The following is a 135,554-nucleotide window of genomic DNA, read 5'->3' on the forward strand; positions in this document are numbered from 1 at the left end:
GTTATTTATTTTGAAATGTAGAGGATATATCAAACGTGACATCAATCAGTGACAGTCATTGGTTAATGAAGTATCACAATAAAACAATATTGGTCAATGTTGGTGAAGGGGTTAATAGTTTAACAAAGCAACACTGAGGCGTTGGCCTGAAGCCCCTTACTGTTAAACTTTGATTTGATCATGTCAAAATGGAGAAAATACAAAAACATAATTAGAAAGGAATGGGAGGCAGATCCGGACAAAGCTAAAATCGTGGATTCCCACTGGATTCAAGTTGTGGTGTTGTGTTTGGGCTGGAAACTGCCTGTCAGATCCACCGAGCTATATAATACACTGGAGTGCTGATTTTGCCGAAAAACTGAAGTCACTGGCCGCCATCTTACTACTCCCTACTCTCACAGAACCCCATAGGATTTGGCTGCAACAACAAGCAGTTTTCTTGCTGTGTGAAAACGTTTCTCAGGTAATTCTACAGTCAGTGGATGTACTAATAACTACTAACACTATCAACTACTAGGAAATTAGGTGCTGAAATATTTTGCATGTTATTCATATTAAATATACATATATGTAAATATATGTTTTTGTATATTGTTATTTATATATTTATAAATGTATGTTATAAATTTTTATATATATATATATATATATATATATATATATATATATATATATATATATAAATGTTTCATATATATAGATAGATATATATATATAGATATAGATCTATATAGAAATGTTTTATATATATATATATATATATCTAGATATCTGTGTTTTTCTCTCTCTCTCTATATCTCTCTCTATCTCTCTCTCTCTATCTCTCTAAATGTTTATCTATCTATATCATATATATATCTCTATCTTATATATATATATCTCTATATATATATATATATATATATATTTCAGCACATGACTTTCTCAGTACTTGCTAGTTTTAGAACATAACATAAAAGTATATGGCATTTGACATTTTAAAAGTTTAAAGCCTTGTACATGAGAAAATCCTCGTACATATTCCCTAGTTACTGGGGGGAAATAGGGAGTACCAATATGGCGGCTGGTGGCTTCAATATAGCTCATTGGTCAGATCTGGCAACCCTGACAACTGAACGTAAACTGGGCCTATTTTAGACTTGTAAAGGACATTGGTGTCAGTTGGTGTAAATACAAGTTTAACATATGGCATCTAAAGACCTTTTAAAATGGTTTTAACTTAAAAACGTTGTTAAATGTAGCCTAAATGCGCGTTTAATGCAGGGACCTTTACCTCCTCACTTTGCTTGTGGGAGGCGGCCATTTTGTAACCTGACAACAGCCAGCTGCATGTATCGCTCCGCCTAGCTCCACTCACATACATCTGGGACACCGCCATAGGCATTGCCTTTACTGAAGGCTGGGCCTTATCAAAACTCCTTGCATATGATTGGATAAGCCACTTGTCTGTCATCTTTATCGACGTGCTATTTCAACCACTCACACCGAAGCTAACCCGTGACGCTGATGAGACCGACGCCGGAAATGTGTTTGCGGCTCTAGTGCAGGGTTTCCCGCAGCGCTATCTTGGCGAGGCGGCCGCGGAAAACGTGTCGTCCACCCCCCCCGCTCCGCGAGCCGGTCCGCCTCGCATAAGCAAATTCCTGCGGGAAACACTGTAGTGGCACACCTTTTATTGACAGTGAGCTGACAGGAAGAGGGGGAAGACGGGCGGCAAAGCGCCGCGGGTCGGAGTCGATCCCGCGCCGACCGCGTTGAGGACTAAAAGCCTCCCAATATGGTTAGCGCTAACCGCTAACCGCTCCGGGGCGCGTCCGCGTACGCGCCCCGGAAAACAAAACTTGCCAAATCCGGTCGGGGGAAGGGCGAAAACATGGTTTCCACCAACAAAAGCCTTCAGAGCCGTTCTCTGATGTTCTTTTAATGAAACAATATCAGATAGATTGGACAACACGGAAGAAATAGCAGCATCAATGCTAACGCTTGCTTCCTCGATGCGAGCCGCCATTGTTGTTGGAATCTCACGGTGGCTTCTCCACTACGTCACATCCAGGAAACACCCGCCCTGCGTCCTGATTGGCCAGACCAAAAATTTGGTTGGGGAAATCATTTTCAATGAGCCGTGTCCCAGATGTATGTGAGTGGAGCTAGGCGGAGCGATACATGCAGCTGGCTGTTGTCAGGTTAGCCATTTTGACCTTCAGCACCAGCACTGCCAGCCACCTCGCAGAGAGAAGCTGCCCGACTCCTGTTTGCCTCTTCTTCTTCTTGTGGAGTTTTATGGCGGTTGGCAACAAACTTTAAGTAGCATTACCGCCACTTACTGGTATGGAGTGTGGTTCTTAATGGTCTATTTTATCTATATATACCTATATATACATATACATATATATATATATCAATCTATATCTATCTATCTATCTATCTATCTATCTATCTATCTATCTATCTATCTATCTATCTATCTATCTATCTATATGTACCTTAATATTCTACTCATTTATATAATTTACTCCTTCTATAATCAAATTCTATGATATAATTTAGTTTTCTTTAAATATTGAATAACTATTTGTATATGTTTACTCCCCAAATGCTTCCTCAAAATATCTAACAAATTAATCTTTTCCTTAATACATTTCAACTCTTTCTTCATATAAGTTCTCTCTCTTTCATATTTATTACATTCTAATATAACATGTTCTACTGTTTCATATTTTCCACAATAATCACATTTACCGGTATTATGCTTTTGAATTTTATAAAGTGTATAATTAAGTCCCGTATGCCCAAATCTTAATCTTGTTATCACCCTCTCCTCTTTTCTATTTCGTCTTCCATTTCTTTTTCCTCTTACTGTTTTTTGAATTTTATAAAACCATCTACCTGTTTTTTCTTCATCCCATCTTTCTTGCTATTTTTCCATAAGTTTTTCTTTAATCATACTCTTTCCCTCAGATTTACTTGTTTTAATGATAAAATTTATAGGATTTTGTATTGCCCTCTTTGCTAATTTATCTGCCCTCTCATTTCCTTCAACCCCAATATGTGCTGGAACCCACACAAATATAACTATTAAACCCATGTTTTGTATTCTGAATAATGTATGAAATATTTCTAATAACATGTCCATCCTACTATCTGATTTATTATATTTTAAACTTAATAATGCAGAACTTGAATCTGAACAAATGACTGTTTTTAATGGTTTTATGTCTTCTACCCATTGTAAAGCTAATAATATTGCCAACATTTCTCCTCTGTATACTGATAATCCGTCTGTAATTCGTTTTCCCATTCTTATATTGAATTCTGGTACTACAAATGCTATTCCTATTTTTTCATTTATTTTTGATGCATCTGTATAAATTTGAATATAATGATAATAATTGTTTAAATGTAACTGTACTGAATAACTATCTACAATGTTAGATTTATCTTGTTTCTTTTCCATTATTGTCATATCTACTGTCGCTTCTGGTAAAATCCATGGTGGTATAATTGATATTGGTGTTGTTTGAGTAATTTCTAAATTATTCATTTTAAATTCTTTTATTTTATTTTCAATTGTCCATCCAAAACTCCTCATTTCTTTCTTTTCTTTTTCCCAACATGGATTTAAAATTTCACAAGTTGGATGTTCTAAGTTATTACCTTTTAAATTCAGCCAATAATTTATTTCTAGTTTTGTTCTTCTTAAATCTAATGGCATTTCTCCCATTTCTACTTCTATTGCTGCTGTTGGTGTGGTTTTAAATGCTCCAGTACATAATCTTAATGCCTGATGTTGAATAATGTCTAATTTAGCCAGATGTGTTTTAGCTGCTGAACCGTAAACTATACATCCAAAGTCTATGTTAGATCTAATCATACCTGTATAAATCTGTTTTAGTGATTGCCTATCTGCTCCCCAGTCACTGCCAGCCAAGCATCTCATAATATTTAAGATTTTCTTACATTTATCAATAATCTTTTGAATATGTATATTCCATTTTAGTTTTTCATCAAACCATAATCCTAAAAATTTTACACACTTTACTTGCTCTAATTCTTGTTTATATAATTTTAATTTTATTTCCCTGTTTATTTTTTTCTGATTAAATATTATTACTTTTGTTTTTTCAACTGAAAACTTAAATCCCCATTGCAACGCCCATTTCTCTATTTCAATAATAACCTCTTGTAATTTCTTTACAATGAAATCTAAATTTTTCCCTCTTTTCCAAACAGCTCCATCATCTGCAAAAAGTGAACACCCCATTCCTTTTCCAATATCTTTAAATACATCATTTATCATAATTGAGAACAATAACGGACTTATAATACTCCCCTGCGGGGTTCCATTTTCTACTATATATTTTTCTGATATAACTTCACCAATTCTGACTTGTATTTTCCTATTTGTTAAAAAGTCTTTAATCCATTTAAATATTTTCCCTTTAATACCCAACAAGTATAATTTAATTAATAATCCCTCAACCCACATCATATCGTATGCTTTTTCTATATCAAAAAACACTGCCACTACACTTTCTTTATTTACTTGTGCTCTTCTAATTTCATGTTCTAGACATAACGTTGGATCATTAGTGCTCCTCCCTTTTCGAAAACCACTTTGATATTTTGACATAAATCCTTTATTATTTAAATAATATACTAGTCTATTATTAATCATTTTTTCCATTATTTTACATAGATTTGATGTTAACGCTATTGGTCTGTAATTTTGTGGGTTTGAATTATCTTTTCCTGGTTTAGCTATTGGTACTATAATTGATTCCTTCCAGTTAATCGGTAATTTTCCCTCCTCCCAAATTTTATTATATAATTGCAATATTATATCTTTTGATTTTTCACTAAGTTGACTTATCATTCTATACCAAATTTCATCTTTACCTGGTGCTGTATTTTTTGTCTTTCTAAGTGCATCATTCAATTCAACTTTTGTAAACTCGACATTCAATAAATTATTCGTTTCTTCAATACTTTCTAATAAATCTTTATATTTAAGTTTTGTATTTTCTCTTCCTTTTCTTCCCTCTTCACTAATATTATTTGAACTGTGAATTTTACTAAATGTTCTTGCCAATATTTCAACTTTATCTACATCTTTTATTATATTTATATTATCTATTTTTAATATAGGATATTCAAACTCTCTTTTTATGCCATTCATTCTTTTAATTATTTTCCATATTTTTTCTATTTTTGTGTCTCTCCCTATTGTACTACAAAAACTTCTCCAATACTCTCTTTTTGCATTCTTAATAGTTCTCCTTACTATTGCTTGTTTTCTTTTATAATCAGTTAAATTCTTATAAATTGGATTACTTTTAAGTACCTTAAATGCTTTATTTCTTAACTTTATTGCTTCTTTACATTCATTTGTCCACCACGGTACCATTTTCTTATAATTTTTACACCCTGTTTTCTTTATAGAATGACCTGCTGCTTCCATGATTATCTTACAAATGTTTAGATTTATATCATTTATATCCATTCTCATATCTACTTTTTCCAAGTTATTTTGACTCAAGTACCTAAATTTAATCCAGTCTGCCTTATTGAAATTGAGTTTTTTATTGACCTTTATATTCTTATTATTTAAATTTAATCCTACTCTAATTGTTATGGGATAATGATCACTACCTATTGTTGAATTCTTATCAATGAACCACTCACAATTTCCAGCTAAAACATTTGATACTATTGTTAAATCTAAAACTGATTCCATCCCTGTTCTTACATTGATTCTTGTTCCCCTCCCATCATTAATACATACAAGATTTTTCATTTCCATTAATTCTTCTATAACTTGTCCATTTTTATCATTACATTTACCCCATAATGTACTATTTGCATTAAAATCCCCACACCAAATTACTTTCCCTTCCAAATATTCAGTTAACTCCTCCATTATTTCAATTGATAATGTTTTACATGGATTATAAAAATTTATTATTTTAAATTTACCTTCTTGTTCCCATATCTCAATTACTATAAATTCAAGTTCTTTGCCTTTCCCTAATATCTGATATTGTATCCCTTGCTTTATAAATATTCCACATCCTCCTCCCCCTCCCTCCTGTCGATCTCTTCTTATACTATTATATCCTTTAATCACAAAATCTAATGTTGTTTTTAACCATGTTTCCTGAACACAAATAACTTCTGGTTGATCTTCAAGACAGTCAATATAACCTTTAAGTTCCTGTCCGTTAGCAATTAAACTTCTTGCGTTCCACTGTAATATTAACATAAACTACTTTCACCTGATGGTCCTGGTCTCCCATCTCCCTCCAACTTTTTGTTTATATTTTCCCATGATCCTTCTTTAAACCCCAAAAACTTTTCAGCTCCTCTCACTATTATTTTAATCTTCTCAGTTTTATGCTTGGCTTGGTCAGTGCAATTGATTACATAAGCTACAAATAATATTAGTTTTTCTACTGATATTGTGATATTTTCCTCTGAATGTATTTTGGCTTGCAATGGAATTTGACTCGGTGTTTGTTCACTTTTCCTTGTTTTCTGTTCCTTCACATTTTTAACTGCTTCTGCATAGCTTATGTTTTTTGTCATTTTCATCTGTATGATTTCTTTCGCCTTCTTTCTTTCTTCACACCCTCCATATGTAACTCTATGTTGCCCTCCACAATTACAACATTTTTCTTGTACTTCTTTACATTCTTCAAACTTGTGATCTTCCCCACATTTTGGACATCTCTGCTTTCCTTTACAAACTGCTGCTATGTGTCCGTACCTTTGACATTTGAAACAACGAATTGGTGGAGGGATATATGGTCTGACCTGAAAACTGAGATAACCTATTTTAATGTTTTGTGGCAATTCTTTTTCTTCGAATTCAATGAGAATCGATAAACTTCCTACTCTTTCTCCATTTATTGTTCTGGACAATCTTTTCAAGTTGTTCACTTTTGCACCCCCAATACTTCTCTTAAGTTTCTCAAGATCTTCATCTAGAGGGATCCCATAAATCACTCCTCTAATCTTTTTATTTTCTCCCAACACTTTTTTCTCCAACACAGTTTTTTTACAAATATTATCCACATTTAAAGCCTTATTCATTTGTTCTTCGTTTTTACAGACAACCAATAGGTTTCCATCTCGCAAAATCTTTACCATTTCGACATCTCCAATTTTCTTTTTTATTTCTCTTGACACCACAATGGGGCTGATGTTATCCTGTTCCTGTTCATTTTTAAGTTTTAATATTATTTTAAATTCCTCCCTCACAAGTTTCCTCCTAACTATCCTTTCTTCATCCGAACTACTTCCTTCCAGTTCTCGTTTACTGCCTTGAATTCCCTTTCCTTCATCTGTTTTATTTCTTCCACGTCCTCTCCCTCTTCCTCTTCCCACTGGCGTCCACCCTTCTAAATCCATACCTTCCTCTATTTCTACCTCCATTTCCACCAGAACCATTCACATACCAGTTTATGCCAAATCCACCTTTTCCAAATCCGATATATTTTTATGTTTTGTTTTTCCCGCGCAGCTCCAAATCCAACTCTTCCAACCGTACACTTCCGCCTCCTCTTGACCTCGTAGCTCCATCTCCTGTTTGCCTCTGTGCCCGGGAACTATTTTGTTAAGGTAAGATTTGAGCTGCGTGTCTAGAAGCTAGAATGTTTGCAGGGGAAATAAACGCAGAGTCATTTAGAGTTTGTACCACCGTGTAAATATGGTTCTTAGTAGAAATAAACAGGGTGTCTGTGGTGGGAAAACGGTTAGCTTGTTATGCTAGCTGCATCCGGGAGCAGCTTCAGCCCTTATTACTGGTGGAAAAAACAAATAATTAAAACATTAAGGACACTAGTAATATTTGCTTAACACGTTTGAAGCGGCTAAATATGAACATTTGACATGTTTATCTGGCCGTTTACCTTTGCATTAAACCTAGCTTGTTTCGGCTAGCAAGCTGAAGTTGGTGTAAGCTAGCGAGGAGCAGCTTTACCGCCGTAATGATCAAAAATAGCAACGATGCCCTCAAAATAATAAAATATGTGGAGTTTAAATCGCTACAATTAGTGCTTTTAAATGCGCGTTTGTGCTTTTCAATCTTCTTTTTAATAAGAGGTTGTTTGGTTAATTGAACAGCTCATAAGTTGGGTAGTTTTTGAAATTAATCTAATTAGCAGTTCTTTAAAATAGTTCTTTATAATGCTAATAAAAACATGTACACAGGGTCCTATACAGTGAGCACGTCTGGAAAAGTGTTGTATTTGATTTTAGTCGTTTTCAGGTCTGATGGAAAAATAAATTGTCTATTATTATTATTATTATTATTATTATTATTATTATTATACCTAGCAATTTTAGACATGATGTAGTGAAACCATTGTTGGAGGAAAAAAAACATCTGTTTTCTTCGTCAAACTTTAGACCAGTCTCCAAGTTATCTTTTTATTATAAAAATGTTTGAAAAAGTTGTTTATATCCAGTTAAAGGGCTTATCAGATGAATTAAATAAATTGTAGAGGTCCAGTCTGGATTCCAAATCTACCACAGCACAGAATCTGCTCTTTTAAGGGATTTTAATGATATATTTTTAGCACTGGATTCTGGAAACTGTGTTTTACTTGTGCTTTTGGACTTAACAGCTGCTTTTCACACAGTCTACCAGGACATTCTCATCTCCAGATTAAAGCAGTGGGTGGGCATCACTGGTCCAGCTCTTCAGTCGTTTAGGTCCTACCTTTCTGAAAGAAGTTCTTTTGATGATGGATGATTTTACCTCTACCTCTGCTGCCCTCCCCTGAGGAGTACCCCAGGGGTCCATTCCTGGTCCTCTCTTGTTCTCACTGTATCTTCGGCCATTAGGTTCTATTTTTTTAGAAAGCGTGGTGTGCAGTTTCATGTATATGCGGATGACTGTCAGGTCTACTTTCCTGTGAAACATAGTGGTTTCACTTCGTCTCTATTGGACTGTCTCAGTGACGTCAGAGGATGGATGGCACTTAATTCCCTCTATTTTAATGTAAAAAAAAAAAAAAAAACTGAGGTCATGATTTTTAAATCTGGTGGTTCTGGTAATATCCCCACCTTGTGATTTTTACTCTTTGGCCCCACTCGAAAAGTCTACTACCAGAAACTTAGGGGTTTCCTTTCTTTACGTTTCTTTTGACCATTTAACATTCTTCCTATTTAACTTGTCTGTGCTGCCTGTTGTGCTTCCTTGTGTGTTTTATTATTTTGCTTTTTTGTTATTTGTGTCCTTTTTTTTCCCCCTTCTAAATGTAGACGCTTCCTCCTAACTTTGTGCCTTTGCTCTTCTGCCTTCCTTTATCTTCTCTTCCCTCTCCTGCGTTTTTCATTCCATCCTTGTTTTTATTCTCCTCCCACTTGTCTAACCATGTGTTTTTTTCCTTTAGTTTTTCCCTTCTGTCTCACTTGATTTTTTTTTTTGATTTTTTTCAAGTACTGTGTTCAAAAACCTGACAACACATTTTTTTTTATTTTTTTTTTTTGTATTTCCATTTGAAATTGGTTTAAAAGGACTTCAATCTCTGGAAATTTTAATCTGGAATGTGTAGGAACCTCATCTTTTTTCCCCTCACAATGTATATCAGAATCAGAAACAAGTTTATCGCCAAGTAGGTTTGCACTTACAAGGAACTTGACTTGGTGCTGATGGTGCAGACAAAATAGATATAAATACAGAATCTAGAGCTATATACACAGTAGACTGTGCGTATGTTTGTCTATGTGTGTCACCAAAGCAAATACATGGCAACAAAGCTCAGTTTATGTGTCACACATAGACAAACATACAGTAAATGTAGAGATATAACAGGGAATAAACAGAACAAATGTAAGTCTTATAAGAATAATAGATAACAATAAGTAATTCAAACTAATGGAATAAACTAACAGAATAACTCTATTTGTAGAGGAAGCCCAAAGTGGCAGATATTTACAAGTGCATTATTCTGGGTTTGTGTTGTGCAGACGTATTGCAACGGGAGAGGGTCAACATAAATTAAAGTATAAAGTATATATTAAAGTATATCTGATTCTGATAAATATGTATATATAAACAAACACACATGTGTCTTTTAAAACGCAAATGAGTCGAAGTAATCATGTGAGATGTTTACGCATGAACTCACCGGCTTGCAACATGTTCAAAAGGCTTTAATTACAAAACTGATTGTTTCAGTTGAGAAAGCTGACCTGAAAACAACTTTGAAATGACGCTAAAATTCAGAATCTGCAGCTTGAAAAGGTTGAAATTGAGCTGCGCTACCCCCAGGAGTCTTTTTTAAGTGGATAACTGTAAAACCATGTGCTGATCAACTCTAAAACAGGAGCTAAGTGAGCATTGGGCTGTTTTTAAAACATCCTTTTCACCGACAGGAATATAAAGCATGTTTTTGTTGGACCAAATTATTCTCTGCCTGCTGCTGTCTTGTAAATTGGAAATGACAAATTAGAGGCTGAATGGAAATGGGGGATGTTTTTTCCTCCATGTTATCAACAGGGATTCTTGAAAATCTGACTATATCTAATAAAATGTTATTTGGAGGGAGAGCCTTGTCCTTTTGTAAATTCACAAATCCATCGTTTTGGAACTAGGATGACATCCATATAATGACTAATGGTAAAAAGCCTAATTATGAGCATGCTTTGCTGGTAATCCAAACATAAAGCTTACAAAAAATAATTCAAATGTTGTATAACTGTGTGCTTTGCAGTGAAAAACACTCGATAAAGATTGATGTTGCAATTTTGATACATAAGGAATGCAGCCTTAGCACTAATGGTGGATAATGGGTCTTTTATATTTTCTGGCTGTTAAAATGTGTGATCCTAACACCAATGTTATTCAGTTTTCTGCAGGTTCCTCGACAAACATGACGGATCATTCCAAATTCAAGTCAAGAGGGGTTGCAGCGACATTTAGGTCTCTGAAACCGGCCGTTGAGCCAGATTCTCTCCACCATCGTCCCAAAGTCGGTACGGCGGGCGACGCGGCAGCAGTGGTCACTGGCAGCTCCACGGAGCCGAGGTACTAAAAGGAAGAGTACGTTTGTTTGGTGCCCAGTAGAAGTGCAACTACTGGTGGATCTCAGTTACATTCTGACACTATTTTAGTCGAATTCTCTTTTTTTTTACTCTGACACACTGCAGTAAATGTTTTTGCTATAGGTTGTTAAAGTAAAAGTGTGCAAATGGCTTGATTCTGAGGTTACTCTTAGGTTAGGACCATGGATGGATGCATGGACAGAGCATAACAGCCAACTTAGTGATTTTTCCATTCCAAATGTACGTAGAGCGCAGGCTAGGCTACACTTAATTGATCAAAATAAAAGCCACCAACGCTGTTGTTATGTTTGGGGACTTTTATGACCCCCTCAAGCAACTTTTATTTAAAAAAAAACAAAACAACTAGAAACAAATCTAGTGACTTTTCTCCTGGTTGTTGGCGATTTAGCAACTTCACATGAAAGCAGCAATCTGTTTGTCAGCCTTTATCTCCGTTACGTGACGTAAACACGTGGATGACGCCGGTCAAATCCAAGCCTACAGCATTCCCAAAATGAACTGCAAACTTAATGCTCTCTTCTCACCGGACATTGTCGTTGAATTTCGAGAGGTGCGTGACGTCACGCAAAGGATTGTGGGATTCCTTATAGCTCCTCGGTGTAGGTAAGGGACATCGTGAGGTTCTATGCTAAAGTAGCTGTGAGAGGAAGCATAAAGGCTCCTTTCCCTACCTCCTTCCTTACTATTCAGACAGCGCTTATCATGGCGACCGCTGACGTGCTTCCGCTTTGGCAGAAGAGTCCTTACCCAATAGAAGTATTGGAAAGGGGCCGCCTTCATGTTTAGGATGCAGCTTTACTCCAGCACACCTGATTCAGATGAATGCATTACCTCCTCAGAATGTAATTTATTTAATTTAGTTGTGTAGCGGCAGGGAAACGCTGAAAACATGCAGGACAGTAGGTGTTCAGAAACGCTGCTGTAGCTTGACGAACCTGATTTAATTACTGCTAAACAACTTGATGAGCAGCTGTTGGGGCAATGAAGGCTTTTGAAATGCCAGTGGTTCAGCAGAATCAGATTTAAAGCAAACAAAGAATAAGCTGCTGTCCTGCAACCTTTAGTTCAAGTTCCATCCAGACTGGGAATGTACGGGTTTGTCTTCGTTTTTCCTCGTCTCGATGGTTAGAGAGAGGAATACAGAATCAATTCTGGAAATACCCATTTTTCCACACATTGATTTTCCATTAATCTGCATTTGGTCATCATCCATTCATCTGGTCAATGAGATCTCTGCTATTTTGACTTTGTGTTTTGTAAAGTTGTTGAAAGTCCACCTTTTTTTTTTTAAATCAAACCATAAGTGGACTGAAATCTCCTTAAAAGTGTTTTTTTTTTTTGTTTGTTTTTACTTGAGGAATATATTTTACCAAGATAATGTTTTTAATTTCTACTGAAACTCGTCTAAGTTTTATTGAAGATGTGACTCTGTAGAATATTCATATTTTCATTTAAAAATAAGGTTAACTATGTGAGGTTGCTTCTTGTTGCTCCATAGTAATGACGCGCTCGCTGCTGGAGTTGTTGACCACAAACTTTTGGAAAGTGGCGACGGATCAAACAGGACGTCTTCCATCCTCATCACAAAAGACCCTTTTGATTTTGATGACGTGATTTTGGAAAACGAGGTAAAAAAAACGAATAAGATGGATTTCCAGAACAGCTGGTGTCTGAAGCATGGACTATTTGTTTAATGTACTTGAAGTCACATTTATTATTTCACACAAAATTGGTCTATATCATTGAATTGCTTGACATATTCCAACGGCACACAAATTGACAGTCTAAAAAGGTACAAAAGAGAAGCTTTAAAAAAAAAAAATAGATGCAAAAAAGCTTTTTAAATGTGGCTTTAATGGGAATTAGTTGCTCCTCAAGTGAGCCATAGGCTGTCTGGAAAGCTAATAAATGTTTAAAAATAGAAGGATGGTTTAAAAAGTAGAGTAATATTTAGCTTTTCTGAAGATAATGCACTTTCTTTAAACCTAACTTGATGTAATTAATGCACAGGAGAAGTACATCTCTAGTTTTTTTTATTATCCAGTACAATCCAATACAATCCACTCTAGAGAAAGAAGTATGATAAAGGCTGATACAAGATCTTTTTGCTTGTGTGTTTTGTTCCAGGAGGAAGACTTTGAAGAAGCATCTATTCCCTCAATCTGTGGGATGTCATCCCCTGAAAGCGCACTCTCTGAAGTGTTTCTAATGGACCAGATCAAGGACTTCAAACCCACAGATGAAAGCTCGAACGCCGAAGGTGCACGGCTGTCCACGTAGAAGTGAAATAACAAATCTGAGGTGTCAGGCTGACCTGTTGTCTAGTGTTATCCACCAGAGATCTACAGCGTTAGAGTACTGCAGCCTCTCTGCTGCGCTTAGTGAACCTCGGCTTCGATTCATTTTCTGCTCAGTGTATTCATATCGCACCAATTCACCACACAGGTCGAATAAAGGCACTTTACAACAAAAATAGCTGCTCGATCTAATCATGCAGACAGATTCTATATCAAATAGATTAATTATCAAACAATGTGGTCAAGTTCTGTTTGTTATTCAAATGGGTTGAAACGTTTTCTAAGGAAACCCAGCAGATTGCGTCGAGTCATTGACCTGCAGCATTCACTCCTGGATGAGCATATATAGCCACAGTGGACAGTTGTTAGCAGCAATCCCTCATACCGAGGGTAGGGTTAGGGTTGGAGTGACAGTGGGGAGGAAAACTCCCCTTTAACAGGAAGGAAAGCCTCCAGCAGAACCGGGCTCGGTGTAAACGGCCATCGGCGTCGACTGACTGCGGGTTAGAGAAGGTGGAGCAAACACAAAAAATCAGGAATACTTTCTCTGTGAGGGTAGTAGCATCACTAGCTCCTTTAGTGGCTTCATCGGGGAGAGACATACAGCTAAGCAGGTAACCTCTGAGATAGTTTCCAAGTCCAGAGGACGAGAGGGAGCACATGCGCAGGGTTTTAAATGCGTCGATGTTTGAGAGCGATATAAAGCGGTGAGTAAAGTTCCCGTCTGGGAGAAAACCTCCCGGTCTAAACGGCCAAGGCGCTAGCTGTTATTAGCTCGATGCGCAGTACGTCCATGTTGCGTCCCTCCTTCGTCTCTTTAAATGCAGAATGCTTGGTCTCACATGCGGCAAAACGTTTTTCAAGGCTTCATTTGGTGTGCAGGTTGCTGCTTATGCAGAGCAGACTGTGTGTGGGAATGACTTCTTGCAATAAGTCTTACTAAAGTTTGAGCAGGACTCCTGGTATTGTCTTTTGATTGTTTTTTTTTTACTTGGAGGTTCTAGGCTCTTCTTTTATCTCCTCGTAGGGCCTTTTCCTCTTCATTGTTTGACGTGCGTCAATAGTCAGATGGTCGTCACCGAGAAAATTAGGCCTTATTTAAAAAAAAAAAGCATTATTCAGACTGATAATTAATAAAAAAAAGAGATCACGTAAGTCATTCTGTCTCTGCGGGCCGATACGAAATCACCGGTGCCGCCCTAGTGGTTGGGGACCACTACTTTAATGTATGCCGCTCTGAAAACCCCCTAAAAAGCCAGCCTCCTATGAACAAGAACATCAATTTGTGGAAAAGAAGAAATGCCCTCTGCTATGGTTCCCCTTCATTAAGACTATAAAACCCTAAACTCGACTATATCTGGTTACCTTGTTACAAATCAGGGTTGTCCTGCTGAGCGTTTCTTTAAAAAAAAAAAAAAACATTTTTCAGTATATTTTCTTTTTTTAAATGTACTACTAACTGCTGCAAACAAAGTTGTACATAACTTTTACCCGTGCAGTCTAGCTGACGGGTAACAGTAACGATGTCTCACAGCTTTTATCTTTGCCATCTCTCATAGTTTGGCAAACCCAGTGGCATAAGAATCAAATCGCGGCTCTGAGCAGCGATAAATTCGACGTCCTCCTGAGAACGTGTCCCGAGTTTTCTGGCTGTAAAAGCCACATGGCGGCATTTATCTTGATTAAAGGTGAGCTTCCGAAAACGCGTTAGCATTCAGCCCTAAAGAAAATATCTCATTTACAGAATAGGCCTTCTATCCCCACAGATGTCGTGGATACGGCAGGTCGTCCATGTAGGCAGTATAAGGTTGTGGCGGTGGGAGCCGGCCGTTCATGCTGCAGCGGCTGGCTTTGCTACAGCGGGATGATGGTCCACGACTGCCACGCCATCATCATCGCCAGAAGGGCTCTCCTCAGGTGCTAAATGCCCCATTTAGTAAATGAAAAAAACATCTTCTGCTTATCTTTGGAGTGCTCATTAAGTGTTGAATTCCTGATGCTCAAGAGGCCAATCGCCTTCTCCTGATGTACTAAATCTTAACAGACTTCCTGCATAGTCTGGATAAAATATAACATTTGTTTTAAGTCTTTATTTCCTGTCCTGAAATGTAAAAGATTTACTCATCTTTTCATAATTTATTTTAGTCCTATCTATGCGTTTCTACGCTTTCTATCCATCCACTCATTTAGTTTCCGCCATCCATCCATCTTGGTCGTCCACCCAGAAAGCTGTCCGTGGTCCTGAAATGTGTAAAATGCATTTCTTTGATATATTCAGAGCGAAGCTCAGACCAGCAGACGAGATCAAAGAGCTCACTCTGCTAAGTGCACGTGATTCATCGAAGACGCTGTTGTTGTCTGGAGAAATATTCTTTTTTTTTTCTGGCTTCTGTTCAGGTTTCTGTACAAACAGCTTCTGCTGTTCTTTGAAGACGATCCAAAGGCCAAGGAGAGTTGTGTTTTTGAGAGTAGCGCCGACAGTCACCTGCTGCAGCTCAAACCCACAATCAGCCTCCATCTCTACACCAATCAGTGCCCAGAGGGAGCGCCTAAGAACTTCTACTTCAAGTAAAGCTGCCTGTTTCTCATTCATCCTTTTATTTTATTTTTTGTCAGACTTGTACAAATGCGAGGTGTTTTTTTTTTTGTGTGTGAAAGTGAGCACTTCCATCATTCAGAAAATCATTTGCTATTGTTTTGAACAGCCTCTAAATGACAAAAAAAGATGTAATTCCATGTTTTAGGAGCTCAGCAAACAACGGTTGGAGCAATTTGGAGCTACAGTATCACGCCAAGGGTGAGCTCATACCTGGGCCTTACCTTGACCTGGGTCTGTGGGGCGCAAAGGTCTGCTGCGTCTCTGGCAGCGACAAGTTGCACAGCTGGACCATCACTGGAGTCCAGGGTGCATTACTGAGCCACTTCGTTCAGCCGCTCTACATCACCACCATGGTAGTAGGTAAATTTAACCATCGCCGTGTGCTTTAGGTCGTATGCATTTTAATTTGTGCGTTTTGTAGGTAAAATTATGTGAACGTGTTTTGCTGCTTGCTGAATTTAAAGACTTCATGCACTGGCACTTTATTTTGCCACAAATTAGTTTACATTACGAGCTCAAGCATCAGTTCTTTTATTGGATTTTACGCCGCAGATGAACAGAGTTGTAGCCTATCAGAGTTAAGCACATGCTATACTTTAAAAGGAAACAGTTTATCGCTTTTGACCAGATATCAATCTAAGTATTGACATTGTTACACTGTAACACTCATAGATAACATAGATATAAAATTATTAAAGTCAATGTGAAGTTCTAAATGTTTTGTATAAACATTCTTGTTGTAATTTTGGTGTTTTAAGGAATAAATGCAGTCATGAAATCCACTAAAAACATAACTTGTCCACCGATGCATAAAATATACCAGCATAAGTATCACTGTCCGTACACACAATACGCCCTGATTTTTCTGCACAACCTTTAATTACATTTAATTTAGGGTTTTATGTAAGACAATTTTTTTAATAATAATCCTAGTTTTTGCATTTTACTTATAGTAATAATTCTGGGGGGAAATTACTTCCTATTTCTTCTTTGACTTCTTTGGAAGGTGTGCTCAGCCGTCTTGGACCTCAGCCTGAATTTGGCAGCTGTAGTACTCAGATTATCCACTAGAGGGAATAAAGCAAGTGTAGGATTAGGTGCTGAAGAAAGTGCTTTGTTTTGTTTTTTTGTCCAAGAAGTTAAGGTCTCGCAAAAATGTAGATCAAACATAGACTTGGCGTCATGTGAGATGCATTCCTTCAGCAGGCGCAGTGAAGCTGGTTGTTGATGGGGAGCTAATAAATAAATCATTTAGCTAAAATAAGGATAAAAGAGGAAAAAAATCATTTAGAGGCTACAGAAGACGACTTTTCCAACAGCACAATGACCCTTAACATAAATCCAGATGGACACTGGAACGACTTAGATTTGGAAACCGTCCATCCTTCCACTTCACAACCATGCTCTTTGTGTTTGCCGTAAAGAATCCCGATAAAATAGATCGAGTCTGTCAATTTTTATGTTATACAGTGAGGAAAAGTTCAACACTGAATCAGTTTTGTAAGGTGAAATACAAACAGTAAATCTAATTGGCAATTAAGCCGCTTGGTACAACTCAAATGGGTGTACGCATTGATTAGACTGGCACTCTGTCCCTTTACTCCTAAACAGATTTCTGTTCTTGTTTAGGAGGTCAGATCTTTCAGGAAGTGTCCGACATCACCAGCAGCAGGCTGGGTGATGGATGGGAAGGGGTCCTACCTCCGTTCTACAAGAAACAAGACATCATCTTTCTGTCTGGCGACTACGTGGGCCCCGCTGCGACTTCTCAGACTTACGACAACCTCAGCATCAACTGGTGCCTCGGAGACGAAGACATCGAAGTTCTGGACAGCAGCAAAGGCGTCATCGTTGAAGGGTGATGTGTGTTTTTTCTAGCCGTCACCATACGATGAAAGAAATGCGAAGCAAACACTTCCTGGTCTGTATGCCACGTCCATGCTTGACGTCATAGACATATACGTAGACGCGTCGTTGGGCGGGTTCTGCCTGTGCTGCGATGCGTCAGAGCGTCCGCCATCTTAAATGTGGCAAATCTGCAGCTACTCAGTCACTTAAACAGTATCACAGAGAATTTAATCTCAGAATATACTTTGTATTCGTTATTTTTTTAATTTTGTAATATTACAAGTTTATTTTCGTATCCCTTTAGCTTAATTCTCCTAAATTTATTCTCGTAAAGAATAAAAATAATTAAAATAATCTAACCTGGCCCTATTTTTCCAGGAGTGAAATAATTCTGCAAACTGTGACTATTCTGGAAAAGTTCCCTCTTAATTCTCATAATATGACGTTTTTCTCATAACATTATCACTTTTGTGTTTTGTTTTTTTTACTTTATTGACCTAGGACTTTTTTTCTCATATTATTAATTTTACCTCTTTAATACTCTCCCAAAAAGTCTGTTCCTAAAGTTTCATATGTGACACGGTTTTATGGAATAATGAAGACCACAATGTTTACACACAGCTATTTATTTGGCTTTTTTATAATACTTGAAAATCTACATATGTATTTATATATGCACATCTATGTCTAAATACAATAGTCTGTACTGTATGCAAGCTAAAAACCTTGAAAAAGAATGATCTTGAACAGCTTTTTCCTAGTGTTGCCACTCTGCAGCTTTAGTGTGTTTTGCAACATGGTGCAGCCTTAGTTTATAGAAGGCAGATACAAGTAGTGAAATCAGCCAGAATACATTTCCATGCAGCACAGGAATGAGGCATCTTCTCTGATCCACGTTCACTACAACAGAACTCAACTTCTTTCTGCCACACACAATATGGCGGTGACGTTGACGTGCGAACCTGCGCCCGATGACGGATCTACATATATGATGTCCATGCTTGACGTGACTACCACCCTTCATATTGGAGCTGAAGCCTGTGCCTGTTTGACTTGTCCTGTGCGTCCTGCGGCTCCTGCCATCTTTCAAGCTCGATGTCCGCTTACCTGACGGGAGTCGGCCACGGCCCGCACATTATTCTGCTGCCTGTCCAGCTTCTCTCCATTAAGGCTGTACCGTTACCCTTTAGATGACACCATTAGGAAGTGCAAGGAAACCCAGGAAACGCCATCATGTTATAACAGCAGGAACATACTGTAAAAAAATTTTTAATGCATCAATCAATTGAGCAGTAATTAGGGCTGGGCGATATGGATTAAAAAATAAATCTCAGATTTGATCATACCAAATCCGATTAATCAATTTTTTTTCCTCCTTTTTGTTTCATAAAAAGAAATTATTTTAAAACCTTGCTTTTATGTCAAGCATTTCGTCAGAAAGTTGACCTGAATTCAAAGTGCAACTAAAAACAAGCTGTGAAACATGCTTGTAAAACAAGATGGCAGCCGTGCCATTATAAACAATGAAAATATAACAAAACATTTGCTACTAGTGGTATTACACATTGAGCTAAGAACAGGCTTCACTGCACTTGTGAACTTCAAACTAAGTAAAAAAAAAGTCAATAAGTAAATGAAGTACCTCGTATTATGGTAAAACAAAGTTTCTACTTAACAATATTTTGACAATACATTTGCCTAAACATATATTCAGCATCACATGCTGTTCTCTTCATGGAAACCCAATGAGTGTATTGGCAAAATAAAATCCAGATTTTCCAAAAATTAAATCTTAAAGGATTGTAAATTCGAATTAATCGATTAAATCGATTTATCGCCCAGCCCTAGCAGTAATGGAAATTAGCCAGTTTGCTCTTGATTGGTATTCAGCAGGTTGAATTCTCAAAAAATAGATTCTTTTTTCCCCCCCACTGTTCAAAGTATCGCAGTTAATCAGGGCTGATAGCTCCTAGCAAACTTCATGGCATTTTTATTGTCCGTGTTGTGATATATTTCTGTTAAGAGTTTTTTTTTTTTTTTTCCTCCATAAACTAAGATGAAGGTTAAGCATTGGTGCACCTGTAGGGATACCTTCGCAACGAGAGTCCTGCTGTATTTAATTTAGCCACTATCTCTAAGAATGGGCCCCACAGTTTATCCTTAGTAAGTTGTTTCTACTTAATTATCCACTTGCTACAAGTTTATGCTATGGGCCTTTTGGACCAAAACCAGCACCAGCTGCGAAAATCATTTTTATTTATTGAACTCGTGGCAGCATTATTTTGTTGCTCTTAGGCAGCTGGAGTGCAGAACCAGCCTCTGTGGAGGTAGGCACAGCATAGTGGAGCTTGCAGTACGCGCCAGTAAGTTAAAAGTCGGACACTCTGGCAGCCGGAGGATATCTCTAGCTGCTCCAGAGCGAACAGGAAGCAGCCGGTCAGTGTGGAAACGGCAACTTCACAAACCCCTCGCTGCCCTCTGGAGCAAAGCATAGTTCTCTCCCGCGTCCTTATTTCTGCTTATCTTTCTGTCACTATAGCTGGTCTCTTTATTTGGGTTTAGCGCAAGAAAAATGTATCATCATAGCTGATGGCATTGCAGCCATTTTCTGCTTATTTGGAAAACTGCCTTTTTTTCCGCCGTATTCTGCTGCCCGTTAATAAGGCACTGCGCAGTCGGTCCTGTTTTCAGTCTAACTCGGTGGGGCTCGCTGCATGATGGAGCGTTCAGTCTGAAGTCCACATCATCCATAGGAAACCAGAACCGGCAGCTCAGGCGACAGAAGAAATCTTTAAATCGCCGTTGACCAGTAACGGCCTGATGGGTCTCTAGCTTCTGTTGGGGAAGCAGTGATTGTTTCTTTAAAACTTTAGCTTGAATCTTTTATTAGGACTTTATATTTTTGAAAAATACAAAAGAATATATATCTTTTTTCTCATTTTTGACACATTTTCTACATTTTATTATTTTTTTAGTATTTTGTCTCATCTTTTTCTATTCCTTTTTTTTTTTTTTTTTTGTCTTCTAACTTCCCCTTTGTGTCCATTGAATGTGAAATAGTCCCAGAATAAATTTTAATTAAGCTAATGTGATAAAATGGATAATGGTAACACATGCTACATGTATTAATACAAGATACAGGCCCATGGATCTGTGGGTAGAGTTGTCAAACTGGAAGGTTGAAGGTTCAATTCCAGCTTCCTCCTTCTGGTAATATACTCAGGCAAACCAAATGATCTGTGTATAAATTTGAACACATTTGTGTGTGACTGGGTGAATGTGGCTCTAGTGTAAAGTGCTTTGAATGGTCAAAGTAGAAAGCAGCACTATATAAACTCAGTCCTTTCAATAATTATTACAGTAAATAATTTAAAATAATGCATAACGGAGTATATATAAATAACTAACATGCAAAAAAAACAAATGTTTATTGTAAAATAATTTATTATAGATAAATTAATTGTAGATGGTGCCTTGAAATCTTGAAATATCACCTTGATTGTTACTTCTAACAAATAGGTGACGTTTTTTTCTCATCTACTATATTAAAATAATAACACTCTTGTCGTAGGGTTCGACTCTTTCCGCCAACAATGAGGGGCCACAGTAAGTGCCGTCTGCAGGAGTTCTCCTTTCTTCTTAGTGCTGCTGGGTTTCCCTACTGAGCAACGCTGAGACTTTTAACACCATGACGCTCTGAAGCAGGGGCATTTTTCTCTCAAATGGGGGTAAAAGCATTTAGCAGTTGTGCCCTAAATGTGGCCCTGCATTAAATGCCGTTGTTATTGCAGACGTCAGGCTACCATTTTCTCACTGGGTTGTCTGCTACAGCATTCACCACACGCTTTTTAGACTTATACACTTTTATACACTACCAGACTGGAAATATTCATATTTTTTAAGGTGAAATTTTTTATTTATTTTTTCTTAACAGCTCTCCTTCTGTGAGTGGGCCCAGCTTCTCCAGCCGACTTTGCAAGAGAGCCCTCTACAGTTATTTCCGTAAAGTCGCACGGCTGGGTGGGCGCAAGTACCTGACGGAGCTTCCCACCTACCACAGTGTCAAGGTGTGTGGGCCGTGCTGTCATTACGATGTTATTCACAAATTAGGGTTTGCCTCAGCCCTTTTATCATAGCCTGTTGTTTTGGCTCAAATTATTGTAATATTGGCTGATTACCCAGAACGGATGCTCTCGCGTGTTTTAGTTTCATAAACAAAAAAATACATTGAAACTTTGACTGAAAAGTGTTGCTTTCAGACTACATATTGTAACCATCGTCACTTTTAACCCTCTTGTCAGGATTTGGCATAAGTTCCATATGAGCACATCAGCTGACAAAGTCTTCAACCATGTAAATTAAGAACAAATCTGCTTTTTCAGGTAATAACAGCAGGTTGGTTGGCCAAAGGAGCTCGAAGCTGCAGCTTCTCTGCACGTCTCCTTCCCATAAAAACTCTTTGTAACCATTAGGTTTAATGGTTGGAGCTAGAAACTTCGGTTCATGTATTTAGGTATTAATTGAAGTTAAAGGCGACAAAGTCGAGATTAAAGTGAGGGGAGGCCTAAATGACCAATTTCCATCAGGTCATCACAAAGCTCTCTGCTGCCTGCAAGGGCACGCGGTCGCTTAGCAGAGACAGGAAACTCTGCAGCTGTTCCATCTTTTCTCCTCCTCCTCCAAACAGATCCTTTGTTCACTGCAAAAAGGGAGCTCAAAGTAAGTCAAATGAGTATTTTTACCCCTAAAATAAGATAATTGGATATCCTGCACCTGAAATAAGATGATGGAGATGGTTTGTTCTTATTTTAAGGGCAAAAATCTTATTCCATTGGCAAATAGTCTTATTTAGCTGCATAAATCAAGGACAAATACACACATTTAAAGAAAATTTTACTTACTTTGAATTCCCTTTTTGCGGTGTTAAATGACGTCAAAATGTTGTGAACTCCACTCATGCAAACTGGTACTAATCCATAAATCCTCCATCTGGTTGAGTGTTTTCCTCTTATTTATTTCACAGGTTGAAGCTGCCGTCCACCAGAGCGTCAAAGAACTGGTCAAACAGCGCTTCCTGAGCAACCACGCAGGACCCTGGAAGTCAAAAGTCCTAGTGGATTGCTTCAGTGCTTAAATATGTTCCCGCAGAAGTGTTTATCTGAAGGTTTATTTAGGCTCCCCTGGAGACTACGGTTATTGTTCTTAGTGCTTTTATTTGCATGTTAATTTTGAAAAGTAATTCTGTTTTGTTTATTGTTCAGGCTCTGGAGCTTTCAGTTTGTGTAGGTGTTTGAGGAAAAATAAATCAGAGCCGACTGTTGCAGAAGAAATCGCTTTGGATGATTTGTGGGTGGAAATGCTCGACTTAAAGGCTTGTAGAATTAAAACGGGGAACATTTTCGCTGTCATGTCGAGGGGAATGAAACATCATTCCTCTGAAGATCTGCAGGGAAATCTTACGTTAACAGCACATCGTTTCAGGAGGACAAAGGTGTTCAATCATGGAAACACAAGGAAGAAGCTATAAACCGTTAATTATTTAGTTTTTATGAAATATCCAATATATTAAAGCATAACAAAGTATTTTGAAGTTTTTGTGCATTCAGTTCAGTCTTAAATATAGAAATACAGTGGCAGCTGAATAAATTGGAGTTAATTTTATAAGTGAAACTACACAGATTTAGATTCATTACCCAGGGTAAGATATTTTAATAAATTGCATTTGACCAGTGAAATTATTATTATTTTTTTTTTTTTTACAGAAATTCTGGCTTATTGAAAACAGTCCATTAAATGCACTCCGGGTCTTTGCATGAATTACTACATTAATGCAGCATGGCTCTGCTGAGGTGTTAAAGCTCCCATTGCCTGCTGCTCTGGTGTCTGAATTTCTTCTAGATAACTGGAGGTCCTGTGAGGTTTAGGTCAGGTGAGTTGGCTGCCAATTAAGCACAGCAGTATCATGGCCATTAAAGCAGGTGTTGCTACTTTTTACAGCATAATCTGGAGCCAAGTTCTCCTGGAAAATGAAATCAGCCTCTCCATAGATTTGTCAGCAGCACAAATCATGCATTGCTCAAAAGAAGACTTTGGACCCACTAGCAATGATCAAGACCTTTTCTGCTTAGCAAGGAAAGATTTCTGAGGTCTTGATTCTAGACAAGCTTAAAGATACATATTCACATTTATTTTAATTTTTTTTTTAATATGCCAGTAAATCAATCTGGCAGCATATATCATTCTGAAAGATTATCGTCCTGCTGGCGTAGTATTCGTTATTTTTTTCTTTTAAAGGCAAATCGCCACATATTATGCTTTATAAAAAAAGACCAAAACCGTTTGGTCATGATAAAATAAGGTTATATGCACCAAGCCTCCATCTTAATAGTCCTTTTTCAGCCGAAAAATAATTTGTTCTCAGGCGTGAAAATATAAACAGACATGGTGCCATCTAGCGTCAGTATCGCAGAGCTATCATCATGCCGGTTTGCTTAATTTATAAATCAATTGTAAATAATGCAGCCTCAAATCAGAACATTTACTCATGAAAGTCAACTCTGCGATCACATCTGAGCCTCGGCAGGGTTAGCGTCTTCAGTGAACATTCATACTGTATTCGCAGCAACATTCAAGTCTTTTCCCTCTAGGAATCGTATTTTTTGCGCTATTGTTTGCTATTGTTATGTTTCGCTGGGAGATGCTAATCGCCGTTTTCCGCTTGTTTGATCCCGTGCTGCGCAGTGCATAGTGCGTACTTATGTTAATATCGTAAATAAACAAAATGCTTTATTTGCTAACAAACTGAGCAAAAATTTTGTTAGCTGCGTCAATGGCAACCATCTGGCTTTCTAATAGTTCTGCGGTACTGCCAGTAGATGGCGCCACATCTGTTAATGTTGGCTTATCACGCCTGTAGCTGGGGTTCTATTTAGGCTCAAGAAATATTAGAACACTATGTGGATGGGCGCTCAGAGTACATGGCCTTATTTGATCATAATCAACTGGATTTAGGTCTTTTTGATATAGGCTATATACTTTTAACACAAGGGATGCTACAGTTGTAGCCCATGTCCTGGATACGTCTGTCTGTGCGTGTGTGTGTGTGTGTGTGTGTGGGCCCCACAGTCCACATCTTGTGATTTCTTCACCTTAAACTTTAGAATGATCTCTCCTAGACGATACAGTTGCTATCCATGTTGCAGTTTTTCCTTCCACTCAACTTTCCAGTAAAATGCTTTAAGGCAGCGTTCCATGACCAGGCAGCTAATTCAATGAGGGCTTTCGATGAATATTCTCCGATCAACTCAAGTCAGCGTTCTCTCCCATGAGTGTTTAGGCTATAATATGCGACTGTTTTTAAAAACCTTGTATTGATATATCTTAAAAATGAAATGTTATAAGAAACAAAATCTAGGATTTTCGTTTGCTGTACGCCATAATCATCTAAATTAATTTATCAGAAATCCTTGAATATGTCTGGTTGAAATACATTTGTGCATTAGTTTTATTAGAATTTTCATTACCTAAATTCAAAACTTTATAATTTAATCAGATTTACCTTTTAAATAACTATTTCATTATAAGTCTGAGATCAAAGTTATGTCAAATGGCTTGTAATTGTCTACAATTCCATTGCCACATATCTTGCAGACTGTATTAAACAAATGGAAATGGCTTAGTATAACACAAAAAAACTAAACCGTTGCTTACTTTTGTTAGAAATCATAAGAGACGATAAAAAATAGAAATAAGCATGCCTACTTCTTTTCCTCCAGCATGCACACACATAAACATATTGGCTGAGAGGGCAGTCAAATATGCCTAGAGGTGGACTCTTTCTGAGAGGTGACTGAAAACCATCATACGCTGATCATACAACAGGTGAGAGATTGTGTGCAAGAAAAAAAAAGTCAAAATATGATGCACATAAAGTAGCCAAGAAATCATCAAAACATTTAATAAGAGGCCAACCTGTCTCCATAAATTTGCCATTTTCTAATTTTTCTTTTCCACAAAATGTTCCACAGTTCATTGTCACCATCGCTCCGCTCACCAGTTGCTTGGCAACCAACTCCTCCTTGGTACTGATGCAATTGCTCGACTCTTCGAAATTACAGGCTCTTTTACAATATTTAACGGAAACAAAACTAACAATAGAACTGAGCGGAAGAATTAGCTAATGACGCCGATGCTGCGTTGCACTGCTTTAACCGAGGAATCAGGAAGTCTTGCTCTGAAAGCGGCATTAGGCTGCTGTTAAATAATGGGACGTGCACCGATTGTCACACTGGTAATTGTTTTCGCGTTGCGTCAGGTTCATCCCCTGTAGGAAGACAGATCTTCTTTATCCGGGGCTCCGGTCTGCGCTCGAGGAAGAACCAGGCTGGTCACAAAAAGATCTGTAAGATAATTAAACATCTGTGAGCCTTTTAGAGGTGCGAGGAACAAATCACGTTTATGTGTCTTAGCCATGTGCACCAGAGGGGTTGGGGGTTTGGCTTAAATTGAACTGTCAGATGGAGAAGGAAGCGTTTTATGAAAAACATCTGTCATGTCCTTTTTAGTTTGTCTTAAACTTGCCTAATTGTAAAGCGGTGCAATTATTTAATGTCAGTGCGGTGTCATTAATTGAGGCAGTGACCTTCGATGTGATTTCCAGCTGCAGAAGTGCCGTGACATCCAAAGTCTGACGACCTTGTGGCACGGCATTACTTATCCTGCACTTTTAAAATCAAATCTACCGTGTACGTTTTACTAAAGCTTCAGCTGCATCGGTGTGAGATTTCGCTTTTTCTCACCGAGGTTTGGCCTCCTGCAGGACGAGTCTCTCTGGCTGGAGTCAGAAGAAGCCGAAGTGCTGTCCGTGGAGTTGGACTTGACGGAACGGACCGATGGGATCGCTGCTCTTAGAAACTTTTCTCTGGGCTTTGCGAGACCTCCGACTGATGCTGAATTGCTCCACTCTAGAAAAAAGACGCAAGGCAGACAGAGGTAAGTGGAAATCAAGCCTGGCGACCCATATTTGGACCCATCAGGGTTCCTATCCACACTTGAAAAGTGAACGTCTGGATTTCCAAGTCAGGGTAAGCGTGGAAAATAAATATTTGATTTTCCCGTTTTATTATTTTATCCTTTAAAACATTTTTAAAAAAGTGTTTTTGAAAGGTAAATGCCATTTCTATTGCTTTACATCTATACTTTGCACAAAAAGTAAGGAAATTTGTGTTTGGTCAATAACTTTTGGAGGAAAGGATGCATTCATCAGATGGTTTTTTTTAAAAGGTGCCACATTTAAACTTAAGTAAAATGCATTCATGGGTCAAGCACCAATGAAAAACTTGTCAAATCCTCTCTCTGTCATGCCAAAGAGCTTATTCTGATACTGATTCTTTTTACATTTGAAGATGAAGACATAGTAGCTATCAAAAGAACTGATTTGGTGAACAAACACGGGCCTCAGAGGAATCAATGCACGACCACAACAGCCTGGCGGCACCGCCTCATGCTGCTCGCCAGCCCGGTCACACACTGCTGTGGGACGGCGGCCGATTCTTTGGCGGCATGAACAAGACATCCATTCCCTACTCCCTAATTCTGTGGGTAGTCTCTGAAAAGCCCCCCCGCTCTGTGGGAGCGAGCGTTGACATCTCAGAGGAGAGCAGTCAGTCGCTGGAGTGAAGATACGGCATTGCCTCTGGTTGCGTAATCTCATCTCCATATCTGTCTGCTTTGAGATTGCCTTCAATGATGACGAGCAGAAAGGATTTGACAAGTTTTTCGCTGCAACTTTCCTACTCAATCCATAAATCATCCCCCCCCCCCCCTTTTAGTACCAGTTATAGAGAAATTTTCCAATTGTTTAAGATTTATTGCTAAGGAGTATAAAAAATAAATAAAAAAGAGAATCACCAAAACACAAATTTTCTTGCTTTTTAAGTTGATGCTTTTTCTCACTCTGATCATCTCCTAAATGCTCTCATGTAAATGTTCAAAGGGATACTTCACATCTTCTTCGGCCCCTGGACCCTCTTGGGTTAGGGACTTAACTCAACCTTTGATTTTTAAACTGGGTCTGATTTAGATGCCAAACAAAATCTTTTTCCCCAAAACAAAGTAAAGGTAGAAATAATCATAAGCTGTGGTTTAAAGAATCTGGGTTTAATGTAGGATAATCCTTTTATAAATTGGGAAATAGAGTTGATCTTAATTAAGGTAGTTGATCCTAAAAAGCAGTCAAAAGGCCCTTAATCACATGTATCCTCACTGTGTTTCATGATTTCCAGAAGTTGGAGGTAATGAGCCCCAACCAGGTAGGTGTTTTGCACTTTAATAGCCAGAATTGTATCAAAAACCACCTGAAGACCACCAGTGTAGGCCCATAAAACCAGAACCAGAGTATAATGATGAGTGTTAGTACCAGAGTGCTCCTCAAGTCGGAATCGTCCAAAGCAAAGATAAATCCTCCACTGTTTTCTCACGTTCTCCTTCATCAGACAGTGGAACAGGAAGACAAAAGATCCTGGAAAAAAACGGTGTTTGGAAAGCCTATAATGAATCATTCATGGTCACCAGATGGAAAAAACAAAAACCACGCCGCTTGAGTAGTTCACTGAACAACTGCAGCACCATTACCCCATCCTTTAAAGAGCTGAAGTTTCTAAGAATGCATTTATAACATAAACTTTATATTGCTGTTTCACCCCTTAAAGTAAGTAGAGTTGAAACATTTTAGATAAGAAGAAAAAGGTTAATAAAGATGGGCCTTTGTTGAGTTTTTTAATCTGTGGTTTTCACACGTTTTAGAATGGGGTCAGTCATTTTTTAACGTAGGTTACCCAGGTAGGTTTCCTTAGCATTTCCTCCCTAATAAATTAGGGATTTAAAAACTGCATTTGTATTTGTCTGATAATGAAATGGTATGATGATCTGAAACATTTCAGTGTGTCAGGAAAGCAATAACAAAAAGGGTGAATACTTTTTTTATATGCAAAACTTGCATAGAAAATAGTTTGGGTGAGATGAGGCCACAGCTGAACTCTTTGGTTGCCAGTGAACGCACCGTGTTTGGATGGTTCTGCACATCACCTCAAACACACCATGCCTGATGTAAAGTTTTCAGGAGTGAACGTCACTGTGTGTGGGCTGTATTAAAGCATATGATACCGGCAGACTTCATTTGTGTTGAAGAATGGGTCAAAACCGCAACGTATGCGACCTTATTTTCCATCCAAGAGACGTCTGGAGACGTTGCCACAAAGTATTTATTACATTTCTGTGACTGTGTTCACTATTTATCCCCCAGTTGCTTAAATATATCTTCATTTGTGGACTAATTTGCCTTGTTCTTCGTATGTGTGGATTACTTGGGCTGTTTCCGACATCTGGTGTGAATTTTAAAGTCAAAGCTCCCTGATTTATTTTTTTATTTTTTTATTCTCAGTTAATGCTGCAGCTTCTTTTTTTTTTTTCTCTCCCTTTAGAAATATTTAAAGGAAAGAACGACGTTGACATGTTCGACGCACATTTTTCCCCACTGCATATATGTCTCTGAGCTCACCTTGCAGGGTGTTCAGTATGGCGAACAGGTACAGCAGGAAAATCCTCGCTTTACTGTCCCAGTTAAAAAAGCCTACAGTCCATGTCAGTCCAAGTAAAAAGGTGAGACTGGCAACCCCCTTCAGGTCCTGCAGGAGCCCTCGCCGGGTCCCCGCCGGGCTGTTGAAGCGCATGCGGCGGATCTGAATCAGAACCACCACAAAGACCTAAGGAGAGATGCATAAAAATGTTCTAAGAAGTTCAATTTCAAAGGAACATGCATATATTCAAAGCATTGTTTTTGTTTAAATGGGGTATTAATGTAGGATAGACTTTACTGGTATCTGGGATCACTTAAGTTATAAACATGCTGATAGTTTGGTATAGTTAGAGGCTTTTGAAAATAAAAGGCTTCACACAAAAAAAAGGTTTATTCTGAATACAACAGATAATAATAGGGTTGTAATTTTAATTTATGCATAACATTTGATCATATTTACCCCGATGTTGAAGAGAAATATCAACCCAGCGTAGGCGACCACGGACACAAAATACACCACATCATCCTGAAGCCAGCAGCTGATGGAGCATGGTGGGAAATAGTTGCACAAAGAGACGTAAGGGTTGGAGGAGGAAGTGAATGCAAAATTTACTGTACACCTAAAATGTACAAGCATTTCTGTTTACTCTGTTATGTTTCCATTCTTCTTCATGTTATTAAGATATACTAGTGCAATGAAATAGTTGTCATAGTTGAACTATGCACAGAAACGTGGACCTTTTCAGCACCATTAGTAGTTGAGTACACTTCTGCAGCTGTTTTCTGATTAAGAATCAGTCAAAGCCTGAAAGATGGATGGATACAAAGCAAACCCCGTGTCTTACAAGGTGCCAGAGGTGTCCAAAGACTCGAAAGCGGACCCGGCGTCTGTGTAGAGGTCAGGGCCGTATGCATCTCGATTCACAATGAGAACCAGGATGCAGATTACCAGAGGAATCCCTGGGGAGGAGTTAAAACCTCGCGTTGGTGATGTTTAAAACAACTAACTAAAAGTCAGCCATGTCTAGGTTCTAGCTTACCCCAGCCCAGAGCACAGAACTTGAGGATGTATGAGGGGACGTAGACGTTGAAGACTTTAACAAGAGCAAAATACATGTTGACGGCCTCCAAGCCCATCCACGTGAAGGACGCCAGCAGGAAGTAGTGCAGCGTGGAGGCTGCCGCCACACAGAGGCCGTACAGACCCCAGGAGGACAACCAGGAGTTGACCAGAAACACCAGATTCAACCCAGCAGGGCCAGAGAGAGATTTATGAGGATCTTAGAGGGGTAGTCTCTGCGAAGCTTCCTAGATCAGACAGAGGGATGAGCGTTACAGAAGCAGAGGAGGCAGTTAAAGGATTTATACGTTTGTAACTCTGCAGGTCAGAAATAATATGTGCTGTAGCCCTTACTGCCTTATGGGAAATGTGCATACTTTGATGTCCGGTGATACAATGAACACAGTTTTTTTTTTTACAGTGTGCATCCAACGAATACAGTTTTACTCCGAAATATCTGCAATTATTTTTTGATGCAACTCACTCAAAGGCCAGGTACGTGACAACGGTGACTCCTAGGAACAGGGAGGAGACTCCGCAACCAACATAGGTGATGATGGTCAGGATGTGTTCGTGAACCGGGTCCAGCTGGGTCCTGGAGACATCCTGGGAGGAAAGATGTGAGGGAATTTATTTATTTATTTATTTATTTTACTGCATTTTGAGGATTCTTGAGCAAATATAAACATACAACATCCTCCATAGTTAGTGGCAACGCTGGTAAATTATGTATAAAAACCCTTGATATCGCCTCTTATGTCAGGAGAAGTCTTCTTATGCACGTGTCTCCTCAGCTCGTCAGAGACCCAACAGCAGTGGTTTCTGTGTGCCGTGTCCTGGTATAAGAGCGGATGATGACATTCACGCTAACAAGGTCCCAAGAGGCATTAGAAGTGAAGCAGATCCACTAGAGTACTTAACAGTGTGCACGGGGTGGTTTCCCACTTATTCTTCCGTTAATTCATGCCAGACCAACCCGGAGGCGATGTTTCTGGGAATCTCAGTCTTTGTTTGATCTCCACACGTCCCGCACACAAACTGCTGGGATTTTTACCCTCAGGTCGCGCTTTCGTCACCCAGGCTGTCTCTCTGATGAACACTTAAACGTCAGAGGACCCACACTGATACCATGCTTATCTGCGTCAATCCAACTTTGTCTTCCTATATATATATATATATATATATATATATATATATATATATATATATATATATATATATATATATATATATATATATATATATATATATATACAAGAAAACTATTTCTATCCTCCTTTTTTGTATTTCTGCTAAAATTTACAGCTAAGCAGAATTAGTTTCCTTGAAAGAACCAACGTGGCGATTAAAGCTGCTTCTGATTGTCATCTAAAAGTGTTTGTCGTCATTTTAGGTCGCAGTAGTGTTTAGTAAATTTTACATATTGATATTTGTGACAGCAGGGCAGGAAACACAACTGGTCGGCATGTAGGTCAAATGTATTGCTGGTTACCCTTCTTTTCCAACAGCGAGCCTTATAGATTTTATTTTAGTTTTTTTCCTTCTTCGCCATTCTCCTTCCTGTGCCCGGTGTCCAGCCTCGTTAGCCTCACTCTCAGCTATTTAAAACATTAAAATTATTGCTCTGATTTTAGAAGCTGAGCTGTTTTCTGACATAAAAATGAACACATCTGCCTTACTTCACTATACAATGATGTTCTCCTGTTTTTCCGATTTTGAACAGAGGCTAGGAAAAAGTCTTCTGTTTCACATCATGTGGATACCACGGAGACACTGAAGTCATTTAATTGCAATTAAAGGTTTTGCAGATGCAGCGATCAGGTAAAATTAAGTACAACACAGAAAACATTTCAGTTTTTTGGGATTTTAAGGGTTGGCGGTAACTTCGGCATCTGTCATTTTTCCTAACCCCCCTCCTTCCGATCAAATGTTTTCACTGGTAAGATTTTTCTTGATTTTTAACCGTGAGATTATGCCACTGCATTAAAATATAACTTAATTTTTAAGGCTTTATTCACATCCGGGCTGCTAAATGCCTTTTTGGGACACTGCTCGTTACATTCAGCTTCTTGCCATTTCATTGTCAGTATCTTTTCGTGTGGGAAGCCAGACGTGATCCAGTTCGTCAACGCCGGCGCTAATGGGTACGCTTTAACTTCAGTGAAACGGCATCAAAGAGCAGTGCGGCAGAAAAATCTGAAAAGTCTCCAAGAAGATCCCTTAGATGCTCCCGGTGAAAGGTTATAAGGAAAGAAGAGTTCTGTACGCTTCAAATTAATGCTTCGAGGTGTTCGGTTTGTCATATTAAATTTACTTGTGACATTTATATTGTTTGAGGATAATAGGCGCTGTTTCAGTCACAGAAAACATTAGCAGCTACACTTGATAATCTGTGTGATTGTTGTAAATCAGTGACATGAAATCCAGCTGGATGAAAGGTTTTGTTGAAAATTCAGTGGAAGAAAGACCTCATTAACAACAATGGCAGATGTAAAAGTGAGGACAATATGCATGTGTTTATAGATTGGCCAGGGTTTCTAGCATTAATAATAAGGAGAGTAGTTTTACAGAGCACTGATAAAGTATTCCCATCCCTTGACGTTTTCCACGTTACAGGCAGGTATACGCTTTGGTGTAAATCCTTCTGTTTGTCTGGAGTTATTGTGCTGCTGGAGTTTGAGTCTCTGCTCTAGTCCGTTCCTAATAACTCTCCCCAGCTTCCCTTCCCCTGCTGGGGGAAAAAAAAAAAAAAAAAAGCTTTCCCACAGCATAATGCAGCCACCACTATGATTTACAGTTATTATGTTCAGGGTTGCGCAAAGTTTTAGCTTTCTTCCTCACATATTGTTCTGCATACTGCAAATTTCAGTCATAAAATCAGAATAAAACATACTTAGGCTGGTGGTTTTAATACGGAAAAAAACATTGGACAAAGTTAAAGGGGTGTGAATACATTTGATAGGCACTGCGTGTAACCCTGTGTATCTGAACTGCTTAAAAAACACTGTATTAGGCAATTTTTCTGATTTAAAAGGAAGTAAACGCAGTATTGTGCTTGATTTAAAATTAATTAGGGTTCCTTTGAGCTTCTCAAAAACGATTCCAACATTGCTTTTTTGTTTTGCAAAGACTGTACTCTGAGTGCCCTCTGCTGCCCAAATCTTAGTAGCATCTCATAACAGTAAAGCGCTTGAGTCTTTGTTTTTTAGCTCTGCCTGCTAAGTCTGTCTGTCAGGGCTTTTCAGAAATAAAAACACGCGTCTGCACGGATCTGTACCAGAAGAACTCCAAAGTGTGTGAGATGGTCGCAGAGGCACGTCGTGTAGTCCGGGGTGCTGTTGTACTTCCTGCAGCCGTGGTCGTCCCAGCCCCCGTGTCCATCTGGAAAAACAAAACACTTTCGTTCAATCCGCTTCTGTTAAATATGCAAAAAAATATGCCCTGTGGATGAGGACCTACCGTTTTTATTGAAGTTCCAGTACACGCACTGCACTTCATCATGCTGGGATACAAAACAAAATCAAACAACTCATGTTAATCAGTCTCTGGTAGGTGTAATGAACTGGTACACCTACCAGTTCATTACTGGTAAGTGTACCGTTCTGAGAAAAGTCTTCCCTACGGCGTTATGCTGTAAATGGTGGAGCATGATTTTGACGTCTTCACGCAGGTCTTTGATTGGCGAGCTGGCGTTGGTCACGCTGGCCGACACCACGAAGGTGTTGAGGACGGCCTTCCTGTGCTCTCTCTGAAGCTGGAGACGGTAAACGTGAGTCGCTTTCTGAACGAGGCCAAGATGTTTCCAGCTTGGCGAGCGTTATGTTCCCTACACGGTACCTTAAAGAGCAGCGGGTTGGCGTAGAACTGGAACTGGATTCTGGGCCGGTGCTGGTTCAGACCGTGTTGTGGGAAGGTGTTCTGCAGGACAGACGGCAGGGAGATGAAAGCCACCGTGCCGTCTGACGGATACCTGTTGATAAAAATCTACACCACAGATGGAAAAAGAAATTAACGTTGTTTATTGCTTATTTTGGCACAGCAACGTCGGAATCAATCGGGCTGCTCAATTTTAAGGGACTTGTTCCAAAAGAATATGGACTTTAATCTGTCCCGAGAAATAACAGACATATGGAAAATGTTATAAGTAGCGTATGGTATAAATAGAGTTTAAATCAGGGGTGTCCAAACTGTGGCCAGGGGGCCATTTGTGGCCCCTGTGCTGATTTTGTGCGGCCCTCCAACTGAATTTCAAGAAAGATTTGTCCAATCAGCACTGGTGGCTTTTTGCAGATGGAAACTTTTTATTTTTAATTGGAGTAAATATAGACAAATGAAAATCTTACAATTGAACGTTCGGTACAACACAATAATAAGCACACTTTTTACGTTTGCTCTAATTTCATAGCAAATTTTACTCAAATGCAGACTTTGGTGCATTAAACTCTGATTGGAATTAATTTAAGAAAATAGGCTAAATACTGTTTAATATCTTTTTTTTTAATTATCATATTTTGTTAGGTAGGATTAGTATTTTGGTTATGTAATTTATTTTTATGAATATTTTTGCCCTTGAGTGCTTTTGATTTAACAATTTTTCCCAATAGCCAGAAGGTTTGGACACCACTGGTGTAAATAGATTAGATTTAATTAGGTTGTGCACATTTGGGTTTGAGCTTGTTAATAATTCAATGTTTGCATTATTTGCCTGTTAAAAGTGCAAATTGGTTCAACTGATCACAGTATAAAGTGGGTTGGATTATTGGAACATTTGTACTGGGTGGATTAGATGTGTGCCTTTATTTCGACACTTTAGGCACACATAATGATTCATTCGTAAAAACCCAGATAAACCCCCAAGTGGTGATTTTTCCTGCTGATTGTCACGTGAGGAGGTGCCATCCCCTTTGGGGTCTGTGCCTAATCTTAGGGGATGACCAGTAAGCGGAAGAGAAGAAGGAGGAGAGAAATCCTTCTTCTGCCTCTGTTTGCTCCAGGAAGTCGTGTGGTTGTAAGCAAGGGGAGCCCAGCGCTGGAATCTTGTAATCGTGTCTCTGCGCCTTCTTTAGATTAAAGCGTTAAAGTCTATTTCTGAGTTTGAGACATCCTTAGATCGTGTTTGCTTTAGTGAGCCCGCTTATAGGGAATAATGTGTCCGCACATGGTCTGAGTGCCTGCATGAACAAACTGCTCCCTTTCACCTTTCTGTTAGGACAGGGGGGTCAAACATACGGCGGGCCGGATTCGGCCCCGCGGGATCCGGCCCGGGATCAGGACACTGAAAAAAATTTTGGTTTTTTTTTCAGTGTCCTGTCTGGCAATGTGGCAGTAAGAATTGTTGTCTTAATGCCAAAAAGAGCTCATCAGATTTGACTTTCACAAGTGGAGCAGTACTGCTTTTGCCATAGTGCTCCGCTTGATTTATGAATGTGAATAGTTTTATTATGATTCATGTGAGGAATATCTCAAATAATATGGACACTACAATGGGAAAGTAGGAAAGGAAAGGAAGAACAAGAAGAAAAAACAAAAGGTGAAAGAAAGAGGAGATAAAAGGAAGAGAATGATAAAACAATTATTGAAAAAAAACATGTACTTTGTTTAATTGAAAATCTGCAGTTCCTATATTGTCCACGAGGGGCGCTGTGTTTTAATTAGCAGATTAAGCTGGAGGTGTGGAAAAAATTAAATCATTTCTTAATTTTTATCTGTTTGATGTATTTTGTCATGTAGGACAGTGTTTTTAAGTTCCAAAAAAAGTGAATAAATGTTTTTCAACATTGTACAATCACTGTGATCAGTTGTTATGCATAATGCACAAGTAAATGTTTAACTGAGTAAAAGTATTGTTGAAATTGCACATACTGTTCTTAAAAACGCTGAGGTTATTCATAATATATTGTGTAAAAGTGAAATTAACTTAATATAAAAATCAACAACAAGTCCACATTTATTAGTTCTATTTAATCTTGCAATGAGTTTACACGTGTGGCCCTCTTGAGATCAGATTAAGCTGTATGCGGCCCCTCAATCAAAATGAGTTTGACACCCCTGTGTTAGGAGGTAAAGTTTTGATTAAGAAATACGGCACCCTCCATAATCATTGGGACCCTTGTAAATCCATACGAAACCCTTGAAATGAAAGTAATTTGCAATGCAGCAACATAACTTCTGTTGCTGCTCAGACTAATTTTATTATCAAAGATAACCTGAATACAAATAGCTGATTGGATTATGAAGTTCACAGATCCCTGCTCTGGATGCTCCACAGCCGGTGGTATGACATTCTTTTTTATTTTCTCTTTTCTTCACCCCAGACCCACCAGGAGGGTTATTGTAGATTAAAAAAAACCCGGATTTCATAGCAATGGGTTGTAAAAGCAGGCTTTTTACAAATCTTAACGTTAGACAACCTCAGGTTTGGTGCCGGTCCAATCAGACAAAACTCCAAAGCTTAAGCTGCTGAACTGCGCGGGAACCACATCCACCACCGAGATAGCCAGTGCTCGGGCAGAAAGCGTGTAGGAGCCCTCGTAGCCCACCATCTTGTCTCCCACCTCCTCTGTGAGGTTTAGAATACTGTAGATGGAGACAAATGAGAGGTTCACACACGTTTGAGCTTAGCCGCCGTTTTAACTTGGCTCTTAGAATCTACTTGTCGTCCGTACGTGTTTGTGAAAGGCCCCAGGTTGCTGTCTGATTCCAGGATGTTGGAGATGACGTTGATGAGAGCTTGGCCGAGGTCTGGCGTGACCACGCTGACGCTGATGATGTCCTTCAGCTTGTTGAGGACGGTGACCAGCTCTTTGTAGATGAGGTTGGAGTGGTTTCCCAGCAAATCCTCGATCATCTCCACCACATCGAATCCGGTCCCTGGAGGTAAATGACACAGCAGAGAGTGACGGGGGCGATCAGAGAACACAGGCCTCTGAAGAAGCAGAAGAAATCTGCGAACATGTAAATATTGTAAAATCAAAAACATCCAAAAACATCTCCTGTCTGTAAAAAGGACGCTACCGCAGGTCATTCATCCCTGCTGCTATCAGACTTTACAATGCTGCACTATAACTGTAACTGTAACAACTAATGTGCTATATATATATATATATATATATATATATATATATATATATATATATATATATATATATATATATATATATATATATGTGTATATATATATATATATATATATATATATATATATATATATATATATATGTATATATATCTTATATATCTATATATATATCATATCTATCTATATATCTCTATATCTATACTATATCATCTATATCTAGATATCTCTCTATCATCTCTCTCTCTCTCTATCTCTCCCCCTATATATCTCTATATGTGTGTGTATATATATCTCTCTCTCTCTCTATCTCGTCTCTGTGTGTCTCTCTCTCTATCTCTCTCTCTCTCTATATCTCTCTCTCTCTCTCTCTATATCTCTCTGTGGTGTGATCTCTCTCTCTCTCTCTATTGGTGTGTCTCTCTCTCTCTCTCTCTCTGTGTGTGTCTCTATATCTCTCTCTCTGTGTGTGTATCTATATCTATCTCTCTACACCCCTCACCATCTCTATCTCTCTATATCTCTCCGATCTCTCTCTCTCTCTATCTCTATATCTCTCTATGTCTCTCTCTATATCTATATGTGTATCTCTATCTCTCTCTCTCTCTCTCTCTCTCTATCTCTATGTGTTCTCTCTCTCTCTCTCTCTCTCTCTGTGTCTCTCTATCTCTAGTGTATATATCTATCTGTGTATCTCTCTCTCTATCTATCTCTATATATCTCTCTCTCTCTGTGTCTCTCTCTCTCTCTCTCTCTATCTCTCTTCTCTCTCTCTGTGTCTCTCTCTCTCTCTCTATCTGTGTGTCTCTCTCTCTCTATCTCTATCTCTCTCTCTATCTCTCTCTCTGTATATATCTATGTATGTCTGTATCTATCTATCTATATATCTCTCTATGTATATATCTGTCTGTATTCTATATCTATATATATCTTCTTCTCTATCTCTCTATATGTCTGTATGTATGTCTGTATGTCTGTCTCTTCTATATCTCTCTCTCTCTCTCTATGTATGTCTGTCTGTCTGTCTCTCTATATATATATATATATATATATATATATATATATATATATATATATATATGCAATAACCAATGTGCAATAATCCTGAATAGAAGTGACTTCTGCTATTATTAGCACTTTAATGTACGCCAGTACATATGTATATAGTCACCGTGAATGTACATAAGACATCCTAAATCTCTGCTTTATTTCCTTTTTATATTTTTATTTTTCTTATTTTTTGGTCCACTGTATATATAAGGACACACTGTATATACCTGATGCACCTTTTCCTCCTTTTGGCACCTTCTTTTGATTATTGATTACTGAGCCGATGTGACAAGTGAATTTCTCCAATGTGAGATCAATGAACCCTATTTTATTTTAATGAATGCAAAATGCCAATTATTTCCTGTATCGAGCGTAGAAAATCCAAATTACTTTCACCTATGTAAAAAGTTACTGGATGCCTGTGTTTGCAGAAACAGCTGCCTCAAATATTTTCAACATGTGGCAACAAGAAGTTCCCCTCACAGCGCAAAAAGGTTGGTTCACTCTTCTTTGTATTCCATAAAATCAGCTGTGTCGAGAGTTTTTTTTAAGCCTCGACAGCCTGTATTTCTTTTTTTTAAATATGGATTTTATTGATTACAATGCTGTTGCCTTGTTAACCAAATAAAAAGACAGAGAGGAGATAACATATTTGAGCTGAATGTCTGCTGCTAAACAGCTGCTTTAATGTCCAACAGAGCTGAACATTGAAAGTATTTCCAGCTAAATGAGCTCCAGAGTTTTACACAGATAATTGACTTTTTTTGGGTGTTAAATGTATGATTTAAACTGAAAGATTTGAACTCACTGAAAGATAGTTCAAAGCTTTGAACTATCTTTCTTAGCTTTGAACTATAAAAAGATAGTTCAAAGCTTTGAACTATCTTTAAAAATGACATCTAAACAATGAGGAACACACAAAGGAAAGCGAATAAAGGTGAACAGACCAGAAGTGACTTCAACATGATCCAGATCAGGGATAGTTTCCACCACTGGGGGGCAGTCTTCCAGGTTTGGCTCCATCCAGCGGGTCCACTGGGACAGTTTGCTGTCAAATAACAGATGAATAGAAATTTAGGAACTGTTACTGCGGCGGCTTTATTAGCAAAGGTCAAATAATATAGTAATACTTTTTACTATTTTATTTCTCTTTAGGTTTGTGAAAAATATGTTAACTAGTTTATGCATATCTTGTCTTTTTTTTCCTTTGTCCTTGAATATATATATATATATATATATATATATATATATATATATATATATATATATATATATATATATATATATATATATATATCTCAGCGGGGGCTTGTAGTTGAATAAGTTTGATAAAGAAGCATCGATGTACAAACCATTATAACAAAAGGCTGACTGCTCCATCATTCTCTGCTTGATGACAATTAGAAGTTAAACAAAATGTATGATATTTTAAGAAGTGCTTCGTTTGTACAAAGAAACCCAATAAATTTATAGGTGTTAAAAATAAACACAACTATTAAGGATAAATTCAGTGCATTGTTGCTGCTAAAGTCACTTTCTCACAGTTTGAGGGCTCAGCGCTTCTCTACCCTTGCAACAAGGAGGTCCCGGGTTCAAATCCCTGCCTGGGGTTCTTCTGCATGCTCTCGAGGTGTGGAGAGCATGCAGAATCTTGAAAAACAAGATTATGCCATTTGGTCTCTCTCTAAACTGACCTGTGATTTGGTTGTGTGTGTGATTTGTGGGTTGATGTTTAAAATAGGTAAATGATAATTTCCTGTTTTTGACATACACGAGGTTCTCATGAGTCATGTTTCAACACGCCTTCTGTAAAGTTTCAATACATTTAAGGATTTTTCAGCTCCCAGCCACCACAGATTTAAACAGATGCCTGTTTATGTCCCACTATTCACTAAAACCTCTCCAGCGAGGTAGTGATCCTCGTATTCACCTCGGTTCACCTTTTCATGTCCACGTCTCTCAGTGGTTCTTAACTTACAGAATGCATCAAACAAAGCAACTCACCGTCACCATTTCTCTCTTGGCCCCTGTACCTGACTTAAGGGACTCTGTCGTTTTCCCATAATGACACATGTTTTGCCTCGACACTGTGGAGGAAATAATCTTCTCCCACGGTGATAGTCATTTGTGGAGGAACCATTAGGGCTGCCTTTTCTTGCATTACCCCGTCACCATGAACACCCTAACGTGTTAGATGTGTAACGCAGTAACAAGTCTGGATCGCAGCATTGTTGACTATCCATCATTTCAGATTGAAACGGAAAAATAATGAATATTAGGAAGGTTTTCACGCCCACTGTCATCTCTGTGGTAAATTGAATTTTTCGCCCAATATTATGCACCTATTTTGTTCTTCAGGGGGAAAAAAAGAGATGAATGTCCTCATATTTAATCAACAAACCATGTTTGCAACCTTTTACTGGCAACATAAAAATGTAACGCAAAAAAAAAAAAAAAGTGTCATTAATTGTCGTCAAAATAGGAAGGCTTAATCTGGAAATCAATAAGCTTTTTCCCTCGATTACCTTTTAAAAGAGGGCCATTAATAAAATCTGTGACACTGAGTCAACAGAAAGTCTCATGTAGACATGGAAGAAAATTAGCAAATATGTACAAATAGAAATAATCAATACTCTAATAGGCCCACACATGTTGATGCATTAAATTAAGGTTGATAGTTGTTCAACCACACAGGCTTTATTTGCATAAAATCATCAGTAAATATTGGAAGAACTGATGTTTTCTGTGTGTCTCTGTGATTAAACCCTGGCTGGAAGCGTTTCTGTTATCAACGTTTTCTGTACGGTGATGCACATGGATTTTATTGACGGCATCATTTTTTGCGGTCCACTAAGAATTATATCAATGTTGCTGTATGGTTTTGTGATTCTAAGTAATATTCAGCTTCGATAACAATCAGCAGGTCTTTTGAAGGCTTTTTTTGACCACTGATTCTTTTCAGTGGTTTGGATTTGATCCTCCACCCAAAAGGCTGCCGGTGGTGACGGAGCACAGAGTGTCGCCTGTGCTCCATTTTCAAACGTCGTCTAAGAACCTCCTCGTGTTCAGACGTCTCACCAAAGTCGGGTGGCGGAGCGGCGGGAGTTTTTTGGGCATGCGCACGTAGCATTTCTGCCTCCCGTAGTGTCGGGCCACATGAACAGGCCTTTCAGGGTCTGCTGGGCTTCGGCGTCGCACTGAAGAACCACTGAGAGGGGAACACACATGGACAGAGAGACGAGGCGCCTTTCAGTGTCTCAGCTCTACAGCTGGTCATCAGTCCAACAGAGCCTCGGCTGTACTTACAGATGCGACTTATCTGTACGTGCTCCGCTGCGATGGAGACCGACCCGTTGTCGTAGGGCATCAACAGACACTGCCGTAATCGGTCTATCATTTCCGTTGTGTCTGACTGTTGCGTCGACACCTGGACCTGGAAGATGAAGCTCTCTCTGCAGACATTAAGAGATAATAATGAGCTGCAAAGGTCTAAGGAGCGGATAAAAAGCCAAGATAAGAATGTAAGTGCTCATGAAATACAGCGTACACATAGATGCTAACGTTGCGTAAAACTCAACGGAAGCAATCAATACAACAATACAGACGTGCATTTTTGTGTTGCCCTTTTACTACATATGAAAAGCTCTATTGTGCCACGCTGTTTCATTTTAAACGATCCATACCTTGAAAATCCATCTTTGTACACCTAGTGAAAAAATAAGGAAAGAAGTTTCAAGATAGGAAACAGCATGACTCGTCAAAGGTTTCTCTTCTCTAGGGTTATTGATATAATGTTTAGTTTGCGTCTCACACACTTTCCAACGATTGGACAGACTACTGATTCATCTGAACGGCTTTCTTTCCAGAGCAGAAGAATTACACAACAGGCAGCTGTTGGGTTTATGTTAAGAAATGAGACAAAATAATAAGGCGTAATAATAGACATACCATTAGTATGGTTTACCGGGTTTCATTTACATTTTATTTTTTAAATAGCTTTTCAATATATCTATTTGCTCAGTAATCAAAGCAATAGGCCTTTATTGGCATCACAGCAATCAAGTCCTTCCTAAGACTGCTGACCATGGGCCAAATGCAAAACATTAATAAAACTTCCAGTCACAAGAAAGTTGTTGGTAAAATTAAAATGATTACTTTATAAGCATAAATATGCAAAGGGTGTGAATCAGTTTGGGATTAACTGTAGATGGTTGAAGCTGGGACACCGTGGGGAGTTATAAATCTTATCCAAAATACAGATCTGAACTGGTATCAAAATCAACAAAACCGGGTTACATTAATGTCCTTTTGTAATGTCCTTTTTTAGGCTGTGATCACAACTCTATTGAACATTTACAGAATATCCTAAAAGCTCAGTCAGTAATATGAAACCAACTAATCAAAATTAACTCGCCAACCACTTCCCACAGAAGAGAAGTTAAATTTCCATCAGGAATTTTAAGGCAGCAAAAAAAAAAACAACTGTGGAGTGTTTTTGCAAGTTGCTGACAGACTTATCTAAAAACTAACAAGGATGTTTGATTATGTTTCAACTTGTAAGTATAATTTAAAGTTTGGATGCTCGATTCTTGATTTAGAATAAATCTTTTTTAAGTATGTTCTATTATCAGCCCTGCTCTTTCTCAGGAAATCAAAGCGGACTGGACTTTCTACTCTGCTGCTAATAAACTTTTACAGAGCCACAGTTGAAAGCATCCTGTCTCTCAGCGTGGCAGTGTGCTATGGGGGCTGCACGGCACAGGAGATGAAGGACTGAGCACGGGTGGTGAGGTCAACACAGGGGATTGTGGGATGCCGTCTACAAGATCTAGACACGGTTTATCCTCAAAGGGTCCAGAAAAGGGCCAGACGTTATCCACTGATTCCACCCACCCAGGCAATACAAGTTTGTCCCACTTCCATCAGGTAACCTATTCAGACACATTAAATCAAAAACTAATAGACTTAAAGACAGCTTCTTTCTCAAAGCTGTGAATCAAGTAAACCACCAGCCCGGTCCATGATCTGTTTACATGTCTACAAACACGCTGCTGGTTCCACAGGTTCTTGAACCGATTGAGAATTATTCACGCTGTCTCTCACATGCTAATGTTTGTTTGAACACTTTTAGTCTCTCAGGGAGTGTTTGGTTGGACCTCCGTGCAAACTGCATTTACGTTCAGCTTCGACATCCAGAAGGGATCATCTATTGGTTGTCCTACATGACAATCGTTGTGACATGCTCACCTATCCCCAATGTGCATGCTTTTCCCCCTTGCTAGTTTCCTCTTGCTGCACATGCGCACTAGTATTTGTGATGTATCCAGTGATGTTCGAACTTGCCGGTGACGAATCTGACATGGTGTAAAGTAAATATCTTCCTTTGCTAACTTAGCGTCTTCGAGCAGTGTGGACAGAGCTGTGCATGAGGTCAACATGGCTCACGCACAGAGATTTGACAGGCGATCCCCCTGAGGAGTGGAGGAACAGGTAGGATGGTCTTGGGCATTTCTTCAGGAAATATCGTCCACCGTACCTTTTTAAACTTGAAGATTCAAATGTGTAATGACTATTTGCGCACGTTATCTTCTCCTGGAATGTTTGTCTATTAAATTCATGCAATTGCACAGTATTTTTTTTTTTACATCATCCTGCAAACTGACTGCTGCATGTCTTTTTGAATTGAGCATCAATTAACTTGAACATTACATTTTTTTGCTAATGACTCCTTGCAGACTTTTCAACCTCACGGTCAGTGTTTTGTCTGATACATCCATTCAATTCCAGAGTAATTTTTATCATTCTGTAAAGGGACTATCTGTTTTACTCAAACATTTAAATCGTATCAGATGCTAAGTACTATTTGCAGGCCATTAGCTTCTCAGTAACAGCTGTCAGTGCATTCTTGAAATGCATATTTGAACATCATGTCTTGTGTGTTAAGTGTGAATCTGTGGGCATTCTGAGCCGCTGTCTCACCAAAATTTCATTATGGCTGCATAATGATAATAAAGATTCTTGATTATCATTCTAACCCTTTAACAAACAATGGTTGAAATAAATCATTATGGGTCCTGAATTAATATCAATGACAAGCTGCTGTAAACCTTCTGATTGAAACTGAATGTGCTCTTGTTTAAGGTATAATACATCAGTCCCTCACTACAGTTTTTATTATCCCTAGACTTTGAGCATAGTATTTTTTTTTTTTGTTTGTTTGTTTTGTTGGGTGAGTTTGAAAGCAAATAATACAAAAAAAGTCCAATATTTAGAAATTGGCCAAAAAATACCACATCTGTATTTACTTACCTGATTGGAAGTTTGCCGATATTTCCTTTCAGGGTGACGTCTGAAACAATGAAAGATTTTTGCTCATTTCTTAAAGTATTTTTGTGTGTGTGTGTATTTAAAGCGTGTTGCCATAGCTTCGTCATGCAGCGCACCTTTCTGCTTTGGGGAGCAGCTGCAGGTCCAGCACCATCATTAAGTCATCAGGGAGACTCATGTTAAGCTAAAATGTAAACGTTTCATTTTTGCATTCTTCTACAAATATTTTACTAATACATAGAATTCGTTTTAACCGTAAGAGATCTGTTTCTTGAGGTTGGCTGAGACATACCCAGCTGGGGAGGATCTGTCGGGGGTCACAGTCTCCTGTTATTGAGACGTTCACCTTGACTTCGAAGTAAAGCTCTGTTGGGGAGATTGAGAGAAATCAGAAGGTTTTCCTCAGGGCGTCAGCTCAAAACAGAACTGCAGAACGTCTTCGAGACTGACCAGAGACATTCGCAGGGGTTCTGGTGATGGTGTGGGTCGTGGTCGCCGGTTGGGTGAAGGTAGAGGCTGATGTGGTTTTAAAGGTGGAGGTTGTGATGGGAGAGGCTCCTGTCATGACCACCGCAGGGCTGATGGTTGTCAGGGAAAAACTTTCTGCAAAGGAAACAGTTTGTGAGACGACCGGCACGTTTCCCGTACATACATATTATGTTATGTCCTGTTATTACTGAGAGCTCCTTCCTACCAACAGGGGTGGTGTAGATGGTGCTGGTGTCGGCCAGCAGCAGCAGCAGACCGCTGGGGTCGACGTAGTTGTTGGAAAGGTCGTTGTACATCTCCCTTTGCAAAGCTGCAACGTCCCACTTTGGGATGACGTTGGTGTAAGCCAGGCAGCGGAACCTGGAAGAGAGTTAACAGGGATCCTGCACAGGAACTTACATGTTTTTATGGTCTGGATATGTCTGGGAAGATAAAAACAAAATGTGTATCTCAAGACTCTTTCTTACATCCATCCATCCAGCCTGTAAGATTTTCTGCCGTAAATACTTAATAAGCTTTTTTGTTAAAAAAAATAAAAATTACAGTACTTGATAGACTATCTTCTGTCATACCAACATGTGTGCGTGAATGCTTGACAGACAGAAATCTTAACATACCCTGCACTTTACATAAGTGCATATCAGTATCGATCTGCTGGGGTTAAAACGTGTGACGATGATGACGCCAATCACAATCACTGATAATGAGTGATTAGTACACATGTAACCCTCTTTAAATAGTTGTTTTAGTTTGAGGGCTAGTCAGAAATGATGTGTTTATATGATAATAATAATAATAATGGCTCTTATATTTTCTTTGTTCAAAATGTTCTTATCGGTTCAATGAAAGGATCCATAATACCTCTGGCAGTCAATTTGTTGCTTGGAGTCCCAATCATCTTCATTCGGCCATGATTGTTTGCACAGTCAAGGAATCTGACATAGGTTACAGTGCTCACAACGTCCGATTATTAGACATACAATATAAAAACAGTGCTTCTTATACAGAGCCAAGAGAAAGGGAAGGTTGTGAGTGCAATATCCATATTTTGCTTCACAGCAGGGTAGCTGACTCCTCTGGCTGTGAGGTTTTCATGATGGAGACAGCCTGGGGGGAGAAAGCCGTGTCTGTGGAGGCTGGTTTTAGCAAATAGCGCTCTGTAACGCAACAGTTTGTGTGCAGGATGTGTGACATCGGCAGAGATCTTTGCAGCCCTTTTTTTTTCTCACCCTAGACCTACACAAGTCCTGGATGGAGGGAACGTCAGCCCTGATGATCCACTTAGCCTCTTAGCTACCAAGACAGCACATTTACATCAAATAAAGTTGGATTTTACCTGCTAATATTCTCCGTAGCCCACTGCGTCTACAGGAAGAAAACCACAATTGTTAAATTCATTTTATATAATGGATATAATTATATTTTTTATATAATTTCAAACGTTGGCTTGAAATAGATTTTATATTAACTTTTATTACCATGGGGGGAGAATATAGCTATTAATGTAAATACCTTGAAGTTTATGTTGCCAGATTTGTATGTCGTTATATTTGCTTTAAGTAATATTCCAGCCGTGCTTACCAGCGCGTCTCCAGATGGTGTTTTTATACGTTCCTCTGTGTTGGATCTGCACGAGAGATCACAGAAACTTAGCTTATGGTTCAGTAGCTCTGCTGTAATAAAGCAGGGCTTAATTGACGCAAACCGAAGGGTTTTTATTGGAAGTATTCTTACTGTTGTAGTTGTAAACTCAGATCTTTTTTTCCCCCTTACCTGGTTACTTCAAAGGCATAGACTTTGTGTAAATAGATTTCTTTCGGTAAAACCTGTCTGAGCTGCGGGAGGAGCAAATACCACAAGAAAATGTTTGTTACATTGTAATTCTTCGCAGTTTAGCAAAGACGAGATAGTACAAAAACAAACAACAAAGCCACTTTATCTAATAATCTACACAAACATCAATGATATTCGGTTTCTAATTTTATTTAAACCACAATAATATAATATGCAACACTGGGCTTTGAATCACTTCCTTTTTACTTCTGTTTATGCATCCATTCTGTAAAACATTCAAGCTTTAAGAAAGCCAATGGTTACATCCTAAAAACTTTGGTTTTAATTTTCTTGCATTGACATAGCACATTTTGTAAATACAAAGATGATATTTGTTCTTTTTACCCAGTAATGTGCGATGTCTCTGGCTGTGTAGGGCTCAGTGGTGTTTTTGTCGTAGCGCACGATGACAAACTGGAGAGTGACCTCATAAAAGGACCATTCTGTTTAGTATAAAAGCAGACATAAATAAATAGTATATATATATATATATATATATATATATATATATATATATATATATATATATATATATATATATATATATATATATAGTTTCGTTTAACATGTTCGTCCTGGTCCATTTTCTTACTTTTTTATTATTAAAAGACAGGAAATCAAGCTACTGACTGTAAAGCTTGCTGTTATTTCTCTTTGTATTGAGCATCAGTTCAATAAACCGTGAGTCAGCATAACAAGCCAAAACTGGAGAGGTACTGACATGTCTACAGCGTGGTCCAAAGTCGTAGGTAGAGCCTTTTTTTTCTTTTTCTTTTTTTTTTTACTATTTGTTACATTGCCGCCACAAACTTTAGAGTAAAGTTTTGGGATTTTTACGTAACTAAGTGAAAGGAAGACATATGTTTATGAGTGGGGTTTGCATTTGTGTTCTGCCTCTTTAACTCTGATACCATTAAATCAACCTTGAAAATCAAATGCTGGTGAAGGTTCTCAGTCATCCAGGTCATGGTCATTCCAAAAAAGTAAAAAACAAAGCTACTGGACTTGTTTTTCGTAGTTGAAGACGTTTCGCTTCCTCTCCAGGAAGCTTTCCCAATTCAAAAAGTCTGGAGTAATGTGGAGTAACAAGCGAAACGTGGTACTCCACATTACTCCAGACCTTTTGAATTGAGAAAGCTTCCTGGAGAGGAAGCGAAACGTCTTCAACTACGGAAAACAAGTCCAGTTGTTTTGTTTTTTTACTTTTTTTGGAATTTGAAAATCAAATCAGCCACTAGTGGAAAGAGTGTGGCACAACTTTCCAAAACATGAACGTCCGCTCAAACTGACAGGCTGGACAATTAATCAGAGATGGAGCCAAGAGGCCCATGGTAACTCTAGAGGAGCTGCAGAGATCCACAGCTCAGGTGGGAGAACATGTTGGCATGGCGAGTATGATTTGTCATCTTCACAAATCTTTCACAAATAAAATTCCTTTATTAAGTTGTGAGAAGAAAGTCATTATTTAAATGAAGCCATAAAAAGTTGCACGTCTCCCTGAACTACCAATCCACATTGTAAAACATGGTGTTGGTAGCATGGCGATAGTTTTCTTCACCAGGGAAGCTGATTAGAGATGAGGGAAAGTTGGATGGAGCTAAAGACAGAATGATGTTGAAAGGTAAAAACTCAGGTTCTGCAAAAAGTTGAGACTTTGGCAGTGCTTGAGCTTGCAGCGGGAGAACAAGCATAAATATACAACCCCAGCTACAATAGCTTTTTTTTCTCCTCTTTTTTTTAGCTATTTCTTCTCATAAAGATTAATCTAAAAATTGCCATACTCAAATGGTATATTCTGTTGTCTTTTTCATTTTCAGTAAAAGGTTCAAATCAATGGGCTTCTGTGTTACGTCATATTTATACCCCAGGGGGAAAATGAGCTCACGGATCACTCATTAAAATACACTGGACACTTTGATCAACTTAGAGAAATATACCTAAGCAGAAATTCAGACGATTATGTTTTATTTGTTTTATTCTTTTCCCACACAATGTGCTCAAATTATTGTAAAGGATGGATTTTACAGCATTTTCCTGGGTGAGAGTATCCCACTGCAATGTTTAAGACCTTCTCCATCGCTTTACCGTGGTTGCCAATGTGTGTGGAGGGTGATGTTATTGCTAGTAGAATGACTTTTATGTGTGTTGACTGAAGCACAGCTGCCCAGGGTTTAATCCGAGGGGTGAAATTAAAATGGAGAGGCGAAGATGAGATTGGAAAAAGCTGTAAATAGCTCGATGAGTCTGACTCTCCTTAAATTACCCAAGCAGATGTAGATGCCAGAAACACAAACAGTACTAAACTGGGTTATTGCTGCGCCGCCGGTTTGAAACGGCAGTAACAAGGGTTTTGAATTGTGCAACAACACAAACTCACCGCACTGCAAGCTGGTGTCAGAAACTGGGTCACAGCTCGCCGTGTCCCAGTTGTCCCACTCCCACTTGACCAGATCACCTTCTGTGCAGCTCAGGGACGTCACTTCCTCTTCGCTTCGTTCTCGCCCCCACATTCGAAACAGGGAGATTTTCCCCAACATACCGCTGTACGGGATGATGTGGATGTTCCCGTCGTAGACGGAGTGTCCCACCCCCAGGGTGAGGGACCCATTGGGGGCCAGCTGGCAGCACGGCGGTGCAGTAGGGGTGCTTGTGTGAGCTTGGGGGTCAAGATTTGGAGAACAAAAATAGCAGAAAGGTTGCTCTCAGGCAAAAATAGCAACAGTGAAACTATCAATATTATCAGACAACGCAAAGCCCACCTGCTGTGATGTTGACTAAGCCGCCATTAATGTAGAGAGTGGGCCTGTCCTTGGTATGGGACCAGGTGACGCACAGCGTGTACCACCGCCACAGCTGGAGATTGAGCTGCGGAGTGGTCCATTCCTCTCCAAACATCCAAACCACCAAGCGCCCTTCCTTTCCCCCCATGCCAAGCTCCGCATACTGAACCTCAGGGTGACGGTACATGAAGATCGTCCACGGCGAGAAGCCCTGGATCTAGAGACGGACAGTCAGTGGTTCTGATGTCTTAAAGCGCGCCGTCTGGCTGCTTAAGAGAAAAGCTCACTACCTTCAGCTTCACATTAAGGCAGACGGTGAGCTCCTCCAGAGCGGGGATGGAGACCTGGGGCTTTAGCTTCCAGTGGCTCCATCCGGTGGTTAGGTCAGCCACTTTTCCCCACAGACTGAGCGGGACGTCTGACACAATCATGAGAAACTGCGTTAAAAGTGAAACTCTGACGCATCGTAACGTAACCACAGGAGGCCGGAGGCTAAACAGAGGCCTGGCTGAGACAAAACATATCAGGTACCCTAGAAGCATTGTTGTTTAATCATGATTTGTTGGTTTGTAAATGGTTATTTAAAAAAAAGTAGTTTTAAGGAACTAGAATGTTTTCCTGCTGCCTGAGATCCATGTTATGATTTTTGCATTTCCAACTAGCCTTTGGTTGAGTACTGGGATCCAGGTGTCTCCAGGTTGAAATCCTTCACTGCTTAATTTCATGTGTGATAGTACAAGTATTCATTTCCATTTTCACTCAATCCTTCGTCCTGCATCTACACCGTACATGGAAGAATGGCGCTTTAGCATCTTTTCGCTTGGTCATTTTCCATGTGCGCTAAGGAGGAGCGCTTTTTTTTACCATCCACCCTAAATCGCAATAAAAAAATCTGTTTTTGACAAACTTCCCACCGCGAAAGCTCATCAGAATCTGTTTGTTTATGTTTGTTTTCTGGTGAAAGAGAAAAGACCATTTGTTGAAGACCATTACAGTCACTTTATTAATCCTCTTGCCTTTCTTTTCCCCTTTATGTTTTTTAAAGGGCTAATGTTTATCAATCCTTATTTAATGCTTGGTTTACATTGATTATGCCCAAAATTATTCATGCCACTGGCAGATCTAGAAGTTTGTTTCTGATAGGAATATAAAGAAGATATATAAAAAAGATAAGATATAAAAATAATGTAAAGGAGTAGCAATTTGAAAAAAAAAACAAAAAAACATTTTGATCTTTATTTATTTACCTTTTAATAAATAACATAATGTTAAATCTTATTTATATCCCTCTAAATGATTAAACAGCAATAGCACTCCTCCTCTGATTTCTAACCAGCTCTTTGCCTGTTTTCACTGTTGTTTTCGACAATTTTATCTTTGATGAGCCAAAAGTAGGTGCTGGTGAAAGCTGGAAGATCTCCTCGCCATCACCAAAATGTTTAGCTCCTTTCTCGGATTTAAGTCAGGACTGCGGCTGGGGCACTTCAACATGTTAATATTACTCATATTACAAAGACTACTTTAATCCTAAATCAGTCCTTTTAGACTTGAAATTACACATCACATGTGAATTTTAGTCTTTAATCCACCAGTATTTTGTTTTTTTTTGTTTTTTCTCTAATTCACTGAATCCATACTGATTTAAAAATCCAGAAGGGGCAATTCTACCTCTAGTTTTACCTCCAGTTCAAACAGAATCTGGTTGAACTGGACCTGTGGTTGTTAAACTAGGTCTCAAATGTAGAAAACAAACTAACTGTTTTTAGGAACTTTTCCAAACTAAAACAATACCAAAATGTACAAAATGTGTTCTGAAAACCGGAGGCTAATTTTAGCAACGTGTTGTTTGATTGTTTTTGGTAATTAGAAATGATATTACTGGTCTTTGCCTTGAAATGTCCAGAATTTTATTCCAAAAACTGCATCACAGCAGCTACAGCAGGAAAATAAATGCTAACATTTTAAAGTAAACACTAACAAACACAGGAGTTTCCTTTCTTACTAGTTTGATAGGTTACCGCAATAACTAACAATCCTTTTAGTCTGGATTTTTTTTCCCCCAATGTCATATAATGTATTGTGTCTTAATAAAGTTTTGGCTGCCTTTACGTGCAATAATAAATAAAAATTAGCCAAAAAAAAACAACAACAACAAAAAAAGATACATCCAGAAACTTAGACAACCTGAAAGTCTGTAAATAATTTACTTGAAAACACACAGACGGTTCCCATATTGTTTTCAACAATCGCATTTCACATGGACCTGTTTGTTTTGGATTATTTGGACATTTTTACAGCCCAAACTGCAGCGTTCTCACGCAGAGGGTGACCTCACCGATTATAAACCAAAACAATGAAACAGCCCTCTGTTTTTAGAGATGCCAAAATCATCCTGTTAGCTGAAAACATTCCTTATTGCGAAATAACTGGTGGTGTCTGTCTGCGGCCACTGATCACATTTCCTACCTCGCTCCTCAGCCCAGGCTGGGCTCCTCAGCAGGGACAGAGTCAGGAACGCTGCCAGCTGTTTCTGGAAGAAAATCATCTCCAATCTGAAACAAAATAAATCAGTAAATGTTGTGATGTAACAAGAAGCACTGCTATAGTAAAACATGTAGTAAAATATAACTTGTAAATGTTCTCCCCCCTATCCATAAAGGGATTTTTATTGAATCACTTCCAGATAAAACATTGAATTTGACAGTTTAAAACAGAGGAAGTTCTTACCTTTGAAACGAATCAGCCGGGCAGCAAAAGAAAGCCTTTCACACGCGTGTCCTCCCTCTGGCTCTCAGCAGCAGCAGCAGCAGCAGTGGCTGTTTGTGGAGTAAAGTGGCGCCTGCCTGTGATTGGTCCAGCTGGACAATGGTGTCACCGAGGACACAGAATGAAGAGAGAGGAAGGACAGGTGTACGGCTTGGCTCTGTTTCTTTGCCGTCATTGTGGTCCAGTTCAGAGAAAAGTTAACTATTGCTGCATAAAAAGCATAATGTGAAATATAGTTGGTCCTGATAAACATGCATTCTGCACCTGCAGGCGTGCCTCAAACGTGTGAGACGGACATAAATCCGGATGATCTTCTAAATCAATTTTACTACTTTAGTTGTTTTGTTTTTTTACGGTGGAAATCCGCATTAATTCTTGGTTGCTTTGAGGAGTGAGCAGATAAGAGGCGAAGTTATTGAAAATTATAATCCTGGCATAAACCTTGTTTGTACGTTTGGTCCCTGAAGGTCTGCGAGCATCGTCTGAACAGGTTTCCTTCACAGTCTGGAAAAGTGCAGAAGTCAAGCAGTTACCAGGATAAATGTGTAAAATGATTTGTAACACCGGCCGGGATATATTCTTTGTTCTTTGAGCCATCCATTAGTTTATCTGTCCATCCATCTATCCCTTAGTCCACCCATTCTTCCATCCATCCATCTATTCATCCATCCTCCAATCTCTCTGTCCGTTTGTCCATCCATCCATCCATCCATCCATCCATTGTGTCTGAGCATCCATCCATCCATCCATCCATCCATCCATCCATCCATCCATCCATCTATTCATCCATCCTCCAATCTCTCTGTCTGTTTGTCCATCCATCCATCCATCCATCCATTTGTGTCTGAGCATCCAACCATCCATCCATCCATTCATCCATTCATCCATCCTCCAATCTCTGTCCGTTTGTCCATCCATCCATCCATCCATCCATCTGTGTCTGAGCATCCATCCATCCATCAATCTGTCTGTTTGTCCATCCATCCATCCATTTGTGTCTGAGCATCCATCCATCCATCCACCAATCTATCTGTCTGTTTGTCCATACATCCATCCATCCATTTATGCATCTATCCATCCATCCATTTGTCTGAGCATCCAACCAACCATCCATCCATCCATCCATCCATCCATCCATCCATCCATCAATCTATCTGTTTGTCCATGCATTCATCCATTTATGCATCTATCCATCCATCCATCCATCCATCCATTTGTGTCTGAGCATCCATCCAACCATCCATCCATTCATCCACCCATCCATCCAACCATCCATCCACCCATCCATCCACCCATCCATCCATCCATTTGTGTCTGAGCATCCATCCATCCATCCCCCACCTCCCTCCATCAATCTATCTATCATTTGTTCATCTATCCATTAATCCATTTTTGGATGAGAAGGGCTTTACTCGTGAACATATCAGACAAATAAAATCTCAGCCATATTTCAAAAGAACAAGAATTTCAAAGCGATACGTTCTGCCGCTGTGAAGTAAAGCTTTAGCAAAACAGGAAGTCCATTATGTGTCCCCTTGCCACCAGTGCAGAGCTTCCTCAGGTACTGTAGCAGCCAGGTGGGGTTGTTTTGGCGTGAGTTTTGGACTCTGGCTTGGTGTGAATATATTCAGAAAAGAAACCTCTGATGTCCAACAATAGCATCCAGCACACTGATATTCTGCAGAATGTATGAGGGTACGTCTGCAGAGGACTGGAGGGAGATTATTTTCGGCAGTCAAGCCTCCTTCAGAGTTTTTGGGACATCTAGAAAAAAAAGAATTGTTCAAGGAAAAAAAAAAAAGAGGAGCGCTACTATAAGTCTAGTGTCCTGCTGACAGTGAAGCAGCCTGAAAGCATTCAGGTAAGGGAATGAAACAGATGAATGAGTTAATGCCTAAATGTTTAAGCAAGGGGAAACTTCCCAGATTTTAATCTCATTAGGAACATGTGACCTACCCTGAAAAAATAGAAGAAAAATAAACTCCAAGGCAGAACGTGTCACCATCAGCCTGGATTTGGCCCAGAAGCTTATTTTCTTAATGACAGAACAAGTTTCAGAAGTCTTGAGAAATAAAGCTTGGCACTCTGAATAGTTTTAAAATCTACATTTTAATAAACCTATTTATATATTTTTTTCAGTAAAACCATAGCTTAAAAATATATTAAATAGCAAACCTCACAATATTTATGTTTTGAATAAGACAAATGCAATAGATTGCTGGGGTGCAACCACTGGTAGGAGATTATATTTAAAGTATGATGCATTCAAACTCAGCATGCATATAACTGGATGATTGGAAGGACTTTAATTGGAATGAGGGAGATGAGGAAAAATGGGTTAGTTAAAATCGATGACCTCATTGAAATTTTTCAGCAATATCATCTGATTTACATGTTTTACTGAAATCCTGCAGCCCTTAATAAAAGCTTTTCAAGAGATCCAACGACGCTAAAGCCCCAAACTTCCTGGAAAAAAAAAACATTTCTGTAAGTCTGAAGACTTTTTTCCGCGAGTATAGATCAGACGGCTGCTTTAGTCACATAGTAGCCCTTTTCCTTTAAGTTCCCTTTGCTTGTTTGTCTCAATCCGATTTCGGAGCGAGGGCAGTCCGCTACATGTCAGCGTAAAACCCGCTGAAACAAGAACAACAAATGCCAAAACTGAATTATGTAGAAAGTTTATTAAATTTCACTTCAGCGTCACAGCAAAAAACATATTTCAGTTTCAGATAAATGCGCCTCATACAAGGAGTGAAAAATCTTTAGGAAAGTTTAAAAAGCACTTTTTTCTTTGGCAAATTACAAAACAAGTTGACACTGACAGGGATTATTTAACAGCGGGATGTTATTAATAAAATAAAAACACGTAATAGGCACTAACATGATCCGTTATATCATAAAATGAAGGACAAAAGAAATACGGTTTAAACTATGCTTCCTGCAGGATAGAAAACCGGCTCTAAAACGTAAACTCTAGATAGAAAGTGACTTTATGCTGGCTGTGTGCTGAATGACAGACAATTTCCATCAAACTAGAAGCTCATCAAGTCTTTTTAACTGAAACACAGACCGGCGTAAAAAAAAAAAAAAAAAATAGAAAAATCACTCAGCACACTGTTGGTTAGAAGTATTATTTTGAAGCATCAAAAACGTATCTTTGCATCCGCGCACATCAGAGAAATAGATAATAGAAAGTTGAAAAGTGGACTCTGTGTAAAGATGGGCTGAGAGATCAGAAAAGAGAAGGTGAAGAGCTGTCCATCACTCCCTGTTGCCACAGTCAGTGCAGAGGATGTCTTTTCCTTTGGCCACGAAACGTTTGTTGGACAGACTGAGGGAGCAGCTCTTGCAGTTGAAGCAGTATTCGTGCCAGGAGCCGCCCTCGTAGTTCACGACGTTCACACCTTTACCGAAACCTGCAAGGAGAGGAGAGGAGAGATGGAGAATGAGCCTTTCTCACCTCAGTCTGTGTGTGTGTGTGTGTGTGTGTGTGTGTGTGTGTGTGTGTGTGTGTGTGTGTGTGTGTGTGTGTCACAACTGTTGTTAATACAGCACAGTCAAGGAATAGATCTCATTAAATCGCATTATATGTGTTTTTATAATAATTCGACAGTGCTTTATATAAGTACACTGCAAAAAGGGAACTGAAAGTAAGTCAAATTTTCTTGAAATTAGTATATTTTTCCTTCATTTGAGCAGCTAAATAAGACTATTTGCCAATGGAATGAGTATTTTTTACCCCTAAAATAAGGTAAATAGATATCCAGCACTTGAAATAAGATGATGGAGATGAATTGTTCTTATTTTAAGTGCAAAAATCTTATTCCATTGGCAAATAGTTTTATTTAGCTGCTCAAATCTAGGATAAATACACAAATTCCAAGAAATTTTTACTTACTTTGAGTGCCCTTTTTGCAGTGTACCCTTACTGCCTAAACTTCAGCACGATTTGTCACATAGCCGCCTCAAATTTGGGGATTTGTTGTGATGAGACAACACAAAGTGGTACATATCTGTGAATGGGGCTTTTATGGAAGTCACAGTTATTCACCAGAAAAAAAAAAAAACATTAAACACTTTGCATATATTTGTGCTCAGATACCCTTTAATCTAATATCCTTAAATAAAATGTAGTTCAGTCAGCTCCCTTCAGGAATGATCTAAATAGTAAGTAGAGGGTGGGTGATTTAACCTTTGTATAAATCCAGCTGTTCTCCGAAGGACTTGATGTTTTGTTGGAGGACGTTAAAGAACAAACAGCATCATAAAAACCGAGGAACCAACCAGTCAGGTCAGGGAGAAAGTTGGAGCGATGCATAAAGCAGAGTTCAGACATGAAACATCTTTGCAAACCTACCAAGGCCTGGTCGACCACCCAGACTAACAGGCCAGCAAAGGAGAGCATCAACCAGAGAAGCAGCCAATAGGATTCTGGTAACTCTGGAGGTGCCTCCACGTTTCCGAGCTCCACTAATCTGCCATATGTGGAGGAACAGCCAGAAGAATTTCTGTTTACAGTTTGTCCACAAGCTATCTAGGGCACTCACCAAAGATGTGGACCAATTTAGGACAAAACTAAGCTTTCTGGCACACGTGGAAAAGTAAAACTGTACCCCGAACACACCGTACCCACCATGAGAAATGGCGATGGCAGCATCGTGCTGTGGGAGGGACAAGGAAATTGGTCAAAGTGGATGAATGAAGCTAATTACAGAACAATCCTGAGCAAAGCAGATGAGTTAAGACTGCAGAAACCCGGTGCAGAGCTTCACTTTCCATCAAAACAGTTGCATACAATGGGATTATTTAGATCGAAGTCCCATTACATTAAATTCTTTGGTGGCAATTCAAAATTGATGTTCATGGAGACCTTGCATCAGATCTGAGTGAGCTTCAGCTATCCCGAAAAGAAAAGGTCAAAAAATGTTTGTCTGTGTAGGGCCAACCTGATAGAAGAGAAGCATCAAAAAAGACCTGCAGCTGTAAGTAAAGCAAGAGACGGTTTCAGATTCCAATTTGTAAAAAATTAAATAAAATAAAAAATCCTGAAAACTATGTTTCATTTTTCCTTCAAGTCGGAATACTTTTAAAAGGCGTTGTGCAAAGAAAGCTGGTTGCAGTGCACCTGTTCACCACTAGATGTCGCTATTAGCTGCTAGATGAACCACTTTTACCTGGACAGCTTTTTGTGGACTTACAAGAACCATTTAGGTTTTTCTCTCCGGCATTTTTCATCTCTGAGTTCGGTTTTAATTGGCTGAGCAGCCAGAGGGTTTAATTCCACCTTTGATACACATCCATCAAAGAAATATCTATTTTGCTCGTTTGTCTGGTTTCCTGTGGCGTCTCAGTATTTGGGGCCAGTGGGGCCTGTGGAGCTCGATTTTTCGCAATAATCAGTGGGATAGGGTCGTTATTTATAGAGTAATATTGTAAAAAGACAGATTCTCTTACAAATATATAGCCACAAATGTTAGAAACATTTGCACATGGTGCAAATTGCTGTAATCTAGGAAAGACAAAGGCATGTTTCTAGTCATCTATAACCTCTAGAGTCTAAAATATAACTGGTACCAGTCTTCAAATGCAATCTATAAAGTCAGATTGAAATAAACCACATTTAAAATTATACTGCGGGATTATTCCCTGAGCACCAGGAAGAGTTTGAACTTGACCCGACCTGTGATTGGGTTCTGGCAGCCGCTGCACTTCTTCGCCACCGAGCTCTTGTAGCAGTCGACACAGAAGACCTGGTCCTGGTGGGTGGTGAAACTGGACCCGGCCAGCGGCTTGGAGCAGGAGCTGCACACAAAGCAGTGGCTGTGCCACGGCTGGTCTTGATAGTTCACTCCTCCGGAAGTTATTGGCTGTGGGTAAAATGAAACAGCAGTATGATGGACATATCAAATACAAAGGTATATTTTATTTAATGGATGCAACCTTTATTTAAGTTTGCTTAAATTTTTGCTCTAAATTCAGTTCATGTGAACCCTTTCTAAAACAATCAAATCCAGTGGTTCTCAAATGTTTTCTCTTGTGCGCCCCTTTGAAGGAGGAACATTTTTTAGGACCCCCCCCCCATCCCAACAAATAGGTCAAAAATGTGCTCTGAGGCTTACCCAGAATCCCTTTTGAGATATATAACATATATATGGGTTCATTTATAACTTATAATAATAGTTTCTAACAACTATAATGTTTCAACATTGCCACACATTTTTAACTATATAATATTAACAACAATGTAAATGGCTTTTAGCCTGACTCGTACCTGCAGTCAAAATAAAGGATGAAACAAAAAATGTTCACTGCCTGCAGACACAGCTTGTTCTTTCTTTGGAAAGATGGCACATTAATTTTAACTAGCTATAAACCTCATATAGCAAAAATAATATTAAGCCATTATTAGTAAAGACAAACTTCAGCGGTGTATAAATGTGTGTGCTTTTGGCTGAACATGGCTCTAGTGTGACACTAAACAATTTAAAGATGTTAGAAGGAAAAATATCAAGGTCATACTATTTGGATCTTTATCCTATTAAAAGGTTCCATTTTCAGTTTTAACAAGTAAATGGGGAACTAAAGGGATATTGGAGCAAGTGGAGCCCAGAAATTAACCAGGGACTCAACACTACTCGAACTCCAACAGAACCAACAACCTCAACTTAGTATAAGTTTTGTACTTTTTTTACAAGTTTATTAATAATATTCATCATACTACTGAGCGCAGGTACAGACCAAAACAGCAGGGGGTGCTGTTGTCACATTTAGAATGGTTAAAAAGGCCCATTGTTTGAGAAGCACTGGCATAGTCTGATTCAGATTTTATTATATACGGGCCAGACAATCTAAATAATAGCAAAACACAATCCAACTCAGATTTTATTAAATTTTATGCCAAAATGTTGTCCATCTAAGGAAGCCCAGCCAATGGTATCAGGTTGTGTTAGCAGCCACGCTCCGTTAGCAGGACAGAGCCTCCAGCAGAACCGGGTCGCCTCAACTAGATTAACTTAACCTAAATTTACGACTTTACAAAAAAATATTCAAATTGAATCCATTTCAGCTGACAACTCAGTCAGATCAGGCCCCAAAGCACAACAACGTTCGTCCCCTATTTAATTACTTTTTTGCAGCAGAAGCAGATCTTGGCAAACTTCTCGTCATAGCAGGGGTTGCAGTAAACATCCTCGCCTTTGGAAAGGAAACTCTGCGACGCTATGGGTCGTTTGCAGCTGCAACAGATGAAACATTCGTCGTGCCACGAGTTCCCCTTGTACGCCACGCTCTCACTCCCTGCAGGGCATAAGTGGGAAACGTCAAGACGGCGGTGCAAAGTAACTGTCTGACTCCGGTCCTCAGAGCCAAGTGTTTTGGATGTGACGTTGGAGAATAATGTTTTGCAGCTCGATTGGCCATACCTCCCAGGATGGGTTTATAACAGCTGTGGCAGCGGGGAGCGGCGTCTCTGGAGCAGCACTTCACACACATGATGCGCTCGTCCTTGGTGTTGAACGGCTCCTTGGCCAGAGGCTTGTAACACTTGGTGCAGCGGAAGCATTCCTCGTGCCAGTGACGCCCCTTGTGGCTCAGCTCCTGATGGAGGAAAACAGAGGTTTCTCCACAGGTACACGGAGGGGAGTATGCACAGGTTAAATACGTCTGGAGGACACGCACCTTTGTCTCCACAGAGATGGGCCGGTGGCACTCGGCACACGAGTTGGCGCAGAACTTGGTGTGACAGCGGACGCACACCGGCTTCCCCTCGCTTCGGACGAACCGCTTCCCGCCGAGGTCCTCCCGGCAGTAGAAGCAGTGCGAGCTGTCCGCCATCGTCACGACAATATTAGACCCAGGCCTACAGCAGCAAGAGCAACAAAACAAGATGTCGACCTCTGTTACCATGAAATCAGCTTGGATTGATCAATTATCGTTTGTACCCAAATAAGTTACCAGTTTTAGTAGCAAGTTAATTTGTGGTTGTGGTAAATGGTCTGAACTTATATAGCGCTTTTCCAGTCATGCTGACCACCCAAAGCACTGTACAATATAGCCACATTCACCTAGTCGCTCTCACTAATGCCCACACATTTATACACCGAGACGCAGCTCGGTAGGCAACTTGGGGTCAAGTGCTTTGCCCAAGGGCACATCGACATGTGGCAAGGGGAAGCTGGAATCGAACCCACAACCTTATGGTTGCAAGAGGACTACTCAACCCATCAAGCCACAGTCGCCCCCACAGTCGCTGCTTGAACTGATTTTGTAAATTTGAATCAGTTCTTGGGATTCTGACAGTCTCATCTGTTCCCAGCTTTCAGAAAGGATAACATCAGGGGATCTAAACCATACTTGTCCACATGGGGGCGCTGCTGATGCACCGTGTCGCTGCACTGAGAGGAAAACACTGTTTTTTTTTATGGTTTACCCCAAAATAAAAGCAAAGCCACCGTGATTGACTGTGTGTGTTCTTGTATATACAGCTGAGCAAGACATTTTTTTCTCATTTTACTGGTAAAGTGAGGACTTTGATGTAAAGTGAAGACTTTTATTTGGTCCTCAATTTTTTTTTCTGGGCTAAGAGTTAGGTTTAGCACTGAGGTGTCAGTTAGGTTTAGGTTAGGGTTAGACTATAAAAAGGCCTGAGAATGAATGGAAGTCTATGGAAGTCAAAGCTGGTTTTTATCTTGGATAACTCATCTTGAGAGTTATCCAAGAGAGTAAAACATGGACATAGAAGCCTGTGGTTTATATGAGAGTCACAGAGAAGACCAGAAGGGCAAATTCACACCCTTAGATCTGAAAAACACTCACTGAGCTAACAAAAAGTTATAAAATCAGTCCTTGTTTATATCTACAGCCAGTTACTTAGAGCGCCATCATTTTGCCGATAAAGTTGATTCAGTAAATCATTTATAATACAAATTAAGGCTGTCCTGGAAGTTAATGCCTAACTGCTGTCGCTCCAACCTTTGTAACTTATCCAAAATCAACTTTTTGGTGTTCAGGTGTACAGTCTTTGGTGTTTTTCGCCCTCTTAACTTCACAGTTTGCCAATCTTTGAGTTGTTTTTTTTTTTCTTATGTCTGCTCTTTTTTTTGTTTAAGGTTTCTAAACATTTTCTGTTGAAAGATGCTATATTTTTATCAGACAATTTTTAGATTTTTCTGTCAGTTTTGATCAAATTCAGGAGTACAAAACACTTATTTTACTGCTTAAAAAACACTCAGAATAGATTATCACACCCTCAGTATAGATTCTTCAAACCCTTCTTTATGATTTCGATGTTTGGAAATAAAAAAGAACTGTAAAAACTGCTGTCTTCTGCAGTATAACGACAAGTTCCACATCATAAAGTTATAGACGTCTATTAGTCTGAAAGGGTTACAGAGCCATTTCCGAGGCGTTGGGACTCCAGAGAACCACAGTGACTCATCCAGGAGATCACAAAAGAGCCCAGGACGTCTGAAGCTTTGCATGCCTCATTTGCCTCAGTAAACGTCCGAGTTCATGGTACAACACAAATGCTTGTCGCGCGTTTGCCAGAAAACATCTGACAATCTGAAGCACAAGTTTGTGACCATAAGTTGAAGTTTGCTAAAGTCAGTAAGCCCACCAGTGGATGAGTCTGAAACCAAAACTAAGGTTCTGAGGTGGTCTAATCAAACTCCTGACGTAGATGCTATTAAGTTTTTGTGTCATGATACTAAACAGGCGGAAAAAATGCCAGTATGGCTGAATCAAAACATTTCTGCAAAGAGTGGCCCAAAAAATCCTCCACAGTGATGAAAAGGACTGGCAGACGGTTATTACAAAGGGGGCTTGATGGCAGCTGTTGTTACAAAGGGCGACACAACCAGTAATGTTTAGGCGGCAAAGCGTAACATTTATGGTGAGGCTGGTTTCAGTAGCTTTTTTCCTTTAATAAATGAGATGATCATTTGAAAACTTCATTTTTAATGGCACTGTGCGGCATGGTCTTCCACAAACTGGCACAACAGAAATCTTTGTGCCTTGTCAAATGTTGCAGATCCTTTCGACCAGCTGACCAGTAACTGCTCTGCATTTCCCATCCTTTACCCTAATCATTTGACACAATAATTTTACGATAGTAACCCCATCCTTTCTATCATTTTCTATGTGATTCCGTTCTGCTTACGGTCAGATTTTAAATTGCCTCCATCATTTCCTTCATGGTAATTTGTAATATGTTGCAACAGCCTTTTTAAGCATTTCCATCTAAATGTTTTCTCTCTGTAAATAAACTAAATCAGTTTCCCACCATAAAAAAAGTTTGCTGTGCTTTAAATGTTCTGTAACAGTAATAAATCTGCTTGACATTGAACCCAAATCACCGTGTTGTGCCCCATAACCCTAATTTAAGAGCTGTGATTAGAGGGTTAGGACTTCAGCTGGTAAGTAAAACACTTTGAAATGTAAACACCAGCTACAGGAAAAGCAAAAAAAAAAAGAACATGGAAGAGGAAAGAGATGCTTGCAGCCTGTTCCTTCCCACATCAAGTTCACGCTGGCTGGCTGCAAGGAATTCTCTCGAACTGCTGTGAGGGGATGGCTGTGTTTGCGTCGACACAGTGAGGTGAACACATGGAGGAATGCCTGGTATGACATGTGTGGTGAGATCTGCTGACAGCCCTTTGATGGACTCGACACACAAACGCTCCACGTATTACATCAACCACTCCCACAAAAGACCCACAAACTACTTCTCCTGGTCACAGCAACATGCCGGAGCAGAGAGAGGAGGAGATTAGGGTCATGGGGAAAGAGGGACAAAGACTGTCTTTGCAGTGGTGAAAACAACGAATGAGCTTTGTGAAGACAGCATATATATATATATATATATATATATATATATATATATATATATATACTTTCCCACATTAAAAACACTTTTTACGACAGGTTTGTGAAACAGTTTGAGTCTTGGATTTAAAGAATGGAGTAACCCAAAGCAAAGGGAAGATGGCGCAGCACGTCATACATCACAGCTGTGACAAAGTGCACAAGCAGGGAGTGAACAGCCAGACCACTGAGATGGCTCCAGCACTTTGTGAGCATAGTTTATCAGGAAGGATATGCTTTACATTATTTTTTAAATTCTAATGTGCCGTCTTTCCATAGATCATGTTAAATCAATAAATGTTTTCACAAAAAGATTTTTTTTTTTTACATATTTAGCTCCAATAAGTAGCTTCTGCTGCAACTGTGTCTGAGCCAAGTAAAGGAGAGCATCTGAATGCAACTGTGAATGTATATCAGTAATTTAACTGATCCATCCAACATGAGTAATGTTCATTTTTAGAGGACTTTTTAGGGTCAAACATGAAAAAAAAAATAGATAAATAAGCTGAAAGGGTTTGATTGGACGGACATTTAAACAGTTACATTGCTATAGTGAAATCCAACCATCACAAAAACGCATGGCTTGCAAACACAAGGAAGGTTATAAGGGTGTTATATGTGTTAGGACAAATGTGACAGTTGCACATCAGAACAACAATGCTAATCAGAACAGGAGCAAATACCTGTTCAAATAAAATACTGACAGATTTTATTGTGTGTTTTGCCTCAGTGGTGAGTTAGAAACAAACTGGGTTCACTATAGCGCACTTCAATCCAATTATATAGTGCTGGTTTGTTAGGTCTCCAACCTTTTACTCTCACTGGGCAAACTGTTACATACATTTACGGTTTATAAGTTCAAATTTAAGCCTTTTCCACCATTGCTGTTGTTTTCAGTGGACATTGTATGCACTGATCTCCTCTTATATTGTTCCAAATGCAACGTCATCACACTTTTCCATCTTAGGCTGTGTTCTCGGCTGCCTTGTGCACAGTTAACTTAGTCCTTGCTTCTTTTTTTCTTTTCTTTTTTTTGCATATTTCTCAATTCCAGTCAATAAAACGAAGTGAGAAGTGAGCAGCGAGCCTGAACGTGTTTGAAAGACCAAACAAATCTCTGTGCGCACAAAAAGAAGTAAAAGTCTACTCTGGAACAATATTTATTTAATGTAAAAAGTTAAAACCGGCGCTCTATGCACAGAGTAGATACTTTGTCTAAGGTTCTTGTTACCTGTTTGTTTTGATGTCGCTAAGTGAAGATTAATAGCTGATTTTATTTTAAAAGAGTGTGTACCTAAACACCTGGTGTGAATTACACATGCACATGTGCTGCTTTATTTAGATGAGGTCATTTCAAAGGAATCTTTGTCCCAAATTATTTCCTTTCCAATGTTCTTGGCTTGCAACTTGCATAGTTTCATGTGAGTAATAATGACATTACTCAATAATTACCAAAGGTCCGTTAAAAGTGGGCATAGATAGCCGTAATCCACTAGGTGGTTAAATGTTGCTTTAAGCTCTACAAGTAACAGAGTTATTACCTCCACAAACAATTTCTCTTTCAGCTGATAATGGCTTTGGTATGTTGACAATCCCATTATGATTTGTGTCATGAGCTTCACATTACTCACGTTTGTCTTTCCTCCCTTGTTTTCCAACTGACTTAATACATTGTGCGCATACTTAGCAATTTTGTAGATGCCAATATCGGAGAACGTGAAATCCACTGTTTTGGTCCATGTACGATGCAAACTATACACACAGAAAAGGTTCTGTAGCTTTTAGAGGATTTAAAATCCGTTCCAAGGGGTGTTGGATATAAATTCACCGTGTCTTTAAGAGCATTTCTGGCCAAATTGAAAGTATTTGCTTTTATATGACAAAAAAAATGTGATGCATAATAAAGCAGAAACACTTAATCTTCATTTTGGGCAGTTGAACATGATGATAAACGCTCTGAATCAGAAAACTGAAATTGCACTAAATTACACTGAGATTTCTAAAAACTTGGACTTAATCAAATATAACCTCCCCACCTTTAAACCAGACATTAAGACAGCACTGCAGTCTCCTTGATGGTGCAAATATAGCTAGATAGCAGATTTAGAAAAGCTCCATCTGGACATTTCTATGTCATTAGTAGCTGCCTAATAGGTGCTGCTGTCCGTTCTACAACGATGATACTTTCCCAAGTATCAAGTCTGGACTAGAGTCTGGACTTGATCACAAATAGCTTAATTTGCCATATATGTGGGTGGTTTCTGGACCTCCTCCATCGGTTCCAGCATCACTGAAACGAAAAGAAAACACCACGTTTTAACCCTGCCCTGCCCTGTGTTTTGTGATTGTGCTTTTGTGGGTTTAGTCAAAGGGAATTATCTGATAACTTTTGCACAACCAACTGTCCAACTATTGCTTTTGCATTACATTTGACTTACTACAGCCTACAATATAGGACTTTTTTTTTTAACTTATCAAATTCCTTTAAAAACAATTGCAATGCTTATGTAAAATTTATACAGTTTGTAATTTATTCATTTTTCAATTGAATTAAATTTAGAGGGGATGTCCCCAGCAAAATCCCCCTTTTTTAGCCCCTATGTACATGTTGTTGTGTACTTGGGGTTCCTAGGAATGCAGAAAATGTTCGTTTAGTCGTTCCAGGTGCTGCAAAGACATCTTTATATTCTGTTCAAGCTTTTCAGTTTTCTCTATTCTCTATTACATTTTATTTTCTTTTGTTTTTTTTACATCACAGTATTTGCTACTGAACTGCTAATTAAGGTCATTAACTTCCAGCTTACCAAATCCATTTTGCAAATCCACCATTTTTATTTCTTGCCGCTATTTTGTAGTCCATGGTCAAGGATGCCAAAGCTACAGGGATAAGAGAAAATGTTTCGTTTGTTGGGTGTATTAGCCTAACCTGACTCCGCCAGATGGATTTGCTCCGCATATCCAGCTGGAAACCTTCCGTTTAAGTAATTTTGGGAAGGGGCGAAAATACTGGTTAGCTGTATTTAACAGCGACGACGAAAACACAACCACAAGCTCTTGCCGAAACCAGTCGGGAGAAGAGCAACCTCTGAGAAAAGCCTCCAGAGCAGTGTTTTGCTCTTCTTTCAGTGAAGAAATACTCTGTAATTCCGATAAAACTTGCTCGATAGCCACGCTAACGCTAGTTTCATCGGCTGAAGCCGCCATGTTGTTTAGACTGAACTGTCGCGCTTCTCGTTGCGTCACACCTCAACCCGCCTCAAAGCCAACGCTGATTGGACGTTCGTTTGGTGAACTGCTCCAAATTTTCTTTAACGGAAAGTAGCCAGACTGATCTGCGAGTGAAACCTTGAAAGCTCGCGAGATCAGGATGGTCTCACGAGGCTAGTATTAGCCCACACAATTCATTACACCGTTCCCCAACATCCTACTAAAATGTCCGAAAGGGGTGGAGTGGAAGGCTCTGTGACCTGGAGGGAGGCGGGGTGTGAAGTTCCTCCTTTATATTTAAAGAGACAGTACTAAAACAAGTTGCTCTGAGGCACACCTCAGAACAGGGCAAAGAAGGGGGAATATGGGGGGGAAATGAACGAGGAATTCGAATCAAAGCATTGCAGCTCCACTTTACATCGACTACAACTGAATGATTTAAATGTGAAAAGGAAGGCATTAAATAGGACGTTATTTCCCGTTTAAGACATTCTTTTAAAATGCACTCTAAAGTTTTTAAATAAATATCAAAAATCTCCAACACAGAGTGAATTTTGTCAGTGTTTACAGGTATTTCGGAAGTACAGCAAATATCTCAGTAACTCAGTGCTGGCAGAGAGGGTAGGTGGGTATGCGGTGCTGTCTCACGGATAGATAAGAGAGCTGTAAAGTGGAGCTGACGTTATTGTGAGTGGGCCGAAATCTCTTGTTTGGTTACCGGCTAATTCATTACTTATTGATGGTAAAACGCAGCAGACGCTTTGTTTGTCAAGCGGGCGAGGCACCTCATCCGTTTTGGTCTAGACAGCACATACTGCCGTCTTCATACGCTCACCGTCTTTTTGTTTACGCTTCACCTGTGCAAACTTACAAAAAAAAAAAAAACATTTAACACTGTTTCTCCTTTTTTTTACCATGTAATAAAAAAAAATGCGGGGAAAAAGAACTGTCAGGCTGAAGCCTGCCTCATGAAACACACACGTAATTTGTTTTAAATATCTCAGAGCGGATCAAAATGATGAATGGCTGTCAGCGGTATGAAAACGTTATCTGATGGGAACCGAACAATGGCTGACAGGAAGCCAGTGTCCACACAGGTGTGTGTGTGTGTGTGTGTGTGGAGGAGGAGGGGGGACAAATGGACGTGTTGTTTCTGCTTACATTTACGGACAACATTAAGATAACTGTGGTTTTAAAAACACTTTGTTGTTGCCCACAGATGTTAACTATGCTTGTCTTTCCTTACGTAAAAAACAAACAGCATATGCCGATCTACACTTTTCTAGACGTCCACGAACCAGCTCGAGGCAGAAGTATAACGAGTATTTCTGGGGACAAATCTGATTAAACATAGCATTCACTGAGATTGCTGCCTGATTCAACGCAGGATACTTTAGATCCAGAGGTGTACGTGTGGATAGAGTGGTTCTCCTTGCTTATTTTGGCCTTTCCTGGGATAAGAAAGGATCAAGGTCCTTGAAGGATAAAGACTTTGTACACTTTGGGTGTTTGAGCGTGATATCCATCTAAGATCCTCTCCTCTGCAACTCCCCTTAAAATCCAAATGCATCTTGCCCATCCTAAGGTCTTGCATAAAAGTCAGATGTCTCTGCTGTGACAGAGTCAAAAAAGGCTGACTCCATGCTCTGAATGCTGGAATAATGTGCTAAAATATGTTGTGCAAGAGACAGCCCAGCAGAGAGTGAGGCTGGTTTAACGAGACAGGACAAAGTGGTAGGATGTGGACTATTTTAGTGTTCTTGCATGAACAAATCCTGTGTGTGTGTGTGTGTGTGTGTGTGTGTGTGTGTGTGTGTGTGTGTGTGTGTGTGTGTGTGTGTGTGTGTGTGTGAGAGTGACTGAGTTGGCATGAGCTTATTGCTGAAGAATGTGGTGGAAAACTAAGACAGGAAGTCTCCATCAGAACTTTTGAGGCTGGCACAGTCCAACTACAACGAAAACACACGCTGAAGTGTTTAACCTGACCCTTTTTTAACTCACTGTTTGCATCCCCATGCCACTAATCTCGCCTCTACATGGCTCGTTCAGTCTGAGCTGCAGGTGTGACCGCAGAGGTTAAACAAAGACTTTGTGTGGACACAGGTTTGGAGAAGTTGTCCTGCGTTGGAATTTTCTGGGGGGGGGAAGTCAAAGACGCTCTTGCTTTAGCAGGAGCAAACAGGCCCGTCGGGTCCAGCTCTCCTCTGACACAAACACATCACATGCAGTTGAGTAATCGAAGAGATCAAATGATGACTTTTTAAAATAAAAATGTTTACTTGTTTGAACAGAGAACTCACACGTCCTGATCTGACGAGGCACTCGTCAAAGCTTTAACACCCACTAACAAGAGGAATCATGTCAGAAGGCTATTTCTAAATCAAGCAAGTGATACCCTGGGTAATAGTTTGAGGAATGATGCATCTCTTTTACTTGGTGACATGGCGATTAAAAAGAAACCCTGACAAAAGTGGTAATAGATTATAACTTCCTCGTGTAAATACAGACAGCGATTTATGCAGAGTTTAATTGTGCTTTGTCCATTAATCTCTTCACGTGAAGCACCGTGTGTTGTCTCATTTCACAATTACTGTGGCCTGAAATTCATAAAGTAACAGCTTCATTTTAAAACAGACAATTTGTTTAAAGATGTATGATAAGAAAAATTGTTAAACTATCAGACACACCTCAGTGGAGGACACATTTTTACCTTCTGTTACAGCCTTAACCTGTTTCCTTGTAAGCCAGCAGGTCATTTAGCTTTTTTCTATTACTGAGACAAATTTTCCACTGGCTCTCAGCAGACAGTATCCCCCCCCCCCCCCCCCCCTCCCCAAACAATTTGTGTGAACAAACAGCTTTGGTCTGTAAGTCCAACAAGCTATTTTCTATGTCTGCTAACATTGAAAGATGTGCAGAAGGGAGTGATGTAGCAGACGTGCAGCCCGCAAGAGTCAGAGAAGCACTCACTCAGTTTTTCAGTAACCAACGTTGAACTACCAACATTTTTATTTTTGGTGGTCCACTGTTAACACACATTTTTGTTCAATACCAGAAAAATAAAGTTTTCAACAATGTTGCCTGTTTTTTACTGGTAAAATAGTATGGCTCTTGTAATGCAACTTTTTTTATCAACTTTAACAACATTTAACAATGTTTTCAAAACCAAAAACAGAACAATCATTGTGTAAAAATATTGCACCTTAAATTCAAGTACTAACTAATAAAGTAAACTTAACCTTTCATTGCAACTGCAGTATTTGAGTTAAAATGCAGATCAGCATCCTTCAAAACAAAAATCAGGACTTTTCAAAAGTGCTTACATTTCATCCTTAATCTTGAGACTGGAAGGCCAGGAGGATAATCATGAGCATTAACTAGTGTTTCACAAAAGGATTGACTGACATGTGAATGTGGACGAGCACTGTTGAACAGCAGTGGTTGATTTAAATCCTGAAGAAAGGACAGAGGCCTGATGTCGGATGGACCCGGAACTACAGGAAACGGTGAGGGATGAGTAGGAGGTTCTCTGAAGGCTGCATCGGAGCCTGGTAAAACGGTGGCTTGAACTGGGACAGCATGGAGAACATTTTACGTCCATGCTCATGCTGAGCTGCTTGCATTTTTAATAAAAGATCAGTTCATTTTCATTTTTTAGGGCACTGCCAATTTTGTCAACAGAGACCTCCAGCTTTGATTTTCTTTTTTCTCTTATTAGCAGATCTTGCTGTATTAAGAAAAAAGAATAGAACAACCATTACACATTGTTATTTTTCTGTAAGACTAAGAGAATTTAAAACTGTTATGGAATTAAACTATTTTCTTTAATTTATGGTAATAGCAAGTGCAGTTTATGGACCTTTACAATAAATAAAGAAATGTCAAGAAGCAAGCAGAACATAAAAGAAAGAATTTCCTCAATAAATAACACACAAATTACTCTTTGTTTTATACAGTAGTAGGTATGTTTGGGTAAACTGACAAAATATAGAGACTTTCTTACAGCCAGTGGATGTAGATGGTGCACTGCTGTTAAAGCTTGTATCATCGGTTGTTGGTGTAGAACTTTCCTCTAAAGTTGAGGCAGGAGTTGAAGGTGGGGCAAGTGTCCCATCAGCTACGTACAAATGACAACAGGTCACACGCCGTCACGTTATGTCACAGCTGATTATTGCCTTATATGTAAATAACCCACCTGTCTCACCGCCGCCGCTGCTGCCTGTGTTTGCGGCAGGACCTGGGCTCCTCTCCTCGGGCTCCTCTCCGGCAAAGCAGCCATCCACCAGGTATAGTGGTTGAACCATGGGCGTAGGTTTGTATAGGGACCATAGGGACATGTCCCTACCAATAATTCGATGTGAATAACATGTTTATAATTTACAATACAGCGTTGTTACAGCAGTCGCTTATTTTCCTCTCGCAGCTCCGCTGCTTGGCGGCGGCGGCTGCTGCTGCTGCGTCTGTCAGCCTGCGTGTCCAGTCGGTCTTTCCTGTCGCTTTAACACGTAACTGTGCTGTTTAACTCCACTCTCATTGGTTGTTTTGCCTTAAGTCCCGCCTTCTCTCTCCCTGGTTGGTTGTTTTCTAGTGCGTGCATGTGCGTGCATTACCTGACTCCGCCAGATAGATTTGCTCCGCATATCCATCTGGAAACCTTCCGTTGAAGTAATTTTGGGAAGGGGCGAAAATACTGGTTAGCTGATTGGCCTATGTTGGTGATAGACGGGCCAAATAAACCAATCAGATTCGTCGTTGCTCGTAACAGAGCGACGACGAAAACACAACCACAGGCTAAGCTACTCTTGCTGCTGCAGGTAAAGGCTCGTTAGCTCAGCAGAGAAATACTCTGTAAAGCCAATAAAACTTGCTCGATAGCCGCGCTAACGCTAGTTTAATCAGCTGAAGCCGCCATGTTCTTTAGACTGAACTGACGCGCTTCTCGTTGCGTCACACCTCAACCCGCCTCAAAGCCAACGCTGATTGGACGTTCGTTTGGTGAACGGCTCCAAATTTTCTTTAACGGAGGGTAGCCAGACTGATCTGCGAGTGAAAACCTTGAAAGCTCGCGACATCAGGATGGTCTCACCAGGCTAGTGCGTGCATGCTTGCAGCGCGAAATTTAAATTTAATTCACAGTAGAATACTGCGGTTACTACAACGATTAAAAAAAATATATTATCCACGCTATAACAGGCGATAGAAGAAGCAGGAGAGAGTAGTTTTCATTTGTAGAACTTAAGAAATGTAAGTAACCAACGTAAGCATCTTAAAATAATATTTAATTCTGAAGTATAATCATAGCTCTCAACTCTCACGCATTGACCGTGTGACACACGCATTTCATCAATTGCACACGCTCACACGCATTACTTTGAAAATCTCAATCTTACAATGAAAATCTCACTCTTGAAACGCACGCGTACGGACGCCTCGCGTCATGGCGGAACCAATTTGCGGTACAATGGTTTCCGCACGTCCAGTAGTGGAGGTAACACAGCTGCAAGGACCGCCGCCGCGCATACAAGTTTCCCTCATCCAAAGTGAAACATTCTACGGTCCGTGTTGCGTGCGAATTAAATGGTAAGTCGGCATGTGTTATTACAAACTGTCACATGAAAGCGAAGTCCGTATAAAGTAGTGACGGTCTTGAATGGAAACCCCCCCCCCCCCCGTTGGACCGTCTTCAATCGACCAACAGCACCATCCCCCCCCCCGTCAACAATCTCACTCTCAACAGTCGTCAAAAGTTGAGAGGTATGAGTATAATACATTTTATCAACAAAAATATTCAGTGTCAGGCAGGAGTTCTGAAGACTGCTGGAAAAATCGACAAGCAAAGAATGTAAGCTTTCAAAAAATCCCTTTAAGGCGGTTCAGATATAAATAGCAGGTGTTATTCGTTTTATAGAGTATAACAATACGAGATGGTGCCTAAACATTGCTATTTTTTGTTTAGAAAGCATAATTGGGGTTCCACATAATAATAGTGCTATTTAATTATTTCTACTTTTGGAAATAGGATAAAGTACAAACAGAGGAACAGATTGGTTTGATTTTACATAGATTTCCACACAGTCCATAAGTAAATTAGTACAAATATTAGTGTCCGGTAAAAATGCTTGAATCTGGCTGTTTATTTTGGAGATTATTACATTACGGATAAGATAGTGTTATATTTTCTTTTAATAATTGTTAAAAGCGATTTTATATTTGAATAAACTTAGGCTCATGCTTAGTGTTGTGATTGTAGATGATGCCACCAAAAATGAAAAGAGACATAAGGAGCTATTTTAACACTCAGACAGTAAGTATCATAGGATGATATAAAAGGTTGTGTTATATTTAATCCTTTAATACTAAAAACACACTTGTATAATAGTAACATTATATGATTATAGGAAACACAGATATCCAGTAATAAAGATGCAGGGCAGCTTGGAGGTGAAGCAGCTGGCCCTTCAGTGCTTCAGGTGATGTCTAATTTATTTTAATTACAAATTAAGGAGCAGCTTTTTATTTATATACAATAAATATAGTGCTTATAAAATTTGTATTAATGTAGCAAAAAATGCTGCTTTTCTCTTTAAACGAAATGTCCCCTGATGCTCATGTCAAGTATAAAAAAAATAGGGGCATGCATACTGCGTAGGACCAATGACATCAAACCAATGAAACTTGAGACCAGTGTCCCTACCAAAGTTGAAATCAAACCTACGCCCATGGGTTGAACGCTGGGCTTGTCTCCCAAAACACGGTCCAGCTCTTCGTAAAATGGACAGGTGATACGTCCACGTCCGCTTCGTTTGTTTACGCCTTTAGCCTCCTTATATTTGGCTCGGAGGCTCTTGATTTTCCGTTGGCATTGGATCCAGGAACGTTTGTATCCCCGATCGGCCATTTCTCTGGAAATGTTTTCAAATATCCCCCGGTTCCGGTAAGACCCTTCGAGTTTGGTCTGAATCGAGCTATCTCTCCAAATATGAATTAAGTCAGCAACCTCACTTTCTCTCCATTGACTGCTCTCCGTGTTATCTTCCACATTGGTTGTTCGTTTTTTCCCCGCCTCCGCTTAGTAGGACGCAGATTAGTAACGTTTAGTAGCTTTGTCAAGGATCAATGAGGTGTAGGTCGGATGAATGCGACCCGGCCGTACAGACACAGGTCGCATTTGAAAAGATCAGATGCGTATCGGATTCAGGACCACATGTCCAAGCGGCCCGGGTCGCATTTGCAAAAATCCGATCTGTCGTTCAGACTGTCATGAAAAGATCAGATCCAGGTCGCATATGGGCAAAAAAAAAAAAAAATCGGAATTGGGTCACTTCAGGCTGCAGTGTGAACGTAGCCTTAGACCAGCGGAGACACCAGAATGGACCGGAACAGGTTCCCATTGGTCGGCAGGAAAAACGCATGACAGAATATTGAATATAGTTGGTAGACTACTTTATTATTTAAGCGTCATTTTTTTAACTGAAAATGTAGCAGTCTTTATTACGAAACACCCAGCACAAATAAGTAAAATGATTCCCTCATAGATAAGCAGGTTAGCGTGTATTTGCCGCTGGACACCAAAAAAAGAGTTTTCTGGAAAATGAATACATCTCAAAACTAAACAAATTCTAAGTTTTATGGAAAGATGTGTTTGGACAAATGAAAATTTAACTAAAAGTAATTGAACTAAAGCACATGATCAGCTGCTGCTGCTGTAAAAGATTCCCACTTTTGAAGCCAGTTTTCAGCAGCTGCTGAACGAGGCAATAAACAAAAGACAACAACGTGTCAGGAAAGGATCTCCAGCTTGGTATGATGTCCATTCATTCAGCTGTTTTAGACTCAAGTAATGCTTAAACTTTCTACAGCCTCCATGGGAAATCGTCAGCATTTCACTGCCAGGAATTCTATGATCTTCTTTGTTGTAGATTTAATGTCTCGCTGATATGTGCCTGTTTGTGGTTTGCCGGTGCCAGCTTTTTATGAGGCCTCACTCACGCGTAGACAAGTCGGGAGTGCTGCATGAGCGCGTTATGATTTGGGGAAAGTTTCCTACTTTGATGGTCGGATGGAAAGCAAAAAGAAAACAAACAAATACAAAAGTTCTGCCTAAGACCACAAACCAATGTGCATGGACTATTTTCAAAAACTGACTCTAAACACAAGTCTAAGAAGTTTGACGACGTCCTTGCTATGACCTTGGCCCACTCTTTTCAGCAGCAAGGCAAAGGAAAAGGACAACTGTACAATTACCTGAGTGCCATGCAAATTATAGGTGTCAGCTGGCATTTCTCACAAGCCTCCTGTCTTGCCTACACTGCGGACATTGATGTGGCTTAGCAAAGGGAAATCACTTTTAGAGAAATGTATCTACAAAGCCCATGTCTACGAAGAGCACTCCGGTTACATGATGATGAATACATTGACCATTGTCCCCCGGGCCGCACTTTGGTTATAATGGCTTTAGCATTAGCTTGCTCCTATAGAAATGAATGTCTACAATGACTCTACGATATATAATAACATATAAAACTCCAATTCAAAGACAAGAATACAAAATCCTAACCATACATCGATCTTAATATAGTGACTAATAGTGAAAATAGGCTCTAAAGCAGGGGTGTCAAACTCATTTTGGTTTAGGGGCCACATACAGCTTAATCTGATCTCAAGAGGGCCACACGAGTAAACTCATTGCAAGATTAAATAGAACAAATAAATGTGGACTTGTTGTTGATTTTTATATTAAGTTAATTTCACTTTTACACAATATATTATGAATAACCTCAGCGTTTTTAAGAAAAGTATGTGCAATTTCAACAATACTTTTACTCAGTTAAACATTTACTTGCATTATGCATAAGAACTGATCACAGTGATTATACAATGTTGAAAAACATTTATTCACATTTTTTGGAACTTAAAAGCACTGTCCTGCATGACAAAATACATCAAACAGATAAAAATTAAGAAATGATTTGAATTTTTCCACACCTGAAGCTTAATCTGCTAATTAAAACACAGCGCCCCTCGTGGACAATATAGGAACTGCATATTTTCAATTAAACGAAGTACATGTTTTTTTCAATAATTGTTTTATCATTCTCTTCCTTTTATCTTGTCCACTTGTGAAAGTCAAATCTGATGAGCTCTTTGTGGCATATTATTGCCACATTGCCAGACAGGACACTGGAAGAAAAATAAAAATAATAATAATTATTATTATTATTGTTTATTTTTTTTATAATGATAATGCATTTAGCCACGGGCCGGACTAAATTGTTCGGCGGGCCGGATGCGGCCCGCGGGCCGTATGTTTGACACCCCTGCTCTACACAGTTATGAAGATATCTGGTCAATGGGTACTGCCGGGTAGAGAGTAATAGTCTTATCCTTAGACAGACTTTATTGTTATTCAACTGCACACTCAAAATGTACACATTAACAAAAATTGTGTTGGAAAGCTTTGAGTAAAAACAGAAGACAAAAGAGAAACAAATGTAAGCATTTGTCATAACTATGCATTTAAAGGTCAGTGTATGCTTTTATAAGCCAAAGCAAGCACAGTGGTAAATCACAGATACATACCACGTGCTAGCTTACAGAATATGTTCTTCACATTCACAAATTTGCAAATAAAGCATTCGTCTGCACTGTGTGCATCGGTCAACGTCATATTTTACATTTGAAGTCATTTTGGAATGTTTAGAGCCATAACGCTGGGGTAAAACACATAAACATCATTGCATCACAATTACTATTAAATCCAAATATTTCCTTTAAAAAGCCTAGAGAAAAATGGTCTGAACTGGATATTGTAGCATCCTTAATAGTTATGTATAGTTATGTAAGATAATTGGATGTGTTCTTTGTAAGACTATAGATATTAAGGTTAAACATGCTAAGCCGCACAACGGACCTAAATCTTACTGTATCATTGGAGCCGATATTTGAAACAGTCGGGAGTGCCTTTGAGGTTTGCAGCCGAGCTTCAACTGCCCCCACCACAACGCTGAGAGCGTTCCCACCCCTGATTCCAATCATGCCATCTTAAAAATAAATACAAGTGTTTGAAACTGAGCGGCATGCTCAGCTAAACATTTGTGCACCACACCGACCCCTAAATGAAAGATCTGAATAATTGTTTTCTCTGGCGCTGGCGAGGCCACATTCCAGCAAAGCTCATGCGAGAGATCAGAGTCGTGTAGAAACACAGCGAGCACCGAGGTGGACATGATGGCTTTAGCAGACGTTTAAAAAACTCATCCCACTCTGTCTTTAGTTACATGCTCCTGTCTCGCTTCCAGGTTCCCCCGTTTGGAGACAGACGGGTCTTTACGAGCAAAAACGACTGATTTGTGATATTTTCACATTCTGTCCACAGTAGTGCCAAGGCATCCATAAAGGGTGGTTCTAAGCTGAGTTTGATATTACATTATTTAATAAGATATTGTTCAAATGTCCTTGTAAATCGGTAAAAACCTCCCTAGAACTTGCACTGCAAAAACAGAACTAAAAGTAAGTGAATTTTCCTTGAAATCATTGTAATTTTCCTTGATTAGAGCAGGTAAATAATACTATTTGCCAATGGAATAAGCTTTTTTCACTTAAAATAGGAACAATTCATCTCCATCGTCTTATTTCAAGGGCAGGATGTCTAATTATCTTATTTTAGAGATGAATTGTTCCTATTTAAGTTCAAAAATCTCATTCCATTGGCAAATAGTCTTATCTACCCGCTCAAATCAAGAAAAAAATATACTAATTTCAAATTTTTTTTTGCTTATTTTTAGTTACCTTTTTGCAGTGTGAAAAACCACTTTCAGTTCAGTCAAAGTAAATTTAAGAATAAAAAAAAAATAGCACAATCAACCAGCCTTTTCTTACAGCCCAGTTCTAAAAATGAAGCGAAGGAGTTTACCGTCAGCTGTTCTTTTAGCAACCCTCTGCCAGGTAGGTTAACGAAACGTTCTTCCCAATCATTTCTTTAACAGTAATTTCATTTTTTTTTCAATGAGACGCATAGAACACCCTAGAAACATCAGACGGGTAAAAAAAATATGTTTTAAAACAACAGGGCACAAATTACAATCTGGTTTTGTTGAAAACAAACTTAACTTTGAACTTAAATCTGTGAAACTGCAAACCCGGCAGCTAATCGGGATAGCTCCCGTTGCTTTTTGTTTTACGTTTCCACTGTTGAAACCATCAGTGAATTCTGCATTTTATGTTTCAAACTGAGATCAAATGCAAATAGTGTGTCTTGTTTAACAGCATGCCTGCACTGCTGTGATTTTGTGAAGCGATCAATTTGCTCTTTGTGTTTGTGACGTTGTGAATGTATGCAGGGAGCGAGAGACCGGCAGCCGAAAACGACAACGAATAAATACCACAAACATTTTTTGGTACCATTGTAAGTCTGTGTCGCCCATCCCTAGCTAAGGATGCTGTACTTTCACAGCTGAAATTAGAAAGACTCCTCCTCATTATAAAAGGCTAAACAGAAAACAGAACGGCTCATTAACTCTTTTGCATTTTAGCCAAAGATATTTTATTCCTCAGACCACACGACTGTAGAAGCTCATGTTGTTTTGTGATCATTCTGAAATGTACTTTTGTCCGGACAGTTTTATCATACTTTGAACTTCACTCTGAAAAGGACAGTTTTATTTAGACCACCTAGCTGTGGTGGATCAGTCGGTAGCACTGTTATCCTCAGACAAGAAGGTCCCAGGTTCAAATCCAGTCCAAAGACTGTTAAATTGCCTTAGGTAGAGTCTGTGCATGCATGGCTGTGTGTGTCTATGCTGCCCTGTGATGGTTTGCAATGAGAAATGAGTTTAGATGATGGATGGAGACAGGCTTGTGATTGATTACTCAGCACCCTGTTCCTCTTTCCCAGTCGTATGACACAAGAAACGTCACCCAGACACATCGCGACAGGCTTTAATGTCCACGGGTCAAGAGCAACAAACCGTGAAGGTCAGAAACCAATTAAAGGTTCCACCAGAACATCATTTGGGCACAACTTAAAAAAAAAAAAGAAGGAAACACCTCATAGCTTCTTCACCTTTAAGGAAAAGTACATAAGGCAACAGGGATTGACCAAATAAACATGGCAGTGCAAGGCGGACGGGTTGAGCTGCTGCCTCAGGTTTTGTCAGAACCCACGGTTTTCGTCTTTGAAAGAAAAGCAAGAAGCTCCTTGACCAGCGTAACTTCTTGTGGTTTCACGTGGCGCCTGCTGCTTACATTTTTTTTTTTATTTGATACCGTGATTGGCTAAAAGCAACCTTTGGTAGGCGGGCACCGGGTCTCGCTTTGTCCAATCAGCTAACAAACATCTGCTTAATGTCCCTCCTTTCCCCCGAACGGATTCGATGGAAGCAGGCTCAGACTGTTAAGATGCAGTAGTGAATTTCTGCATTGTGAGATCAATAAAGTAGAATTTAAAATTCTTCTTCTAACGTATAAAGCCCTTAATAATCAAGCTCCATCATATATCAGAGCTCTGATTACCCCGTATGTTCCTAACAGAGCACTTCGCTCTCAGACTGCAGGTCTGCTGGTGGTTCCTAGAGTCTCTAAAAGTAGAATGGGAGGCAGATCCTTTAGCTATCAGACTCCTCTCCTGTGGAACCAACTCCCAGTTTTGGTCCGTGAGGCAGACACCCTGTCTACTTTTAAGACTAATCTTAAAACTTTCCTTTTTGACAAAGCTTATAACTAGAGTGGCTCATGTTACTCTGAGCTACCTTTATAGTTTTACTGCTATAGGCTTAGGCTGCTGGAGGACTAGTTCTACACTGCAAAAACGGTTCTAAAAATAAGTAAAATGTTCTTAAAGTTAGTGTATTTATCCTTGATTTGAGCAGGTAAATAAGATCATCTGCCAATGGAATAAGTATTTTGATCCCTAAAATAAGATAATTGGACATCCTGCACTTGAAATAAGATGATGGAGATGAATTGTTCCTGTTTTAAGTGCAAAAATCTTATTCTATTGGCAAATCATCTTACTTACCTGCTCAAATCAAGGACAAATACACTCATTTTAAGAACATTTAACTTATTTTTAGTTCTGTTTTTTGCAGTGTACTGTCCTTCAATTATGCAACGTGTTGTCATTTCTGCTTTAACTTTCTGTTCTCTCTCTTTTATCTTCATAGTAGGTACACCTGGTCTGGTGTTCTGTTAACTGTGACATCATCCAGAGAAGACGGCTCACCCGCTACTACCATCTAATGTAGAACAGATTACTGGATCAATGTGTGCTTCTGTGCCTTTTGTCTCTCTTGTTGTGTCTCTGCTCTGTCTTCTGTAACCCCAGTCGGTCGAGGCAGATGACCGTTCATACTGAGCCCGGTTCTGCTGGAGGTTTTTCCTTCCCGTTAATGGGGAGTTTTCCTCTCCACTGTCGCTTCATGCTTGCTCAGTATGAGGGATTGCTGCAAAGCCATGTACAATGCAGATGACTCTCCCTGTGGCTCTACGCTTCTCCAGGAGTGAATGCTGCTTGTTGGGACTTTGAAGCAATCAACTGGTTTCCTTATATAGGACATTTTTGACCAATCTGTATAATATGATTGAACTTGACTTTGTAAAGTGCCTTGAGATGACATGTTTCATGATTTGGCGCTATATAAATAAAATTGAATTGAATTGAATTAAAGTTAAATTATTATTATTATTAATTATTATTATTATTATTATTATTATTATTATTATTATTATTATTATTAATGTGCAGAACGGAGAGTGCTACACGTTATCAATCTGGCTGCCCAGGTTGGGATGCACCATCGCAAGAAGTCATCTTATATAGCCCTACATAAAGTTTTATGAGGCGGCTCATGTCTGTTATAGAACTGGGCTCAAGAGGCCATTGGTTTAATAAACTGACCCCAGCTTTAATTCACAACACCCTGTGGCCCTTTGGTGTGTGTGATCCTGGCTTGGTCACTACTGTGTGACACCTCACAGCTTCATAGCTGAAAAGAAGAAAAAAAGTTTCTGCCTCCCAAAATCTTAAAGTTGCATTCCAACTGTTAAGGTTAGAAGAGAAACACATGTTGAATTAAGCAGGGAGAGGCCACGGTGAGGCCATGTGCATCACTTAACTGCATATGGATTTAAACCCACACACACACACACACACACATAGAGAGAGTCAGGGGAAAGGCAATGAAAAATAGCAGTGCTGGAATTTTAATTGACCTCTGTGAAGCATTTTTAGTTTTAGTGGTTCCATCATAGGATGGGGGGGAAAAAAAGGGAGACTTCCTAACTGGAAACAGATTTTAGGAGCAGCTTTAACAAGTCAGCACTCACACTTACTAAGAAAAAAGAAAAAGGAAACAGCCAGACAGACAAGCCAACGCCCCGGACTTTTAAAAGTCTTTAGTTTCCTCTCCGGATATCAAAATGCTGCTTTACCAATGCATGGTGCATGAAGTCATAACCAACTAAAGAGGAACTAAAGTCTCACATTAGGGACTCTCTGCCAGATGATTAGTAAAAAAACAAAAAAACAAACAAAAAACTAAGAGATAAATGAAACTACTGTTAAACAAAATATTATTCCTCAACCATTTTTTCCCCAGACCTCTTACAGCTGCACAGTCTGCACCAACTGGTCTGCTCTGTCAAACCAGTTTTAATTAAAGAGGAGGGTTGGCGACGATGATGCGCAGCAGCTCCAGCAGTCGAACAGAACCAGCGGAGCTCTGCGGAGATCTTACCCGGAATCAGAGTGACGTCTGCGGCGGTGACGGAGCGGCTGTCCGGTTCCCGGAGGCGGTTGCGGCTCCGCTTCACCAACACCCGTGGCGCGTTTTAAAGGCTGAGTCGGACCCAGAAAGTTGAGCTCAGCCGAGAAACCGTCTCGGACATAGGCGCCTTCAAAATAAAACAACCTTCTGCTGCGGTTGGAGGGGATTTTCAAAATAAAAGTACAAGCGTTGACTTGAAAGGCGTATGATCCTCTGGATTTAAGACATTTTAAGGGAGAAAACAATCCCAACTTTTATTTCTATCAGCAGTTGCAGCCCCCCTTCAATCTAGCTCTGTCAGGATGATGAAATTCGGATCAAATCTCCCGAAACAAATACTAAGTTATACAGGACTGTCTCAGAAAATTAGAATATTGTGATAAAGTTCTTTATTTCTGTAATGCAATTAAAAAACATGAAATGTCATACATTCTGGATTCATTACAAATCAACTGAAATATCGCAAGCCTTTTATTGTTTTAATATCGCTGATTATGGCGTACAGCTGAAGAAAACTCAAAAATCCTTTCTCAAAATATTAGAATATTTCCTCAGACCAAGTAAAAAAAAAATTATAACAGCAAAACAAAATCAAACATTTGAAAATGTCCATTAATGCACTCAGTACTTGGTTGGGAATCCTTTTGCACAGATTACTGCATCAATGCGGCGTTGCATGGAGGCGATCAGCCTGTGGCGTGTTATGGATGCCCAGGATGCTTCAATAGCGGCCTTTAGCTCATTTGCATTGTTGGGTCTGTTGTCTTTCAGCTTCTTTTTCACAATACCCCACAAATTCTCGATGGGGTTCAGGTCAGGGGAATTGGCAGGCCAATCAAGGACAGTAATGCCATGGTCAGTACACCAGTTACTGTGAGAATCTTATGTCGTCTCTTAACCACTACCATACTTGTGATTTAGTTTACTGAACCAAGCTGAGTGTTTTTCAAGGCTCAGGAAACCCTGCAGTGTTTCGAGTTAATTAGACGACTCAAGTGATTAGTTGAATAGTATACTAGTATACTTGTTCACGATATTCTATTATTTTGAGATAGGATTTTTGGGTTTCTTAAGCTGTAAGCCATAATCAGTGATATTAAAACAATAAAAGGCTTGCGATATTTCAGTTGATTTGTTATGAATCCAGGATGTATGACATTTCATGTTTTTTAATTGCATTACAGAAAATAAAGAACTTTATCACAATATTCTAATTTTCTGACAGTCCTGTAGTTAAGAGAAACAAAAAAGGTTTAATGAAACAAAGATGACTGAAGTGAAAAACCAAAGATGGTGTTTAATGTCTCCCAGCTGCTGAGATTTAAAAAAAATAAACATTGCTTTTTTTCATTTCACAATAAAATAGCAAATCTGCAGGTGCCCCATCTATAAAAATAAGCTTTTGACAGAAGTCTTAATATTGCAGCATCTAAAAGTTATTTTAGGCACCATCTACTGTCTCCTTGACAACTAACCTCAAATGTAGGTTTTCCCTGCACATCACAATAACACAAATTGTGTTGGTCTATCACTTCAAACCCCAGTCAAACAAACTATAAAGAGTTTGCGATCATAACACGAAGGACTACGAAGAAGCCCAAGAAGTATGAACAGAACAGGACAATCCGTGACGGCTTCAAAATGTGATTTTATTGTCTTTCACATCTGCAGGATGTTAAACTGATGATACAATTACTTTAGGATTACAGGTTGTCTCTTTAAAAAGTCAAACAAAACATGGACCTGTTGAAAGCGTACCCAAAAATATATTTTCCACAAACTGCAGAAACATCAAACACTTTCACAAATTAATTTTATTATTATTCTTTTTTTTTTTTGTCCCAAAATCTCCTTGTAGATAAATGTGATAGGACGGACGTAGAAACGCAGAAACTCAAAAAGCGCATAGAGAATACTGCTTGATCAGGAGCTCAACCTAACAGATGACAGATTACTGTTTGTGACGTCGTCACATTTCACATCAATAAAAACAAGCGTTCACATGGAGTTAAACAGTTGACCAAAATGGGACTTTAAATCATTTTCTGAAGGATGACAGAACAGAATAAACAAACTATATCAAAGAAAGTGCAGAGCGTAGTCGGTATGAAGACAACTTCCCTTTCCCTTTAGTTCCTTTTCAGCCGCTGTCATTAAAGTATAGAGACTTTCTTTTATTTCTTCATTTGAAACTGTCAAGGTAAGAGTAATGTTTTTTTTTTTTTTTGCCTAGAAATGTGAGCAATCTTTTAGATTCGCCAGCAGAGATTTGACAGTAAAAGCACAGACAGATGGGGACGCTGGGAGTTAAATTATACTGAGGAAAAGTGGAGTATGTAGCATCAATCCGAAGGTTTAATGTGATATTTAAAAGGATCATCTTACTGCACTTAAGCAAAACAAAAATATGTACAAAGACAGTTCCTGAATAGGCACTTATGTTCAAAACAGTTCAGCTAGCCTCTTTTTCCATGTTTGATGGCAACAAAATCGGTACTTTTTTTTTTCTTGTTGTTCTTTTAGTGGTTTTTCTTCAAGAAACTTCAACCCGATGGAAGTGGTAAACCCAGGAAAGGAATAAACATTAGCCCTAATAATAACTATATAAAATCTGACCACACACACACACACACACACACCCACCCACACACAAGGAAGATCAGGTTGCGAAGTATAAAGTAAAAGCATGTGCTACGGTACGGGGGAAAAAAGACAAACCCCAGGAATAAATATCTATGTCTGACGTCTTCATCGCAAAAAGGTACCGTGTAGAAAAAAAAAAAAAAAAAGTTGTGCTTGTCATTTATTTTAATAAAAAGGAGGTGTTCGGCACCTGGCAGTAATGATTGAAAAGCTGCACAATAAATAATAAATAAGCAAAAAAAAAAAAATCACCAAAGTTATAAACAATGTTTCTGTTAAATAAATAAATCAATAGTTAAAAACGATTCGAACAGGCGGTCAGTGCTAAAATCTGTCTCAGTGTAGATACTTGGGTCAAAAACAAAGGCCGGATGCTTGAGCACGGGCCCTCAGCATGATACTGCCAACTCCTTGCTTGACAGCAGGTATTAGTGTTCTTATCTTAAACTTAAACTCCCGCCTTGAACTTTATATACATTAGCACACGCTCCCCTCGACGGCATTCCCTCTTTTCAATCTCTCTCCCTGCTGAGAATCCCAACCTCGGTTAGGTGGAATTTAAGCTGACAGAAAAGGTTAAATTAAAAATCAAGTCTAAAAGCTCTCCGGGGGACATATTAGTGAGGTCGTGTGAAGTAATCTTTAGAGTTTGGTGGGATCTTTAAAAACAAATACTTGGATAGACGCAGAAGAAATCGTCAGTGGGAACCCGACCACAGAGAATTCTACGTTTTCCACGCGGTTTCCGCGGCGGAGCAACACACGCAGAGAAAGTTGGAGCTTTTGGAGACCGCAGTAGTACGAACGAATCAGCTCAGAACGATAGCCTTCTGTATGGGCTGCCTGGCAGGATCTTAGTACCCTAGTCTACATGTAGTGCATTAATAATCAAGATCACGAGAGTCTACCAACACGGGGAGCTGAATCAAGCACGGCTCGCGCTGCATAAGGTGACATTGATTTCAAACTGCTTCTTAGACACAATGTTGGTCCAGTCAACACTAAAACGTTAGGGTACCATGAAAGCAGTTTGATCGAAGATTGATTCATTATACATGTGAACTACGTCTTGATCGTTGTTGTTGTTTTTTTGTTTTTTTTGTTTTTTTTGTTTTTTACCGACAGAAACATCGAAACCCCATCTTACAGTCTGTGCCTGCGAGGTTCGGAGCGCGGAGGAGAGGGCGGAGGCGGGAGGGTGACGGTCGTCGGCGGCTCCGCCGGGTCGTCCATCGGCAGGACGAGCCGCGTGCCGCGGATCGCCACGTCGCGCTCGGCCGCGTCCGGCTCGCGGTCCCGACTTTCGTTGAAGGGGCCGCCGCCGGAGTGCTTGGGGTTGATGGTGCGGGACCCGGACGCGTCGGTGCTGACGGTGACGTCGGCGTACATGGAGCTCACGTTGGCGTCGTTCAGGATGAAGTCGGAGTCGTCGTCGTGAAGCTGGCCTTCGTTCTGGGGGGGGGGGATGGAAAAAGGAACGCAAGGTAAAAAAGTTCTGATGAAACACAAGAAGGTGGAAGATTATCTATAACGTTGTTTTACTGGGAGGTCGGGGAAAGAGTTGGAGTGAACGGAGCTGATTGTTGCTCTTCAATAGCAAATAAAATACACAGGTATAGATTCTTATTATAACTCAGAAGCGTAGCTGCTGGGGTTTAATGTCCTGAACTGGGAGTAACTGAGCCTTATCTGCAAACCTCATAGGCCTGTGGACTGGTGAGGCATCGTGCCAGGGGGCCACAACATGTTGGCAGAGTAGCGGTCAGAGGGGGTCCGCTGTGGGTCAGGAGGGGCTTCAGGTAGCTGGTGGAAAAGTTTTGGTCAAGGACCTAATTCATCAAACAGGAAAGTCCTATAGAAGCTGTGTTCAACGTCTCTGCTTTATAAATGTATTTATAGAGTCACTAACATTTGACCATACAAAGCTTTGACCAACATTATTACATAGAATTAATTATGCTTTTATGCTTAACATGACTCTATAGGACAAATTATTTCTGCAAACGTTTGAGATCCAAACAGCTTATTTGATGCCTTTTGAGTTAAATCTGCTCTCAGCGGACTCAATGTAGGTAGAAACTTGTATTATCCTATTGGTAAAAGTAAAACATTGGATGTCAGGAAACTTCATGAGCCTAATTTGCAAGAAAAAAAAACTGGGCTAAAATACAAGACATACGTAAAATAAATATATAAGATACAAAACTAAATCATCCGTAAATCATCAACACCAACAGAAAGATTTGCAAAGAGCACCCTCTAGTGTTTGAAGTGGTCAGCATAAGGAACCAGGACAACTTCAGAAAGTGATCCGTAGCTTAAAGGATACTTGTGGTCGAAGTTGTACCAGATCCTGAAGGGCCAGGCGCTTTCATGTTTGGTGCTTCTCCTCTGCGACCCATCCAACACAGCTGAGCCCTGGAGAAAAGACACCTTAGCTAAAACTTGTTTCTTTGGGACCACATGTCCCAAAACCTGAGACAAACGTCCTTAAACCCCGTAGATGAAGAACATTGTCTTTCAAAAGCAAAAGAAAAAAACATGTTTAACCAGCAGCCTGCACTTTTAAATTAATCATATCCTAATAATGATATATTCAAATTATTTTCTGCATATAAATCATACAAATGAATAACTAGTATTTTATGCTATTGCATAGAGTGGAATTTCCCTGCATACAGTGACTTGCTAAAGTATCCTAAAACAAGCGTGAGTTATGATCGAATGGTTTGGTTCAAAGCACATGTGTGTGTTAGAATGGCCTAGTCAAAGTCCAGGGCTAAAGCCAGGTAAATGTTTTTGCTAAAACTTGACACTCAGATGCTTTTCATTCAATCTGACTGAGCTTAAGATATTTAGTTAAGATGAGAAAAAAAAAACATGATATGTGCAAAGCTGGTAAAGACAGAAGGCAAAAGACCTGAAGCTGTGATGAAAAGTGGTTCTGTAACGTTCTGACAGAACCAGTCAGAGGTTCTGAATAAAAATGAACATGAAACCTTTTGGGGGGGGGTTTGTGTAAAAAAAAAAATCTAAATCATCACTTACATTTGACTGCGTAATTATTCACTACTTTGCTCTGCTCTAACACATAAAACCCACATAAAATACACTGAATTTTTTTAAATATGAGAAAGTCAAAGGGGTATCAGTACTTTTGCAAGACAGTTTTTAAAAAAAATAAAAAAAACTACACCCTGAAAAAGATTAAAGTTGAGTGAAGTTCTATGATGGAAATATTAATTTCCTTGATTAGAGAGCTAGTGATGGGACTTGATCCCCACTTGGTGATTTTCTGTTTAACTCACCACTGAGGTGACATGAAGTCTAACACTTTCACATACTTTATTTTTCCAGCTTTAAGCTTTAAGTAGGCAGACACGACTGTTTGTTGCTTTTCCTTAACTCCAAAATGCGATTTCCACCCCGGATCCAACCTGCTCATCTGTCGATGGGTGCATTACATTCCTTTGCTGCTGAAAATACGTTGTTCTCCCTCTGACAGTTCTTCCCCTATTTAAGGCGCCACACTTTCAGGAAACACTTCTCCCTGTTGAGATTATAAACCTCTCCTGCACTGCTCCTCATATGTTGGCGCACCAATACGCACTGTGCTCAACAAGCTCATCAGTATCCAGTTATCATTGAAACGTTTATTTATTGATCATGCACCGCTAGTTCTACATGAAAAAAAAATTACAAATTAATATCTAAAAACCTCTGAATAAGGGATTGGACTAATTACTTACAGAGTGCTCTTGATCGGAATCCACTCCCACTCTGAAAGAAATGGCAAACGTTACGTAGATGCTATGAAGGGCGGAGAAAGAAAAAAGGGCTAACAGGCCGCCGGTCTTACGGTATGCTCATGAACGACAGCATGGGCGTGGTGCCCCCTCCACAGATCCACACGGTGAAGAAAACGATCAGCAGGGTGGTGGAAAACATCATCTGGCGGGCGTACGTGGCCGTGTCCCGGATAGATAGGGCAAAGGTCATGGCCCCGCGCAGGCCTGGTGCAGGCAGGAGACAAAGAGGTCTGTTTTTAATAAACGGCGTTACAGACGTCTGCTAACAGATCACCCTTCAAGGAGGCCTGCGCCGAAGGCAAAGGCAACAGAAGCCCACATAAACACTGAAACCCTTATCACCTATATAGCGTGGGCGGTATCAGTCATTATGTACAAAATGTCTGCACCTCAGCGGAGCTTCAGGTTCCGGTTGACACCACTGTTGCTGATCTGTAGGTAGATCAGCTGGTCCACTGGTGCAATGAGAACCACCTGAAGCTCAACCTTCTCAAGACTGATGATGGTGGACCCCCCCCCCCCCCCCCCCCCCCACAGTGCCTTCCCTCATCCTCCTCAACAACATTGTGTCTGCTGTGGCTCACTCCCGGTTTTTCTGAACCTGAGATGGTCCTCCTCACATTGTTCAGAAGGAGGTCCAGATGAGGCTGTACTTCCTGTGGCCGTTGAAGAAGTACTTCCTTCCCCCAGGCTATCTCTGTGCTGATTTTATATTGAATTTAACATTTTTTGTACATTGCGAGCGCTGTAACCGACATTTAATTCCTTCATGCACTTTTAATCATCTTACTGAAAAGTGCTTTATAAATAAACTGATTTATTTTGCCTTGACTGTGCAGACGATCATGGCAGGATAAAGCAGTTTCTGATATGTATATTGATGTAATTTCCTCAACAACAAAAAAAAATCTATGTCTAAAAAAAATACTGCTCATACAATAAAAAGATAATCGCTGCCCCTTATGTGTGTCAGTTTACTCAACAGGGGATTGTGGTATCCCGTCTACAAGTTCTGGACACAGTTTATGCTCCAGGAGTCCAGAAAAGGGCCAGACACATCGCCACAGATCCCACCCACCCACCGTTTGACCCACTTCCATCATGTAAACGCTACAGAAACATTAAATCAAAAACTGATAAACTTAAAAAAAACACCATGTTGGTGACCCCTGCCCTAAAGACTATTTGCACGTTTTGAGTTTCTCAGGGAGCGTGTTGGTCAGAGCAATCAACTTTTTTTTCGTTCATAAAAATAATAATACTAATAATGTGTGGAAATATTATGTGCTGTTGCGTCTGCGTGTTTTTGATGTTATCTGTGTGCATCCTGAGCCGGCGTCTGTATGGTAACGCAGGGCGACAATTAAGATTCTTTATTTACAACGTTCTAGAAAGCTATGTGGGCTGTGCAGTGGCACTGTTGCCTTGCAGCAAGATCGTCCTGGGGTCTTTCTGCAGGGAGTTTGCCTGTTCTCCCTGCGCGCGGGTAGGTTCTCTCCGGGTACTCCGGCTTCCTCCCACAGTCCAAAAGGTTAATCGGTTACTGTTAATATCCCCCTACGTGTGTGTGTGTGTGTGTGTGCATGGCTGTTTGTCATTGTGTTGCTCTGTGATAGACTGGCGACCTGTCCAGGGCGTACCCCACAACCCCGCCTGGAAAAAGGACGGATAGAAATCCGCGTCATAACCTACACCCACGTTGTTTTTCTTAATTTCAAGGCTCATAATTACCACTATCCGGTGGTGCAGGGGTAGTACACACAACCCAGTTGTACACACAACCCTTCGACGTGGTCGTCGGTGGGTTTCTTCCCCCTTCCTGTCAGCCTTCTTTCATTAAAGATCACTAGTGCCACAAAATAAAAATAAAAAAACCACTAACCTGCAAACATCATAACATGCTGAAAGTTCATTCCGATCTTGTTTCTGCGGCCCAGGTTGAGGAGGAAGGACAAGGGGTAGATGTTTGCAGCCCTGCCTAGAAACACAGCCAGCTGCACGAAACCGGGTCAAGGAAATAACCCAGTGGAATAAAAAAATAAAAAAAACACAACAACAGGCGCAGACAAGACAGAGCGGAAAATATTTGTGGGCAGAAACCGCATAAACCAAACTGACTGACTAATGTGTCCTTTTATGAGTGCTTTCAAGTTTCCATCTTGGTTTTAATTAGCAGCAAATTCTAATCTAAACTGAAATGTTCCACTGACAGCTTCTCGATATGCAAATATTTAATGATTACCGGCGCAGTACACTTTTCATCAAAATGCTTTTTCGGTGAGGCATTTTTTTTTTTTTTTGGCGTGTGCGCTGATCCGACGCGGAGCAGAGTGAAGGATACAAAGGCACCAATGATGAACATCGGGTTAAAGACGTGTGACTGGAAGGAGAAGAGAGTCAGGCCCATGTAGGAGAAGATGAAGTTTTCTGCCAGGAAGTTGAGCAGCTCAAACAGCTGAAAAAAAAGAGAAAGAGACGAGTGAGTTATGAGAAATTAGGTTTTTATCTAAATGTCGGCTGGCAAAGCTCAACAAATTATGCGTTAGAAGCACAAACTGCTCTCTTTTTCTATTTTTTTTTTCAAAGAAATGATGTGAGTTTATAGAGGATGTACCTAAAAAGTGATGTAAAATGACATCACCCTTTGGACTTCTGAGAATGACCTGCTGCAAATCAAATCTGCATCCTCATTTCTGTGTATTTATCCACAAAGCAGTTTTTTTTTTTCTCCCGTATCTGTTAACTTTGTGTGACCGCAGCATTTTGTAAAGCAGTTTTTTATATAAACACGATGTTTGATGCTGTGCCACAGTAAAAAAAGCAATTACACCATTGGTGTTGTGAAATAAAACGCCTTAAAAAAGACGCAGTAGCAGGGATATGGATGCGACTGGGCCATGGAGAGCTTTTTACCTGTTTAGTCCTGTCTTGAGAGTCACGAGAGAGATTGTTGTAGGTGTAATGAGCCTGAGTCATTCCACAGAACAGCACTGCCACGACGCCTGGAAATAAAAAAAAAGAAACAAAAATACTTCATTCTCTAGGAGTAGAAGCAGGAGGATGGTTCAGAGTATTTAGGAAACAGGACTACAGGGTGTACACCCTCCCCCCCCCACCGCCTCTCGCCCATTGACAGCTGGAGATAGGCACCAGCACCCCTCATGACCGGAAAATGGATAAATGGATGGATGGATGGATGGATGGATGGATGGATGGATGGATGGATGGATGGATGGATGGATGGATGGATGGATGGATGGATGGATGGATGGATGGATGGATGGATGGATGGATGGATGGATGGATGGATGGATGGATGGATGGATGGATGGATGGATGGATGGATGGATGGATGGATGGATGGATGGATGGATGGATGGATGGATGGACTACAGAGGGCATTGTGGGTAGGGCTGTGTTAAAAAATGGATTTTCCAACTCTGAATTCTCATGAATTCCTAAAGATCAATTCATATAACCAAAAATTAATTACAAAAAAATAAAATTCCACTGTGAACTAAAATGTATGATCCGGCATTTGTGAATCACTCCAGAAGCTGAACTTTTAATGTCATATTTTAATAATGCACCAGGTTAAAGTCCAAATAGCAGCTGTAGATATGTCTGGCGTCTGTTTTCTAACCTGGGTCTGTTCGGATATTCTGCCCAACAGCATGTTTGTGAAAGCAAATGTCTTTATCAATTTGCTGTTGAACGTTAATACGATACTAGTATCAATATGTTGCATAGCTACAGAGTCATGTAATTCAGGTAGCAGCTAAAAATTGTTTTTTAATATCAGCCATCCAATTGTCCCTAAGGGGACATTGAAGGGAAATAAAATAAAAAAAGTTAAATAAACTTGCACACCAGTTACTTTCTGGTGCCCGTATTCACAAAGATTCCCAAGACTAAAAGTAGCTCTTATAGTGATGTCATTTTAGGACAAAGCTTAGGATTTGGGAAAAAATTTTCTTAGAATTTAACCTCGGTAAGATAAGTTATTCACAAAGCATCTTCAAGGGACTGAAAAGTGAAAAATGGTAGGAGAGGAGAGGAGGACTTTTAGCCAAGCAGGGTAGAGGGTGGAAACGGAGAACGCTGATTGGCTGATCCACCCCCTTCACCGGTGGAGGACATGAGCAGATAAACATCTATAACCTTCATACAATTATTAATATGGAAATAAGATAAACTTTGTCATCCCCGTAGGGGGAAATTAATTAGTGCCAGCGGCATGATGAATTAAAGGCGGCTCTATGCAACGTCATTTTATTCAGGATAAATAAATAATAGGTAAAATGTTGGATGATCATGTATAAAAAGTGGAGAAATTTAGAGAATATAAAGAGCTGAGAAAGTATTGTCTGTACGGCATGATAATATATGTATTATTATGTATTATTAGATAATAATATATAGGGAAATATAAAATACGACCGACGCAGTAGATCGATTAAGTAGTAAAATGACTTCATTTTTGCTCATTTTCATCTTAATCCACTTTAATCTGGTAATTTCTCTCCTTTGGTAGGACTCTGGGAGTCTTTGTGAAGACGGGCACAGATTCTTTTGGTATCCTGTGCACACCAGAAAGACTTTTTTTTAATTTATTTCCCTTCAATGTCCCTTTAGGGGCTCAGTAATTTTGGGAACGGATCGGATTCTAAATCGAATCGATTCTTGAAATTTGAATCAATACCCAGCCGTAATTGTGGGAAATCTTTGATGCATGACTGCACATGAATACAAAGGAAATACTTGATAAATCATTTTCAGCTTGATCAGCCTGAATTGGGAAAATGGCTGGTTGTAAAGTATCCCACTCGTCCAGACGTTGTCGGGGAATGTTTTTGGACTGTGGGAGGATGTCGGGTACCCAGGGAGAACATGCAAACTCAGTGCAGAAAGAGGAAAGGCGAGGATTCAAACCCAGGACCTATTCTGTTGTAAGGTAACAATGCTGCCAACATCGTCACATTGCAGCCTGGTTGGAAAGCAGGGCCAGGAAAATGGCAGGCGTTGGGGAGTTCGTCCTGCAATTGGCGGGTTGCCGGTTCGATACCACATTCTGTGCAAGACACTTCCCCCGAATTGCCAGACGGTGGTCAGAGGGCCTGGTGGCGCCGTTGTATGGCAGCCTCGCCGCTATCTGTCTGCCCCAGAACAGAGATGGCTACTAACATAGCTCACCACCGTCAGGGTGTGAATGTGTGTGAATGTAATAGTGTAAAGTGCTTTAAAAGACTAGTTAAAGCTATACAAGTACATTTTCCTTAGTAATGCTGAAAATTGTAATGGCCACATTGATTCTGATGAACCCTTACCACTCACTATGAGCTTTAGCATCCCCCTCCCCACTAAAATATATATATCACATTAGGAGCAGGTAGAGATAAATATATTATCAATATGTAGATTGTGAATTAAGGACATTTGAAATAATAACATCCTAGCAAATACTGGATTCAAGTAACACTAATAATGTAATTGAATATATCGTGCAGCTCAATGGGGAATCTCTAAGGACAACCCTCCTCAGTGTGGAAGGGGTTGTTAAAGGTTAGTGCAATTCAGGATTAGTGAGGAGTTTGGAAATGAAGGTCAGAGGGTGTAAGAGGGAAGGAAACTACATTTTCTAAAGCATCATAACTTCTGTTTAAGCTGCCACTTATACCAGGAAGACTGAATATATCACCACAAAGCCGCTCTGTTTCATCCTTTACATGCTTTCACACATCCTTCTGTTATCAACATGGTGGATTCTGAAATGCTGGAGATCTCCGACATAAGATAAAGGGAAACCTTCATTCTGCAGGGCAGGAGTCTTTATTTAAAAGTCAAAAAGGTTATGTTATCCCTTTAGGAAAGGTTCAGAAAAATCCTTCGATATAAAAATTACATTTAGTCTTTGTATTGTTGTTAATTAGAGCTTAAACTGACATCAGTAGGTCAAAATCAGCTGAAGATGTACCTGTCATCCCGCAGGCCTCTGCCAACAGAAAGGTGCTCCAGGACATCAGGAAAAATAGGCCCGTTTCCAGCAAGGGGAAGTCCCTCAGCTTAGTAAACTTTGTGACGTGAGGACAACTTCCAGTTAGGGAGCAAAGCAAGAAAACTCTGAGACAACGATGAACAAATATACAGTAACCTGCACATTTAATTTTTACCGTTAGTAAAATCTGCATTAAAAGAAGAATTTAAATCATCTTTTATTACAGTAGAACATTAGCTTTTAATACTTACTTAATACTTTTATTCTGAATGATTCTAGACATACTGTGGGGATGCATTATCTTTGAAACATTAATCTTTTTGATTAAAAAGTTGCAGCTATGACCTTTAAAGGGACTGTAAGGGCTAGTAAATGTGAAACTTTTAAATTAAAAAAAAGTTAAGGTGATGCCACTGCAGTAGAAGATCTTTCTAGGGGAATTAATTTACACGGAGGCCGCTGTATGCATCGCAGTTATGCAAGAGCTATGCAACCAAAAAGACAGTTCAAGATAAAACAGATTTAATCACTGCGTAAAAGGATATGAGAGCAGTCATGACTCCGGTAGCCATACCGAGAGCAAAAGAGCCACTGAAGACACCCAGGAAGATCCCGAAGGATTTTAGCACGGCCATGGCCTCAAAGCTGTGGCTGTTGTCCCCCGTAGGCTGATACGCAACAATGGATCTGAAGGGCGAGTAGAGTACACAGAAACATTTACAAGGAAAATGGAGGTGGAGTACTTCTGAGAACACAGGAAAAGAAAGTGGTCAAACCCATGCTCTTATTTCTTTAGAATCAGAACTGAAACGGAGCTGGGTTTTACAAATAAAAAAAAAAAAAGGTTATCATGCTCAAGACTAGTTTGAAGCATCAGCTACACTTGATTACCATTCAATAATAAAACTACTCACTTTTTCAAGTTGGAAAAATTATAATAAAGTCAAATTTTTCTGATTAGAGGCATGGTAATGAGAATATGAGGTAAACTGGGAATGAAAGAAAAAGGAGAAAAAGGGGCAGCAGCGGCAAAGTGATACATGTAAGAGGGGAGTAATTACCCTAAAGGTGATTTAAGTCTACATTTTAATTTTATGCACTGCAGCACAACAAAAAACAACAATAACAACAACAACAAAAAAATCTACCATTTCATCACAAGCAAAATGCACACGGTCCACCCAACCCAAACCCACCCACGAGGAGTAAACGTCTGGTTTTCTCCCAGCCGTCCTTCTATCTCCTCGGGCATAGCGGAGCTGTCCTCTCCGGTGGAGAGAGCAGCTCCGGCCCCCTGCCTGCTCTGCTTCTCAAAGCGCAGGAGGACGCTACACACACAGATGCATACATACGTACGGGTCAATGGCGGTCAACGACACGGATGGGTGGAGAAAGGCAAGCAGTGAAATGACAGGGATGTTGATGTTAGTGTGGTTCACTTCCACGTGGAGAGTCACAGTTAGCACTACATGTCGGCACGGGGGGGTGGGGGGGAAACAAATCCTTTTCCTAATGCGATTTTCAAATAAGTGATCAGGGCTGAGGGTTTGACACTTACGACGAGAGGACAATGGCCACGGCGTCGTTGAGGACGCTCTCTCCGAACAATAAAGCGTACAGGTCCACGTCTACCTTCAGCTCGTTGAAGATGGCCAGCACTGTCACTGCGGCAGACGGAGACAAGCGGTACGACTTTAGAGCAGGGTAAATACACAGAAAGTCCTCAGAGACGCTCCCCAGTGAAGCAAAGGCCACCAGGCTGCTTACATGACATCCATGCAGGCAAGAACTTTTTGACTTTTGGAAATCTATTTCTAATCAAGGGATTCAATTGGCCGCTTCTGTTTAATATTGCATACGGGTGATTGCACTTCCTACCTGGGTCTGTTGCCGAGACGATGGCCCCGAAAAAGAGGCAGTCGGTAAAGAAAAAGTCCCCGCCGAGCTGGCCCACAACTTTCATAAAGGACACAACGCCATACATGAGGAGTCTGAAAAGGAAACAAAAGGCATTAAGAACTCTGGCAATCTTTTGGCCAACCAACAAATTGACTTTCGTTTATTCACTTAAGTTAGTGAAACGGGTTATTTAGTCTAGTGGTTAAAGAGTAATCCCTGTTTTTTATAGTTATATCAAAGAGGATCGGCTGTCTTACCCGATAACAAAGCAGGATATGACTGTTCCCATGAAAGCGTAGGTCAGGATGGAGCCGATGTTTCGGAAAAAATGCCTCTAATGGGAAAGAGAACGTTAATAAATCAGAAGGAGTTAAAAAATACATTTAAAATCAAAACGTCAAGCCAGGACATCAATAACTCTAAACAAAACAATCAATCTTTCATTTTACAAATGTATTCACGTTCTCATAGCATAACCTCAACATTTCCAGAACACGTTTAGAGCTAAAACCAGACCCTATCAGAAAAGCTTTTCTCTGACATTAAAACAGAACAAAACTTTGCTGTTTTTGCTCAGGATTAAGATCATTTATGTTTACCTTTTATACATTTTAAAGCTTACATGCATGAAGATTACTAGGACTTTACCAAATCTGGGAAAGCCCAGATGTGCCATGGCTGTGAAAGGATTCTGACAGGTCAATTCACAGCATTTAAAAAAGGTAAATAGAAGCACATCTGTGAATTCATTTTAACGCGACACATCAAACACACTGCTTCCTTGTGTGACATCATGAAAATACCAACGACGACACCGTACCAGGAAGAGAATCAAAGACCTTCGCAAGTCCTGCTCAACAACATCCAACACGGTTAAACAGATAAACGCAGCCAGAATGTGCTACGTTCATCTGCTAAAATAATTCTATTTAACTGGAATCGCCATGGGACTGTTCGGCCAACGCACTGCTCAGGAAGACGACGGTATCTGCATGCCAGAGATGAAGGAGGGACTTATGGCACCGTGCTGACAGAACGTGAAGCGGAAACACTGAGGCAACATGTCAAGACCTCAGCCAGCAGGTTTTAGCTCAGGCACAAATCGGTCTCCCAAAATGGCCAAAGATCACCAGGCATCCAGCAAGATTAGCTACAAAGAGCAACAGAGTCGATATTTTCGAGAGGCCAACACGGAGTCCTGATCTCAAAAACAGTGTCGGCGACGCAGCCTGCAGAACTGACTCAGGTCCGCCTGTTCTGGCACAGGGTGTGACGGATTTCCCGGCAAATTATGGTGAGAAGCTTCTGGAAGGATATCTAAAACATCTGACCCAAGTCTGACAGTTTAAGGAAAAGTATGTAGACATCTGAACCTAAACAAAGTAATGTATTTTATTGCCATTTAGCAAATAAAATACATTTATAAATAGTAACCCGCATAAAACAGAAAATGTTTCAATCTCAGACAGCGAGAGAAAAAAAAAAGGTTATGTCTCTTTTTAAACCCTACGTAGATTTCTGGTTAATTACGGGCCTGAATTCTCGGACCTCGTTTCCTGAAACCTCTACAATCTCTTACCCTTTTTAGACTGTAACCTGCATGGAAGATAATGGGAGGCAGCAAAATGTTGAAAAACACCTCTGGGTCAAAGGTCACCTAAAAAAAAGAGCAAAAAGTTATAACGATTTACATCAATTTCTGCACTCTTCTGACTTTTCTGTTTGTTTCTATCAGTGATTTACTTGTAAAATAAAAATATACAAATAAGTAGTAATACATTTAATAATAACCCATACTCTGTGTTAGTACAGCTCCTAATAATATGTCAATTTGTATCGAGACAAAAATTAAAACCCACTGCAGCCTTCCTAAGCAAGTCAGCCCATTCTCATCTTGTCCTCTAGCCCAGGGATTCCCAAGTTTCGGGTCAGAACCTCCCTCTGGGCTGTGAATCACCCAACAGAGGCAAGATGACTCCCAGAAATCAATAAAAGGTTACACTTTATTTGAAGGGGTGTACATAAGACTGACATTACACTGTCATAAACAAGACATAACACCTGTTATGAACATAAATTACTCTTTATGAATGTTTAGGACTGTTGTCATTCGGTAAATTATGACACTATTAAAGCAAAGTTGACATTGTTTAAAATGTCTTTATGACAACTTGACATTAACAGACACAAGGTTAAGTTTAGGGCTTGATTTGGGATTAGGTTAAATTAAGGGCTTGGGGTTTTGTTAAATTAAGGGCTTGTCATAACACAGACATTTTAAACAATGTCAACTTTGCTTTAATAGTGTCATAATTTACCGAATGACAATGAATGACAACAGTCCTAAACATTCATAAAGAGTCATTTATGTTCATAACAGGTGTTATGTCATGTTTATGACAGTGTAATGCCAGTCTTATGTACACCCCTTCAAATAAAGTGTTAGCCAATAAAAATCCAAAAATGACTCTTAATTACATATTTATGTAACAGTTGTTATTTAACAACAGTTAAAAAAAAGGAATTATAAATGGTTAAATATCTTGTGATATACTTCCATCAGCTATATTATAAAGTGTCGGACCATTGTCACGGTCGTCTTGTGGATCAGAAGCTAAAAAAATAAATAAATAAATAAATAAACCAGGAAACGCCGCTCCTTGCCTTTCGCAGCATCTCATCGTCCTGCACTTGGTGGTCTTTGCCGCGGCTCACTTCCCCCTTAAGCGTGTACTCGTAGAACCTGCCGCTGACGTTGACCAGTAGCGTGGCCGGGCTGGCGTTGACGGCACACTCCAGGACAACGTCGCTCGTGCTTTGGGGCACGTGGATGCCAAAGCGCAGGATCACACCCACCAGGAGACCTTGGGGTACACATGACGTTGCAATGAAACCACATTTGCCTCGTACCTTTGCTCTGCGTGTTGCACCGCAAGGCTGACAGCTCTCTCCGTGCTAACGACACTTTTCAGCGTGTATGCTGTTACTGAGGGAAGGAGACTCAACGTTTGCTATTCATAGTGTCAGCGAGGAGCCTAAAAATGTATTCAAAGGAAGCAGAGAAATGTATGAAGACGTTTAAGAAGGAAACCATTTTCTACAATAAGTCAAGGCATGTCGTTTATTTAGTCGTACTAGGAGAGAGGAAGACTTCCAGCAGATAACAGAAAGGCTGCCATAAAGACCAACACACAGCAACATTTCTCTGTTTTATTCTTTTGAGCGTTGAACCTGGATTTGGAAATAACCATCTACAATCTTCAGGGACTACATAAGCAGACTGCAGCTTTAGTAATGCTAACCACCGGAACCGTGTAAGACGCTTAGTACGGTTCTCCTAAGCGTCAGCGGCATCATTTTGTTCGATTTAAATCAATAGCGTTGATAAATCTGCTAAGACTTGTTGCTTAATGCTACAGAAAAAAATTTTCTGGCAGTGTATAGAGATTAATCTTCCTCAAATACACGACAGAACGCGTGATTGGTTCCATGTTGGTGAGCTGGCCCGGTCCTGCTGCTGCAAAGCTCCCCCAAACCATAAGACTTCCTGCATTTGGCACAAGCCAAATAAATCCTCATTTCTAGTGTCCAAAAACTTTTTATTTCAGACCAATTGGAAGGTTTTCTCCTTGCTTTCAAAGGTATATCTGTGCAGTCTTTTTCTGGTTGGGCAAGCACACAATTTCCTATCAACAGCGGCAAGAGCCAGCAGTAGACCCGGCGATGACTTTTGGCCTCTTTTTGGGATGAACTTGCTTGAAGGGACGCCTCCAAACATGCTGTTTTGACTCTAGAATTGTAGACCATTTTCTTTACAGTGAAATGGCTGATTTCTAATTTCAAATCAAATGATTTCCAAACTCAAAAAACCCGCCACAACCTTCTACCTTCAGACCTCTTTCCAGCTCACCGTGGGATCGTCGCAAAGGTCTCAGGCTTCGACGAGACAACTTTCCTTCAAAAGGGCTGACTGACAACGCTCTAATAACGTGTGCCTGAAGGGACAATGTCAGCCACTTTAAAGGCGAAACGTACGGGTGTCCACTTTATCTCTCGAAATTTAATCTTTTAAACACATTTTAAATCAAAAACGTTACAATCTATACGAGATATTAGCTAACGCCGTTAATTGTTTTAGTTTTATTAACACTAAAATGAAATAGATAATGCTGATTTAAAAAAAAAAAATCTGTTTGTCAAAACCAAAGCACAGGCGTCCCCGGGGGGTCCAGCTGTTTCACCTTTAAAATGAAAAATCAAATAAAAGAAGTTATAATAATAATAATAGAACTTTATTGATCTCACAATGGAGAAATTTACTTCTGCATTTAACCCATCCCCTTTGAGAGCAGTGGGCTGTCACTGTGCTGCGCCCCGGGAGCAGTGTGGGGTTAAGGGTCTTGCTCAGGGAATAATAATAATAATAATAATAATAATAATAATAATAATAATAATAATAATAATAATAATAATAGGCAGCACTGTTGCCATGTAGCAAGAAAGTTAATAATGTTAATAATAATGTTACTAATTACTTTTCTAATTAGAACAAATGAAAGAACTGTTCATACTGAGCCTGGTTCTACTGAAGGTTTTTCCTTCCCGTTAATGGGGAGATTTTTCTTCCCACCGTCGCTTCATGCTTGCTCAGTATGAGGGATTGCTGCAAAGCCATGGACAATGCAGACGACTGTCCACTGTAGCTCTACGCTTCTTCAGGAGTGAATGCTGCTTGTCGGGACTTTGATGCAATCAACTGGTTCCCTTTTATATAGGAAATTTTTGACCAATCTGTATACTATGATTGAATTTGACTTTGTAAAGTGCATCGAGATGACATGTTTCATGAATTGGCGCTATATAAATAAAATTGAATTGAATCGATAACAGAAAGACGTGCAAGCGACGCGCCTGTGTGTGTGAGATCTGGAGCTCAGACCCCTTAAAGTCGCAGAGCAGACAGCCCAGTCTAATGTATTGTCTTAGGAACGTAAACAAAAGACGTAAAACACTATCGCTCACTAATGCGAGTCGCATTGAGCTGTCCCATGTTCGCCGACACGTGACGGCAAAGCGTTTAATTGGCTTACAGGTCGGGTTTAAGCAGCTGACCGCATCCGTCACACAGGCAGCCCAGTCATGAGGTGTCTTTTATTTTGACTCGCCTCGTTAGCCCATCGACACCACGGTTAGCCGACGTTAATGTCCTTACCGTAGATCATGGCGAGCCCCGTTTCGTGGAGGAACCTGAAGCGGCGGTGCTTGAAGAGCCATATGGTGAGGATGGTGAGCGTTAGTAGCATTATGAAGATCAGCAGATAGGCACTGTCCTGTCGGTGGCTCTCCTCCGCCATCCTCTCGGTAACGACGTTATCCATGGCAGCGTTCCCGTCGCCTTGGCCGCCGACGAGCAGCACCGGGAGCAGGAAAGGCAGCAGAAGGGACGGACTCGGCGGTTTGACACCAAGGTAGCGCCTCGGTGTGAATCCCATTTTGGCCTTGTGTTGGGGAAGTTACATTTGTCGTTTAAACTAGCGCCGCTTTAGGTGGACAAGTCGCACCCCCCTCTCAGTGGAACGCAACTGACAGCTTCTTCCGCAGCCGTTACCAAAACACGGGGACTTCCGGTTCTTCAAAATAAAAGCCCCCGCGTGACAAGTTTGTCTTGCGAGACCAACAGCGACCCGTCATGGTGCAGCTGAAAGAAAAGAGTGGTTTCAGAATAAAATGTAATTTATTTCTTTATTGTTATATTAATTGTTTTAAATTATGGAGATATATTAAAACAATTGTTTGGTTCTTCATTGTTTAATTTACTGTTTTGTGTTCGGTAAGTAGTTTATGTAATATGTGCGATTAATATTGCTTATCATTGTAATTGTATTTATTGTGATAGGTGTATTTTTTTATCTTTATTTTTTTAATATACAAAATTCCTCCCTTTCTTTCAGTTTTTGTTGAATTATTTATTTATTTTTTTACTCTTCTTTTTTGTAAAAAAAAATATATATAAAAATTGATAACTAAACAATAGTTAAATCAAGTGAAAGAGGTGAGAGAATGATAGAAATTCTACTGTTTAACGTTTGTGTATGATGCCAATAGATAGATCCAAATCATGCATGCATAGGGATAACTGGCAAACTCTGTGAAGAAAGACCCCAGGGTGCCTTCGTTTCTTGTATAGCAACAATGCAAAAAACTGCAGCGTCATTCAAAATGTAAAAAGAAGCAGCAGTTTGCAATGAAATAAATATCAAACAATAACAAATGAAATCAAGACTCTTTATAGTCATTATGTGCTACCATAATGAAATTTTGTTGAGAAACTGACTCAGAAGGCGCACAGATTACATATAAAATGCAGACACAAGATGGGAGTGTATCAGATGAACGCTCCCTCAGAAGTGAAAATGTGTGCAAACAGTCATTAGCAGAAATTTTAATGTTCAAGTTAATTGACGCTCAAGACAAAATTACCATAGCAGCAATCAGTTCAGAGGACAATATAAAGTACTGTGCAATTAATTTAAATATACAGGTTACAGAACTGCGCAATTTGCATGGATGTTCAAACAAATTTTCCTTGAGAACTTAAAAATGTGCCAATAAACATTAACATGTGAGAGACAGTGTAAGTAATTCTCATTGGATGAAGGACGTGTGGAACCAGCCGCATGGAACCAACAGCTCCCATAAGCCTCTGTCACGCTGAGACACGAGATGCTTTTGATTGTGGCTCTATAAAGGTTTATTAGCAGCTGATGAGAAATTCCAGTCCATTTCAGTTTCTTGAGAAGAGCCGTTGTTGGGCCTTCTTTACCAGGTGGGAGGGGTTCACAGTCCAGGAGAGGTTGGAGGAAATGTAAATAGCCACAAATTTTACATTGTCCACACACTCCACCACCTCCTCATATGTGCCTCCTCTCTATAGTTGGTCTCATCATTGCTGGATGTGACACCCACCACAGTGGTGTCATCCTCAAACTTCACAACCATGTGTATGCGGTGAATAGCAGAGGAGTTGTGTGTGAAGAGGGTGAGGAAAGCGGTACTTAGGACACAACCCTTTGGGTTGGCAGTGTTGAGGAACAGTAGAGAAGATGTGAGTCATCAGTAGCACCTCTTAATGTGGAGTACCTCAAGGCTCCATACTCGGCCCTCTTGCGCTCTATTTATTTTCTCTTGGCTCAATTCTCCGTAAACACGGTGCTGCTTTTTATTTCTATGTTGAAGACACCCAAATTAATATGCCACTGAAACAGGAAAAGCAGGACTCCATAATTCACTTTCAGGATTATATTGCTGAAATCAAAGCATAGATGTCATGGATTTTATTTTTTTGCAATTTAATAAACAAAAATTGAGGCATTGTTTAAGCACAATGTTTTGAAAATCAATGCTGATCTGGGTCATTTATTAGATTATTGGACTCAGACAGCAACACCCTGGGTGTGACATTGGACAATGATCTTAAACGTGATGCACAGATTAAATCTGTAATCAAGTCCAGTTTTTGTCAATTGAGTCAATTTGCTAAAGTTTAACCTTTTCATTCGCGGCATCATCTTAAGATTTTAATTCATGCTTTTTTATGACTCGTTTAGGTTACTGTAACGTTTTTCATGTTGGGCTAAACCAGTTTTTAATTAATAGACTTCAGCCAGTTCAAAACGCTGCTGCGCAGCTTTTTAAGTAATACAAACAAACAACAACATATCACTCCTTTTTTAATTAGTTTTATAATTCGGATGTTTTATTAGTTGGTCATATTTATGCTTGCTAGGGCTGTCATGGGTATTTCTCCATCTTTATTAGTTATTTTTTTATCTGTGCACAGCACTTTGGTCAACAGAATTGTTTTTAAACTGCTTCATAAATAAAGTTGTATTGCATTGTATTGTATTCCCTATTCTCACCACCTGGGGCCTGTTGGTGAGAAAGTCACTGATCCAGGAGCAGAGCGGTGTGGATAATCCCTGGTTTTGGAGCTTCAGGGCCAGCATGTCTGGCAGCGCGGTGTTGAAGGTTGAGCTGAAGGCCACGAATAGCATCCTAACATAGGTGTTGGGATGCTGCAGATGGGTCTGAGTCGTGTGAAGTGCCAACGAGACAGAGTCCTCTGTAGAGCAATACTCCCCGCAGGCGAAATGTAGGGTGTCCAGATTGACAGGTACGGCATCCTTGATGCACTGCAGGGAGACCCTCTCAAAGCGCTTCATGATGACTGGGGTGAGAGCAACAAGAGGTAGGTGACTCTGCAGCCTTGTTGATACTGAACTTCTTTAAGGAGGAGGTCACTCGGTGCAGCGGCAGCACAAGTGACACGTGGGGCCCCCGTGAATCCAGACTCCCGTTTGGGTAATCTGAGCCTGGTGGGGGTTACTGTCCTTACACCCAGGACTTGTACAGGTTTTTCTGTCCTTACAATGACAGCGATAACAATCAGTATAGTAAATAAATAATAATAACAACAGTAACGCAGCTATAAGTGTAATATTTGTATCATCCTTAAGAAGATTATGCTTTGTATTTGAGGATCATTTAGATAGCTAATTTGTATGAGTTTGTCAGACAAGGCGGAACACAACAGTGAAAAGGACAAAAAAAAAAAAGGCTCTGAGTGATCATTGTGAAACAGGAAAAGCTGCATGAAGATTAGTTTCTTCAGAAAATACCCATGTCAGATTCTTTAGAAGTGAGCAAGATCAGCAGATTCGGAGCAGAGGCCTGAGAGATTCAAGGTTAAGCAGTAGTCACAAAAAAAAAGGTGATTGACAGCCCAGACAAATGGTCTAATAATTGTAAAATGGCAGTTAAAGTGGATCGATTTGTATTCTGATTCTAAACTTTGTAAGAATTTGCTACTGTACCATGTGTTAGTGCAGTTGCTATTCTATGAAACTGCATATAAGGATTTGGTGGTAATAAAACTTTTAAGGATATCCAAGATGTTAAAGTACTATAAATCAACCAAAACAATAAAATAAGAGAAGATAAGATAGGGCTTTATTGATCTCACATTGGAGAAATTTACTTGTCACACATCGGCTTATTAAACAAAAAGAAGGTGCCAAAAGGAGAAGAGGTGCATAAGGTATAAGGTACTGTATATACAGTGTGTCCACATATGTACAATGTATCAAAAAAATAAATAAAAAATAAATAAAAGTACAGGGGAAATAAAGCAGATATTTAGGGTGACTTATGTACACTCAGGTGACTTATATACAAATGGAATGACGTTTTACATTAAGTGATACCAGGTAAGAACACGGTGAGGTAGTGAGATGTCTATACAGCTGAAGTCGCCTATCAAACAGGATTATTTAACAGTATTATTGCACAGGTTATTGCACAGTGTATTAAATAGAATTGCACAGTAGTTATTGCACAGTGTATTAAATAGTAATTGCATCTTAGTTATTGCACACTAGTTATTACAGTTATAGTGCAGCATTGTAAAGTCTGATAGCAGCAGGGATGAATGACTTGCGGTAGTGCTCCTTTTTACAAACAGGATGTCTAAGTCTGTCATTAAAGGAGCTGCTCAGCTCCTCTACAGTCTGTTGCAGGGGGTGGAAGGTGTTATCCATGATGGATGTGAGCTTGGACAGCACCCTCCTCTCAGCTACTTCCTCCACTGAGTCCAGAGCGCAGCCCAGGACAGAAGTGGACCTTCTCACCAGCTTATTTAGCCTCTTTCTGTCCCGCTCTGTGCTGCCAGGGGTCCAGCAGACAACAGCGTAGAGGAGGACTGAGGCCACCACAGAGTCATAGAAGGTCTTAAGCAGGGGCCTGCTCACTTCAAAGGACCTCAGCCTCCTCAGGAGATGGAGGCGGCTCTGGCCCTTCTTATACAGAGCGTCAGTGTTATGAGTCCAGTCCGGTTTATTGTTGACGTGAACACCCAGGTATTTAAAACTCTCCACAGTTTCTATGTCCAATAATAAAATGACTGATTTTAATCTGATCTGATGCATATTTAACCACTGAGCATTAAAAATTCCGAGTAGATTCTGCTTAATAGCCTAAAATACACCAGCAACATATCAGAGCACATGACAAGCGACTTCACATGTACATGTGGAGGCTCTTAACGCATTATTTTTGAAAAAGTGTTTCCTGTAACAGGAAAGAAAACCCACACTGAAGCCGCCTTGGAACAGAGCACACATAAGCATCAGATAACATATGATGGACCTACGATGCAGTGAAGTAGAAATGCAGATAGTCATTTTTCTTATCAAAAGAAATGTGGACAGGATGTTATAAAGCTTCCATCTACTCAGTTGATATAATCCTCTTTAGAAATGTTGTAAGTGTTGAAACTTTTTTACGTTATCCTGAATTATTAATCGAAAAAGGCTCTTTAGGTTCGTTTTAGAATATGGGGGTGGACATCTTTGAATGTTTGTACCAACCCATGTAATCAATATATGCAAAGAAATCAAAATTAATGCTTACATTGAGTCATGTGTAATGAAGTGGGGTGATACAGTGCTAAATTATTGAACTAAAACTTATTAAAATCTAGTGTCAGCTGGACCTGGACATGTCAAAGAGGTCCGGGTCCAGGTTTTGACAACTTCAAAACACCTCCCATATGAAGAAACTCACCACATGTATTGCTCACATGTAATTTATGGTATATTTATGATATATTTATATTGACTTGTCTTCCAGAAAAAGACTCTTCAGATCAGGGGATCTCAAGCTCCTGGCCTTGAGGGCCAACGTTTAAATGTGTCCCTGATCCTGCGCACCTGAATTAAACGGCTAAATTGCCTCCTTATGTAGTAGGGCTGGGCGATATGGATTAAAAAATAAATGTCCGATTTTATCATACCAAATCCGATTAATCGATTTTTTTCCTCCTTTTTGTTTCATAAAAGAAATTAAAGAAATTATTTTAAAACCTTGCTTTTTATGTCAAGCATTTTGTCAGGCAGTTGACCTGAATTCAAAGTGCAACTAAAAACAAGCTGTGAAACATGGTTGTAAAACAAGATGGCAGCCGTGCCATTATAAACAATGAAAATATAACAAAACATTTGCTGCTAGTGGTATTACACATTGAGCTAAGAACAGGCTTCACTGCACTTGTGAACTTCAAACTAAGTAAATAAGTAAATGAAGTACCTTGTATTATGGTAAAAAAAGTTTCTACTTAACAATATTTTGACAATACATTTGTCTAAACATATATTCAGCATCACATGCTGTTCTCGTCATGGAAACCCAATGAGTGTATTGGCAAAATAAAATCCAGATTTTCCAAAAATGAAATCTTAAAGAATTGTAAATTCGAATTAATCGATTAAATCGATTTATCGCCCAGCCCTATTATGTAGTAGTCAAGTTCTACACAAATCTGCTAATAAACTTATTGTTTGAGTTAGGTGTGTTGTAGTAGAGATGCATCTAAAAGTTGCAGGAGCTCAGCTTCTGCTCTGCATGCTGAAAACTCCACTCTATTTTTAATCTTCAGGTTGTTGTCAAGAATGCATCAGCACATTTTCTCACCCACCCATCTTCCACTTATGCTGAACTCCTCACCAGGAAATTTCTACCGTCTACTGGCAATGCATCTTGCTTCGCTGTGGAGGACTTTCACCCCCAAACTCTTCTTTGTAGAATGGTTCGATTTCAGCCAAAAAAGAGGATTTTTGAACACGAGCCTTCTGATTAAGGTCATTCCACAGCATCTCAATTAGATTTAAGGCTGGGCTTTAACTAGACCGCTTCCAAACCTTCCTGCTGTGTTTGTGAGCCGTCCAGAGGCGGACTTGCAGGTGTGCTTCATTGCTGGTGTGCTACTGTTTTAATCATTAACTATATATCAAGAGCCAAAAGCTTATGCGCATGTATGCAGGCATCAAAGTCTTTTTTCTGACAGGAAACGGAAACCCACAACGGTATGATTTTTTGTGTGTGCAAAAACACGGAAGTGCACAGCAGAAGTGAAGGTTGAAAGTGTCGAGCTTCTTCATGTCACGATGCCAACCCAGTTGTTTCTGTTTCTTACTCTCATTGCACAAATACTGGCTAAAGAACCTCCTGGTAAGACCTTTAAAACTGTTACTTGACCTAGTAAATGATAGCCATATGGTTGTATTAATATTAATGACTTTAATAACCAGGTTTGGATGTATTTGAACAATGACGCGGTCTGATTTCCTGAAAGACTTCTCGCAGGTCGAATCGAAATGTGTTAAACAAAGTTGTCCTTATTTGTGACCGTTATCTATTTATAGTTCTTACCAACCTATCATAAGGAAAGCACAACATATATAATTATGTCATTATATACATTAATATAATTGATTTTTCCTGTATATTTTCAATCAAAATTCACGTTTCTGAAACTAAAGACATTAGTTAAAAAGTGTAGTTGTAAAAAAACATATATCTTTTTAAAAATAAGGCAAATTATTTGTATTTTGATTAAATTTCCATTCTATACAGAACATTACTTAAAAAAAATCCCCGTTGACGTCATTCCTCAGTTGAGTCAATATGGTCTTGTGTTAGCTCCGTAACGCAGACAAATGCCATCTAAATGTCAAATGATTCAAAGCTCTCTCTTTTACTTTACTCCTACATAAGACAAGTTTTAAAGATGTATTTAAACCATAATAAAATCAGAATCAGAATCAGAATCAGACATACTTTAATGATCCCAGGGGGAAATTACTGTTGTTACATGCTCTAGAATAAGAGAAATAAAATACACATCCCCCTTAATTAAGTTGTAACTCTTTTTTTTTTTTTTTTTGATTGTTTACCTCTTTTTCACTTTATAACAAGACACTTTTAATTCTGTTAAGGCTTGCGGTTTCGGTTTAATACCCCAAGGTGTGCTCCATCAGTTCAGTCCTTTAAAAACGTTCTGAAACCAGCCCTGCTGTCATGACACATGCCTTTATTCATAAGATTATTGTTTTTTTTTAGTGCATCAGTAGTAATCTTTATGGTTGACGATTGATATGTTTTTCCATGGGCATCATACAAAAGTTTGTATGTTTCTTTTAAAAATCAAATGTAACCTAATCAGAGAATAGAAGTATTTTAATAACCCCAGACTGGCAAATGTGTGGGTTGCAGCAGCAGGAATAAAAATAGAAAAAAAAAAAACTAGAAACACTATCCAGTAAAATATAAATAATGCAAGAATTATGTAAAGTATGCACAAGGGACAACAAAAGAACTAGTCAACTGTACAAAACAGGCAATCAGTTTTGCCGTTTGAGGTGATTGTTGTACAGCTTGATAGCCCGCCTGAAGAAAAAGGTTTTTGCTTGCCCACTAAAATAACCATGTCATGGTTTTTGCCTACCTCAAAAAAGCCCATTTTCAACATAGTTTACGCAGAGCCTGCACCACATTACAGCTATGCCACCTCTGTGCTTTAGAGTCAAATTTATGCATTCACTGAGTATTGTTATACATTAACATATAAATATAAATAAAATGTTTATATTAACTTTTATCTTAGTTTCAGTGCAGTGACGGACTGGACGGTCTGGCATTTGGGCAGATGCCAGAAGGGCCGCGGGCCCTCGTGGGCCGTTTGGGCCGGCCAATCACGAGGCGGCCCCTTTCACCCTGTTCATTGTAGGCCTACATTATCTCAGTTTTTTTCAGTTTTTATGCATATTAAAGTTAGAGTTCAACACCAATGGGGCTACAAACTTGCGTGTTATTTCCGTGCATGTGAAGTTATATCAGTGTGTTGCGGGCACGGGCAGTGCACGCGTGCGCGTCCCCATGTGGGCCGCTGGTTGGTGAAAATGCCAGGGCCGTTTTTTAATCCCAGTCTGTCACTGTTTCAGTGTAATGTCATTTTTTGGGATATTTTATTGGTTATCCATTCAGCCTGATCCACCCGTCAAAAACCCGCATTTCCACTGAATTGTCTGCCTGGCAATGTTTAAGAACATTTATGGTTCCTGTTCAATTGGGTCAGTTATGTGATCTGGCTGGTTAACTATTAACTTCTGTTGTAAAAAAAATTTATTTCATTCCTAAGAGTTCCTTTTTTGAAGATTTCCACATGAGGCTCATGGGTATTAAACTCCAGTCCTCTAGGGCCAGTGTACGGTAACTTTTATATGTATCCCTGGTCCACCACACCTGAGTCAAGTAATCAGGTCATTAGCAGGACACTTGAGAACTTGAATGCAAGGAGCTAATTCAGCCATGTGATTCAGGTGTCGCAACGTTTTCAGAAAGAACTGAACGCGAGTCCAGCTGCCTCCGATTTAAGCCTGTTTGCTGTTGCGATGACCCGGATAACTGAGAATTTGCACAGGCACGCTCACTCAGACACAAAAGGATTTCCTGCATCCCCCACCGACGGCCCCCTTCCTTTCCGTTCGCCCCTCTAACCTGCTACCTGCACTCAAGATCACTGAGGAAGATGTAAATAGGGGTTTTTCAGCGTCACTAAAAAAAAAAAAAAAAAAAAAAAAAAAACAGATGCTAGTTCCCCCTTCTGTCTGAAAGCCTGCGCTGACCAGCTGGCTCCAATCTTCACTCGGATCTTCATCAACTCTCCAGGAGTTTGCATGATGTTCTCTATAGCTTCAAATACTCTATAATCATCCCTGAAACACTCCGTCACAGGGTTCAGTGACTACAGAGCTGGCTCCCTGTGGTCATGAAATCCTTTAAACGACTGGTGTTGAAACATCTGAAGGACATAATAGGCCCCCTCTTGGGACTCCCTGTAGTTTGCTCTCTGGACAAACAGGCTGATAGAGGATGCAGTTAACTTGAGACTACCCATCATCCTGCACCACTTCGAACACCTTCTCCGGCACAAGAACCATCGGCACCATCGGCACCAGTGTCCCCGGCGTGCGCTCTCTCCCCACTTCCTGAGATGGTCATCACACATGGACGCTGTTCAGAAGAATGCCCAGCAGAGGCTGTACTTCCTGCAGCACCTCATGGAGCACAACCTCCAGAGAGAGCTGCTGGTCTTCTACACCGTCATTATTCAGTCTGTCCTGTGTTTGTCCATCAAAGGGTTGTTTGGCTCATCTGCGAAAAACAGGACAGGTCCAGACTGCGATGAACTATTGAGTCTGCAGAGAAGATGATTGGTGCGGACCTTCCATCCATCGAGGACTTGTACAGGCTGCTAAAACTTCTGCGGACCCCACACATCCTGCACACACACTATTTGAACTTTTACTCTCTGGTCAGCGCTACAGAGCGTTATTTACTAAAACCAGCCGCCACACAAACAGTTTCTTACCCCGTGCTGTCACTCTGATGAACACAATGGACATCCTAAAACTAGGGTACACTTTATATTGCACTTTCAAAACTTACAAAGCTTATAAACTTTCAAAAACTTACAAAGAATAAAGCAAGTACAGGTGCTTGGGCTGAAGTCAAATGTAAGAAATTTAAAACTGATTATGATTCATATCTATGCCACAAATGTTAGAATAACTAAAAAATATTTCAGAAAAATAGACCCATCCAAAATGCTTGTTTACTTAATTATATACACAAGTCTAAGAGAAAAGCAACTCTAACTGATACAAGAGTCCAACTCGCATCAGTTGGTCTTCAATCTTCCCAATATTGTCTGAAAACTATCCGTTGGCTGCATTTCATTTCTGCCCTTTTTCTCTCTAGAGTCATCATGCAGACAGTCGGTAGATCTAAACCTGAGAAGTTTTGCAATGTTTGCAGGTCATATCATGTTCCTCTTCAAGTAGAACATGGCTAGAAATCCTGAATATAATCAGTTGTGTCTCATTTAGTTTCCACCATATGGTCTGTATTTTCCCTGTATACCATATTAGCTCTTATTTCTAGCTGTTCATAAGAAATAACACAGTTTTCTTGCGGTTAAAAAAAATATTAATTGACTGAGATCCAAACGATACCCCAGAAATGGGTTTACCTCTGGCTTATATTTGTAACTATCCATATTTGCCTCTAAATTCATCATGAACCTGTTCAATCTGTGGTTTATGACAGATGTGGAGTGTCTGGTGATTCACCTGGAACATGTTCGCTGTGTCTGGAACCTGCAGGGGACTCCAGATGTCAACTACACCTTTTCCAGCAGGTTTGTATCTAGTACATATTAAAGAATAAAAAATAATAATACAACTGAATTCATAGTTTGACTTTGCAAACAAGAATCGGCCAAAAGAGTAAATCTTTTTTTAGAAGCAGTCAGAAATGTTGTTAAACATTTGCATTTAGTCCTTTTTTTAATTATGGCAGCCTAAAATAAAACCGTGAATAACCACTTCCCTTCGGTAGCCACGTAATTGCTATGTAGAGTTAGTGTTCTTGCAATTTAAATACACCATCCACATGGTGAAACCAGGTGAGGGCAGCATCATGCCGTGGGAAAGCTATTCTTTATCCGCTGGTCAGAGATGGCAGGGAATTGGACGGAGCTGCAGAGTAATCCTGGAAGACAATAAGCATAACAATCTTAAGATTCAATACTGACTCTTCAAATGAAATGTAATTATTGTTAATAGGGGTATTATCTCTTAGTAATCACCCTGATCAATTTTAAGGACTAATTTACTAATAAACAAAGCATAAGAAAAGCAACCGTTTAAAGAGCAAATTTGCAGAGAACTCAGAATATTTAGAGTATTATAAGCTAAGTACTAAAAGTAGATTTCAATGTCTCTTTCTCTCTAGAAATTGAGCACAAAGATTTAATGCCGGATTGGCTTCGGTCCAAAATCAGACATAGAATATAGTCAGAAAGTATGATAAACTGAAACTTTTGTTATTTTTGCAACCAAATGATAATGAAGTTGGTCAGGCTTGAGGGATTGGGCCATCTCCTAATTGTTTCTTTGTCTGCCAGTCCATCACTCTCTGGCTTTCTGCCAGAATCAGAGAGTCGTACTTGTACTTGTGTCACATTGTGCCATCAAGGTCAGAACAGAATCTACTTTTTCAATCTACTTGTGTAGGTTTTCAGGGTAAGACACTTAGAAGACATGAAATAACAACTTCTGGCTAGAAGCAATGGTCTCATTCAAGGTCCGGATATGTCAGTCTAAGAAGAGACAAACCAAAAAATTATTCATTGCAAAAGCTTACTGCTCGATCTGTCTATAAAAGTGTGTTCATCATCATTTTGAGGTGCATCTTAGCTTGCCAGAGACAGGACATCCTCTATACGTTAAAACTACAGTCTACTAGTTAAAGTTAAGTTGTTTCAAAGCATAAGCACAGTTCCAGCCTTTAACCTGCAGCCATTATTTTATTTTGCCAATTAAATTAAAAAGTGTGCATTTGATGTTCCGGGCATTCAGGAGGGGGAGTGGCGGCCTAGTGGTTAGCGCATTGCACTTGTGTCCCAGAGGTTCTGGGTTCAACTTCCACAGACTGCCACTCTGGGTCTCTGAGCAAGATCCTTAACACCGGCTGGCGCCGCACAGTGGCAGCCCACTGTTCCCCGAGGGGATGGGTTAAATGCAGAGAACAAATTTAGTTGGAATGTATGTTGCAATGACAATAAAGATGATTATCATTATACACTATTAATGTAGGTTTAATTCCTGAGTATTGCAGTTTAACTCAAAGCTGCTGATAGTGACTGCACAGATTACTGTTGAAAACACACACACAAACACACACACACACACACACAGACATATATATATATATATATATATATATATATATATATATATATATATATATATATATATATATATATATATATATAGCTTGTGACAACACCAGTTAACTTACTTGGATTTATTATTAACGAATTGGACAGAATTCATTATGAGTGTAATTTGATTAAGTAACAGCACATCTGTACACAGGTTCTCTGGTGAGAGAGAAAGTAGCTGTGCTGACTACCTGACTGAGAGTGGAACAAATATTGGATGTAGGCGTCCCTACACCACAGCCCAGAGATTCAACACATTTTACATTAAACTGACACACGGCACCCAGACGTATCCGAAGGAACTTGACCTAAAAGGAAAAGGTATGTAGTATAATAACTGTCTGACAAACAGAGGCAGGTCAGTTTCATCCAAATAACTTGTTTGTGTAAAATAAATTCCTGTTTCCATTGAAAGCTTTTATGTAATAAATGCGTGCAATTGTCACTTAATGTCTGTGTTTTCACCAGTGAAATTAAACCCACCAACCAACGTGACTGTAAAGAATGGATCCGACTTCAACCTGTGGTTTTACTGGAACCAGACTAAACCAAATTGTGTAGAGAGTCAAGTACGAGTTAGAATGAACAACAACAAATGGGAGGTGAGTGATTCTTTCTTTCTTTCTTTCTTTCTTTCTTTCTTTCTTTCTTTCTTTCTTTCTTTCTTTCTTTCTATATATATATAATATATATAATAAATGTTTCAACATGCAGTCTCACCAGCTGTTTTTCTGTCATAGCCTTCATCGGTGTATAATGCACAGCATTACTGCCTAAACCTGCCCTCCAGCAGTGCCAGATATGAGCTGCAGGTGAGGAGCAGAATAGAGTCTTCCTGTGGAGAATCTGAATTTTGGAGCGACTGGAGCGAGCCTGCAGTCTGGGGATTCAATAACACCACATGTAAGGCTGGAGGATACATGATGAGAACTGAGTATAGGCACATTCTGAAAGAATTAGTGTTAACGCAGCGTTATACCTTTCCCCTCCTCTCAGACGCAAATATAAAAGACGCGGCGATGCCAGTGTGGACAGCAGTGCTGTACGTGTTGGGCGCCATCACCCTCGTCCTTCTGGTCATGATTTTACTGCACAATGAACGGTTGGTACTATCATGATTATGGAATCAGTCTACTGCCCAGCTTACTTTTTATTTTGTAATCAGTTGTCCTGTGTTTTCATATTTCACATTAGTCTAAAATCTAAAATCACTATTTGCTAAATGCTAGAATAATGATTACATTACTAGTCAATTTTGTATTATTTTACTTAAAATCATTAACTTACCTTCATTAGGAATAATATGCCATTAAAAATTAAGATAATAATGTCATAGCTTGGGAATCTTCTGATAGGTTAATTAACAAGCTTTTAAAATAAAATGGGGCATACCAATGGTAGTATGTTAAGGCAATGCCTCGAATAGACTGCCATTCTTGGGACATTTTGGAAAAAACAAAACAAAAATAAGGCGAAGTACTCCATATATTAAAAAGTAGTTCATTGTCGGGTTCAATTTTTTTGTACAATTTTATGCAGGAACACCATGGGAGTGTCGAGCCACCAAACTGGCTCTGTGTTCAGGAGAGTAACGTGTTTTACTCTGAAACATGTCCATCAACCCTAGCACAAAAGCAAATAACTAGGGGGCGTCTTGCAGATGCTCGAAAATGGATTCAGGGAATTTAACATAATCTTTGAAAAATACAGTTCGAAGCTTTGGGCAGGATACACAAAACATCAACTCTAAGTAATGCCGTTTGGAATTCACTTTTAGCAAACTTTAGGTAACTCTAGGGAGGACAGGGCATCATCAATCACTTTTTGGTTTGTCTGGAAAAATACCAAGGGGAAATATGACGCAGTGTAATTTTGCTTTTAGTTCAGTATATTCATTACGGTTAAGATGAGATACTGGAGGCTACAGAGGCTAATGGAAACAACAGATAAACCATGGACACTGGAGACTCAGAGGCTGACGTACTTAGATTGGGCAGAATGATAACCTGACGCCGCCAGATAGATTTGCTCCGCATATCCATCTGGAAACCTTCCGTTGAAGTAATTTTGGGAAGGGGCGAAAATACTGGTTAGCTGATTGGCCTATGTTGGTTATAGACAGGCCAAATAAACCAATCAGATCAACGAAGCATATGACGTACTCGTCAACATGCTTCGTCGTCGCTCTGTAAACACAACCACAAGCCAAGCTACTCTTGCTGCTGCAGGTAAAGGCTCGTTAGCTCAGCAGAGAAATACTCTGTAATTCTGATAAAACTTGCTCAATAGCCGCGCTAACGCTAGTTTCATCGGCTGAAGCCGCCATGTTCTTTAGACTGAACTGTCGCGCTTCTCGTTGCGTCATACCTCAACCCGCCTCAAAGTCAACGCTGATTGGACGTTCGTTTGGTGAACTGCTCCAAATTTTCTTTAACGGAAAGTAGCCAGACTGATCTGCGAGTGAAACCTTGAAAGCTCGCGAGATCAGGATGGTCTCACGAGGCTAGCAGAATGATGGATTAGGGGTAAATGGCCCAGCTTGGTCATGTCTACATTATAGCATGATGTTCTCCACTAATGTGATGCAAAGAACACTGATATAATGTGCACGCCCTTGTATGGGTGTACACAATTGGTCCTACTAAATGCTTGTGTGAGTAGTGAACGGGACTCTCTCTCACGTCCGGAAATCTGCCCATCTCGCACTGTTTTGTGTATGAGAGTCCAGTAGTGAAGTTGTAAAATCCCTCTGCCTTTTTTAAGTAAATATGTTAAAGTATAGTTTCGGTTTCAAGAGTATTTCTATTACTACAGAAGTCACTGAAGTCTACAACTGGAGAACACCACATATTTCAGGAAAAGAACCTGGGGGGGACTCTCAGAGAATGTTTCAATGACCTGCTGTTAGTTTTCCTCGTAAAGTATAAAAAGTGTATTGTACTGCTTGCTAAATACTGTATTTGAATATTAATAATTAAATACAAATCTGTCTACAGACCACATGGATACACTATTTGAGACACTTTTAAACTGATTATTTACTCACTATTAGCAATTTATCATGCAACAAGAAAAGAAAAATGTGTTGTAACTACACATATCTATCAATCGGCTGCTTATTATCTATGATGAGTGTGGGATCATGTCTCCATTATTCTGATTTTAAACCAAAACACTAAAGGTCATTCATGTCTGATTTACATTTCCGTTACGTCGATTCATCTAGCTGTTATTTTCCATTGATATTTATTATTTCATTCTTTAAGATTTAGTCATAATCATTATTCCTTTATTTAGTAATTGGCTTCCTATGCACTTTACTGTTGGATTTTTGAAGTTCTCCTGCAGTAAAAAATTAAATAAAAAATACAGTAAGGAAGAGTATATCATGCACAAATAACTGACTAATACCCAAAAGGGAAATGTTACAATGTGTTTCAACTTACCCCACAGTGGTTAATTCAGTTAAGTTAACATTTGATTGATACAATATAGTTTTGATTCTTAATATTCTGCTAATTTCAATACACAAGACAGTTATAAATATCACGCAAGACCTTTTGTTCACAGTGAAAGAAAAACTGAGCTCACTATAGCAGAAAAAAAAATTCCATAAAAAAATTATATTTTTGCTCTGTTGAAAAACTTCTTTCCCCAAACGTCTTTGAATATTTGTGAGAGCTGTCAGGAAATAAATGCACTCTCAAGGTGACTGGAAGAGCACATGAAAGCTATGTTGTCACATTGTTTGCCCTGAACTCCTCTATCTAAACTCATTTAAAAGTTGTAAAAAAAAAAGAAAGAAAAAAAAAGAAAATCCTTATGTATTGTAGAATTTCATTTATAGAAATAATTCGGTAACCTTAATGAACTATAAGAAATGTTTAGTCTGGTTTAGCGTCAGACAAGAAGAGAAAAATAGTATTGTGTCTTAGAAAGTATGTAAAAACCTTGTTTCAGCTTGATCTACAGCTCACTCAGACTAATAGTAGAATTTAGATGTGCACCAGAACGGTCCACGAAGCTGTTGCTGTTTGACGGTAACCTTTTATCCCCATTTTCTTTCTTTCTTTGAATGTTTTTGCAAATATCAGCTCAGTTTATCTGGCTTCACATTGCTCTGTGGTCCCATTGACCCATATGCAGTGAAAAATGTATAAAAGAGCTTTTGAATTGAACCACACACAGTATTAATTTGTATTTAAAGGGTGGATTTTTGTTAAATTATTATTATTATTATTATTATTATTATTATTATTATTATTATTATTATTATTCATGAAATGTTATACTTTTGGAGTTACAATGTTTCACTTGCTCTCTGCTTCTTCTTTTACTTCATCTTCCCCTTTTGCCCTTTCAAACTGACACCTGTAACCACAGTCACTTATTGGAAATCTAGAAATAAACTATAACCAAAGGAGGGTAGAGTAGCCAAAAATTGTACTGAAGTATTAGTTGCGCCGCTTCGACATATTTTTACTCAAGTAAAAGAAAACAGTAACCAAACAACAAAATTACTCAAGAGTGAAAAAGTATTGGGTAAGAAGGCTACTCGTGTACTGAATAACTAATCACAACATCTGATTTAATATTTTATAATTATGTAATTTAGCAGACAAAAATGTAAAGTTATGTACAAATTCTGCCCTTTTAAAGACTAAAACATTTATGTAAAAAAAAAACAGAATTCCAAAATAAATTCAGGCAGAAGAAACACTTTTCTTCTCCTTTTTTGGGGCTGAAAAAAAATGTTCAAAACTGCTAAAGTGTGCGGCGGAGACTGAAACCAGAATGTCAACCTCTGCTCTAGTTCAGCCCAAAGGTGTTTAGGTAAGGTAGAGATCAGGACTACTACACCCAACTTTACACCTGCAGCCTTGATAGTGATAGGAACACCTGAATACATTGATTAGGTGGTGGGCGAATACAGTATATGTTAGAGCAGTGCAAAGTATATCCACTGACAATATCTACGTTGTATTTTACGTTTACTTGACCTTCAAATGACTGAATGAGATCAGCAGATAGAAAATCACATTAAAATGACAAACAAAAAGTCTCACTATAACGCGAACTGTGTCTCTTTGCCGCATTTTTGCTTAAAACAAGTCTGTTTCATTGAATTTAGTTGTTCACAGTGGACATAGTAGCCATAAATATCATTGAATAGAAGCAATACTTCTTAATAATATTACTCAAATAAAAACTAAAAGTACAGTACATTAAAACTACTCCTATGAGTACATGCTGTTCACAGTGTTACTCAAGTAAATGTAACTGAGTAGATGTAAACCTAGCCACTACTCACCCTTGTATTCTGTGTGTTAAGACAAGAAAAGTCAAATCCCTCTTTTTGGAAACCAACCTCAGTAGACCAAGAGTTTAAAAATCAACATTTGGGTTGATGTGGTTAATTAAAAAAAACAACCTTTAATCATCTTTATCTTCCATGCAGGATTAAAATCATCCTGATTCCTCCGCTTCCCAAGCCAGTACTGAACTCTCCTGATGTCGAGGTTAGTAGCATCCAGAAACTTACTGACGGCGATTTTCTCATCTTGCAACATCTGATGGTGAATTAAAAAGTTAATGTTGTGTAAATGTAAATCTGAGGGAATTAAATGCATTTTGCATAAGATCAAAAAAACCTAAGTCCTGTCATGTCTTCGATGATCTGCATCTGTTTTCTAGAGTATGCATGTATTGTGACAAAGGGTGCAAAATGCCTTGTGTTCACCTGTGTCACGAGCGCGACGTCACCCTGTTTCTTTTCTTGTTTCCATATCTGAGGATCAACTAAACACCTGGAGACAAAAGGTTAAAGTGCTTTGAGTGCACCCAAGAGGTTAAATAATTACTGGCTGAATATATCAGGAAGCAGTTCAGGCTGACATCAGTTGGAGCCACTTAAAGAATTTTGTTGGCCGATGTCAGCAAATCTTTATCCATGCAGACAGAGCACTTGAATTCATGGCATGAGAATAATTAATATTTTGTCATTTGAGGCCTATCAAATTGTCTGACTTGTGTTGACGGCATGCATATTCATAGTATTTATGGGGAGTTGTAAGATTCATGTGGCAGAATTTTCAAAATGTCCGGAAAAGCCTAGCTTAGCTTGCATTAGTTTGAAAAAAAAAAGTCCTTCTATGCCACAGATGCAATCAGTTTTTCTCCCCCTCTTCTCTATTTAGCCTTGCTAGTTAGCCGCCGCGCTAAGCTCACTGCGCTGCACTGATCGCCTCCTTTCTTGTTGCTCCTCGGCTTGCATTCTATGCAAGGTTAATAAACATGGATGTACTGGGGGCATTTAACTCATGACACTGAGCATATTTGAATTTTAAAGATTTTGCATGTAAAGCTCACCTATATGATCACAGTTTGCTTTGATCAAAGGATTGAAGTGTTAGTGGCACACCTGTTTTATCTAAGTAAAGATCATTATACAGGGGGTGTGCTTACACTGTCAGGCAAACCATGAATTTCTAAACAAGTTAAGGATATGCTCAAAATGGAGCTTAGCACTTGCATTTGTTTAAACGCTAATGAGAAAACTGACCAGTTTTTCTCTCTCTTTTTTTTTTTTTTTTTTTTTAAAGGATTGGTTTCATTTCTCCAAGGGCCTTATTAAGGAAGGATTTAATGCCAACTTCAGTGAGCGAGCCTGCCCGGTGCGCGAGTACCAACCCGTCTCGCGGTCTGACAGCAACAGCTCTGACAGCTCCGGCCTTACCACCACCACCGATCAAACCGACTGCTCTATCGCCATCGCAGAGAACGAACCGGAGGACACGTCGGCTCCTTTGTACACCACCGTGATCCCCTCTGAAGAGGGGCAGCAGGTTTCTGTGTAAACGTCACCGGAGGCAGAATCTGTCAAAGTTAAACAAGCCTCCATTTTTTTTTTTTTACTGGCAGATCTACTGGATTAGTGCAGGAATATAAAAAATAAAGGTGTTGAGAACATTAAAAACGATTAGAAATCAGTAAGGCAAATTAGGAATGAAGGGTATAGATCAAAAGACAGGGCTGTAACCTTCGCTGCCTCTACCATCAGGAGCCTGCTCCGAACTCCCCATCTTCAAAAGAGCGCAAAACCCATCTGTTTAAAATTGCTTTTAAAGGAGACATATTATGCAAACCCCAGTTTTTGCTTTTAAATACATTTACTTGTACATACATGTACTGTACATTTAACCTCTAGTAATGCCGAAAATATGAATGTAGTCTCTCCAGGTACTGTGTAGCTATCTTTATATTCATTTTGGGTCATATTCTTCAAGCCGTTACGTTTTTTTTCTGTTTTCTATCACATTTTTATTTTTTATTTTTTTCCCAGTGTCCTGTCTAGCGATGTGGCAATAAGAATTGATGTCTTAATGCCAAATAGAGCTCGACAGATTTTACTTTCACAAGTGGAGCAATCAGCTTTCGCCATAGTGCTCCGCTTGATTTATGCATAGTTTTATTGTGACATTGTTTTGAACTATTACATCATAGTATTTGCTGCGCAACTGATTAACAAGTTACAACAAAGTTTTATATTTGACTCTCGTCGTTGTTTTTTTGACTGGTCCTGCTGGTCTTCATTAATAAAACTGACTCCACTGTATTTCAACATTTATATGGTGTACTGTGTGAATGCAAATTTGGTATGGTATAAATAATGGTTGTGACTCAAGAGAAGAAAGTGAAGGTCACAGTATACCCGCCTCCAAGTATCTAGACTGGAGCTTGAACACTGCCAAACAAAATAACTTGATTTAAAAATAAAGCTCCAGACAAATATGTTCCTGAGAGTATCCTCTTCCATGTATATAAATGACAAAGTACTCAACAAAATGCAATATCTAAAACATACAAGAAGAGAATAACAGACGGAGATGGAACAACTTCCAACTTTGTCCAACATTTGAACTTGTATAAAGAACGCCAGGTGGTACATGTCTTTTGCTACGATGAGACGGCTGACTTTAGCTTTGCCTTATTAGCAAATGTCCTGTTGCACTGGTTTCATCATGTGCTGAGATAAATAGAAATAAAACAAAACAAGACATGGTCTATTATTTACATTTAACATATAATCCAACATTGTTTAAAAAAAAAACCTCAAAAGAACTTGAACTTTGAAGTTTTAGCCTTGGGACTTGACTTGACAGTTACCTGTCCTGACTTGAGACTTGACTCTGACTTGAGGATAAAGACTTGAGACTTAAAAAACAATGACTTGGACCTTTGACCTCTGGATTCATCACTGGCTCTGTTATTAACCGAGCAGCCTTGACTATTTTATTTTGCCTAAATAATTGTTAGCAGCTGTTATAGGCCGATGGCCTCGCGGACCCCATATTGGTCATGCGCTGTCAGTATTGTAAAATCACCACTGCATCACTCCAAACCTCGGCTCTTGCAGATGTTTCTCTCTGAATGTTATGGTAATATTCTGTTTATGTTATGTTACTCATATGACCTTGTTAAATCTTTTGAAACTAATGTCTACTTTCAGTGGTCATATCCTTAATCTGGAATGATTGTTGGTGACCCAGATTTGTTATGTCTGCTGTTGTCTTTCTATCTTTCTTTTCTTTTCTTATACAATAAAGGTTCCTAATGTCAAGAGCAATGTTTGGTGTTTCATAATATTTCTTCTTCGTTTTGCAAGAAGACAATAACAAATGCCCCACCACACAGTCTCTATAAGTATTTCAGCAGAAAAATACCCCTAAAGGTATGGCAACAGCTACAATGGCATTGAGTAGGTCAAGGCATATTCATGTGTTAGAGTGGTATAGTCAAAGTACAGACCTCAGTCCATTTGACAATATGTAACAATCACTTTCAAATGGTTTTGCACCAATAATCTTTTGCAAAGATCCTGAGATGATTTTTTTTTTTCCTAATCTTTACTTTCTGCTTGTGTAAAACTTTGGTAAAGGGAAACCTTTCTATAGGCCATCAGTGAGGACAAAACCAGAATGTATTAACTGTCTGGCGCTGATCTGGAATATGATTGTTTTCTAGAAGGAAATATTTTAACTGTTTTCATGGCTTTCTGTGCCTTTTAACACCTCGTCTTCTTTGTGTTTAATACATATTCCCTGTATGACTATTCGGTTTGTTTATTTTGATGTTTAATAGATGTAAAATAGAAAGGATACACAATCACAATAGATCGATGTACTCAACATCTTTGTCTTTCATTTGGAAGAAAAGTGACGGCTGGGACATGCAGAGGCCAGAGTTTCTTTGCCCATTATTTTTGGAGACATCCTGTCCTTGCTTCCTCTTTCTCAAATTGTCTTCAACAGGCTGCTGCAGAATTTCACGTATAGCTGATGAAGTAATTCATTCTTTGGAATCAGATGTGCTGACCAAGCAATTAAAAAAAAAAGTTGTTTATCCCCCCCAAAAATAATGATAGTTCATTTAAAAGTCGAAAAGACATAACGCCAAGTTCTTTGTTTCTAAACGATATTTTGTTAAGATTCTACTTTGTTAATTGTATTAGTTATTAATATGTTCTTGTATATTCATGTGTCAGTATCTAACAGCAGCCAAAAGAGGAGGCGTCTCAGAAATATAGGGAGTTTACTGACTGGAAGAATTACGACATACAGTATACATTTGACTCAAGCAAACTAAACCCAGAGGTCATTCTGTTGCTGTTCAACAATGCTGAAACAGTTGCTTCCATTTCTCTTCCTCGTTGGGCAAATACTAGCCAACAAAACTCCTGGTAAGAGCTTTTAAATACCAACCTAAACAATATTCTAATCCAGGTATTGATCCTAGAACAACTAGGTCTACCACCAATCTCTTTGGAAGTTTCTTATCTGTCAAAGGAAGTAACCGAACCTGCAGGGGATAGAAAATGGACGAGACTTGGGAAAGAATCAAGCTAAACTAACATATATATCGGAACTACAGAAAAAATGATAAGACACGACCTAACAGAAACCGGATCTAACGGATACACAACTCTAATAACCTAATGTTGACAGGAAGTGGGTAAAAGGAAATAAAAAATTAAATTAGAATCTGACAGCACAACTAAACTTATTTTAAACCCAACTACTGACGGAAAGCTAAACGAGGATCTAAAGGGGAACAATAAACAGAGCAACATAAACACACTGCAGGACCCCCAGGAAGCTAACCGAAGCCTGACTGGAATCATTCTGAGCTTAATTTTTCACTAAATTAAGCAGACAAAAGTTTGTCAAATTCAAAGAAAGGTTAGATCAGGGATGTAGGGGTAAAAAATATTTGTAAAACTATTGCGTTATATTTGAATACAAAGGACCCAGAACTTTGGACTCAATTCGTGTTTGCCCTTGTGTTTGTTAATGTGCGCAGCTGAGGAGGGCAGTGAAGTTTACACAACTCGATCAATTTATGAAAGACTTTTGAGTTGACTTGGACATTCACACTGTTGTGCCAGTTCAGACGTGACAGAAAGCGGGCATCAAATTCGGGACGTAACGGACTACGTTACCCATGATGCAATGTGGTCAAAATGGCCACCAACTCCCATCACGCAACACGGCAAAATGGCCGCCGATCAAGATAAGGTTGCTATGGTGATGGCTATAAAAGCCGATCACCCACGACAATCTCCCTTCTTCCCTGGCTGTTAGCCAACCCGAGAAGACACAGCTGATTCCGTTGGGGTGATTCCCCGCCACGTGTTCGATTGCTCGCTGGACCGAGATTTTTCGACGCAACGGTTATTCCCTGCTTTATAACAGGAGGTCGACTTAAATAAGTACTTTTAAATTCCCTCTGATCAAAAGACTGAGAGACGCCGCATCTCCCAGTGATCGAAGAGGACCCCGCTTTGTCTGGCCAACAAAGCGACTGACTGAACCCGGAGGAAGAAACGAAGGAGCTTTTTCCCCGTCCTGCTGCAGCCTGCGGACAACTGCGCTCGTCAAGACGCGTCCAGAAAGCCGCACACTCGGAGCGCTCCGGACCAGCCCTCAAAGTAACGGGGTTTTCCCCTTTTATTTCTGTTTCACCAACAGGGTGTTTAGAAGTGCCTGGGCAGGCGGTAGAACTTTGTAGGTGTTGGTTAATGCTTTTATTCCACGACGAAGTTGGAATTATTTTGCTGAACATTTTCTTTGTATGTGCATGCATTTTACAATTGATTTTGCTGTTTGATTTGTGATTCATCAATAACCCCGCCGTGGGTTACCGTTTTATTTCTTTTCATCTTTTTCCCTGCTTTCCCCCCTCTCTCTTTTCGCGTCTTCTTATCAATTTAATTTCTTTGTCCGAGCTCAAGTCGCGGGCTTTGCTTTAAACTCCCAGTTAGCTGCCCCCCTCTCGAAGCGAGGCATTATCCTATCAGCGTAAGCGTGGTTACGTCATTAGGACCTCCCCTCATACGTCATCGTAGCAGCCATCTTGGGAGGGTGACGTATATCTGAACTGTAGGTAGCTTAGCTGAACTAGCTTTGTGTAAGACGTCAAAGCGTCCAGTGAGATTCCCGAAGCTGTTCTGTCTATCAATGCTGATACGTGAAATGCCGGTGTTTCGAGGGCGGTGTTAAACAACTTTGAGTTAAGTTAAGATCTGCTAACCGCTCATTTTAATCCATTGTTTATTTTGTTTTGTTCTTTATTTCCACATATATATTTTGCATGTTTTAGTTTAGTAATGAGTAAGAATTCCAAAGTTGTTTGAATCAGAGAATTACTGTAACAGGGAATTGCTTTTGGTTCAATAAAACCACGACTGCGGAATAGACATTGTTTTGTGTTCAGTCCAATTCACAGTTACATGGTTATTCAGAAATCAGAGCTAACCTCCTTTGGAGTTAACATCTGATATTAATACAGAGACAATATCATTGGATGGTGATAAGGAATAAGGATTTAAACTCTAATTGCAGTTACATTGGGGTTCTCACAGCCTGCTGGATAAACCTGGTCGGTTAACAGTCCGACCTGATCATTTATTCCAGCATAAATGAGTTCATAACAGCAAGTTAACTAATGCATTAGTGGTATAAATACTTATAAGCTTATAGCTAACATCACCACCATTTGAACTATATTTGTTATAGCGAAATTTTGAGTTGAATGATTTATTATTTAAATTATAATACCAAATTATAATTAATAATAATAATAAGCATATTCAACCAGCTTATGGCATAACAACACCAATGACTCGTGAATTCACCTAGGCTTATTTTCTCATTTTTATTTATTCATTTTTACACTATAATTCCTCTTAAATCAAATGAATGGCTTAAGACTCAAAAGTTAAAGATCAGGAATTGGGCTCAACTTGAGACTTGAGTTGACTTGACGTGTCCAGCTTTTATGATCACCATCAAGCAGTCCGAATGATTTTGATTCACATGTGTGTTCAGCTCTGTCTCAGAGAGCTTTAACTATATTGTATGTATTTACCCCTGCTTCATATTAGCGTGTGCTTTCTGGTGGTGTGTGAGGAATAATGCAATTTTACATACTAGATATTGTAAATCGATTGGGAATCAATAGATATAAGAGGGGTATGCATAATGTGTTTAATTCTGTTTTATTTTCATAGCTAAGAATATTTATGGTTTATGTTCATCACGTTCACCAAACTGTTAAATCTGTGGTTTATGACAGATGTGGAGTGTCTGGTGGTTCACCTGGAACATGTTCGCTGTGTCTGGAACCTGCAGGGGACTCCAGATGTCAACTACACCTTTTCCAGCAGGTTTGTATCTGCTGACGATAGGATAGGTCACTCAAATTGGAAAAATAAAAATAAAAATGTGTGATGTGAATTTTTATTTAATCCACTTTAATCTGATATCCCAGAATAAAATCTCGTGCAACCAGTTGCCTTCAGATGCCAACAAGTCAGAAACGACCCAAATCTGCTCTTACATGAAATAAAACTTAGTGGTAAAAAAAATTAGCATTCAAAGTCACTGCCGCCATCGTCACTTTTTGGCAACTGGAAAACGGTGGTTTTGACAAATTAGAGCTTTAGGTTAGTATGTCAAAGACACGATTACTGTCAATCATTAGAAATCTGTGAGAATAAAAACAATAACTTTGAAAATCTTTTTTTTGGTAAGTGGGCAAAAGGCATTTTGGTTTAAAGCAACCAGAAATTTTGTTGTTTATTGTTTGCATACTGGGCTCTAAATTCAAATATGCTGTTTTATGATTTTAGGTTATGCAACAGCAATGCAGTTATAAACATTATGACATGAAATACCCTGTTTTAAAGAGTATGTGGTCCAATATTTTAATTGCAACACATACCCCAGTAGCAAATAGTCACACCCTTGATTATCTTTTTATAAAGTCTATATAGTGTATATAGTTTACCAGAAAGGTTCTATTTATTATTATGTGTAATCTGGTTTAGTAACAGCACATCTGTACACAGGTTCTCTGGTGAGAGAGAAAGTAGCTGTGCTGACTACCTGACTGAGAGAGGAACAAATATTGGATGTAGGCGTCCCTACACCACAGCCCAGAGATTCAACACATTTTACACTAAACTGACACACGGCACCCAGATGTATCTGAAGGAACTTGACCTAAAAGGAAAAGGTATGTAGTATAATAACTGTCTGACAAACAGAGACAGGTCAGTTTCATCCAAATAACTTGTATGTATAAAATAAATTCCTGTTTCCATTGAAACCTTTTATGTAATAAATGCGTGCAATTGTCACTTAACGTCTGTGTTTTTTACCAGTGAAATTAAACCCACCAACCAACGTGACTGTAAAGAATGGATCTGACTTCAACCTGTGGTTTTACTGGAACCAGACTAAATCAAATTGTGTAGAGAGTCAAGTACGAGTTAGAATGAACAACAACAAATGGGAGGTGTGTGATTGATATTTTTTTTTTATATATATATATATATATATATATATATATATATAGTTTTAACATGCAGTCTCACCAGCTGTTTTTCTGTCATAGCCTTCATCGGTGTATAATGCGCAGCATTACTGCCTAAACCTGCCCTCCAGCAGTGCCAGATATGAGCTGCAGGTGAGGAGCAGAATAGAGTCTTCCTGTGGAGAATCTGAATTTTGGAGCGACTGGAGCGAGCCTGCAGTCTGGGGATCCAATAACACCACATGTAAGGCTGGAGGATACATGATGAGAACTGAGTATAGGCACATTCTGAAGCATGTGTTTAGATTGAAACTGATGAGATCCCTGATGAAAAACTGATGAAATCAAAAACGACTGAAGATTGCTCTTGACTTGGACTTTGAAAGCAATGATGTGTGAATTTAATTAGGCATGAGCCATTTGATGTGAAAAAATTGACATATTACACCAAACTATAACTTCCATCTGTTTCTGTGTCAAAAAATTAGTTTTACTGATGGCATGATGTTGACTTTATTGTAGGATGTATAGTCTTGATTGCAAATTTAATGAGTGCATAAGAAAAATAAAGTTTTTTCCTTTTACAATTGCCTTAGTCCACTCATCGGAGGTTATGAAGAGCTCATTTATCTGTTTAAATTCCTCATCTCGTGCATGAGGCTTGTTTGATGTTGGTCATTAAGGATCCACCTGGTTGTGTCTTCAGGTTTGACTAGTGCTATTGGTGGTTTTAAAACAAGAATCATTGGTGTTTTCTTAGCGAAACTATATATGTACATTGTTGAAGTCATTTAACTATTTCATCCATTTGTTTTGTCATGATCAATGGTGAATTTATAACATGTAGAACATGGCTAGAAATCCTGAATATAATCATTTGTGTCTCATTTAGTTTCCACCATATGGTCTGTATTTTCCCTGTATACCATATTAGCTCTTATTTCTCGCTGTTCATAAGAAATAACACAGTTTTCTTGCAGTTAAAAAAATATTAATTGACTGAGATCCAAACGATAACCCAGAAATGGGTTTACCTCTGGCTTATATTTGTAACTATCCATATTTGCCTCTAAATTCATCATGAACCTGTTCAATCTGTGGTTTATTGACAGATGTGGAGTGTCTGGTGATTCACCTGGAACATGTTCGCTGTGTCTGGACCTGCAGGGGGACTCCAGATGTCAACTACACCTTTTCCAGCAGGTTTGTATCTAGTACATATTAAAGAATAAAAAATAATAATACAACTGAATTCATAGTCTGACTTTGCAAACAAGAATCAGCCAAAAGAGTAAATCTTTTTTTAGAAGTAGTCAGAAATGTTGTTAAACATTTGCACAAGTTTGCATTTAGTCCTTTTTTTAATTATGGCAGCCTAAAATAAAATCGTGAATAACCACTTCCCTTCGGTAGCCACGTAATTGCTATGTAGAGTTAGTGTTCTTGCAATTTAAATACACCACCCCACATGGTGAAACCAGGTGAGGGCAGCATCATGCTGTGGGAAAGCTATTCTTTATCCGCTGGTCAGAGATGGCAGGGAATTGGACGGAGCTGCAGAGTAATCCTGGAAGACAATAAGCATAACAGTCTTAAGATTCAATACTGACACTAATAAACAAAGCATAAGAAAAGCAACCGTTTAAAGAGCAAATTTGCAGAGAACTCAGAATATTTAGAGTATTATAAGCTAAGTACTAAAAGTAGATTTCAATGTCTCTTTCTCTCTAGAAATTAAGCACAAAGGTTTAATGCCGGATTGACTTTCGTCCAAAATCAGACATAGAATATAGTCAGAAAGTATGACAAACTACAGTATCATTTTGCAACCAAATGATAATGAAGTTGGTCAGGCTTGAGGGATTGGGCCATCTCCTAATTGTTTCTTTGTCTGCCAGTCCATCACTCTCTGGCTTTCTGCCAGAATCAGAGAGTCGTACTTGTACTTGTGTCACATTGTGCCATCAAAGGTCAGAAACAGACATCTACTTTTTCAATCTACTTGTGTAGGATTTTCAGGGTAAGACACTTAGAAGACATGAAATAACAACTTCTGGCTAGAAGCAACGGTCTGATTCAAGGTCCGGATATGTCAGTCTAAGAAGAGACAAACCAAAAAATGTATTTATTCATTGCAAAAGCTACTGCTCGATCTTCTAATAAAGTGTGTTCATCATCATTTTGAGGTGCATCTTAGCTTGCCAGAGACAGGACATCCTCTATACGTAAAACTACAGTCTACTAGTTAAAGTTAAGTTGTTTCAAAGCTAAGCACAGATCCAACCTTTAACTGCAGCCAATTTTATTTTGCCAATTAAATTAAAAAGTGTGCATTTGATGTTCAGGACATTCAGGAGGGGGAGTGGCGGCCTAGTGGTTAGCGCATTGCACTTGTGTCCCAGGGGTCTGGGTTCAACTTCCACAGACTGCCACTCTGGGTCTCTGAGCAAGATCCTTAACCCCGGCTGGCGCCGCACAGTGGCAGCCCACTGTTCCCAAGGGGATGGGTTAAATGCAGAGAACAAATTTAGTTGGAATGTATGTTGCAATGACAATAAAGATGATTATTATTATACACCATTAATGTAGGTTTAATTCCTGAGTATTGCAGTTTAACTCAAAGCTGCTGATAGTGACTGCACAGATTACTGTTGAAAACACACACACACGCACATATATATATATATATATATATATATATATATATATAGATGAGGGAGAGGGAGAGGAGAGAGGAGAGAGAGAGAGGAGATGATGGAGAGAGAGAGAGAGAGAGAGAGGAGAGAGAGAGAGAGAGAGATTTTTTTTTTTTTTTTTTGATTTTTAAAACAACTTTATTTTCCGTTCATTTCCAAACAATCATTTGATCATGACATATTTATACATCCTTACTCCTCAGAGTAAATAAATAAATGAATAAATAAATACTTAATTCACATGAGCACATCTCCAAACTGCAGTGTGTGGTTTTCCACCCAACATAACACCTGATTAAAACACCAAACCTGCTGGAATGAGTCCAGATCTCCTGCTGCTTTGTAATAATTAAAATCAATAAGGAGTCTGGACTTCATCATATTTGTACACACAGTGACAGGTTCAACAGTAAAACCATCCTCCACCTTCCTCCTCCGGCTAAAATACACCGCCATCTTGGCCTGCCCTAAAACAAAGTTTAAAAGCTGGCACTTGTTCTTGTGCTGGCGGGTGTATTTAAAACCTAGAATAAATAACTGCTTGGTAAAAACCTCTCCACATTTGGTGAAAACAGATTGTAAAAACAGAAACAAGGGTAAAAGACGAAGACACTCATAAAAACAGTGAAACACGGTTCTCTTTTGTCGCAGTAGGGACACTTGCCTTCTACTGCTGGGTTTATAGTGGACACAAAAGAGTTCACTGCAATAACCCCATGGAGGACTCTCAATGGATGTCTGCATGTCTTTTAGAGAGTGGAGGTTTGTAGAAGGACCTCCACTCAGGTCTGACTGCAGGAGCCAGCTGCAGATATCTCCTCCATGGCGTGTCAGGTCTCTTGTCTAGTTTTTTCTGGTTAATTGCTTTCACCAATATTCGGTAAAATGTTTTTCCTGTGGTACCATCCAGTGGTGCGAGGTGTGTATATTCCATTAAAATCCCAGAGCAGTCTTTAAAATCCGGTGCCAGGGAAATGGCAGGAAAAAGGATGGTCATCAGTCACTGTTTGATTGGAAGCGGAGTTTAGAAGCAGGCGTTCGTGTCCTGTGAGTCTCTGTTTCCAGTGTTCTGTGAGTTTCTGTGTGACCCTCACTGACGTCAGTCCCAGCCGGGCAGCGAGTCCAGAGGGATCGTCCATCGGGGTCCAGTCAGCGCCACCACCTGCCCCAGAGTAACAATCCCCGCAGTCTGCAGTCTTGTAGACAGACTCTGACCTGCCCAACTGGGAAGGTCCAGACGGGTCCCCCAAAGGACCGGCTCCTGGAGGATCCAGTACAGGGAGTCCACCTGCCCCCCTCCTCTCTTTCCTCAGCAGGTTCCACACTCTAAAAACACTTTTATAAAAAGCAGGCAGAGTAGATGTGCTCATGTTCGGTACGTTCATTAAAAACAAATTAAAATCCTGACCCAGGCCTTTAAAACCCTGCAGAATGCAGCGGGACAAGGGTCTCCACAGAGTATCCTTTGGTCCGGTCAGTAGTCTCTGGATAAACTGGAGGCGGAAAGCTGCGCCCCTGCTGGCCAGATGGACCAGGCCCTGCCCCCCCTCCTCTTTAGGTAAAAACAGGACACCCTGTGGGACCCAGTGCAACTTGTCCCAAATGAAATCAACTAAAACTGACTGAACTTTTGACAGGAGAGTAACTGGAGGATCAACACAAGCCAGCCGGTGCCACAAGGAGGATGAGACCAGGTTATTGGCTATTAAGGTTCGGCCTCTGTAGGACATTTTTGGAGTAGCCACCTCCACTTCCCCAGCCGACCTTTGACCTGCTCCAGGACAAGTGTCCCAGTTTTTATTTGTGTAGTTCTCATCCCCAGAAAGACTCCAAGATATTTGAAACCTCCTTTTTTCCACTGTAGGCCACCGGGCAGCCTGAGCCAGCCCCCAGCTCCCCTCCCGCCATCAGAGCCTCGCTTTTACCCCGTTCACTCTGGCAGATGAGATAAAACCAAAATCCTTCACAGTGTCAGCTAAAATGTCAATATCTCGTTGTGAATTAACTAAAACAACGAGATCATCAGCGTACACAGACAGTTTTAAAAGACACGGGACACTGGGGGAAAACCACACCTGTAAGTGTAGCTCTAAGTTTGTGGAGCAGAGGCTCGATGGCTACCGAATATAGCATCCCAGAGAGAGAGCAGCCCTGCCTTACCCCTCTCTGGATCCCAAATGGTGCACTCAGCCCACCGTTAATTTTCAGAACACTCGCAATGTCACTATAGAGAGCTCGGACCATGGCTATGAAACCATGGTTGAACCCAAAAGCAGCGAGAGTCTGCCACAAGTACTGGTGTTCAACCCGGTCAAAAGCCTTTTCTTGGTCTATTGAAATCAGACCAACCTCTATGCCCAATGAACTGGAGAGCTCCAAAATGTCTCGAATTAAAGTGACGTTGTCACTGATGAGCCTGCCGGGCACACAGTAGGTCTGGTCAGGGTGGATGATGGACGCCATCACCTCCCTTAGTCTAAGGGCCAGCTTTGGACAGGATCTTATAATCCGTGCACAGCAATGAGACCGGCCTCCAGTTCTTCAGCTCCTGCAGGTCTCCCTTTTTAGGCAGCAGGGTTATTGCCGCCCTCCTGCAGCTCAGGGGCAGTCTGCCGGTCTTTAGGCCTTCACTGATCACCTCTAGTAAATCTGGTCCTATTATAGACCAGAAAGACTTGTAAAAGTCAGCAGGAAGGCCGTCCATACCTGGAGCTCTGCCGCTCTGCAGGCTCATGGTGGCAGTGTGGAGCTCCTGCAGCGTCACCTCTGCTGCCAGCTTGCTGTTGTCAGCCTCACTGACCTGAGGGAGACCGCTGAGGAAGCTGCTGTGCACATCTGGATCATGGGTCCACTCACTCTTATACAGGTCTCCATAAAACTCGGCAGCACACTTCCTGATCTCAGATGAGTCTGAGACTTCGGAGCCGCTACCAGTTCGTAAAGAATGGATGGTTTTCCTTTGTCCATTTTTCCGCTCCAGCCCAAAGAAGAAGCGCGATGGGGCGTCCATCTGTGTAATATTCATAAACCTAGACCTGACCAGCGCCCCCTGTGCTGAGACGCCCAACAGGTTGGCTATGCCGATTTTTTTGACTTGAGGGAATCTAATAGCCCTCGATTTGCTGTAGAGTCTGCTAAAGCCTGCAGCTCCACCACCTGCGTCTCCAGATCTTTCATGGACCGAGTTAAGTTTGTAGTGACACCGCGAGTGAACTGCTGGCAGAGCTGTTTTTATCTGGTTTTACCAAAATCCCACCACTGTTGTATGTTGGTAAAGGCAGGCCTGCTCTCTCTGTGGGATTCCCAAAAAGCTTAAAAGCAGTTCTAAAAGCCTGGTCATTTAAAAGGCCCGTGTTAAAATGCCAATAAGCGCTCTTTTAAACGGGTGTTTTTGATAAAAACACGACAAGAGACCAAAAAATGGTCACTACAACCCACAGGCTGATAAAACACCTCTTAAAAATATTCAAGTGGTGTTTAAAACAATAAAAGCGGTCCAGTCTGGCCAGAGATAGAACCCCCTCCCTGCTGTGGCTCCAGGTGTACTGTCTCTGCTGACTGTTAAAAACCCTCCACACATCACTCAGCTCATGGTTCCCCATCAGCTGTCTGAGTGTGTGAGATGAAGGAGGATGTGGTTCAGGATGGTTCCTGTCTAGGGTTGGATTTTCTGTGCAGTTAAAATCACCCCCCAAAAACATAAAACCATCATCCTCACAGTTCTTGACACAGTCGCTTAGATTGTTTAAAAAAGCTACCCTGTCCACCGCATTAGTGGGAGAATAGACATTTAAAACACAAGTTCCACATTTTCAAAGACAGCTTTAACTTTCAATAAAGAACCTGGAACGACTTCATCAGCAGTAATAGAAAAAGGTACAAAACCCTGAGCAAATAAAATCCCCACTCCTCCACTCAGACTGGACCTGTGACTTAAAACCACCTCCCCTTTAAAAGCCCTTTTCCAGTCACTTTCATTGTCTGTAGTGCTGTGAGTTCCTGAACAAACATGACATCGATTCTTTTTGTCTCCATCAGTTTAAAAAGAGCAGCTCTTTAAGATCAGACCTGGCCCCGTTCAGGTTTAAGGTACTGATATTGAAGTCACACATGGATAAAAAAAGAATAACAGTAAGAGGAGCAGTAGTAAAAGGTAGAAAACATCTAAAACTCATCTTCATCGTTGACGATTTGAGCTTTTACCTTCAGTAAGAGTTTTTTCAGTCTGTATATTTCCTGATCTGTTAAAACCTCCTCCCCACTGCTCTTCCTGGTGAGAGGCCTGGCTGACCTGATAAAACAGCTGAAGGTCTGGGAAGAAATCCCCTACGTTAGGCAGCCTGGAGCCTTTAGTCTGTTCTAGGAAACTTTTTATTTTCTCAGGAGAATATCTACACTGAGAGTCCTCCTGAGTCAGGGGAAAGTCACTCTCTGACTCTGTGGACATCCGGACACTTATTTTCTTTGTTTTGCTGTTCTTTTTTCCTGCTTCAAAATGTTTTCTTTTCTGAGACATTTTGAGGAGATCGTCATCAGACATATCCTCCTCCATAATTTCTTGAAAACATGTCACTCTGCTCGCCTGTCATGGCTTCACTTTTTGCCTCGGCACATACTACCGGAACCGGGTCCCCCGCAACCACAGGGACCGGGCGCGGGAGGATCATCCGCGACGGGCGCCCCACCGGAGCAGGAGAACCCGGCCTCCCGGCAGCCACTGGGGTGCCCCACACTGTTACCGGGGCAGGAGCTGCATCCGCGGGCGGATCCCCCCCCGGAGCTACCGCAGCAGCACCGGGCGGATCTCCCACCGGAGCTACCGCAGCAGCACCGGGCGGATCCCCCCCCCCGCAGCTACCGCAGCAGCACCGGGCGGATCCCCCCCGGAGCCACCGCAGCAGCACGGGCGGATCCCCCCCCGGAGCTACCGCAGCAGCACCGGCGGATCCCCCCCGGAGCCGCCCGCCGCGCTCCGCCACCTTCCGGGCAGGAGCGGATCAGGTGCCCCTCCGCCCCACAACAAAAACATTTCATTGTTTCTGAGGAAATATAAACCACATAATTAAATCTATCAATTTTAAACGAGAAAGACAGGCTCAGATCAGTCTTTCTCTCCTTCAGGATCATGTACACCTGTCTTCTATGACACACAACATGTTTCAGTTTAGGAGATTTACACCCCAAAGAAACCATCGTAATCGGCGACACAAGTTGTCCATATCTAGATAGCTCCTTTCCCCAGCAATTCATTTTTAATGAACGGGGGGGCGTTAGAAAATCATTATCTTTGTGGCTGGGGTAAACGAGAGGGGAGACGGGAGTGAAGGTATCTTGATACCACTCCCCTCTCCACCAC

General features: G+C 39.7%; 7 protein-coding genes across 8 annotated transcripts in view; 3 read left to right on the forward strand and 4 right to left on the reverse strand.

Moving 5' to 3' along the window:
* The first annotated feature begins 2,197 nt into the window (after window positions 1-2,197).
* Window positions 2,198-23,339, forward strand: adad2 (adenosine deaminase domain containing 2). The gene is made up of 12 exons (XM_036142897.1): window positions 2,198-2,245; window positions 7,579-7,617; window positions 10,854-11,032; window positions 12,569-12,698; window positions 13,198-13,330; window positions 14,927-15,055; window positions 15,134-15,284; window positions 15,765-15,935; window positions 16,112-16,326; window positions 17,596-17,824; window positions 21,749-21,881; window positions 22,838-23,339. Exons 3-12 carry the CDS (start codon window positions 10,878-10,880, stop codon window positions 22,946-22,948), a joined length of 1,557 nt encoding a protein of 518 aa, XP_035998790.1. The 5' UTR covers window positions 2,198-2,245; window positions 7,579-7,617; window positions 10,854-10,877; the 3' UTR covers window positions 22,949-23,339.
* Window positions 23,340-25,755: 2,416 nt separating this feature from the next.
* LOC110367130 (adhesion G-protein coupled receptor G2) lies at window positions 25,756-30,627 on the reverse strand. Its single transcript, XM_036142899.1, has 7 exons — window positions 30,430-30,627; window positions 30,235-30,349; window positions 29,850-29,928; window positions 29,372-29,576; window positions 28,232-28,333; window positions 26,613-26,777; window positions 25,756-26,213 (listed from the first exon to the last, which is right to left on the reverse strand). Exons 1-7 carry the CDS (start codon window positions 30,524-30,526, stop codon window positions 26,131-26,133), a joined length of 846 nt encoding a protein of 281 aa, XP_035998792.1. The 5' UTR covers window positions 30,527-30,627; the 3' UTR covers window positions 25,756-26,130.
* LOC105919318 (adhesion G-protein coupled receptor G4) lies at window positions 30,605-52,811 on the reverse strand. The gene is made up of 26 exons (XM_036142898.1): window positions 52,731-52,811; window positions 52,470-52,555; window positions 50,294-50,421; window positions 49,983-50,220; window positions 49,601-49,879; window positions 47,569-47,666; window positions 47,164-47,225; window positions 46,972-47,017; window positions 46,727-46,755; window positions 45,596-45,750; window positions 45,352-45,504; window positions 45,194-45,267; window positions 45,018-45,085; window positions 44,884-44,923; window positions 42,258-42,280; window positions 41,881-42,026; window positions 41,653-41,782; window positions 39,522-39,622; window positions 37,115-37,319; window positions 36,860-37,025; window positions 34,287-34,433; window positions 34,072-34,203; window positions 33,909-33,951; window positions 33,727-33,830; window positions 30,934-31,055; window positions 30,605-30,697 (listed from the first exon to the last, which is right to left on the reverse strand). Exons 2-26 carry the CDS (start codon window positions 52,546-52,548, stop codon window positions 30,634-30,636), a joined length of 2,832 nt encoding a protein of 943 aa, XP_035998791.1. The 5' UTR covers window positions 52,549-52,555; window positions 52,731-52,811; the 3' UTR covers window positions 30,605-30,633.
* A 2,620-nt stretch (window positions 52,812-55,431) lies between these two features.
* Window positions 55,432-81,715, reverse strand: LOC105919372 (four and a half LIM domains protein 1). The gene is made up of 6 exons (XM_036142900.1): window positions 81,572-81,715; window positions 60,447-60,627; window positions 60,191-60,365; window positions 59,896-60,065; window positions 58,450-58,636; window positions 55,432-56,185 (listed from the first exon to the last, which is right to left on the reverse strand). Exons 2-6 carry the CDS (start codon window positions 60,600-60,602, stop codon window positions 56,031-56,033), a joined length of 843 nt encoding a protein of 280 aa, XP_035998793.1. The 5' UTR covers window positions 60,603-60,627; window positions 81,572-81,715; the 3' UTR covers window positions 55,432-56,030.
* Window positions 81,716-83,229: 1,514 nt separating this feature from the next.
* LOC105923120 (sodium/hydrogen exchanger 6) lies at window positions 83,230-101,537 on the reverse strand. 2 transcript variants are annotated; one of them, XM_036142902.1, is made up of 17 exons: window positions 101,160-101,537; window positions 98,612-98,811; window positions 97,527-97,604; window positions 96,205-96,281; window positions 95,927-96,039; window positions 95,607-95,712; window positions 95,245-95,376; window positions 94,594-94,735; window positions 94,028-94,133; window positions 90,967-91,055; window positions 90,395-90,508; window positions 89,936-90,047; window positions 88,104-88,257; window positions 87,994-88,024; window positions 86,574-86,662; window positions 85,942-86,047; window positions 83,230-85,696 (listed from the first exon to the last, which is right to left on the reverse strand). In XM_036142902.1, exons 1-17 carry the CDS (start codon window positions 101,437-101,439, stop codon window positions 85,388-85,390), a joined length of 2,238 nt encoding a protein of 745 aa, XP_035998795.1. In that variant the 5' UTR covers window positions 101,440-101,537; the 3' UTR covers window positions 83,230-85,387. The 2 variants fall into 2 exon arrangements, with proteins under 2 accessions (XP_035998795.1, XP_035998796.1); XM_036142903.1 differs by lacking the exon at window positions 95,245-95,376.
* A 6,359-nt stretch (window positions 101,538-107,896) lies between these two features.
* LOC118564530 (cytokine receptor common subunit gamma-like) lies at window positions 107,897-120,544 on the forward strand. The gene is made up of 8 exons (XM_036142905.1): window positions 107,897-108,010; window positions 111,950-112,040; window positions 113,782-113,948; window positions 114,096-114,229; window positions 114,368-114,530; window positions 114,624-114,729; window positions 119,086-119,146; window positions 120,230-120,544. Exons 1-8 carry the CDS (start codon window positions 107,947-107,949, stop codon window positions 120,482-120,484), a joined length of 1,041 nt encoding a protein of 346 aa, XP_035998798.1. The 5' UTR covers window positions 107,897-107,946; the 3' UTR covers window positions 120,485-120,544.
* Window positions 120,545-123,246: 2,702 nt separating this feature from the next.
* Window positions 123,247-135,554, forward strand: part of LOC118564529 (cytokine receptor common subunit gamma-like) — a 42,383-nt gene continuing 30,075 nt past the window's right edge. The window contains exons 1-3 of the mRNA XM_036142904.1: window positions 123,247-123,366; window positions 126,261-126,351; window positions 127,036-127,202. Coding sequence (XP_035998797.1) covers window positions 123,303-123,366; window positions 126,261-126,351; window positions 127,036-127,202 — 322 coding nt within the window. The 5' untranslated portion in view covers window positions 123,247-123,302. The remainder of the gene's footprint in view (window positions 123,367-126,260; window positions 126,352-127,035; window positions 127,203-135,554) is intronic.

This window comes from Fundulus heteroclitus, chromosome 11, assembly GCF_011125445.2.
Source record: "Fundulus heteroclitus isolate FHET01 chromosome 11, MU-UCD_Fhet_4.1, whole genome shotgun sequence".
Lineage (NCBI taxonomy): Eukaryota > Metazoa > Chordata > Actinopteri > Cyprinodontiformes > Fundulidae > Fundulus > Fundulus heteroclitus.

Bases quoted from the DNA above. Each gene is read 5' to 3' on its own strand.
- adad2 (XM_036142897.1), top strand. From the start codon at position 10,878: ATGACGGATCATTCCAAATTCAAGTCAAGAGGGGTTGCAGCGACATTT. The intron at 11,033-12,568 runs GTACTAAAAGGA...GTTGCTCCATAG, and splicing joins GGCAGCTCCACGGAGCCGAG to TAATGACGCGCTCGCTGCTG. The intron at 15,285-15,764 runs GTGCTAAATGCC...GCTTCTGTTCAG, and splicing joins GCCAGAAGGGCTCTCCTCAG to GTTTCTGTACAAACAGCTTC.
- LOC110367130 (XM_036142899.1), bottom strand. From the start codon at position 30,526: ATGGGCTTGGAGGCCGTCAACATGTATTTTGCTCTTGTTAAAGTCTTC. The intron at 29,929-30,234 runs GTAAGACACGGG...ATGCTCCATCAG, and splicing joins TTGGACACCTCTGGCACCTT to CTGCTGGCTTCAGGATGATG. The intron at 29,577-29,849 runs GTAAATATGATC...ATCTCTCCTTAG, and splicing joins TATTTCTCTTCAACATCGGG to GTCTTTGTGGTGGTTCTGAT.
- LOC105919318 (XM_036142898.1), bottom strand. From the start codon at position 52,548: ATGATTTTCTTCCAGAAACAGCTGGCAGCGTTCCTGACTCTGTCCCTG. The intron at 41,783-41,880 runs GTAAGTACAGCC...TTCCCCTCTCAG, and splicing joins CGTACAGATAAGTCGCATCT to TGGTTCTTCAGTGCGACGCC. The intron at 31,056-33,726 runs GTACAGATCCGT...CTTTCCTCCCAG, and splicing joins CACACTTTGGAGTTCTTCTG to GATGTCTCCAGGACCCAGCT.
- LOC105919372 (XM_036142900.1), bottom strand. From the start codon at position 60,602: ATGGCGGACAGCTCGCACTGCTTCTACTGCCGGGAGGACCTCGGCGGG. The intron at 60,366-60,446 runs GTGCGTGTCCTC...TTCCTCCATCAG, and splicing joins CCATCTCTGTGGAGACAAAG to GAGCTGAGCCACAAGGGGCG. The intron at 60,066-60,190 runs GTATGGCCAATC...TATGCCCTGCAG, and splicing joins TTATAAACCCATCCTGGGAG to GGAGTGAGAGCGTGGCGTAC.
- LOC105923120 (XM_036142902.1), bottom strand. From the start codon at position 101,439: ATGGGATTCACACCGAGGCGCTACCTTGGTGTCAAACCGCCGAGTCCG. The intron at 94,736-95,244 runs GTGGGTTTGGGT...CTCGCCCTTCAG, and splicing joins CAGACGTTTACTCCTCGTGG to ATCCATTGTTGCGTATCAGC. The intron at 86,663-87,993 runs GTAAGTAATTAG...TCTTTTCTCCAG, and splicing joins ATTCCGATCAAGAGCACTCT to GGCTCAGCTGTGTTGGATGG.
- LOC118564530 (XM_036142905.1), top strand. From the start codon at position 107,947: ATGCCAACCCAGTTGTTTCTGTTTCTTACTCTCATTGCACAAATACTG. The intron at 114,531-114,623 runs GTAAGGCTGGAG...CCCTCCTCTCAG, and splicing joins GGGATTCAATAACACCACAT to ACGCAAATATAAAAGACGCG. The intron at 119,147-120,229 runs GTTAGTAGCATC...TTTTTTTTAAAG, and splicing joins TGAACTCTCCTGATGTCGAG to GATTGGTTTCATTTCTCCAA.